This window comes from Pinus tabuliformis, chromosome 2_2 (assembly GCF_031772625.1).
Source record: "Pinus tabuliformis cultivar Carrire ecotype Pingquan chromosome 2_2, CPIR1, whole genome shotgun sequence".
NCBI lineage: Eukaryota > Viridiplantae > Streptophyta > Pinopsida > Pinales > Pinaceae > Pinus > Pinus tabuliformis.
In genome coordinates this window covers 1,042,997,539-1,043,141,717 of record NC_142300.1, presented here as the reverse complement: position 1 = coordinate 1,043,141,717, position 144,179 = coordinate 1,042,997,539, and the positions used below count along the sequence as shown (strand labels likewise).

At 40.6% G+C, this 144,179-nt stretch overlaps 1 protein-coding gene across 1 annotated transcript; it reads right to left on the bottom strand.

Annotated features, from left to right (window-relative positions):
• Positions 1-91,162: 91,162 nt before the first annotated feature.
• Positions 91,163-91,741, bottom strand: LOC149196938 (uncharacterized). Its single transcript, XM_089408500.1, has one exon. It carries the CDS (start codon positions 91,739-91,741, stop codon positions 91,163-91,165), a length of 579 nt encoding a protein of 192 aa, XP_089264626.1.
• Between the last annotated feature and the right edge of the window lie 52,438 nt (positions 91,742-144,179).

Sequence of the window (144,179 nt, the reverse complement as noted above, 5' to 3'; positions counted from 1 at the left end):
AGGTGTTACAAGATGCTTTGATTCTTGTTTTCGAAAATATTACTAATTCCTAGGTGGTAGATTCAGGGGCCTCATTCCATGCCACACCTGATAAGAAATATTTTCATGACTATGTTTAAGGAGATTTTGGACAAGTCTGTTTGGGTGATGATAAACCCTATAAAATTGTTGGAATGGGTAAGGTTCTTGTAAAATAGTAGAATGGAAACCAATGGCTACTAAAGGAGGTAAGGCATGTTCCAGATCTGAAGAAAAATCTGATTTCAACAGGGTAGTTAGGCGGTGAAGGTTGTGTGACAACTTTCACAGATAAAGCTTGGAAGGTCACCAAAGGAGGCCTGGTAATAGCAAAAGGCGAAAAGGTTGGTACATTGTGTTTATGCAATGGTATTTCTAACTTTGTTAATGCTTTAACTTCCAAAGAAGCATATACAGCATTATGGCATCATAGGCTCGAACACATGAGTGAGAAGGGGATGAAGATTCTTCACTCAAGGAATTTGTTGTTGGGTTTTAAGAATGTTGATTTGGACTTCTGTGAGAACTACATTTATGGAAAACAGAAGAGAGTCAGATTTCTCAGAGTTGGGAAAGAAAAGAAGAGCGAAAAACTAGAGCTTGTGCATACATATGTATGGGGACCTGCTCAGGTGTCATCTCTAGGTGGCTCTCGTTATTATGTTACTTTTATTGATGATGCAACTAGGAAAACTTGGATTTATTGTATTAAGAATAAATCTGATGTATTTGATATTTTCAAGAAATGGAAAGCTTTGGTTGAGATTGAGACAGGAAATAAATTGAAGTGTCTCAGATCAGACAATGGAGGTGAATATTGTAGCAGACAGTTTGATAGGTACTGTTCAGAGCATGGAATTCACAGAGAGAAGACAATTCCAAGAACACCACAAGAAAATAGTGTGTCAGAAAGGATGAATATAACAATAATCGAGCATGCAAGGTGCATGAGATTTCATGCAGGATTTCCTTTACAATTTTGGGCAAATGTTGTAGATACTATTGTTTATCTAATAAACAGAGGGCCTTCAAGTTCCTTGGATGGTGGTGTTCCAGAGGAAGCATGGACAAGTAAAAAGGTAAACTACTCTTTTTTAAAGCCTTTTGGTTGCAAGGCCTTTGTCCATATTAATAAAGAAAATAGAACAAAGCTTGAGGCAAAATCAAAGAAATGTACCTTTATTGGATATGGTGTTAATGATTTTGGTTATTGCTTATATGATTATGAAAATCACAAAATCATTAGGAGCAGAGATGTAATATTCAATCAAAAGGTCTTGTATAAGAATCAATTGCAGGAAAAGGAACAGGAAAAAGAAAACAAGGAATACACAGTTCTTGATGAGATCACTGAAAAAGTAAAGGTGCCTAAAAATAATAATAATCAACAACATTAACCACCACAACAGCAACAGGCACCCCAAACACCTAAAAGTGGTGTTAGAAGATCTACCAGGACAAGTATACCCCGTGAACGATACTCTTCTTCATTATATTATTTATTGTTGACTGATTCTAGTGAACCCGAATGTTATGAAGAAGCAATGTAGTTTGAAAGCAGGAAGAAGTGGGAGGTAGCCATGGAAGAAGAGGAGGAATCCTTAATGCATAATCAAACTTGGGACTTATTCAGGTTGCCTACAGGAAAAACTACATTGAAGAATAAATGAGTTTACAAGCTGAAGGAAGAAGATGGAGGAAAACAAAGGCACAAAGCTAGACTTGTGGTGAAGGGGTTTGCATAGAAGAAAGGTATTGATTTTGATGAAATATTTTCTCTTGTTGTTAAAATGACTTCAATCAGAACTATTTTAAGTCTAGTAGCAGTTGAAGATTTGCATCTTGAGCAGTTAGATGTAAAGATAGCCTTTCTCCATGGGGATTTGGAGGAAGAGATATATATGCAGCAGCCACAAGGATATGAGGTAAAAGGGAAGGAGAAACTAGTGTGCAGGTTGAAGAAGAGCTTGTATGGCTTCAAACAGGCTCCAAGTTAGTGGTATCTAAAATTTGACAAGTTTATGTCTGAACAAGGTTATACTAGATGTCACTCTGATCATTGTGTTTATTTGAAAAAGCAAAATGATGGAAACTATATTTTATTGTTATTGTATGTGGATGACATGCTTGTTGCAAGGTCTAACATGTAGGAAATAAATATGCTCAAAAGGAAATTGGCAAATTAATTTGCAATGAAAGATTTGGGAGCTACAAAACAAACCCTTGGTATGAGAATAACTAGAGACAGGAAAAATCGCAAATTAACATTGTCTCAAAATGAGTACATACAAAAGGTGTTGAAAAGATTTAACATGCACAATGCAAAACTAGTTAGTACACCTTTTGCTAGCCATTTCAAACTTAGTAAGGAAATGTGCCCAAAGACCCAAGAAGACATGGATTATATGTCTAAAGTTCCATATGCATCAGCAGTTGGAAGTTTAATGTATGCAATGGTCTGCACAAGGCCTGATATTGCACATTCAGTGGGAGCTTTAAGCACGTACATGAACAGTCCAGGAATGGAACATTGGATGGCAGTGAAATGGATTCTCAGATATTTGAAAGGTACCACAAATCAAGCATTATGCTTTGGTGGTTCAAACATTTCTCTACAGGGATATGTTGATGCAAATATGGCAGGTGACAGAGATAACAGGAGGAGTACTACAGGATATGTATTTACTGTAGGTGGAACAGCTGTCAATTGGGTTTCAAAAATCCAAGGTGTTGTTGCACATTCAACAATAGAAGCAGAGTATGTTGCTGCTACAGAGGCTAGTAAAGAAATGATTTGATTACAAAGGTTTATGGGTGAATTGTGTAAGAAGCATGATATGGGCACGTTATACAGTGATATCCAAAGTGCCATTCATCTTGCAAAGAACTTAGCATTTCATTCTAGGACTAAACACATACATCTCAAGTACCATTTCATATGATCAGTGTTGGAAGATGGAGAGTTGAAGCTAGAAAAGATACACACTAGCCAGAATCCAGCAGATATGCTAACAAAATTTGTAACCAGGGAGAAACTAAGAATATTCTCAGTTTCAATTGGTCTTGAAGGATGACGATGAAGATGAGAAACATCTAGGTCCAAAGAGGATTCATTGTCAAGAAAATGAAGTAGCAGTGGAGTTGCTACAATCATTCTCCGAGTGGAAGATTTTTGGGTGTGGAGCATGATTATTTAGAGGTCTTTGTTTCAGCCGGAAGTATACTCCAAGAAGTTTGTACACCCCTCCACACGAGGGGGTGCGGGGGGGAGTTGTCCCCCCCATGGGGGTTTGGTGGGGCCAGCAGTCCCTCAGCGGGGGTTTCGGGGGTAGTGCCCCCGAAGCTAAAAACAGATGTAAATTTCCTTGTAAAAGTATAGTATTTCTAGTCAATTTGGTCTGTTCATTAGGTGGATGATCTTACTGTAGAACTTATGTTTAGTTTAGGGTTTTTTTCCCTAGAAGGAAACCCCCTCTCTTTGTATGAGGGCATTGTATTGAGGTTGTGTAATAGACGTGTATTCTCCGAGCGAGAAACAGAGAGGCGAGACTGTGAAAGAAAACAGAGGATATTACAGCGGATCTACTATAGGTTGTGTCCCTTCATTTTGTTGGATAATATAAAGGAAGGACTGGCTGTTCTGGGTGGACGTAGCCCAAACTTGGTGAACCACGTATATCTGTGTCTCTCTGGTTTTATGTGTTTTCTGTGTTTATATTTATGCAATATTCTATGTGTTCCATTACTCTATAATATATAATTTTCTAACATTAGTAAATATGCAACCCACACATGTAAATAATAGATCTGAGCATAGGGGTCTCATACTTATCTGAGATTCACCATGAAGCATTTTTTCCTTATCACTTTAACTACCATTCCATCCATTTGGTCATAGATACATGTTCCATTCATTTACAAGTAAAAACATGATGAGAGCCATACATAGTTGTTGTCATAAAACATATACATAACTAGCATAATAGGGAGATAAATATCAATGAAATCACGGCCATATACACCACATATAATCAATCATAATACTCATATAAATACAAGGAGAAACAACTTTTCATTAATGATGCATCATCCAAACTCGGGATGGGACTTCCACGTTCCACCTGAACATAGAATGGCTGAGCCAAATCTCTCTTCATCCATTCACCCCTATGCCATATTCCAAGCATGAATGTGGGATCTCATAGAACACATCAATCAAAACTTATCTAGGACTTCCATAGGCCATCCACCTCAACCCATCAAACAGTGATTCCACCTCATGATCAGACATCACAAAACCATCATCAAATTGGTCTCTATCCTGGCCTTCCAGTTCTCCAGAGTGTTTGTTCCAACCCAGCTCCTAGGACTAGTAACTCAACCCACAAATGTTGTCAAGCTCTAGAGAATTTGTCCAACCAAGGCTCTAGGACTAGTAACTCAACCCACCAAGAGCTCAAAACTATTTGTCCAACCAAGGCTACGAGACTAGTAACTCAACCCAAGTTGTTCCAAGAATCCAGAGCGTTTTTCCAACCAAGGCTATAGGACTAGTAACTCAACCCAAGTCGTTACAAGGCTTCTAGAGTGTTTGTCCAACCAAGGCTCCGGGAACTAATAACTCAACCCAAGCTAAGGAACGTGAGAACCAACCAAAAACAAACAATGAAATTAAACCCAAAATCACCATGGCTATCCAAGAAATGGCAAGGCTAGGAAAATACACTATCAATCAACGCAATCCTCCATGCCAGTGATAGATCATAACCAAGAAACCACATGCATGTGTCATGCATTCCAAAACTAATGAATAAATCATATATGCAACTCGGCACTTGTAAGAAACCCTATGTAGTTGCGAATCCTGATTCCTTCTTGTGCTTTCCTGCTTTTCCTTTGCCTTCTTGCTCCAAGAATCCAAGTATGCCACACCCACCAAGAGTGCTCCAAGAAAAATCTAAGTCTCCATGAGTATGAGAGAGAGAGAATAGAAGAGAGCTCCACTAAAACCTGTCAAAAGCTTACCAACTGACCGTCAAAAGACTTTTTATCAATGAGCCCTATATTTTCTTCATTTTCCATTATTTTCCTTCATTTTCCTCCTCACATGCAACCTATCACCTTTCACCTTACTTTTCTCTTAATTTCCTTTATTTTCATAAATAAAATTCCAATTAATTCCTCATGCTTTTCCCAAATTCGTAGCCATTTCCTTTGCCAATTTCCTTAGCAATAATAAACTCAATTAACACCCACTAGGATGCTTCCCCCACCATTCAGCTTGGAATACATGTCCCATCACCATGGCCTTATATATTTTTACATGGAATTTTCACGAGGGTTGTTACAGAGTTTGGGTATCTGATATGTATAAATATGAAATGCTTCCATATTTTTGATATGGCTAACTTCATGCTTCTTTAGATTTTTTTGTACTTTCTATATAAGTTTTTCATGTACACAATATTCAACTTGGTGAAGATTCTCAATGTAACAAGCAAGTTTTGCAGGTACACAATCTTCAACTTAGTGAAGATGCTTGATGTGAAAAGCAAGTTGTGTTGGTACACAATCTTCAACTTAATGAATATGCTCTATGTGACAAGCATGATGAGGATGATAATAACTCTTATGAAATGGTTAGAAGCCACGTAAGATTCTCCTATGTTGAAAAAGAATAAGTTGATCTCCCGTAGTAAGCATGAATAGAATATATCTCCCTAAGATTAAGAGGGAGTCTGGATAAAGAGGTGCATCCCAGTTGAGAGGGAGTGAATGATATTGTTCTCTGGTTCATGTTTCATGCACTAGACCGGGACTAACAATTGTAAGTCTGAGTGAATGCCATGAGTAGGAAAAGGAAACTGGAGAATGCAAATATCTAGTGTTGTTGAAAGAAGGAAGCAGGATCTGATTGAAGAATATGTAGTTGCATATGAAGTAGGAAGGAAAACACATGATCGAGGAATCGCCTATCAAATATTCGGTTGATATTCCTACTATGGAAAGGAGAGAAGCAACATCTGTTGTCTGTAAGACCCCGAAGGTCTGTATTTAATTATGTACTTGTGAAAGTATATTATTGATTGGGGTTGTGTTTGTAAAGGTGAATCTATCGAAGGATTTGATAGCATGTTGGTTACCAATCAGTTTGATTGGGAGAGATTGGACACTCTTTATATGATGGATCAAGGAGACTTGTTGAGGCTTTGTGAGTGAAGAATTTCCTGGGCAGACATCTGGCTGACATTTTGTGTTGATTTCTGGGTCCCGAAGTTAGAAAGGTGGCATTGGTCATTGAGATCTGACATGCACCTGGATTTTGGGTTGGTGGTTAGAAAGTAAGCATGATGGTACCTAGAGGGGATGAAAGCTTGATTCCACCTTAGTCCCACTTGGATAGATTTCCCTGGTCAGGGAATCTAGTCCATGGCATTGCAGTGCCTAAACTATTGAGTGATTGTTTTGGATAGATTGGCCCGGTCAGGAATCTAGTCCATGGCATTACGGTGCCTAAATTTCTTCATGGTTCATATAGTTTGATATCTCCCATTGTATATGTACAATATGAATACCTCCCTAGTTAAGAAGGAGTTTTGGAAAAAGTAAATATGTTCGGTCTTCAATAATGTACTTGAGTCATTATGTAATGTACTTGTCAAAATAATAAAGAAAAGAATTTTTATTATTATTATTGTGACTTATTAAAGCATGGGTTTCATGCTTGGGTCACCATGTTTTAGGTCAAATTCCCCATTGAGGACTTCTAGGATTTATTTTGAGTCTGGGATAATTGTACATTTAAAGATACCCTTCTTGGGCTTTTGAATCATGTAAAAAGGTTAAGTATTAAATCAAATATGAATTATGTAACCTTCACACCATGCTGGCCCAAGGGAATGTCAAGTTGACCTAAGACCCTATTCGACCCCACAATAAGCCTATAAAAGGAAGGACATCAAATTCATTTGGAGAATCACTTATCATCAAGTTTGAATTCTATCTATTGGGAAAAAGTGCGAAGTGGGTAGCTATGAAAGTCTATTTCTAGGAAGTTGAAGTGAATACAAGTTTGGGGGAGTATAAGGAGTCAAGAAAACTCAAAATTTTGGTGTTGGTCTCTCTCTGTTTCGTGCTCTGTCTTGGGAGATCGAAGTCTTCTAAGTTGGACTGTTGTCAGAAGCTATTAGTTGCTGCAAGTTGTTGCATAGTCGAAGTTGTTGGGAAGAGATCAATCTTTTGGAGGCTATCTTCGTGTAGAGGGAAGGTTTAGTATTGGTCTAGGGTGAAGAGTCTCAAAGAATACTATTTAAAGGAAGAATTTCTTTGACTGGGTTTTCCTCTCTAGGGGGTTTTGCCCTGGCATGTGTCTACATCTTGAGTCTATTATTTTATGTGTTTCTAATTTTGGTAATTGCTTGATTAACAAAAGAAAGAAGATATAAAGAATCATAATAATAAGAAACATCGCAAGTAATTATCAAGATCGAGAAAATATTTACTTCCTTTCTGATTTTCCAACAGGTCCCTATCACCTTCTGAACCCACACTAGTTATGGTCATCTCCATTCCTCTTGCTATGCTTTCATCTTGTCCCCTTCCTCTGGGATTCTCAAAACCTCTCCTGCTTGGTGCAATCCTTATTGTTGCCTTCGTGACTCGTTTGCATTTATCTTTTTAGGGCCTAAATCTACCTCAGGCTAAGAAAGGCAAGATCTAGGGTAACATCAAACCACACTTAACCTGGTAGCTAGCCCTACCAAGTCGGGAGAGGGCTCTCTCCTTGTCAATATCAGAAAATATGGCCAATGAAGCTTGAGATGACTAATGTGATGACTGATTTTAGGCTAGGTATGTGTACAATTGTGTTTGATTGAATTTAATATGGGTTTGCTGGCTCAATTGTGAAAGGCAGATTTGGGTTCGGGGAATGGACACAATCTTGCAGAGATCTCTTTAGGGCGAGGTAGGCAAATGGTTTAGCACTTCAAAATTGAGTGAAATGGAGAGCTTTTATACTGGTGAGAATTTGGATAGGGCATGAGAGTCTCAAGGATCCTCTTCAAATAGCTAAAAACATATATAATTAAACAAGCCCTAGGTAGAGCACTGCAATTTCAGTGTATTCTACCTTTATCCTTGTTTGATTTAGTTAAGATGAAGTAAAGAGAGATAATGGCATACATAAAACACATGTAAACTTGAAATTATAGAAGGAAACACAATACCAAATAAGATTCCACAAGAATCCCATAAAGTGTTGTAAACCCTAGTCAATTCCTTAGCCAAACTACTGAAAAGAGTGTACAACAATGCTCAAAGCATTCACAAGAATCCAACCTTTCTCAATGACTGAAAAACTACTAGATATAGGCATCAAACAACTCATGCTATGCTTTAGGGGTCGTGCTCATGATTTTAGGAGTTGTTTCAACAAGATCTAAACTAAGAACTAAAAAGTAGGCAGTGGAACAGCATGCCTCTAAAACCTAGGAAACCAATTCATTCAATTGCAAACTACTTTTTCATGATGAATCTACCTCTATGAGTGAAAATTTAGCATAATTACATCAAAATCCATCAATTCACATTAAATTACATCATGATTTTGACTATTAGAAAGATAAACGTCAAACTGTGAAGAAACTAGGCGAAAAACAAAGTTTTTTGGCCGAAATGAGCAAATTTACTCCAATGCGCTGCGCTGATTTCCTTATGCGTAGCGCCCTTGTGAAGCTGATTTTGGAGGCCTTCCCTTGCACCACATTTTATCCAAGTGGGCTTGTTGGAAAGGTATTCCTGTTTATTTTCCAAAACAAGTGGAATTTCTAAATTTGGCCTCCATTTACCCATCCAAAATTGAGTTCTCCCAACACTGCTTCATGTGTGTCCAAAAAGGGGCAGAAAAGGTCATTTTTTAGGTGTTTTTGACCTTTTTGGAAGCTCAAAACCTGTCAAAATTTCTTGGCCATGTGAGGGAATCCATATTTTTCCATGCAAAATCCAAAAATGCAAGCCATTTTGCAAAATTCCTAGCCAACTCAATGCGTAGTGCCGGTGGCGCAACGCATTGGACAGAGAAACCTGTTTTTTAGCCCAAAATTTTCAAAATTGAAAAAATTTTCCCAAATTTCTTGAAATTTGGGCTGGGTGTTCCTCATCAGGTGTTGTTTTGGGCTAAGGAATCCTCAACCAAGATCTAGATTCTATTTGTCTATTTTCTCTTCCCCATGGCTTTCTTCAATTTGGCCTTCAAATTCCTGATTCTTGCTTTGCACACCATGTTTCTTGCCGACCTCAGCATGCTTTTCTTGTTGTTGGCCTTCTCTAGCATCCTCTCTAGGTGTATGTTTGTCCTCTCAAGCCAAGATTCACGATCAGCTTGAATTTCTTTCTCAAGTGTGGTCAATTTGATTTTCCTCCTCTTGGCAGCTTGCTGGTTTGCCCTTATGTTTTGGAGCTCCATGATAGTTTGTTGATCTTCTAGCTGCTTGTTCCTCTACTCCAAATAATTAATGATCCATTTGGCTCTATCCAGGTTGAGAAAAAAATGTTGAATGTCATCTTGCTACTCCTAAATGATCTCTTTAAGTCTTGAGCTTTGTGAGCCCAAATTGGTGTCCTCATCCTTAATGAGGATGAACACTGTCTCATGACCTCCTGAAGGTCCCTCATCATGTAAGGGTTGCTTACCCTTATCCGGTACCTACTCTACTGATGGAGGAAATGAGACCCCTTCCACCCCGGGTGGAGATAGTACTCGTTTTGCTGCTGCAAACAACCTTCTAGTGCCCTTTTGATATGTGATAAACACTGGCACACTAGTGGTTTGTATCTCATGAATCTCCTGCTGATGTGAAGGCTCTCCCACCTCATGAAAAACTATTGGGGGTACTTGAGGACCTGTAAAGACCTCATGTGCAATGAAATCCTCCCATGAGATGTTCAGTAAACCAAGCTTATGCAAGACCACAATTTTGATTAGTGCAAGATGATATATGCTATTATACTGCTGCTGAGGAGGCTTCTTTTGTACTAAGGTGGTTATCTTCTCAATGTTCTGGCAAATGAAATAAGGGAGGTTCATCATCCTCACCCTAGTAAAGTGTATCAACAATCTGATATGATAGGAATATAGATGAGAAAATCTGCCCTCACAGCTGAAATATCTAATTATGAGTTTCATTAAGGGAGCATCTGTGTCCTGAAGATACTTGAAAGGAAAAACTCTATTGATATGTCTCTGAAAACTAGCCTTGATGTAAAGCTCATAATGATCTATGTCTATTAGTTGCCTCTTATACCATTGCTCACCTACATTTGGAATGTCGGTTGCTTGAGCAATAGTCTCAGGTGTCAAGGTGAATTTCACACCTGCCAAAGTGACTTGGCCATTATGAAGATGGAGCACAAACAACCTGGTCAACTCAAGGTGATACTTGACTCTCTCCACCATCTCACAGAACTGATAACAAGATTGGTGTTGAAAGCATGTGAAAACATCAAGAAACTAAAGCAAACCTCAAGTAGAGCACTACAATTTCAATGGATTCTAATTACACTCTTTTTTGTTTAGTTAAGAAGAAAAAAGATAGAGAATGGCATACATAACACATAAGAAAATTCACAATTACAAAAGATAGCACTGTACCAAGACAAATTGCCACATGGATCCCAAAGAGTGTTGCAAATCCTGGTCTCAATTCCTTAGCCAAAATGTTGATATGAATGTACAATGAAGCTCAAGGCTTTCTCAAAAGTCAAACCTCTGCCAAAATCCAACCCCTACACTATAAAATTCATAAAATATATACATTTTCTCATCCTTGTACTAAGGGATTGAGCTCAACCATTTTCTTCAAAATAGAATCAGTTACATTAAACTTGGGCCGAATTTCTGAAAATAGGTGTTGAAGATGAACTCTTATCTCCTAAACCATAGCACCTGTTACAAACTGAAAGAAGTTTTTGTAGATAAGGTCATTTTGGAGAAAAACCTCTATCTAATTTTGGAAATTCATTTTCAGTTGCTCGCAATCTGTTCCACAAAATCATCTCTAAAACAAAAAATCATTAAAAATTTAAATCTGTGAAAATGAGTTGTAAAGATCCAGTCACATATCCCAATCCATGACACCTGTGAATAAACTGAAAGAGTTTTTTTTTATATGGCTCATGCTTAACAAAAAAATCCTTGGGTTTTGTAAAATTACTTTCCATCTGTTGGAAAATGGCCCCGCACTAAAATGACTAAAACAGTAAAAAATATGAAAATTTTGCTTTGTTTAAATGTAGGCTCCAAATATCACTGTATATCTCCCACATAGTAGCACCTATGCATAAAATGAAGGATTATTTTGTTATTTGATATGTGATGAACAAAAACCTCTTTCACTTTTGAAAAATTCCTTACCATTCTTTCAGAAACTGATTTTGTACTAAACTTGTCATTGTGCGCAGCAATTGACCTTAAAACATGCATAACCAAGAATCACTCATTCATTTTGATCATATCTTCTAATCTAGAAACCGGTTATGGAAGCATGATATATCGTTGGAAATATTTTTTCGAGCTTCTTCTGATGGACACACTTGTGACATGTTTTGTGCTAAATATCATGTGCAAAACATCTAACAAAACAAGACATAGTAAGAGCTCATGTTGATCTCTGGTGACAGGCTACGAAGACTGGAACTAATAGATCCAAGGTTTTTCGAACTGGAAGGTGACCTGTAATAAGATACAACACAATATGTTATCTTCAAAATATTTTCATGATCTAGCTGAGGCGGGCATTCCCATGCTCAGCTTTATAAATTCATATTCATGTACATAAGACAGACAATCGTCTGTGTGGCAGACTGATGATTCTGGTAGAGTCATCATCCTTTAGTTTGGATGATTATCTGTGCAGTTGTGATGTACATTTGATGTCTTTATTTTCCTGAATATATCACAGCCCGGATGGATGAAACTAGATCTGGGGTCTTCAAACTCGTTCAATCTTCGCCCGAAGTACAAGTCGATCCATGTGAAAAGATGTTTTGATGTCGAACATGGAAAGACATCGCTTGATTACCAGCCAATGATGTAAGATGTTAACAAGCACGAGAGGAATCACCAATAATGATGATGACCCTCAAGGTACTGTAGTACAATTTACGTGGTGTGAATACATGATTCGATGTCAAACACCACGTAAAATCTTTCGGTCGAAGGCCATTGATGTAAACCTGTCGCCGGAAGTGAGAAACTTGCCATTGAGGCATGCAAGTTTCAAAGTACTGAAAGGGTTGTTCCTAAGTCAACTTCTTGGATAATGAGCTGATGTCGACAAGAAGTGACCCGTCGTAGGAGGGCCTTAATAAATCCCACATCTACGACACGAAACGAATCAAATGATTTTGTGGAGGTGAAAACGATCTGATGATACAAGGTTCAGGGTGGCGGCCATGAAAAAATGGAGAGTGAAGGTATTGCAGAGATGACACGTTGGCTAGGTTGGTGAATTCTCTTAGCGACTTCTCTTGAACATACTAGTGACACTCAAATGGATTGGTAGCGTTAACCCCAAGGTGGATGGTACGGTGGACCAATGGTGATATGACCGGTGAACAGAATAACCCAACCTGACTCAATCATGGTGACGGAGTGAAAGTGTCATGTTCAAGAGCAACCTACTACCAATGAAGCTATTCAAGTTTTCTTCCCTTTTTCCCCAATCATTACTGACCAGTACCTCTTTATTTTTGTCAAGCTTGAGGAGGATAACATATGCTTGTTCTATAATTTTCCCTTCGGGAAAACCCGTCACTATATTTTAATGAGCCTAGCGACAATGAAACTCGCTCTTGTCTACATGGACAAATTTGTCGCTATTGTTTTAACGAGTTTAACGACAAAGATAACTCAGTCCTTTTCAATTTTAGAGAGTCTAAAAGCGACAGAAAGGCAACTCCAGTGGTCCTTTTTCGTAATGTAATCCCTTAAGTCCGAAAATGTGTAAAATAATACGAAAGGGATGACTTTTCGATAGTTTTAACGAGCCGAATAAGACAAGCACTTGATCTTTTCATGTAATAATCCCTCAGGTCCAAAAAGATTAAAATCTAGAGGAGGGATGGCACTTTCGGTCGCTTTAACGAGCTGGAGAGGCCAATTTCTTGGCAATATTTTAATATTTTACGAGTCGGATGAAAAGAGCTTAAAGGAGACTCGTTTTTTGAGGAACAAGTGATGTTTTGGATAGCAACTGGTTCCAGGTAAGGTTTGGAACTTTTCAATCACGACATTGTAAAGAAGGTGGCTAATAGAATCACTCATCGCAGCTGTTCCTCAAAAGGGTAAACAATCAAATGGAGGTGTATGATCGGCTAAAAAAGAATGCAGGTGATGGTAAGAACACGACCAAGGTTCAAAAGCTGATAATTATGTGATCGCAAAGATTATTTACTGAAGGTGGGGTTCATTTTTTAATGAGCTTGAACTCTATGGAAACACTTGCTCATTGCTAGGTTTATTTTTTAACGAGCTTGAACTTCACGTAAAACTGCTCATGGCAAGGTTTATTTTTTAACGAGCTTTAACTTTGCATAAAACTACGCGTGCCAGTCGTATAATAAGGATGTCTCATCGATAGGTTCATTTTTTAGGGAGCTTGCCCCATTCGAAACTTTGCTCCTGAGCCTTTCATTATGCAAGCTAGGAACGACCAACCTACGAGTTTAAAGGGTTAAGAGCCTATAAACTAAGAAAATAAATGCTCGATTTTCACTTGCATGCAAAAAATTTTGCATGCCCCCAGGTATAATGAAATAGAGTTTCCAAGTTACCATATGGAAGTTCTTTCATTATCAAGATTGTTTCATCCGCATCGTAGACAAAACACTTCCTTGGATCTGTCCATCGAAATGGATGAAGGTGATTCTGGCTCCAATCACCTAACCCTTGACGGAGGAATCCTTTTCCAGTTTGATCCATTTTCCTAGACAGACAGGATTGTCAAACTAGTCATATTCCTACATGGAAACCTACCTTATATCTAGGGTTTTCCTGCCGCAGCAGACCAGGGCACATGCCTCCTGGGTTTCAATCACAATCACTAAATCACTCACGATCATCAGGTGGACAGACTAGAGATTGATGAGACATTCCTTGTGCAAAAATACCAATTAGGGATGGCATTTGACTAATAGTTGTGTTTGAACCAGGGAATGAAAGCTGGTCTACGAGCTGGACCACTCTGCCTTCATGTGGAAAACACATCACTCGAAAGAGTGAAGAAACGATAGCTCCCATGCTATAAATGTAGTCACGCCCAAGGAGTAGATTGTAATCTAGAGGTCCTTTGACTACCATCACGTCTAGATGAACAATTTTCCTTCTTAAAGTTATAGGCAAATTTGGAAGGATCCCTAACGGTTGACTGGTTCCTTTGTTGAAGCCTGTCAAATTTTGAATCTTAGGCAGAAGCGATGGTGAACCAAGTGCTTTCCAAGCAGTTGAGGAAAGGATACTCACAGAAGCCCCTTAATTTATAATAGTACCAACCATGATCATTTTGTAAGCTTGTACTATGATTCGAAATGGTACATTAGATGGTAGGCGAGATCTGTCTAGTAGATTCCAATCGAAGGAAACAACTAGGTTTCTTGGAGGTGGGACCGAATAAATGGTCGGATACAACTCTGACGAACTTCCTTCCTGCGGTAAAGGAATGGGTAGATTTCCCCCATGTTCATCGGAGTCTGTGTTTACGAATAGAATTTGAACGGTGTCATTCTCATTCTCCTTGGTGACTATATCATCTGAAGGTGGGCCCTCTGAAGACAAGATTGGGTCGACTGTCATCTCAACCTATTGACTTTGGTCCGATGTGGACTCGGAGGGTTTATCTTCAATGATATATGCTTCGACCGAAAACAACGGTGTGTCAATCGGGTTTTCAACTAGCGATGGACTTGGCAAGAGTTTCTTTTATCCAAGAGGAAGTCGCTGTGGTGATGCAAGACGGTTATCCAAGACTCTTTTAGCTTCATCTAGGAAGGGAAAATGGTGGAGGGCATGATCGCCTTCACACAATCTACAAGGAAATTTGGATCTTCCTTTTTTTCCATTGACTTTGTTTTCACTAGTTGACAGTGTGCTCTCAACATGATCGTCAGCGGTTGAAGACGCCGGATTGTGCAAATGGGGAGACCACTCCCTCAGGATCCATGGGATACAGGGACAATCTCGATGATAGTGGTCTCCCTTACAAATGACACATGGATATTTATGTTTAGAAGGTGCAGTGTCTAGATTTTCGCCAGACGATGGACGGTTGCCCCCTTTCCTCGTTGGATTCTTCTTCTTCTTCTCCTTCCCTTTCTTCTTCTTCTCAGTTACTTGATTTTTGGTGTTACTAGCTTCACCAAGCGAAGAGGAAGAAGGAGAGGGAGAAACAAACAAAGTAGATGGTTGGGGAGAAACTTCATCTAGTTGCTGATTGGATTGTTGAGGAATCACGGTGTTTTGAACAATAGAGGTCAAGAAGATCCATACAGGCAGGCCAATTGTGAGTCCTGGAAGGGACAATGTGGCCATGTGTGGAGCACCAATATCCCCCCAAGAGGAGAAGGGACTAGGATTTCCCCCAAGGGGAAATCCTTTAGTGGTAGACTCCATTTCTCAACCTAAAGACCAACGAGGGAATAGTGACGTTATTTCAATTAAAATAAATTTTATGACGCTTTGACACAACTTTCTTTTTCAATTTTTTAAGAGTCAAGAAAAAGCTAAAAATGACTCTATTCGCCTTTGATTTTTAATGAGCCTTAAATGACAAGTGCTCAGATGGACCTTTTCTTTTAAGGATTCTGAAAAGGAATGAAAGTGAATACTCTGGAAATCTAGACATAGGTATTACCAAACCAATCACAAAACTGCAGAATACTTTTTACAGTACGGCAGTCAATCTTCCAGAATGCTATGTTCAGTGCATTGCAATCGATAGGGTGGCAAACACGGCTTCCTAAGGATAAAGGATGTAGCCCATTGTGGTCTCCCAATATATACTCAAAGGTACGTGGGAGCACAAGTCTGTACTAGCACTTGTCGTCTCAAAGAGGAGGAATCACCCAACCTACGATGAAAGTGATAGTTACCAGGTTTTACGACACCGGAATAAGTCTCTAGCCTAGACTTCTAAATGTTGTGCGTTAGGTTCCAAAGCATTTTTATGTTCATTGAAGTTTATTTTACAGTTGATCTTTCTTAAGAAGTTTTCCTTTAAGGTTCACCGTGTGATGTAAATATATAATTCCTAAATATGCAATCTAAGATGATAAATAGTCATTTACTTTCTTTTCGCAATGAAAATCCTAGCTACTAAGGAAAGAGAAATGAAATTCTTTCAACATAGAGCAGAGAGCACACACTAGATGCACTTTTCCTAAATCAACTTCAGCATGCAGTCTTAATGTAAATGCACATGCATGTATTGTTTTTCAGTTTCCTTAACGTGAGAATGACAAAAAGAAAACAAAGTATAGATCTGAACTATCTTCTTTCAAAGCGACAGTACTAACAATTTTCTCTTCAAAAAATGAAAGGGAGGCTAAGACGACACTTTGCGATTTTGAATTTAAACTGCTTTCAACACTTGAAATACTATTAATTCAAATCAAATATAATGGCAAAAGTGTAATCAACTATCTAAAAGAGGAATGCTTTGTGACACTCTTTTTCTTGACTAAAAACGACACTTGCGACACTTTCAAATCAAAAGATGACAGTTCGATTAAGCTACTATTTTCAAAGGAGAACTGTAAATGATGAAAATTACATAAGAGACATTCATAATTCCTTCTGATGGAGGCTGAATAATGCAAAGGAAGATGGTTTCAACAGAGATATACTGATCATAGATAGCAAAACTTCTGAATAAAGCTGAAGAAAATGAAGAAAAACCCAAAATATGGAGGCAGAAACAGTCTTAGTCAATCATCGCACCTGTAACACAGGGAAACAGGGATGCATCTCACCTGCAACACACGGGAGGTGCGCTGCATCTAGGCGGCCAAGAAGAGACAGTGCGATGGACCAGGGACGGGACTGTGCTTGGTTTTCACTCACAGTTTGCAGCTAAGTTCAGGGATTTAGGCTGAGCTAATGATTGTCAATAAACACAAATTATAGGGGCTAATCTAATGAGGTTATTTGAGCTACCACCAGGGCACTTAGGATGTTTTCAAGCTAGATGTTCAGTTCATAAACCAACCTGGAGATTGAATGAAGCAATTTTGATCTACTTTGCAGTTGCATAGCAAAAGTAGTTCGAAGGCTAGCTGGCTTAACTTCAGGCTCCATCTGTGGTTTATAAAGAAAACAACAGTAACAAAACAAACAAACTATTCGCTTCCCAACAGAGTCACCATTTTTTTATCGGGAAAACTAGTGTCCATTCAGAGCTACTAATCCCACTAAGACTGGTAGCTATCTTAGAAACAAACAGATTAAAGTTACTTGTGTTTTCCTTTATGAGAGATAGATGAGAGAGAAGCAAAGAACACCAACCTCAGTCTTTGCCTAGTCTCCTTGCTTGTTTCCTCTCTCCTTTGATGAAGCTTTCGCCACTCCTTTCTCGCTTGTCCCGCTTCAAAGAACACCTATAGAGTCAAGGCAGAAAAATACCATCAAAGCATAGAGAACTATAACCATAAATAATGTAGGATCAAATGTACATTAACCATATAAATGCATAAGGTATGTTCTAATGCTTAGAACAATTTATTTCAATTTTCACAGTTAGCTCAATATCTTTTCCAGATTATAGAAAAGCGCAGATGGCGAAAGTGGTGATTAGGGTTTGCAGCGCGGCCTCTCTGGTTTGCATTGGCTCCGCCACTCAGAGAGCTGGCCGCCTCCTGCTCTTGAACCCGATCGGAGACTGGAATCTACACGATTGCATGCTCCTACATAGGGATATCCATGGAAGAGATGACGTTGCCGCCTGGGCGGCTACACTACCTGGAAAAAAAATAAAATTAAATAAAATTAAAAAATAAAAATAAAAATAAAATAAAAATAAATAAATAAAATAAAATAAATAAATTGCATCAGACGGTATTGGAGCCGCCGCCTTCACAGTTGCTCGCTATGCTACAAAGACTCACCTTGGAGGTTCTACAGATCTCACCTCAGCAGAAAGCCATCAACGCATCTGCCTCTCGAACCTACCAAATCGGCTTGCAGAGACACCAACGCTGGCCATTCTCATCGACTGGGTATCAGACTTGGATCTGCCGGCTGCAAGCCCATGCATGCCCATGCATAAGGCTCCCCTTGGCATAGATGATGTCTCCGTCTACGTGGTTGTTTTCCTGGCTAATTTTCCAGAAGGTCCTAATGCCGCCACTTTTAGCGATGCTCACAATGTAAATAGGAGCAGCCCTGAAGTTCCCTCAGATCTCTTCTCTGCCATTCGTATGCGAAGGATCGGCTTCCCGAACCCGCTTGATAGGCATGTAAGGGCACCAAGGAAGGCAATACACATCAACTGCATATGTGCCCCTCGTCCAGCTCTGGTCAATGCTCAAAGACTGGTGAATCTAGACATGGATCTGCCTGTTGCTTGTTGGAAGCAATTTCCTTTCTTGAACCAGCCAAATCTGCCTGAAGAAACACATGCATTTCAGATCCAAGTCAAACTCTCGGGCAAGACGATGATGCAATGGGTATGCGCAACAGATCTCGTGCAGGATCTTTTGCAAAAACTCGAACGCTGGTTGGGGATCCCCTCCTCTTACCTCAAATTGCTATATAAGGGTAAGCAACTTATGAATCCCCTTCCTCTCTCCTTTTACAGCATACATAAGGACGCTTATATTGTGGCTACCTTTCGTTTAAGAGGTGGTTCCATTGGGCAAACCTCCTCTACCCCTTCTTTCTCTTATAAAGACGCAGTCCGCAAAGACGCTGCCCACCCACAGTCCTCTTCGAAAGCAGCCCAACCAAATGTGGCTCCAAAGCCATTTTTGGTAGACAAATCAGAGGAAATTCCTTCCATCAATTTCTCTCATCCTGAGATTGACGATCACTACCAGATATTTGTAGAATCCGCACTCATATGCAGATTTAATGGGCTCTGGCCTCGCACATCAGATCTATACCAATGGATCCATACCAATTGGAATAAGAAAATCAAGATCTACTTATGTTCAAAAGGATTCTTCATTGTGGTTTTCGACTTAAATGAAGATTACCAGAAGGCCTTAATGGAAGGCCCTTGGTTCTAGGGTTCGGCTGGGCTTTTTCTCACCCCTTGGTTTCTAGACTTTGACCCTTCTACAGCTGTCATCACCAAGCTTCCCATTTGGGTCAGGCTCCTGAATCTTCTGGCACATCTATGGCATATCTCTGTCTTCTTAGCCATATGAGACACTTTAGGATGCTACCTGGCTTTAGATTCTTCAAGAAAGGAAAATGGACTCTACACCTACGGCAAAATTTGTGTAGAAATAGATATCAGCAAAGGACTGTCGGATCAGATCAATCTCAAGATTGGAGATTTCCACTGGACACAAACCTTGGATTATGAGAATATAGCCTTCCGTTGCCACCATTGTCATCAAACGGGGAACCTCCAGAGTACATGTACCCAGTTCCTCAACAAAAAGAAGAACCTGAAACGCAAACCCAAATCCAAGAGCTAGAATCCTTGTGTGCCACCCCCTCCTATGGACGACACATATTCCTCTAGTTCAGATGAGGAGGAAATTGAAGCAAATGGGAAAAATGATGAGATTCCACTGGACGCTCCCTCGGTCAGTCCGACAGTCCCCTCTACCCCTCAGTTCTCTCATAAACGTTCTCATATATCTTCATCCTCAAACTCTGATAAGGATATTCCGCCGCCAGAGCAGAATAGTCTACAACTTGTTATGGCTCAGCCAAACTCCACTAAATGGGTCAAAGTAAGCAAGAAAAAAGGAAAAAAATGTCGTGTGGCAGTAACTGCCCTCTCGGGGTGGATATCTCTGCTTAGTTCTAGCTTTTTGTATTCCCGTGTTTTCTATGGCCCTTTCCTTGATTGTCTCTAAGGAGCGAGGTAGATAGCCTATCACCTATGGCTCCCATGCTTTTTTGATTCGCTTGCATGTGAGCTTGATTGTAATATACATTTCTTATCTTAATAGAATTAGTCTTATTCAAAAAAAAAAAAAAAAAACCATATAAATGCGTACACAAACAAGATTCAGAGATATACAAGCATATGGAGGACAACTCAAATAGCTTTATTGATAGAAGTAGTAGAAGAGAGGATTACAACCAAGCTGTCTGATCTAGCATCATCCTCCCAAAATGAAATCCCTCTTCACCTCATACAAAGAAAGATCACCCAGCAATGCTTCAAAGAGAAACCAATAGCACTTCCTTGCAAATTACAAAATTCCAGCCTTCTGGAGATCTTGGATGAGGGATTCATATATAGATGTTTACAGGAGAGTGAGTCAACTTCTGGGGTTTTTATTAGTGTCATTTCACTGATAGTTCTTGGTTCCACTTGGATATTTTAGATCTCTTACTCATCCCTAGGCGAATTCAGAGAAGCAAGTCTCGTATGAGCAGTTTCTAGAAGATTCTTTGGGTTTCCACCTAGCAAACTGTGGCTGCCATTTGTCTGCTCTTGCTCATCGCACCCTACAGAAGGGCTTTCCAGTATGCATCACACCCCCCATGTGTAATAGGTGAGATGCATCACACCCTATGCATGGAGCAGTCTGTATGGTCCTATTTTGACTAGTTATGAGTATCTTTTCATGGAGAACTTCTGGGAGATGATGTAATCAGCTGACCTTGTTCCTTTAGGGTATGAAACAACACTTTTATGGGTTTAGAAGCCCTTGGTTTATGGAGATATTTGATTGGGGTTGCAGTGCCCAAATATTTCTATAACATTCTACTCGAGCTGGATCAATGTGGATGCCTTCTTTGGATATAATATGACCGAGAAGCTTGCCTTCATCCATGGAAAAAAAGCTTTTATTTGGATTGAGGGATATGCCATACTTTCTACACCGTTGAAATACAATATTCAAATGATAAAGGTACTCTTCATCTGAATTAGAAAAAACTTTCAAATCATCACGATAAACAACTAAAAATACATCTTTCTCATTTGCAAATGCAATATCCATAGCCCGCTGAAAGGTCGCACCAGCATTTTTCAATCCGAAAGGCATCTTGGCATAATGGAAATTTCCCCACAGAGTGGTGAACATTGTTTTGTATCTATCATCCTCATGGACCATAATTTGGTTATAACCAGAATAACCATCGAGTAGCGACATGCGAGATGCTCCAATTACTCGCTGAAGTATGTGATCCATCTTGGGCAATGGATAGTTATCCTTCAAAGATACTTTATTCATATTTCTGAAATCAATACATAATCGAATCTCACCTGTTTTCTTGTGCACGAGCACCAAATTATAAATCCAATTTGAAAATATTATGGGAATGATTATACCAGCTTTGTATAATCGATTCACTTCCTTCTCTATTGAGGGCAGTAGTTTTGGATTTATCCTTCTTAGCTTCTGTCGAAAAGGCTTTTGATTTGGCTTGATCGGGATGATGTGCTGAATTATACTCTTATCATATGCCTTCAAATCTGAATAGTCCCAAGCAAATACATCAATAAATGAAGATAATAAACTAATGTATTTTTCCTTTACCTGTGGAGGCAAAGCCTTTGATAACTTGACCATTTTAGGATTTTCTGTTGATCCAATGTTTACATCTTCAACTCCTTTCTCGGTGGGTGTCAAGCTTTGTTTCCAGGCTACATCATCCTGATCAAACAACTCCTCTAAAGGTATTAGACCTTTAGGAATGACATTGTCCTTGAGCTGCAAAACTTCCATCTGATTTACTTCCATATCTACTTCACCATCATCATTTTCTCCATCTATAGAATTGACTTTGTATTTGCCTTCATTCTGCAGAAATTCCTCAATCTCTTTATCATCTTGAAACACCTGAAAATATCTTTGGTTATCTGGTACAGCAGGGTGATGTTTCACATGAATTTCAAACTTATTGTTTGAATTCATCAGAATCTTCAAATTACTTGGAGCTATTGCAAGCGAATCTGCAATAACATTCTGAACACGAGGGACACATGTCAAAGTGTAATCTGGAAACATTCTCAAAATATCTAGCACCGCATTCTGATAAGCTCGCATGCGAGGATGCTTAGCTTGGTATTCACCTTTCACTTGCTTGATAGCTAACTCGGAGTCGCCATATACTGAAATTCTTTTAGCATTTAACGTCTTAAGGATTTTCAAACCATCAATTAAGGCTTCATATTCAGCCTCATTAATTGAACAATCAAAAGCCAATTTATATGAACATACCCTTACATTACTTGGCACTTTGTTTGGAAGAAATGTAGGGCTGTGTATCCAAATGCCAATTCTAGCACCTTCTCTTCCTACCGCACCATCAAATTCCATGCTCCACAACCCGCCTCATCTTCCAAATGCTTAAATTCATTTTTCTCTTCTTCTTTTGCTTGTTGTCCATCAACTTTTTGCTGTTGTTGGAAGGTTGATTGCTCAGCGGTATTATCAAGCTTTCGTCTTTCTTGATCTAGTACAGCTTTGAAATTTTCAGTGATCTCTGGAATATCTTCTACTTCAACTACTTGACTATTTACATCATTAAAACTATCAAAATATAAAACAAAATATTCCAAATCAGTATGTACATAGTTGATTGGATAATTTAGAGGTTTCTCCTTGCTAGTGATCATGTACTTCATATTTTTCTCCCAGCATAATTTCCTCAAATGACCGAACACGGGAATAGTTACATAGGATAAATCAAGCTACAATGTTCTTTTGAGTTTTTCCCCCCAAGATCTAGAAAGAATCATGCCAAATCTAGGAGGAATATCCGCCACAACTACATCCATCAAAACATTCTTTGTCAAGATCTGATCTAAAGTGACAACCAAATTTTTAATGAGCCCAATGCATCTGACCCTACCAGAATCAAAGGAATATAGATCATGATACTTGCGAGTGATATCTAGACCCAATTTTTCCATCATTGCTTTAGGCATGAGATTATGAGAGGCTCCGAAATCGAACATGGCATTGTGCAATACAAAATCATGGCTGATGTAAAATGGAGCTACATCACTGTCCTCAGACTGACCCTCTAATGCTGGCCAAACATAAGTTCGAGATGATCATCCTCCACATTTACCATATCAGATAATGGATCCAAATTCAAAATCTTAGACACCTGACCTTTATAGCTGTTGTTTTCATTAATTCAGTCAAAGGAATTGACACTTTCAACTTAGAAATTTCATTTTCTAAGCTAAAGGCTGATGTTCTCTCTACCTCTTTAACTTAAGCATCTTTCTTTTCAGTCATCTCCTTTGATACAATTGACTGATTTGATCTTTCGTTTGTTGATTGTGTTTTGCTGGTGTTAGGATCAGCTGTCTCTTTTCCCTTTCTCTGCGCTATGGGAGAATCATTCTTTGGCGGTGACACTTCCTTCCTCTTCTAAATTGGATTGATGGGAACTTCTCTACTCCTGAGTGAATATTGTCACTGCTGGGCTATCAAAGCATTCATGTATCCCCTCTGATATTCATCAGACTCTTCTTCAAGAACTGTTTCATTTGCCAAGATGAAATTTTCATCTTTTTGTACAGTTGGGCTTTCTGAATACTCTTCATCTTTGGTGATATAAATGGGCAGATCATCAAGTGTAAAGAAATAATTCTCCTCACCAATAATGTTCTCATCATCATTTAATTCTGGACCATGTCCAAAATTCTGTTGTAGGGGTGTCTTCACTTGCTGTTGCGCCGCTTGGTCTTGTGCTCTCTGTTCTCGTTGCTTGATTCTGAATTGTGGTTGTTGTTGGCCACGAAAGTTTGGATTTCTAACTTGTGCTTTGGGCTTATCAGCAATTGTGAGCCTATCAAACATCTTCTCAATCTTGCGAAGCAAATGATCAGAGGAAGAAGCTTCCTCTTTTATGGTTACCTTCTTTTTAGCCTTTGCTCTAGCCCTCTTGGACAGCAGATTTGCCTCAACGTTGACTGTAATTTTATACATGTCCTCCAATGTTGCCGGATCTCTCTCCCTCAATTGATAAGCCATGTCAGGATCGAAGCCATCAGGAAATTTAATCAAAGCCAAACCCATAGGTGGCTTTATATCAGCAAGAATTACATTGTAAACAGTATTGAATCTGGCACAATAATCTCGGACACTCTCACCAACATTCCTCTTGATGTTCTCATATTCAGAATGAATTTGAAGAGGGTTTTTATTTACCTCCCAGCGATCCAAGAATTGTCTCTGAATATTTTTCAATGTAGTGATACTTGCAGCCGGAAAAGCTCTGAACCACTTCCTCACTTCACCTCCAAAAGTTTTCACAAATAATCTCATAGTCACATTTTCGGCATCAATCTCGTGAAGATCAAAGAAATTTGTCATCCTATCCACATGTTGCTAAGTTGTAATACTTTGAGGAGTGCCATAAAACAATGGGATCTTGCTTTGGTAGTCAGCGGGCATGTCATCCAAATTTTGAGGCAACACAAGGGGTGCATATCGGGCAACCATTGCTCTAGGTGGATTTACAACTGGCCTTGGAGATGTAGGAGGAGTTGGAACAATGATAGCAGTTGATGATGTATTTGGTGTATGAGGTGTCGATGGAGGGGATGAAACACGAGATTTTTTAGGTTTTGATGGGGTTGATGGGGGAGAAGAGACAGGAGGTCTCTGATCTGATTTAGTGGACTGCACGGGAATGGTGGGAATGAATGGAGTTTCAGTAGGAATTCCTAAACTAGATGCAATTGCGGATGAACCAAGAGTTGCTGATGTGGATTCTAAGAACTCGAGAATATTTGAAGCCACAATGGAAGTCTGAAGATTCAAGATGTAACTGTCAATTGATCTATTTGCCCTTTCAATTTCAAGATCTTTAACAAACTCCGGATTTAAAACAGTGGAGCCAACAGCACTTTCAGATTTAGTCTCAAACAATGACAGATCAAAACATTCATCAAATTCAAGATCTTCAAGATATTCAAAAACAATAGGACATGAATGATATTTTGTTATGAAACCGGCTCAAGAAAAGATAGAAAAGAGAGATCAACGCCTTAGAATTCAGCCTCTTCGAGGGGGCAACCTCCTTTACATTACATAAATGAACAATTCTTGGATGATACAAATGACAAAACCTCCTTTCTATATATAGGAGTCTAAGGAGTCACAATATAATCCAGCCGACCTAACAATAATAATATAAAGCCACAAAAATAACAATAGAGGGATTCTATGGGGCACAGAAATAACAATATGGGGGTAATAGGGGCACAACAATATAAATAAGGGGTATAACTACAATAGTAATGGGGTAATCACTAGTATTATAGGGACCCAACATTCCCCTCTCCTTCAAAAAAGTGTTGTCCTCAACGCTTGAGCAGTTCTGGGTACTTCTGCATAAAATTCTCATCCTCCCATGTGGAATCTTCAGCGGATAAGTTCTTCCACTTGATAAGATACTCTGAAATTGATCGATTTCGTAGCTGTCGAGTTCTTGTTTCTGTGACTGCTTCCGGTTCCAATATAATTTTTCCTTCCTCGTCAAGTTCTGGCAATATTGTTTGAACTGGGAGCTTGTCGCCTATAACCTTCTTTAAACATGAAACATGGAAAACTGGGTGCAATCGAGAAGCTGCAGGAAGCTCCAATTTGTATGCCATAGTACCAATCTTTTCCAACACCTTGTACGGACCATAATACTTTGGTGATAATTTATTATCCTTCTTAGCTTGCTTTAGGGACATTTTCTTATATGGTTGTAGCCGTAGGAATACCCAATCACCTACATCAAAACTTCTTTCACTGCGATGTTGATCTGCCTGTTGTTTCATTCTATTTTGTGCCAACACGAGGTTATCCTTTAAGAGTTGGAGGACTTGTTGATGTTCGATGTGATGTTCCACTGCTTGAACCTTAGAATTTTCTCTTAAATATGATGTGATTGATGGTGGTTGGTACCCATAAAGTGCCATAAATGGGGTCATTTTTTTTGCTGTATGGAAGGAAGTGTTATACCACCATTCAGCCAGAGGCAACCATTTGACCCATTGTGTCTGTTTATCAGATACAAAGCAACGAAGATATCCTTCCAAACATTTGTTTACTATCTCAGTTTTCCCATCAGATTGAGGATGATAAGATGAGCTATGAGCTAACTGAGTACCAAGACAAGAAAATAATTCTGTCCAAAAATTTCCAGTGAAAATGGGATCTCTGTCACTTACAATAATCTTTGGGTTTCCATGTAGCTTTTGAACTGTTTCCATAAATGCAGTAGAAACTGTACTGGCTTTAAATGGATGTGATAATGCACAAAAGTGTGCATACTTGGTAAGTCTGTCAACTACCACCATGATGACACTCTTTCCCTCAGACTTGGGTAAACCTGTGATAAAATCCATTGAAACCTCCTCCCAACGTTGGCTTGGAATGGATAAAGGTTGTAATAGACCTGGTGTCTTAATTGTTTCAACTTTATTTTGTTGGCAAACCAAACATTCTGCCACAAACTTTTGAATATCTGATTTAAGGCCATCCCAAAAAAATTCCTTCTTAACCCTGTGGTAAGTTTTTAAAAATCCTGAGTGCCCTCCTAAGGGAGAAGTGTGCAATTCCATAAGAATCTTTTGTTTTAGCTGGGAATTCTTACAGAGGTATAAGCGATCTTTGTACCATAACGAATCATTTTTCCAGCTAAATGTATCAGAAGTACTGGAATCTTGTTGTAGCTTTCGAATAAGTGCCCACACTTCTTCGTCATTCTTCCATTCCTCCTTTGCTTCGTTTATCCAATCTGGTTGGATAATAGAAATGGCACACAACAATGCTTCCACATCCTCATCCTTTCTTGAGAGTGCATCTGCCACCACATTTTGCTTCCCTTTTTTGTAGATGATTTCAAAGTCATAACCCAACATCTTTGTGACCCACTTTTGTTGCTCTTCAGAGGATAATCTTTGTTCTAAAAAGTATTTAAGGCTATCATGATCCGTTTTTACCTTGAAGTGTCTTCCCATTAGGTAGGGTCGCCATTTCTTAAGTGCATGGAGTATTGCCAACATTTCCTTCTCATAAATAGCTTTTCTTAAAAACTTTCCCTTGATTGGACGACTTTCAAAAGCAATGGGTCTTTCATCTTGCATTAGAACAGCACCAATTCCATTTCCTGAAGCATCACATTCCACAATAAAGGTTTTTGTGAAGTCCGGTGTAGCTAAGACCGGTGCTTGGCACATTGCCTCTTTAAGATGTTTAAAGGCCTTTGTTGCTTCCGGAGTCCATGAAAATGAATCTTTCTTCAATAATGTTGTTAGAGGTGCTGCTATTCTCCCATAATTCTTAACAAACTTGCGATAATACCCTGTCAACCCAAGAAATCCTCGCAGATGCTTTATGGATGTGGGGATTTTCCATTCCTTAATGGCTTTAATTTTGCTAGGGTCTACCTTAACTCCTTCATGAGATACAATATGACCCAAATATTCCACCTCCTGGACTCCAAAGAAACATTTGGATCTTTTTGCATATAATTGTTTCTCCTCCAATAGTTGTAGCACCTTGTCAACATGTTCAACATGATCCTTCCAAGACTTGCTGTAGATTAGTATATCATCAAAAAATACTAACACAAATTTTCTAAGGAATGGTTTGAAAATTGAATTCATCAAACCTTGAAATGTTGAAGGTGCATTGGTAAGGCCAAAAGGCATGACCAAAAATTCATAATGACCCTCATGAGTTCTAAATGTCGTTTTCGGAATGTCTTCAATCTTCATTCTGATTTGATGATATCCCGAACGAAGATCCAACTTGGTGAAGTAAATTGATCCATGCAATTCATCCAGTAATTCATCAATGACAGGAATGGGGAACTTATCTTTAATAGTGAGCTTGTTGAGCTCCCTATAATCTGGACACATGCGCCATGATCCATCCTTCTTGTGCACCAATACTACTGGAGCTGAGAAAGAACTTTGACTCGGTTGAATTATACCAGCCTCTAGCATTTCTGCAACCATACGTTCAATTTCACTTTTTTGGACATATGGATATCTGTACGGCCTGATGTTTGGAGGAACACTTCCTGGAATCAGATGAATAGCATGATCATGATCACGCATAGGTGGGAGACCTTTGGGAGTCTCAAATACCTTGGAATGATTGTCCAGGACTTTTTGGAGATCTGGAGAAATAGATGATTCCAATGTGGAAACATCTAGCGAACATAATTGTGCAATTACACCTCTTTGCTCCTTTTTTAGAAGCTTTGTCATGCCATTAGAGCTGATTATCTTTCCTGGTTTCCCTGCAATACCCCTTAATTCAACTTCCTTTCCTTCCACAGAAAATTTCATGAAAAGTTCTTGAAAATTAAAAGCTATTGTACCCAAGGATTGTAGCCATTGGACTCCTAGTACAACATCAGCACCTCCCATTGGAATGGAAAGCATTGGGCTAGTCAATACATATTCTCCCATGGATAGCTTGATATTATGGCACTTTCCAGAACAATTTATTGTTCCTCCATTTGCAATCATCACTTGACACTCTGGTGCTGGATATAGGAAGCAATTCAATTCTTTTGCTACCCTACAATGAATAAAATTGTGGGTGCTTCCTGAATCAATCAACACTATTACCTTTTTCTTCTTGATTTGTCCTTCTATCTTGATGGTTTGAGGAGTGGTAATTCCTGCCAATGCATTACAAGATATGGTCGGATTTATTTGTTCTTCATCTAGGCTTTGTTCCTGGAATATATCCTCTTCTTTTGACCTTTCTTGCTCCTTTTCTTCTTCCTCTTCACAATCTATGTAGAATAATTTCTTCTCAGCACACTTATGACCCTTTGTGTATTTGCTATCACAATTGTAACAAAGCCCTTTTGCTCTTTTTTCTTCCAATTGTTGTGGTGTCAACCTTGTAGGTTGTGGAAGACTATGGGCAACAACACTTCCGTCTTTATAGTTGTGAATGGTATGCTTCCTAGTTGCCATAATTTTGCTTTCCATTTTTCTTGCTAACCTGAATGCCTTCTCTAATGAATCAGGTTCCCAAAGGCGCACATCATGTTGGATATTATCCTTTAAAGACCCTATGAACACATCAATCCTATGCTCCTCTGGAATATCTTTTACCCTTATGTTCAATTTTTGGAACTCCTCAATGTGCTCCATTATTGAACCCTTTTGTTTGAGACTTATCAATTGGCTAAAAAAAGTGTTGCTTTTTGTATCCTCATAATGTGCTATCAATTCTTCCGTAAAAATTGCCCAAGTGATAAATTGTTTACGAGAACAAAGCCATTGATACCATACAAACTGATTTGGTTCCAAATATAAAGTTGCCATACGTACCTTTTGTGTGTTTTGCACATTATTGAGATCGAAGAATTGCTCCATCTGTAATATCCATGTGGCGGGATCCTTGCCATCAAACTTCCTCATATCGATTTTTGGAACATGGTGAGTCTTCGATCCAACATTAGAGTCTATGGAATCATGATTAACATTTCTTTTGTTCTCATCATGAGTTTCCTTTAGTACTCTTTCACCCTTAGTGACCATTTCTTGTAGCAACTTATTCATATTTATCTTCAATTCTTCCATCTTATCATCCATGCCATCAATTTTAGCGTCCATGCCATTCACCTTAGCTTCCATGCCCTTTATCTTAGATTCCACGCCATTTATCTTAGCATCTGTTAGCTTTTGTGAGCGTGACATTTGTTGCACTTGTTCTTGTAATTTTGATATATCATGTAGCATTTCTTCCTCTTCTTCATGAGTCATGCTAGAGCTTTCAGGTTCCTTACTAGGTGTTTGCATTTTCTTTCCTCGGGGCATCAATTACCGATAATAATGCTTTACTATGCCCTTTGAATTCCTTCAAACCAAGCTTATGCAAAAATTAAAAAAAAACTACACACCTTTTTTTACTTTGTAGAAGCCTGATATTGAATCTGATGTATCTCTGTAATTTCAAATCATCCAGTTCTGAAATTGTGACCTATAGTAGCCTTCTATGTCCTCTTTCCAATGCCACTAGTCTGATCCAAATTGGATTCTCCAAGAAAGAGTTATGCACAATCTCCCGCAGTGACCTGATTATAGACTAGTTCAGTAGAGCAAACTTGTACGAAGTGCCACATGTCACTGTTTCAACCTTTGACTCTGAAAAATATATAAAAGAAAACTACAGTCTGTCCTATTTCTGTACCTTCTTACGAAATTTCAATCCGATGTTCAGAAAGAAAGTTATGACGATTTTCCCCAGGTCACCTGTTTTGAGTGTAATTCAGGAGTCTGCAAAAAGACCAACTTCCTCAGATCATATCTCCGCAAATATCACGCGAAAAGCTCTAAAATTTGGACCCAAGGTTCAACACAATTTCTTCTCAAATGGGTTTTTTTTGTGACTTCTGAAACATCACATAAAAAAAGTTATAGCGAAAATGCCACGATGACCTGTTTGGAGCAGCGAAACCCTAGAATCCAAAGCTTTGATACCAAATGTTATGAAACCAGCTCAAGAAAAGATAGAAAAGAGAGATCAACGCCTTAGAATTCAGCCTCTTCGAGGGGGCAACCTCCTTTACATTACATAAATGAACAATTCTTGGATGATACAAATGACAAAACCTCCTTTCTATATATAGGAGTCTAAGGAGTCACAATATAATCCAGCCGACCTAACAATAATAATATAAAGCCACAAAAATAATAATAGAGGGATTCTATGGGGCACAGAAATAACAATATGGGGGTAATAGGGGCACAACAATATAAATAAGGGGTATAACTACAATAGTAATGGGGTAATTACTAGTATTATAGGGACCCAACATATTTAAACACGGGAATCACAGAACCTTCTTGTCGAAGAATTCTTGGGATGAGATTTGGATTTTCATACACAGGAGGAGGATCAGGATCAGGATTGGCTCTGGTATATCATCTGGAAGCCAGTGTGTTGAATTAATCCCAAAAATCAAATGGACAAAATCAATTTGTTCAGCCTATCTAATTCTAAACTCATCATCCAAAGTCTAGAATTACTTAGTGCTACTGGAGTAATCGTTTAGATCAGTTTTTCAGTTTATAAACTAGACCAGATATTTACTGAAGCAGCATTCATCTACTTTCGCTAATGCAAAGCAAGAGCGTTTCCAAGGCTATCTGGCTAACTTTAGGCTCCGTCTGTAGTCTACAAATCAAAACAATGATAATAAACTTTCAATACCCCAGTGGAGTCGCCACTATGTTAGGGCCTAAATCTACCTCAGGCTGAGAAAGGAAAGATCTAGGGTAACATCAAACCACACTTAACCTGGTAGCTAGCCCTACCAGGTCGGGAGAGGGCTCTCTCCTTATCAATCTCAGAAAATATGGCCAATGAAGCTTGAGATGACTGATTTGATGACTGATTTTAGGCTAGGTATGTGTACAGAGGTGTTTGATTGAATTTAAGATGGGTTTGCTGGCTCAATTGTGAAATGCAGATTTGGGTCCGGGGAATGGACACAGTCTTGTAGAGATCTCTATGGGGCGAGGTAGGAAAATGGTTTAGAACTTCACAATTGAGTGAAATGGAGAGATTTTAGACTGGTGAGAAGTTGGAGAGGGCATGAGAGTCTCAGGGATCCTCTTCAAACAGCTTAAAACATAGATAACTAAACAAGCCCTAGGTAGAGCACTGCAATTTCAATGTATTCTACCTTTATCCTTGTTTGATTTAGTTAATATGAAGTAAAGACAGATAATGGCATACATAAAACACATGTAAACTTGCAATTATAGAAGGAAACACAATACCAAATCAAGATGCCACAATAATCCCATCAAGTGTTGCAAACCCTGGTCAATTCCTTAGCCAAACTGCTGAAAAGAGTGTACAACAATGCTCAAAGCATTCACAAGAGTCCAACCTTTCTCAATGACTGAAAAACTACTAGATATAGGCATCAAACAACTCATTATAGGCTTTAGGGGTCGAGCTCATGAGTTTAGGAGCTATTTCAACAAGATCTAAACTAAGAACTAAAAAGTAGGTAGTGGAATAGCATGCCTCTAAAACCTAGGAAACTGATTCATTCAGTTGCAAACTACTTTTTCATGATGAATCCACCTCTATGAGTGAAAATTTAGCATAATTACATCAAAATCCATCAAGTCACATTAAATTACATCATCAGTTTGACGATTAGAAAGAGAAAAGTCAAACTGTGAAGAAACTAGGCGAAAAACAAAGTTTTTTGGCCAAAATGAGCAAATTTCCTCCAATGTGCCGCATTGATTTCCCTATGCGTAGCGCCCTTTTGCAACTGATTTTGGAGGCCTTCCCATGCACAAAATTTTCTCCAAATTGGCTTGTTAAAAAGGTATTCCTGTCTACTTTCCAAAACAAGTGGAATTTCTGAATTTGGCCTCCATTTTCCCATCCAAAATTGAGTTCTCCCAAGACTGCTTCCTGTGTGTCCACAAAGGGAAAGAAAGGTCATTTTTGAGGTGTTTTTGACCTTTTTGGAAGCTCAAAACCTGTCAAAATTTCTTAGCCATGTGAGGGAATCCATATTTTTCCATGAAAAATCCAAAAATGAAAGCCATTTTGCAATACGTACCTTTTGTGAGGGTTGCACATCATGTAGATCAAAATATTTCTCCATCTCTAGTATCCAAGTTACCAGATCCTTGCCATAAAAATTCCTCATATCTATCTTTGGAATATGGTCGGTCTTCACTCCAACGTTACATTCTATGAAATCATGATTAACATTTATTTTTTTCTCATTATGAGTTTCCTCTACTACCTTTTCGTCATTAGGAAGCTTTTCTTGTAGCAACTTTGTCCAACCTTCCTTCAAACTTTTCATGTCTTTCTTCATATCTTACATGTTTCCTTTCAATTTTTCTTCTATACCATCAATATTAGCTTCCATGCCATATATAAAACCATTTATCTTAGCTTTGATTTCATTCTTCAAATCATCCATCCAATTTTTCTTACTAGGTGTTTCTATTTTCTTGATTCAAGTCATTCTTTTTCTTGCTTTTAGGAGCTTGATATTGAAACAACTGTAACTGTAATTTTGGATCTCCAAGTTCTAGAATTTCATCCTCTGGTAGCGCTCTGATTCCTCTTTCTAACCCCACAAGTCTGATTGAGATCGTATTCTTCAAGAAATATTTATGCCCCATGTCCCACGATGGCCTGATTATAGACTAATTCAGTAGAGCGAACTTGTACGATGTGCCACGTGTCACTGTTTTGACCTTCAACCCTGAAAACAATACCCAACAAGCTACAGTTTGTCCTTTTACTATTACGTTTTATGAAATTTAAATCTGATGCTCAAAGAGAAAATTATGATGATTTTCCCTAGGTCACTTGTTTGAGATGGAGTTCAAGAACCTATAAAAACCCTAACTTCCTCAGCTCATATCTCTGAAAATATAGGGAGACAAGATCTAAAGCTAGGAAACATGGTTAATAAATATTTCGGATCAAATGGGTTTTAATTTAAGCTTCTGAAACTCGTAGAAACAAAATTTATAGCTAAAATTCCATGATGACATGTTTGAAGCAACGAAAACCCAGAATCCAAAGCTTTGATACCAAATGTTATGCAACCAACTCACAAAATAGAAGAAGAGATAGATCAATGACTTAAAAATTAGCCGCTTTGAGGGGGAAACCTCCTTTACATTACACAAATGAACAACTCTTTGATGATACAAATGATAAGACCTCCTTACTATATATAGGAGTCTAATGGGTCACAATATAATCAGATTCTACATAACAATAATATTGTAAGGGCACAACAATAACAATAGTGGGGCTTCTATGGGGCACAATAATAACAATATGGGGACTACATGGGCACAACAATACATTAAGGGGGTTTCACTAATAACGATAAGGGGCTACACTATTAGTATAGGGACCTAACATGTTATGGTTCATTCCACATGTTACTGATGCACACACACCTTTCTACAAGTTGCATACCACCACAATCTCTACTCATTTCCTTATAATCAACCAATCACCTACTTGCAAATTTGGGGCCCCCTCTTGGCTATGTGGTTACTTATGAGGGCTCTATATGGGTACTTTTCCCATACCTCTTGAGCATTATCATACCTCTCCCATTCTCCCTGTTAGAAACCATGACAATACTTGGAGGGTGGTGAATCAGTATTGTGGAAATTGTAAAACTTTATTACTTCTAGTAAAGAATACTAGGACGCCAATAAACACTTCAGTAATAATTCATATGAGCATCACAAGAATAAATATAAGTACAAATAGAACCCATAGATTATTCAATTTACTTAACAAAGGCAAGCTTATACTTGTTGTAACAAATTTCTCTAGCTGCAACCAAAAGGAAGCCACTACTACCTAATTTATCAACTACTAATGAAAGGAGAAACAACCCTTGATTTATCAGTTGTTACTGAAATGAGATCCAACCCATAACTATTTACCATCCACTATTGGAAGGAGCTACAACCCCTGATCTGAAAGTTGCTACTTGCTTGACCTCCTTGATTCATCTCTCATTCCATTTTCAAACTCAAACCATGAAGGAAACTTCCTTACAAACAAATGAATTTCTTACTTCAATCACTGACCCCAATCACCATAAAATCACCTTCAGCGATATCTAATCATTGATAAAATAACCATACACACCAGCAGCAACAATTCTTCAACATGCCTACACTCATACCTTAACCCCCTTGCTCTTGCAAATTTTATTCTACTTATAAACAAATTGAACTTATATTTTTAGTTTTTGAACTTTGATTTAAGTTCATCTCTTTTTCTTGCATGACTTCATATTTTTGTTCATCTACCACTTCTATCAAGTCTTCTGAATGTGGTCTTAAATTCCTCAAACCCTTATCTCTTGTCTCTTTAATAAAATATGAGTTAAACTATCCAAATTTGCAATTATGAAATTTTACAGGTTTTAGCATAACTTTTATAAATTTGGCAATCACCAAATTTGGAAAAATTGCTAAATATAACGCCAATTTTGTTCCTGTTGTCGCTAAAAATATGTCGACTATTGGTTTTTACTAACTACTACTAGAGAACCTACCTATTAGTGCTTTCACCCATACAATCAGAAGTTTTGACCAAGCTCCAATGAGTTCAGGGGTGGAATGAGGTCAGGGCTTTGCCGAATTTTGTTCTCCACCGACCAAAATCCATTATTACTAAAAAACACTACAAAAAATATTGAGCATGAATTTTAATGCATTTTGGGAGGTCAAAGGTCAAAGTTTGGCCTGCTTTCCCTACTATGTGATAGCATTTTCCTCCAATTGGCCTGAAGTCCCTACTGGCCCTAAGTCCCAACTTAGGCCCAAATTTCTTTAGGTTTTCAGTGAAAAACAAATACACAAAAAACTTTGTCAAACACAACCCCTAACCTAAACTCTGAGGGACTACCACATCATCTTGTTGATTTCATCCTTGTGTCATTTGTTCCATGTGGCATATCTTGAGTGGTGACATGTGTCACTTGGATTTGGCCCACTTGGGCACCTAAAAATGTTAAAAATCCATGCCATGTATCCTCTAGTTCATATTGTCACATCACCTATCACGTATTCCACCTATGCATCCACCATGTCTTGAAGCCTTGGCATCCCATAGAAACCTGCATGAGAACCTCTGGTTTCTTCATGGGTCACTTTGAATGGGGTTATGTGTCCCCTGAGGATAACCACTCCTACACATCTGGACCAAGTGGAAAACATCTGGGATGACCTATCTTTCAACTTGTACTACAGCATGTCCACGCTTCGTCAACCCGGAGAAAACTTAATGAGCACACTTAAAATAATTCTAGGTCTCCATTCTAAGGTGACGTGTCTTTTCCAGTTTGTATGCCACATTTACAGGGGTGTCATGTGTCACTCGTTCAGTGGTGCCATGTGTCACTCATTTTCAGCCCACTTAGGTACCTGAAAATGTTGAATTTGTATACCACGTGTCACACCCTCAAAGGTGTCATGTCATGCTAACATTATGCTTACATAATCATCCAACTATGTCTCCATGTCAACTTTGCAAGCTAATCAAAAATATCCCATGTTTCATCCTCTGGTTGGCCCATGTTGTCAAGATCGTATAGCTACAGGGGTTCCCGTGCCTTGGATTTTCTTTGTATATCTTTATGATGATGATGATGGTGGTGGTTAACGTCCACCGAGACCAAATGGTCTATCGGACCTATAATTTTCTTAGTTTCTAATTGTCTGGTTCCTTGTCTTTCTTGGCAAGATTAGTGTTGTAGCTTTCTTTTTTTTCTCCATGATCTTCCAACTTTCTTTATCTTGCATCTCCTTCATCTCTTCTGGTTCTTGGGACATTGGTGTCTTAGCTTCGCAGTCTATTGTATTCATACTTTTGAAGATAGTCGGAGAAGAAGTTTGGTCTAGGAGATCTGCTTTGCTATTAAATGAAGATTTCTTTTGTGTGGTATTCGAATCCTCATAATTGTTGATGCTTGAGGGGTTGTCGATTTCACTCTTTTGTTGTTGGGCAGGGTTTTCCCCCTGCATGTCTTGAGAGTTGTTTCTTTCTTGCCTGAATTCTTTTGATTCAGAGTTTTCTCGAGAGTATTCTTCTTCGATGACAGTGTAGTTTTCTCTTTGTGCTCCTTCCCACCATGTAGATCTGTGGTGATTTTTCCTAGCAGAATTTATGTGGGAGGATTTTGGGCAATTTTTGGCTAGGTGGCATGTCCCAAAGCAAGATCGACATCTGAAGAGGACACTTTCATAATCGAGCTTCTCGTTCCACACATAGTCTTTACTTGTTAGGTGCATTTCAGCTGGGAATCTAGCGCTGAAGTCCATTTCCACACAGATGCGTGCATAGGTGGTTCTAGCATATTCCTATGTTTCTGGGCACCTGTAGTAAAATTTCCCAATTACATTTCCAATGGCTTTTAGCAAAGAGAAATTCCAGAGATGCAAGGGTAGGTTTGGTAATCTCACCCAAACTGGTGCTGAGGTTATGACTATTGTTGAAGGATCGAATGATGGGTTCCATGGCCTCATGAATAGGCCTGATTTTTCCCAAAACCAAGGGCCGGAATCTAGAATACATTGTCTGCTTTCACGGTTTTCAAAATCTACTATAAAGAAACCCCTAGCACAAGGGTAGATATTAATCGCATCAGGAATTAGAGGCTGTTACACTAAAAAATATCACCATGACTACTTACAGTTAGTATGGCTCAAATCAACAGTCATACTACCCTTTTTAGGCAAGTCTTATGCCTCTGCTATCCATCTCAAACTCAAAGAAGAGAGAAAGTCTTGTAAAAAATGTGTTTATCTCTGGGGTCGCAGGTTCTCTCAAGCCTTACCTGCGGGGACGCTCACAATGTTCACAAAGTCTGCATCTTTGGACGCTCTGTATGTCAAAGGACAGGTGCGTCCTTCTGTAAAAGGCAAAATGCGCAAGTTTCATCTTAAAAAAGTTACTTGTGGTTACTTCTAGAACTTTCTAGAGGTCGGTTTGATGAAATGGATGCGCCTCCAGTTGGTTCATGTATCTCTATTAAGGGGGAACTTATCCCATCAATAAGGGAGCTATCCCACCCAAAGAGGGGGATTATCCCATTGATGGTGGACCTGAATAACCTCTTTACAGCACTATAAATAAAGGCATTGAGCCAGAAGGAGGGGAGGTTGAAGCTATACATTTTCTTTGGGTAAATTCTGCAGGAATTAGGACTCCCATTTAGAACCTTGTGAGGAGAGATTGTCTTTGCTTGATTCTACTTGGAAGTGGGTGAGCTTTGTCAAAGTAGAGGAAAACCCTTGATGGACCCTAGGAGGAACTTGTACAACACCAAGGCCAGGTTGTAAGAGTTTCTTTGTTTCGTTATTAATACAAACTGGTTCATTTTTCTCAATAGCTTGTGTTAATGAGTTATTTCATGTGTTCCTTGGTCTGCATGTTGAATATATGTTTTATTATATGAGATGCAAGTGCTTGGTAATTGTTTGATTGTTTGTGGTTGCAGGAATTGATGTGAAGGAGGAGCTCATCTGGATCGGCAAGGACGGACTACAACAACAGCGTTTTGGAATAAGGTAAGCCTAAACACTTGTAGTATTCATATTTTAAAAGATGTATTTAGAGAAAGATTGCTCCATTTTGTCTTGTTTGTCGCTAGAGAGTTTAGACTCCTAGGGAGGTCAGTTGTGCCCGCACAAACGACTTTTTCCGCCACGACAAATTGGCGACTCCGCTGGGGAATCCATTAATGAGAAAGTCTTTTCCTTTGTGTGAACTTTGCTCTGAGAAAATCATTTTTATTTTCTGGTTTTTGACTGTGAGAATTAGTATTTGGGTGGCTTAGCTTTAGATTTAGTTAGATTTGGTTTTTCTTAACTTTTCCAGAGAGACGCACCCTCTGAGTGCTGCACAGTGCGTCTTTGGACGCGCTAACTTTTCCAGAGAGACGCACCCTCTGAGTGCTGCACAGTGCGTCTTTGGACGCGCTGTTGCCGTTTGCACAGAGCGGGCCCGCGCCTGTTCTAACGGGTTGCCTGCGTCTTCCTGTAGAATTTAGGAAAACTCCATTTTTGCTTTAATTGCTTTTAGATTTTGTTTTTTCTCAGTGTTTTCTGCCCAGATCCTTTAGTACCCTGTCAAAAATTTTCACCTGAACTTGTTTTGTGAGCTTTGAGTGTTTTAGTGGATTTCAACGAAGTTTAGGCCTAGGGTTTGATTTTTGAATAGGTCCTGTAGTGACTTTGACGGTAGAAAGTTGTCCAACCTTAGATCTCTCTGGTTTGTCAGCCTTCTTAGAAGTCGGGCCTGTCGTAAAGTCTCCTTGTGTGAGCAGCTTGCCATTTAAGTTGGCTTTTGGGTCAAATTTCGAATTACTTGTTTATAAAGTGTTGATTTCCATTTTACAAAAGAACAAAAAGATTAGAGTTTTGTTTTGACTAGTTTTTGGTTCTGCAATAAGCTAGTCCTTGATTTGATTGTGATCAAGTAAAACACCTTAGAATAATCATTGTTGGCTTTGCCTCATTAGGATTAATTAGGGTAATTTCCTTTTGCTTTGTTTTGTTTTTTGAGTGAATTTTCATAGATTTCATAGTTTGCAATTGATTTTTATTAAAATAGATTTATGTTTTTCGTTAAATAGGAAAAATACAAAAACATCTTCTTTAAAAGTCTTGTTTCAAGTAGCTTTTTGTTTTTGAAAGAGAAAAAGAGTTTTTTCGTGCAAGTAAAGAGTGGTCATGTTTTTATGCTTGGAAAAGACAAACGAATTGTTTCTTTGATTGTCCTTAATTAAGAAGTTGCTTTTATAAAAAGTGCATTCTCTCAACTTTTTAGTTAAGCAATTCATCGAAAAAGTAAAGTAGTGGGTAAATCATCCTAGGTGCATTTTGTAGTGGTTTCGAGTCGAGTCAACACACCACTGGTTTCACTTCCATCACCTTTTGACTTAAGAAACAAACTTAAAAGTAACGCTTAAATTAAAATCAATCTAGTAATTTTTATTTTTCTAGGGCTCTGAAACACCAACATAGCTTAGGCTAGGGTCTTGGAGTAGGTGAGTACTTAACTCTCCAAGACTACAAAACCAAACAGATAGTTTATCTTGAGTAGAATAAATCCAATTGTTTCAATTGCATTCTGGGAAAGCTCCTCTTAAAGGAGAAGCACGAGCTCGTGTCCGAACCAGTGAGGGGATCATTCCCCCCTCGTTGGGAACGACGCCAGACAGTACGTATTACAAACGGTAAACCTCGGATTAACCATTGTCGAGGAGCCAGGGGTCACTTATCGGTAAACCTTGGATTACTGTCAAGGAGCCAGTAAGGGGATTGAGCTTGTTACTCTGCCCTTGCGTGCTGTCGGAGTTTAGACTGTTCCCCCAGGTGTAATTGTTGTGATTGGTAACTTTAGTGACCATAATCTTTAGGGTTCTACCGAGGTGACGGTGGAGGGAAGGTCCCACTGTACCTGGAGCAGACGTCGGTTATACTCACTTGGATTTTCCGGGGGGTTCACTTCACTTCGAGACGGTTAAAGTGGAGGAACTTGTGCCGGTCTATTCATTAAGCAGGTTGCCGGGGTAACTGTTCCACCCGCCATTTCTGTACTGAATCCAGCGAGGTTGGATTTCATCACCAACTAGCGCTTTTGGTCCGGAAGACTACTGTTTGTGTTTGGTTTGACGCTCTAGATTCTTTAGGCGTGTGCTTCAAATTTGTTTGCTTCTTTAGAAGACTTTAGGTGGTTTGATTTGAAATTTTTACTTTGTTTTCGTGTGTTGTAGTTAAAAATCTTTAATTGTGGCGGAATTACCGAGACAGTCCCGTAGACTTCGGGGCCAGTCTCCTGAAGTTGTTTCTGTGGCCGAATTGTTGAGAAGATCCCGTAGACTTAGGGGATCACCTCCTCGAGACGACCCGGGTAATTTAGAAGGTTTAAAGGTCCTTGTAACTCCTCCTAGTGACAGTAGAGTAGGTTCACCTGAAGAAGGAGAATCTTCCTTGGTAGTCCATCCAGATTACCAAAGTTTAGAGACAGGTATAATCCCGAAGCTGTTTCAGTTTCTGAGCTTGTCGGTAATTTTTCGTCTGCTAGTGATACAGGCGAAGAACCTGAAATATCTGAACCTGTTACTCCAACTTCTAGTGTTCCAGATTCACCAAGAATAGAAAGAATTATCACCGAAAATCTTCCTACTGGTTTGATTGCTATAGAAGAACTTGCTCCAGAGGAGGATATAGGTGTCTCTAACCTTGAAGGTCAACTTACTATTGATCTAAGGGAGCGTGAATCCATCTTTTACAGTCCTCCTAGAAGTACTACTTGGTACCTTTCGTTAACCAATTATTTGGACAACTCAGGGGTAGGTTTTTCTCCACCTCGTACTCCTTTTCCACCTAGAGGTATTTACACTCCTGTAAATATGACTGGTCAGTCGTCCGTGTTTACTCAAAGTCCTGAATCTTTTTTACACGGCGGTCCTTCTGTTCCCACTGGGTATCAATCTCTTTCTGGTACCTTTGCGGGGGCATCTCCTCAACCCGTTGATCGTGGGTTATTAATTGGAAACAGTGGTAATGTACCATTGGGTGTAGGAGACATTTACATGATGTCAGGTTCAGTTCCCGTTTCTCAACCTCAAGGTGGCCAATTACCGCCTGGGGGGCAACCGCAGTTAACGCCTGGGGGGCAACCTCAAGGTACACAAATCGTGTCTGGGGGGCAACCTCAAAGTCAGTATGCACCTATGGTGCAATACGCGCCTCAAGGTCAACCCCAGCCTCAATATGTACCCCAGGGTCAACCTCAGTATCAATATCAACCTCAAGGATGGCAACCTCAAGGATGGCAACCTCAAGGGTATCAACCCCAAAGTTATCAACCTCAAGGGTACCAACCTCAAGGTCAAGGTCAACCCCAGTATCAGTATTTACCTCAAGGTTATCAACCTCAAGGTCAATACTCGAGTCAAGGTTATCAACCGCCTCAAGGTCAGTCATATGTTCCAAGTATGGGAACTGCACCTTACAATTATCAATCCTACCCTCAATTCGGTTATGGATCTCAGTATCCTCAACCTGTTACGGGTCAATACCCTGGAATGTTAGTATGGGATCCATCACAGGGTCAACAGGTGTTGCAGCCAAGTGTACAGATGATTCCTCAAGCTGGACAACCCGTAGTTTCTGGTCCAACCCAGCAACCGCAACCTGTCCAGCCAAATGTTCAAACTTCTGTAACTTCGGTAGTTACTCAGCCGCCAATTGCACCTAGTACTCCATCCCAAACGGCTGCTGCAACTACCGCTACATCTACCATACTTACTTCTGGAGTATCGACGGCTCCAGTTTCTACTGTCCCTGTTACCACACCTCAGACATCTTTACCGTTGTCTGGATCTACGATTCAAACCACGGTCCAGATGCCTATAGGTCAGCCTGGTATAAGTACGGTTGTTACTACTCAACCTCAATTTGTTCAACCTCCGTACCAGGGACAGTACCAACATGGGCAAGCTGTCCAACAACCGGTTTACCAGTATCAACCGTATCCTGGGTACACTTATCAACAACCTCAACAACCCCAGTACGGTCCGGTTAATCCTGGTTTTCCAGGAGGATATAATATCCCAAATGCGACTCCTGTTCCTAGTTATCCTGGATATCCTCCTCCTGGGGCTGGTATTGTGACCCAGAGTTTTAGAGATCCTAACCGGCAGTTACCGTTTATCGCAACTTTGGATTTACCAGACTTGACGCGCCTAACGAACGATCCAATTCAATATCTTCCGTTCTGGCCGCCAATGCCAAACAAGTTGCCCAGTGATATACCCAAGTTTGAAGGTAAGTCTGGAGAGGATCCGTCCAATCACGTGATGACTTACCACCTCTGGTGTGCTTCGAATTCTATCTCAGATGATTCCATCCGCTTACGTCTTTTTCAGCGTACACTCATTGGTCTCGCGGCCAAGTGGTACATTGAGTTACCACGGGCCTCTTTTTACAACTTTAGTCAGTTAGCTACGTCGTTCTTAACTCACTTTCAGTTGCCGGTCAGATACGATAACGGCACGGAGTTATTAACTTCACTAAAACAATCGACGTCCACGTATATTTCTGATCACATTCATGAGTGGAGACGTCGTAGGAGGTTAGTGAAAGTTTTTATCCCGAACCAAATCTTAGCTGAATGGTTTGTTAAATCATTATTACCGAAGATTACTGAAGATGTAGCTAAGGCCGGAGTAGTTACTGAGGAGCAAGTCATTGCTCAGGCACAATACCTTGACTTAGTTTACACTCAGTCGGGTACATTACACGAGAAGATTCCGGATCTTCCAAAGTCGAATCAAATCGCTGCTGCTCCTTCGGGATCTCATGCCGCTGATGGTATGATTGGTATCGTGACTACGAAGAGCAAGAAGAAGTCTTCCAAGGCTTTGAATACTCCAATTATCACTTTGCCTGATTCTCCGACAGGAGAGTCTTCTCCTCCTGAACTTACCGCCGATATTCACGCTGTAGAGTCATCTACGGCCAAATCAAAAAACGGTGGAAAGAAGAAAGGAAAGAAGAAGGCTAAAGCAGACAAGGCTCCGAAGGAGAAAACAGAAAAGTCGGAAACCAATGACGAAAAGCGCAAACCTCGATATCCTTGTCTTATTTGTGAAGAGGATCATTTTACGAGAGATTGCCCTCATCGGGCCGAGGTTGTGAAAATAGTCAAAGGTGCTCCCACTCCTGCTGTGTTAAAAAATCCATTTCCGGAGCAGGAGAATAAGATGATAGGTTCTTCTTCGAATGCCAGTGAAGAACCCATTTTGATGATGTCTCATGTGAGGATTGCGACTCGATCGCAAGATTATGGTAGTAAGAATCTTGTTGATGGTAAAGAAGCAGAATCTTCTCACTCTAACCCATCAACCTCAGCTCCTGGTTTCGATCCACTACAGATCGAAAAACCTAACCCAGACTTAGTGATTAAGCCGCCCGCCAAGGGTGTACTTCGAAGGTCTGCTTTCAATCCACATGCGAGAGCAGCCCAGAATTACAACATTGTTGAGGACTTAGCTGTTTCACCCTCAGCAATGTCGGCATTAGAAGTGCTGCAATCATGCCCAGCACAACGAAAATTGCTTTTGTCGGCTATCGGAGCTGTTGATGTTCAGGATCCAAATCTAATGATCTTCGATCTAGAAAATAGTACACCGCGTCTCCCCCATCAAATGGCTTTCCAAATTCCAGTGATAGTCAAAAACAGGCCTATTCATCGGACTGTGATTGATGAGGGAGCTTCTACGTGTATTATGTCGATTCAATGTTGGAGATCCCTTGGTTCTCCTTCGTTGAACCAATCCCCCACCATCCTTAAGGCCTTTGATGGCCGTGGGTTCCGTCCGTTTGGTATTCTACAAGAATTGCCTATAGGGGTAGAAGGTAAAACCGTTAGTCTGGATGTGGAAGTGGTTGATGCCCCTCTAGACTACAACCTTCTTTTGGGTCGAAGTTGGTCATATGCTATGACAGCGGTTGTTTCATCGGTCTTCAGAATAATCAAGTTTCCACATAACGGTAAGATCGTGACTATTGATCAGCTGACATACTTTTCATCCGACCCAGCCTCTTCAGAGAGTATCCAGCATGTCGGTAAAACGACAATCCCTTATAGGGACGTTGGTGTAGGTTTAGTTAAGGATTCCGGTTTACTGGGAACTTTTCCTCTCCCTCCACTCAACGTAGACCCTTCATTTGTGACAATTCATATGATTACATCAGAAAACATTATTTATGACGATCCTTGGATTGTCCCATCTGACTCTGAGATAGACTCATTCGGTGATGCTATGCCTTTGAGTCCATATGAAATTGCTTATGAAGCTGTCATGTCTTTTACCGACTTGCATTCAACCGAAATCGACCAAATGAATGTGGTCAGTGAAGAATCACTTTTCACCTCAACCTTAGAACGGATAGCGTTTCCCGAAGTCGTGTCATCTGACGAACAACTTCGCGAAATCCTAAGTGTAGATGATCTACCATGGGAGGATCTCCATCACAGATCTTCGTTTTTACCTAAGGATGATGCATTTGAAAATGATTTTTCATCTATCTTTACCGCTGAATATGTCAAAGACGCTCAGGATCCAACGAAACATTCTGATTCAGAGCTGAATTTAGGGAATATTTCTCGTACTATTCCCATTGATATTTCAGTGAAGCCCGGAATTGAGGAGAACATTCATATAGGTGCCGCATGTACTGAAGAAGAAATCCAAATTTACAAGGCCCTATTCCAAGAATTCCGCGATGTGTTTGCCTGGTCTTACGAGGAAATGCCGGGAATCGATCCTGCCATTGTTGTTCATGAAATAAAGACCTACCCGGATGCTAAACCCGTCCGGCAACGGTTGCGTCAGATTCACCCTCGAAAAGCGGCTGCGATTAAAGCAGAAGTCGAAAAGCTGTTGAAAGCAGGTTTCATTTATCCGATCCCGTTAACGGATTGGGTATCGAATATTGTTCCGGTTAACAAGAAACAAGGAACAATAAGAATCTGTATCGACTATAGGGATATAAATCGAGCTTGTCCAAAAGACAACTATCCTACGCCTTATATCGATCAAATTATTGATGATTGTGCCGGAAGTGAAATGTTTTCCTTTATGGATGGTTTTTCGGGCTATAATCAAATCAATATTCTACCTGCCGACCAACCAAAAACGGCATTCATTTGTCCATGGGGGACATTTGCTTATTGCAAATTACCTTTTGGGCTTAAGAATGCCGGGGCTACTTTTCAACGGGCGATGTCTTATGCATTTCATGACATCAAGCACATTGTGCAACCCTATCTCGATGATTTGCCTGCTCATTCTTTACATCGAGCTGATCACCTTGTCCATCTACGAGCAATCTTTATGAGGTGTAGGCATTATCGAATTCGGTTGAATCCCCACAAGTGTGTTTTCTGTATAGAAACAGGTCGATTGCTGGGATTTGTTGTTTCAAAAGCCGGCATTCGCGTCGATCCCTCGAAAGTCGAGGCTATCATCAAATTGCCTCCTCCTTCGAGTTTGCGCCAACTCCAAAGTTTGCAAGGGAAAGCGAACTTTTTACGCCGATTCATCCCAAACTACGCCGAGGTCACTAAAGGTTTTACACGGTTGTTGAAACAGAACGCACAATTCTTTTGGGACGAGATTGCCCAACAATCTTTTGATGCACTTAAACACGCGTTGACCCATGCACCGTTGTTGCATCCTCCCAACTACAACCAAGACTACTTCTTATACCTCGCAGCTTCGCATTCCACCATTGGAATGGTGTTAGTTCAAGAAGATGAATTCGGAGCGGAGCATGTGATATATTATCTTAGTAGGACCTTGAATCCCACTGAGCTAAAATATTCGCATGTGGAGAAATTGGCCCTGGCAGCCGTTCAAGCTGTCCAGCGTTTTCGTCACTACATTCTTCTCCGTAAAACTACAGTTATTTCGGATTGCAACCCTATGATTTATATCTTGACAAAACAATTGCTAGGGGGCAAGTACTCTAAATGGATTGTTATCCTGCAAGAGTTCGACTTGGAGTTCGAGAAGTCCAAGTCTAAGAAATCCTTAGTTTTCGCGGAATTGATGTGTGATTTCCCTAGTGCTGACACAGAGACTGTGGCAGAAGAGTCCATTGCGGACGAATCTTTGTTTCTTATCAGTACTATAGATCCGTGGTACGGGGATATAATCATCTATCTCCAAACCCAAACCTTTCGGCCTGAAGCTTCCAAAGCGGAACGTCGAAAAATTCGGTTTCAATCCCAGCCATACAGAATTATTGGAGATACACTTTATCGCCGGGGGCAGACTTAGTTTTTCGACGTTGTTTAACTCACGAAGAGGCTGAGAGAGTTTTGAATGATTGTCACTCTGGAGCATGTGGCGGTCATATGTCTGGGTATGCCACAGCTCAGAAGGTGTTGCGCGCTGGCTATTTCTGGCCGTCTATGTTTAAGGATTGTATCATTGCCGTCAGGAAATGCCACAACTGTCAAGTGTTTGATCGCAAGATGCGCGCTCCACCTGCTCCTCTCCACCCTATAATTGCCGCTGGTCCATTCGCCAAATGGGGTATCGACTTTATTACTTGTAACCCTCACTCGGCCGGGGGGCATGCGTATATCATCCTTGCGGTTGATTATTTTACTAAGTGGGCCGAGGCGATGCCTACATTCGACGCAAGCGGCAAAACAGCTGCAGTTTTCGTATTCAATCATATCATAACTAGGTTTGGTGTCCCACAAGCAATCATTACTGACCATGGGAGCCATTTTCGAAACATCATGATGACTGAGCTTACAAGCCAGCTTGGTTTGCGCCACGATAGCTCTACTCCTTATTATCCGCAAGCCAACGGTTTGGTTGAGTCTATCAACAAAGTTCTGGTTATCATGATCCGACGAACCATTGGTGTTCATCGGTCGAATTGGCACAACATGTTATTTTCCGCGCTATGGGCATACCGAACCTCAGTGAAAAATTCAACAGGGTTCACTCCTTTCCAGCTAGTTTATGGCTTGGAAGCTGTGTTACCCATTGAATGCGAAATCCCATCACTTCAAATGGCTGTCGAATTACTTCCAGCTACTTCCGAAGAGGAGAAACGTTTATTGTACTTGGCTAAATTAGATGAGACTCGACGTGACGCTACATTGGCAATCGAGACTCACGCGAAACGAATGAAAGCTCAGTATGATAGAAATGTAACACCTCGAAGTTTTTCGGAAGGAGACCTAGTGCTATTATATGATCAAGCTAACGATAAGCTAGGTGCTGGAAAATTCGTTCCCATGTGGCATGGACCCTACATTGTAAAGCGAAAGCTAGCAAAAGGGGCTTATGAGCTGGTTGATTTTGATGGGGACTCTTTGGGTAAACCCAGAAATGGACTTTACCTAAAGAGGTATTATGCTTAAATGGTGGATGGAGAAATCTTTAGATAGGTTAGATTTTCTTTCTAGCTAGCGTATTTGTTAGTTTAGTCAGTGTGCTTAGCTTAGAGAGTGTGTTTTTTCGTCATTATTCTGGCTTATCTTGGTTTTACTCTTGATATTGCAGATGTCGACGCCTCTCCAAACATACATTGGATTTGCTGATGGTGCTTGTCGTAGTACACGGAATATCTCTTCCGCAGCTTGGGTTATCTATTCGCCCTCTGACGAGTTAGTTTCTATGCATGGGGTAAGCCTCGGTCAAACAACGAATAACATTGCAGAATACAGTGCAGTGGTTGAATTATTATCCGAATCTATTTCATTTGGAATTCGACGTTTGATAGTGAGGTTAGATTCTGAACTTGTTGTATTACAGCTTAATAGAGTTTATGCCATTAGAAATCCTGTGTTATTAAGGTTGTTTTTGAGAGTGCGTCTCTTGGAACGTGAATTTGATTACATTGAATATCAGCATATTCCAAGGTCTTTAAATACATTAGCAGATGCAATTGCTTCTCGAATGTTGGACAGACATTTACGATAATCATGCAAGTAAATTTAAAAACATTTCATCACATATGTTAAACAAGATAAGCCGGTAATAGTGATATATATAGATAGGAGTGTGTCAAAAATATATACATCGTCTTCGATCATAGGTTGAAAAACACCTTATGATCGGCAAAAATGATAAGTACAAAAAGTCAAAATGTCACATGTGACTACAAAAGTGACTAGTCAATCACTGGTGGTGCTCTCTGTATGACACCACTGCACGGGCTACCTTACGCAAAAATCTCCTAAACGGTCCAGGGACCGCGACTACGAAGCGCTGAAGTCTGGTAGGAATGTCGTCCATAGTAGTCTCAGGTATATCTGCCGTGAGACGCTCTAGATCATGCTCCAACTCGGCTAGTACTTCTGTAGCCGCGTCCTGTGGGGCCGGTACCGGTGCAGCTGGATGTAGTCTATCAAAAGGCCGGAGGTTGGCTGGACGCTGTGGACCAACATCTGCATTTTGAAAATTTTACTGTTAGTTTTGAGACGATATATATGAAAAATAAAAAAATACATAATTAGAAAACTTGTGAAAAATAAAGTACCTCTGTCATCCCATTGTTCTCCCGGTGGAAGAACCATGTCCGGATCACCTCTAAAATCCACTCCGGCATACGGAAAGTCCTGTATCGAAAAAACCTGGTCCTCTAACCAGTGAAAGTAACTATCTGAGAATCGAACCACCGCCGCGCCCTCGTCAGGATGCCGGGCCATCACCGCAACCCATCGTATCAGCTTTGGCTCCCGAGGACCCAAGATATCAACAGTGAGTTGCTGAGGGATCAGCATTGGAACTCTCTCCAAGGCAAAGCTCACGACTAGAGGCCCATATCCAAAAGTCTTTAGTCGTCCGTTCTTTGCCTTGGTCAGTTGGCTCTTCATATGAGCCGACACAGCTTCACACCAGTTGAAAATGGTGCCTTGGTAACAGTCAATTGCCATCCGCATTTGGGATCCGGAAGCAATGTGTAAAGCGGCCGCGCCGCAAATTCTGGTAACCGTGAACGCTATGACTTTGAGTTCACGCAGAGTGATGTGTTTTATCTCTATGCCTTTCGAATGGTGAGACCCAGGTGTGCACCACTCGTCGCGGAGACTATCAAGGGATTGGCCACCCGGCCTAGTCCCCGCAAGACTAAGTTGCTCGCCTCTGTTTGGCAAGCCAGTGAGAAAGTATACATCCGAGGGCTCTATCTCGAGCTGGTGCCCTCCTATGTAAAAGCATTGTTCTTGAACGTTCCATCGCTCAACCAGCCATTCCAAGAATCTTACCTGGCCCCTCATGCCCGGTATGGTCCAGTATTTGTATAACCCGCATGCTCTTAGGGCATCCAGGGAAGGTTGATGATTTATTGCAACTTCATCATCCTCTACATGCTCTCGTTCTCTCCAATCTAACATGGTTAATACCCTGCACATCAAAAATAGCAATTAGAAATTGATTTGGGAATTTTTGGTAATTTTTTGAGGGAGTTGGGGTTTTGAAATGCGCACTTCTCGGAAGACGCACCCCGGCTTTGTAGCACAGGGCGCCTGGACGCGGCTGGCCTGAAGGTGGGCCGCGTCTTCCGACCATTTTCCCGTATGAGAAAAAGTCGGGGGACGCGGGTCACCCGAAGGGCACCCGCTTCCGCCGAGAGGCGCATTCCAAAACCAAAACCCCCCCAAAAAATGAAACTAAGACCTAAAACTTAATTCTAAACGGATAGAAATGCAGAGTAGGATGTGTAAAATACCTGGATAAGACGGCGTTCGATTCCAATGGTCGGATTTTCCGCAGCGACCACGGGAAATTTTCTTGTCAAAAGCTCCTTTTTCAACCTCAACAGTGAAACGGTAAAAATGATATGGTAAAAGGTCTTTTTATAGGTTTTTTGGATGAATTAGTTCATTTTTTACCATGAAAAGATATTTCTCGATGTATTTTTGCCTATTTTAAACAGGTATGAGTAATGTGTTGCTTTTGTGCAGGACAAAGGAATATCGAGGGAAATTGTAATTTTTCACAAACAAAAATATCAGAGTCATCTTTTAAGCCCTTTTCTGACTCCTAAAACATGAAAAGATCGCCGAGCGTTTCTTTTACACTCGTTAAAACGGAATTAAAAGACGGTCCCCTTTTAGCTCTTTTCTGACCGCAAAATCAGGAAAAGATTGTCGGGTTTTTGTCGTTTCAAACTCGATAAGGAAATAAAACGACGTGTCCTTGATCGCTTTTTACTTTTCAGGTCAATGACACTATTATGAAAGTACTCCTTGGTCGCAAGATCAAGCGGTTCCCCCAGGTATTATTTTATACTTTTTCGGGCTTGAGGGACACAAATGTACGAAAAAGTTCAACGTGGAGTCTCCTTTAGTTTTTTCAGACTCTCTAAAATTGAAAAACACTGAGTTTCTCCTATACTGGGCTCGTTAAACTTTTACAGTAGAGGACCTGTTCAATTACAAACAGGAACGAACCACTCCTTCCTAGGGTTCGAATTTAAACTAGGTTGGACTCGTCCGAAGGATGAGCTTATAATCAAGCATATGTTATCCTCCTCAAGCTTGTTAAAAATAAAGAGGTACTTGCCAGAAATGGTGGGGGAAAAGAGAGAAGAATGAACCTGTTTGTTACCTTTTGTCTCGAAAGAAACTTTATCACCGCTCTTGAACACGACACTGTCTCATTCACCTGGGTTGGGAAATCTTTTACCTCACAGTTGATCAAACCACTTTGAAAGACTTTAACCGGGTTCCGGGGATTAACTTTGAGATATTCGTCACCAAGCCATCTGTCGTGTCGTTATGTGTTCAAGAGGTCTGCAAGCAAAACTTTCATCTGCAAAATACTTGTCATCCATTTGATCATCCTTGAGTCAGTCCTTACAGCAACATTTCTTCAACTTGAACAATGATTTCGTGTTGCGGGCTTGCCTGCAACGGGTCGCTTTCTATCGACATCGACACATTATCTAGAAAGATGACTTAGGAATCGAAAGTACCTTGAAGTCTGCATGCATCAATGGCAGGTTTCTCGCCTTTGACGTCAGTTTACATCATTGACTTTCGATCAAAGGATTCCGTGAAGTGTTCGACATCAAAGCATCTATTCACATTTCACGGGTTGTGCTTGGTACTTTGAGAACCATTGACATTACTGGTGGTCTCTCTCACGCTTGTTAACAGTTTACATCATCGACTGGTAATCAAGTGGTTTCTAACATGTTCGACATCAAATCATTTAATCACATGGCTAGAATCGTACCAATTCGGGAAGTAGAAGTGAAGACCCTGGATCTAGTTTCTACCATCCAGGCTGCGAGGAGTTTTGTATTCATTATCTATGTAGACTAATCATAAACAGATGGCTGCGTCCATACTGTGTCTACAAAAGTCTATAAAAATGATGTACTGCAAGATCATTCCTGTATCAGAGTAGTTAGTCCATTAGTTAAAGTTTTGAATCTGAGTATGGGAATGCCTACCTCAGTGATGATATAATCTTATACATGTATTTTGTGTTGAAAATTGCAGGTTCCAACCAGGCCATCCACAAGACAATCCTTGAAATGATAAAGCGCTTCACCCTTCCTAGAATTACAAAACCCTAATCTATTCCAGGCTTCGCACTTTAGGGGGCAATCTGTTACACTAAAAAATGTCACCATGACTACTTACAGTTAGTATGGCTCAAATCAACAGTCATACTACCCTTTTTAGGCAAGTCTTATGCCTCTGCTATCCATCTCAAACTCAAAGAAGAGAGAAAGTCTTGTAAAAAATGTGTTTATCTCTGGGGTCGCAGGTTCTCTCAAGCCTTACCTGCGGGGACGCTCACAATGTTCACAAAGTCTGCGTCTTTGGACGCTCTGTATGTCAAAGGACAGGTGCGTCCTTCTGTAAAAGGCAAAATGCGCAAGTTTCATCTTAAAAAAGTTACTTGTGGTTACTTCTAGAACTTTCTAGAGGTCGGTTTGATGAAATGGATGCGCCTCCAGTTGGTTCATGTATCTCTATTAAGGGGGAACTTATCCCATCAATAAGGGAGCTATCCCACCCAAAGAGGGGGATTATCCCATTGATGGTGGACCTGAATAACCTCTTTACAGCACTATAAATAAAGGCATTGAGCCAGAAGGAGGGGAGGTTGAAGCTATACATTTTCTTTGGGTAAATGCTGTAGGAATTAGGACTCCCATTTAGAACCTTGTGAGGAGAGATTGTCTTTGCTTGATTCTACTTGGAAGTGGGTGAGCTTTGTCAAAGTAGAGGAAAACCCTTGATGGACCCTGGGAGGAACTTGCACAACACCAAGGCCAGGTTGTAAGAGTTTCTTTGTTTCGTTATTAATACAAACTGGTTCATTTTTCTCAATAGCTTGTGTTAATGAGTTATTTCATGTGTTCCTTGGTCTGCATGTTGAATATATGTTTTATTATATGAGATGCAAGTGCTTGGTAATTGTTTGATTGTTTGTGGTTGCAGGAATTGATGTGAAGGAGGAGCTCATCCGGATCGGCAAGGACGGACTACAACAACAGAGTTTTGGAATAAGGTAAGCCTAAACACTTGTAGTTTTCATATTTTAAAAGATGTATTTAGAGAAAGATTGCTCCATTTTGTCTTGTTTGTCGCTAGAGAGTTTAGACTCCTAGGGAGGTCAGTTGTGCCCGCACAAACGACTTTTTCCGCCACGACAGAGGCTTCCATACCTCCGAGATCCAACTGTGGAGAGCTGTCAGCCGCAGCCAAAAACCATTGAATCGGCAGATTACGGCACTTTCAAAGAACTTCAAAGCCTCATCGAATGAGGCCTGGACCACCTGGACAATGGGAGTTGGGGCTTCACTGACGATATGGATAGGAGCTTGCTCCCTAGAGATGGACCAAACTGAGCCAGCAGTTATTTTCACGAAGCTGGGAGCCATCTGGAGAATGATATCCTGCTGAGTATAAAAGATTGCCGAAGAAAATGCCACAGAAGGAAACTATCAAATGGAAACTGTAAACTCAAAACAAAGAACTCTAGCCGAAAAACCCCCCAAAAAGATGAAAAAACAACCCAAAAACAAAAAATTTTGATGATGTAATAATGGCTTTATATATATATATATATGATAAGGTAAATTTTCAACATTTTTTTAAAATGGTAGTAAAAGCCGATAAAAATCGATTTGTTTTGTGCAAAAAACACCTTGAAAACGAAAAGTGTTGATGTTGGAATAATGTCTTTTTTTCGGGGTAAATTTTCAACGTTTTTTATCAATGGAATTAAGGATAAAATATCATGACTCTAAAAAACCTTAAAATTCCAACGATTTTCATGCATGGCATTAAAGATAAATTTTCACATCTTTGAAAAGTCTTAAAATTCCACCAATTTTCAACCATGGTGTTAAACGTAAAATACTTATAAATGTTTTCAACCATAACATTAAAGATAAAATATCATGACTCGGAAAAACCTTAAAATTTTGACAATTTTTCAACTATGGAATTAAAATTGAAGATCATGACTACATAAAATCTTAAGTTTTCAACATATTTCAACTATGACATTATGAAAAAATTATATGACTAAAAAAACTTTAAAATGAACACCTGAATGAAAGTCATTATACAAAGAGTAATTTCTTTTTTAAGTGTTAAAAGAATAGCTATTTTAAAATCTTAGTCTAAGACAATTTTACACATTGCAACAAAAATTTAAAAATAAACCATCAATTTGATATGTAATGTAGGCGAAATCGACCCATTACAATGAAAACTTAAAAATAAACCATAAAATTGACACATTGTGGGGGGCAGACTTGATCCATTATAACGAAAACTTTAAAATCAACTATCAAATTGACACATAATGGGGTCGGGTTACTAGTCAAGAATCGACTTGGACCTTGCTCGAAAAAGGATATATATATATATATATATATATATATATAGATAGATAGATAGATAGATAGATAGATAGATAGATAGATATATATATATATATATATATATATATATATATATATATATATATATATATATATATATGAAAAATACAAAACAAAAAAAAAATTAAAGGTAAAAAAAAAATACAAAAAACAAATAAATAAATAAAAATAACAAGTGTCTCCTTGGAGTAGCTCAATTGGCAGTGGTCGTGTAAATGAAGTCTCACCAAACCAGAAGTCTTGGGTTCAAATCTTATGCTATCCCCCCGATCGGGGTGAAAAGTTGGACATAATGAACATGTAGTCCTACCAAGTTTATTAAAAAAAAAAAATCAAGTATAAAAATATATGTGAAAAAAAAAAAAATATATATATATATATATGAAAAAACAAGAAAATATTTCAAAAAATACATAATTTAAGAAAAAACAATTAAAAATAACACACAAAAAAACAAAACATAAAAAAATAAAAATAAAAAACATTAATCTTTTAAACGTTAAAATAAATAAAATATTAAAATAAATTAGTTTTCAAATAATCAATGTGTTGAAGTGCAAACTCAAACATCGCTTGAACTCTCTCTTATCCTTTTTCTCTCCCAATGATTCCAACTTTTTGAGAAACTTGAATACTTTACAATTAAATAAATTCATCAAGACAAGTCTTGGATTAAATTGGATGTAGTTATAGATTAGTGATTATCTCAATTGTTGAATGTATCCTCATTATATTTACGGAATCTGACGAACAACAAAAAGGTCAATTGTTTGACCTCTTTGGTGTCCATCGGATTTCAAGATATTCCCAAAATATGTAATCAAGATAAGGATGGCCTATATCAATCAAAATCATATCTAATGTTTTAATTATAGATAATTCATCAAACTTACATTGACTTTGAAACAATTTGAAATACTCAAATTTCAAATTTATACTCAATGTTACAGGATTGTTGAAATCTTTGTTCTTAATATAAGACTTAACAATATATATTCAAGGTTCATCTAGTAGGACTTGTAGCTCTAGCCATTGACTCTATTTCTTATTGGAAATTATGAACCATAATGAAAATTGAGAGTTGACATGAGCTATGTTTCAAAGTTAATAAATTGGAAACTTTATACATTTCATATGCAAACAAGAGTTCCAACTTATATCTTTTCTTCACTAATTGGTTAGTTTATGAATGCCCTTTCTCATCTATCTCTATACATACATATTCTATAATTCAATTCAAGGATCCTTCATCAATATTAAACTCTTATATTATTTCTCCACACGATCATTTTTGGGATGCTTCTAATTGTAGGAAAACTTAATATTAATTCCCATAAACCTATTAATTATAAACCCCATAAATGTATTCAATAAGGTAGGGCTCTGAGTGAGAATGGTACAGCGAGTTCAAAGAACCCAATGCTAATTCTAGAGGGTAACAATAAGTTATGAAAATTCTCAAATATATTTCAATCACGTGTTACTTTTAATTAGACAGTTGATGTTATAATGATTAGGGTCTGAGATAAAGACACTTTAAAATATGCAAAATTTATGACAGTGATAACGGAAAATAACTTATAAGTGGTTATATACAATAAAATATCAAAGACTATTAAATAGGAAAGCAAGAAAAAGGTTAAAGAAATTTTATCAATGGATGAACATGCACAAAACAAGTAGGAAGCACTAGATGTTAACCCTATAATTATGGTTGAAATTTACATAAAAATGGTATTTTCCCTTAATTAAATAGATGCAAACCTAACCCTAGGTCTATGAAATTTAAAGCATTTTATAATATTCAATGCATATTTTCCAAACCCTAACCCTAGTTTACCATAAAAATAAGAAAATGATAAAATCTAAAGAAAATTGGCACATAATGACTAGTGCCTTTAATCAGTTGGGTATATGGAGTCAAAAAGGGAAAGGTCAAAGGTGGAATACCTTGATTGGAGAGGGAAAGAGAGAGGAATAACTCTTGAACTAACTCTAGCAACTTTTAGAAAGAGGATATTTAAGGACGAGGAATGTTATTTAAGTTTATTTAATGGAAACTTAGTGACAAATTTTACATGTGGAGGTTTTAGAGTCTTAAAAGATACAACATATCATGAAGCCTCCATAAAACCATAATTATAAAACACTAGCAAATTGGAAGAAAATTCTCACAATAATCTAGCATCGTTCACCATAGTGTCACTTCATCATTCAAAGAAATTTCATCCACACAATTTTATCTTCCTCGAGACAATTCACTAGCCTAGTGATACATTGCATCTAAGAGAGAAAATAAGCTAGTGTGCACTTTCACAAATAGAATGAGTGTGTGACATTGATCCTCTCCAAATCGAATCCCATATATTTATATGAGGGTAACTAAGTCAATTTAGGATAAATCTAGGTTTAAATCCCTAAAATAATATTTTAAGTGTTTACAAGTTAAGTCACAAGTTGACCAAAAACATAGCTCTCTTAATGATAAGAAAATAAGAATCAACCTCTTTTTATCCCACATGTGCAATTAAAAAGGCTTCCAATGGTGACACCATCATCTAAAAGAAAATATCTCCATCAACAAGATGCAACAAATGAATCACATGAGTGATCCTCACTCAAATTCATCTTCATCAACAAGATCCAATGGTCAAGTAAAATCCTCCTCATCAAGGTATCTCCATCATTCAATTCCATTCCATCACTCTAGACCTCATTATGGTGATTTCATAAGGCTATGGCATGACATAATCATGAAGAAAGATGCACCATCTCTTCTAAATGGATCTCAAGTCATCATCATCCATAAATTCATCCAAGAATGGGGAAACATCTATCAAGAAGGTGTATTGCAAGCCTAGGGGAATCTTATAGTCATCGAGGCACATCATCTTCCTAGAAACATCCTAGATTCTTTGAAAATGTTAATTTTTTATTAATCCCAAGGACAATGTTCTTCTCTGTGTATTCAACATCCTAGTTATAGTTCCATAAAGTGTCATCAAACAGGGCTAAATGTCCTCTCTGAAGTGCTAGAAAAATATTTATCAATCCCTAAATGCATAGTTGTTATATTGGGGAGACAACATTTATAGAAAACCCTCAAAATCAATTGATATCATCATAATAGGTAAAATGTACCATATTTATCCAAAAAGTACAAGAATAATTCACACATGCCTCATATTCGAATGGCTTTCTAGCTTAGGGTTTGTAAACAAGTCATCATTCTTATATATGGGAGGGTTATCTAGAGGCCCTATTAGGTTCTTATAACCTCAAGGGGAGGAACAACTCCTATGTTGACCCATCAATTATAAGGTGCAAGTGAATAGGGTATGTTGGGGGTTTACTTCATGGAGGATGTCATTTTCGGTGTACAAGTTGTGAAATACCATCATTCTTGAGCATTATAATGTGCAGAGGGAGAAATCATGAGATCTAAATTGCCCCTTTCCTCGCCCTATTTTTACAATTCCTCTTGTAAAATTTTTAATTTAATGATTTTATTTTTCCTGCATGGCTTTCTAAAAGCTTGATTTACACATTTGTTACACTTTAAGATGAACCAGTTTATCGTTCATTAGGGTTGGGATATCAAAGTTCCTTTTCCTTTGAAAAGCTCATGCATTAGCCAAGAACTATATGATGCTAATGAGGAGGGTAGAACTCAGGCTAGTATTTTTTCCACGCATTTGCTTTTATCCCAACCAATATTTTTCATTTAATATTTATGGCTCATAATATTTCTTTGCATCAACCTCTAAGGTTGAAGTTTCCAATACCCTACTCAAGGATGAGGAAATTAGGGAACCAATACTAGTGATAAATAACAATCAACTTGAAGACTAGGAAATTAAATCAGGGAAGATGGAAAGTGGTAAGTATAGATTACCATGGGCACACAACATCAATCAATGCCTCATGTTTGTGCCCCTCCTGGGAAATGGAAAGGAAGGCCTCAAAGATTGCATTCGACCAGGAGCAAAGGATAACCCAAGAATCCAACTGAAAGTGGTCAATCATCCAATGTGACCTATGATTCATACCAATGTTCTCTTTAAACATTAAATGAAAGAACTTGATTACAAACATGGTTAGAGCACTGTATAAATTATTTTGTAGATTTGAAATTTCTCATGAAATTTACTAAATCACAAGACTTGAAGCTATTCTACTGCTTTGCATACATTAATTCACGGTCTAGAACAAAAATCATAAACATGCAAGAAGAAACATTACACACGCATAGATATTTATCTAGGGGGGGTAAACTACTCAAAGCTCCTTCCTATTTGTATTGCATTAATCAAAGAATAGATATGAATACATATGTTTTCTCAAGCCTGAGCACAACCTACAAGTGTATAGTCTATCTCTCTACCTGAATGATTGAATCTAGCCAATACTTAGCCAATTTCCAAGCTCTCCAAGCTCCTATTTCCTTGATGAAATTATCCCTTATTATTTAGTAAATACTCTCAATTGGATTGCGCAGTTCATCTATGTCCTTTCTCTAAATGCATGCACCACATGTACACAATATGGGAATAGTCTACACTATTGATAATACATTGCCTTGGAATCTCCATCTCAATTGGGTAACACGAATTATCTGCATGCAACAATTATTTTGGGTTGATTGGTCAATTAATTGGTTGATCACTGAGAGTGGTTGAAGTTCCACTTCCACAAATTGAGCTCCACTAGTTCTTTTAACAATTAGAACTAGTTTAACTGACCATAAATCAATTTAACTAAAATAGATTGCTACAAATTTGCAATCAACCATATTGAATTGAACTCAGGCTTCCCAACTCGAATTAACTAAGTTAACTGAGTGACAAGTTCCTTGTCACCTCAGTTAACTACCTCCAAGATTTCCGTTGAAATAGAAATTCCAATTTTCTCTAGTTTGACCAAGGCAAAGTCAAACTGAGATTTTGTTGCATTTTCAGCATGCACCTTATGAGAGATGACCCACCTTCACCTAAAAACTAAGCTAGATGTCACAAAGCACTTATCATAGCATAGATGGAGGAAATTTTAGGCTATATATCTATAGATCACATAGAACTATTGTTTAAAAAACTAAACGGAATGGGAGAAAAGGTTTTCTCCTTAGGGTCACCCACTTAGGTGGGTAACAATCCCAACATTAATAAGTACAAACTACCTGTTATAGACATTTTTGGGCACTACAACCCCAATCAAACATGTCCATAAACCAAAGGCTCCTAATTCCCTAAAAGTTTTGTTCCATACCCTAAAAGAACAAGGTCAGTTGATTACAACATCTCCCAGAAGTTCTCCATGAAAAACTGCTCAGAACTGGTCAAAATTGGACCATCTCACCTGCTCCATGGTCAAAGTGCGATGCATCCCACCTAATGCACATGGGAGGTGTGATGCATACTGAAAATCCCTTCTATGGGGTGTGATGGGCGAGAGTGGACAAATGGCAGAGACAGTTTGCGAGGTGGATGATCATGGAATCTTCCAGAAACTTCTCCTATGACACTTGCCTCTCTGAATTCGCCCAGGGATGAGTAAGAGATCATCAATCTCCAAGTGGAATCAAGAACTATCAGAGAGAGGACACTAATCAGAATCCCAGAAGCTGACTCACCCCCCTGCAATCATCTATATATGGATCCCTCATCCCAGAGATCCAAGGGCCGGAATTTTGTATCTTGTAAGGAAGTGTTGTTGGTTTCTTGTTGGAATATCATAGTGTTAGGTGATCTAAGCTTTTCATGAGGTGAAAGAAGGGCTTTCATGCTAGAGGATGACACTGGGTCAGAACAATTGGTTTTAATCCTCTTTGCTTATTCTTGATATTAATAAAGCTATTCAATTTTTCCTCCACATTCTTGTATGTTTGATGATATATGCATTTGTGTGGTCAATATACATCTGGTCCTATATTGTTTATGATTGTAGATCTCTGTTCTTTGATAGTATTATGCTGCTTTGATTCCACAGGTGCTCTTTGAAGCTGAGTAGACAAAGGAGAAGTGGCAAGGATCTATCAGAAGGGAGAGGAACCGAGCAAGGAACCAAGCGCAAGACTGAGGTTGGTGTCCTTCATTCCACTCTCATCTACTTCTCATAAAGGAAAACAAAAGTAGTTTTAGTTTGTTTGTTTCTAAGATAGCTACCAGTCGTAGTGGGACTAGCGACTCCACTGGGGAGCGAATAGATTGTTTGCTTGTCCATATTTGTTTGTTTTATAAACTTACAGATGGAGCCTGAAGTCAAGCCAACTAGCCTTCGAACTGCATTTGCTATGCAAATACAAAGTATATCAATGCTGCTTCAGTCTATCTCCGAGTTTTGTTTATAAACTGAACAATCAATTTGCAAACTTTCTAATTGCCCTAGTGGTGGCTCTAGTAACCTCATTAGATCAGCCCCTGTGATTTCTATTTATTGTACATCATTTGCTCGGCCTAAATCCCTGAACTGAGCTGCAAACTGTGACCAAGAGCCAAGTAAAAGTCTCGTCTGGGTACCATCGCACCCTCTCTTCAAGGAAACTAGTATGCATTGCACCTCCCATGTGCAGTAGGTGGGATGCATCCCTATTTCCCCGTGTTACAGGTGCCAAGATCAGAAAAGGCTAATTTTGCCTCCAGGTCTTGGTTTTTCTTCACTCTTTTTAGCTTTATTCTGGAGTTTTTTTTTCTGTGATCAGTATACCACTGTGGAAACCCCCTTCCTTTCCATCATTCCTCCTCCATTGTGCAAAGAATTGTGAATGTTTTTATGTATTTTCCGCCATTTTCAGTTCTCTTTTACAAAGTAGTAGCATAGTCGAACTTTCGTCTTTTGATTTGAAAGTGTCGCAAGTGTCGTTTTCAGTCAAAGAAAAGAATTCTATTGTTCTTGATGGTAGATTATACAGTTACTCTTGTATTTGATTTGAATTAGTAGTTTTTCAAGTGTCTAAAGAATTTTTCAATTCGAAATAGTAAAGTGTCGTCATTATCTTCCTTTCGTTTTTGAAGAGAAATTTGTTAGTACTGTCGCTTTAAAAATATAATTCAGATTTGTACTTAGCATTCTTCTTGTCATTCACACATTAAGAAAGCTGAAAACAAATACATGCATGTCCGTTTGCATTTAGACTGCTTATTGGTTTGATTTAGGACAGTGCATCTAGTGTGTGCTCTTTGCTCTATGTTGAAAGAATATCGTCTCTCTTTCTTTAGTAGCTAGGATTTTCATTGCAAAAAGAAGATTAAACGATCGTTTATCATCTTAGATTGCGTTTTAGGAATTGTACATCTACATCACGCGGTGAACCTGAAAGGAAAATTTCTTAAGAAATATCAACTACAAAATAAATTTAATGAACCTAAAAACGCTTTGGAACCTAACACACAACATCTAGAAGTCTAGGCTAGAGACGTATTTCGGCGTCGTAAAGCCTGGTAACTGTCGCTTTCACTGTTGGTTGGGTGATTCCTCCTCTTTGAGACGACAAGTGCCAGTAGGGACTTGTGCTCCCACGTATCGTCGAGTAGATATTGGGAGACCACAATAGGCTATATCCTTTATCCATAGGAAGTCATGTCTGTCGCCCTATCGATCGCAATGCACTGAACACAGCATTCGGGAAGATTGACTGCCGTACCGTAAAAAGTATTCTACATTTTTTAGATTGGTTTGGTAATCCCTTTGTCTAGATTTCCAGAGTAGTCTCTTTCTTTCCTTTTCAGACTCCTTAAAAGAAAAGGTCCATCTGAGCACTTGTCACTTCAGGCTCATTAAAAATCGAAGGCGACTAGAGTCATCTTTTGTTTTTTCTCGACTCTTAAAAATTGAAAAAACAAGTTGTATCAAAGCGTCTAAATTTTATTTTAATTGGAGTAATATCACCATTCCCGCGTTGGTCTTAGGTTGAATAAAATGGAGTCCACCAAACAAGGAATTCCCCTTGGAGGAAATCCTAGTCCTTTCTCCTCTTGGGGAGATGTTGGTGCACCTCATAAGGCCACATTGTCACTTCCAGGATTGATGATTGGCTTGCCAACATGGCTCTTCTCGACCTCCATCATTCAGAACACCATGATTCCTGAACAATCGAGTCAGCAACTAGATGATACTAAAGTTACCCCCCAACCTTCTACTTCATCCGATTCTCCCTCTCCTCCTTCCTCTTCACTTGATAAAGTCGGTAAGGCCCAAAACCAAGTAACTAAGAAGAAGAAAGAGAAGAAGAAGAAGAAGCCAAAGGTGAAAGGGGGCAACCATGCATCGTCCAGTGAAAATCCACACACTGCACCATCCATGCCTAAATCGCCATGTGTCATTTTCAAAGGAGACCACTACCACCAAGATTGTCCCTGCATCCCTCAGATCTTAAGGGACTGGTCTCCCCGTTTGCACAATCCGGTGTCATCGACCTCTGATGATCATGTTGAGAGCACACCATCAACTAGTGGAAATGAAGTCCCTGGAGAAAAAGGAAAATTTAAATTTCCTTGTAGACTGTGTGAAGGCAATCATGCCCTCCACCGTTGTCCCTTCCTGGACGAAGCTAAAAGAGTTTTGGATGACCGTCCGGCTTCACCGTTACGGCTTCCTCCTGGATATAAGAAACTCTTGCCAAGTCCATCACTGGTTGAAAATCCGACTGACACGCCATTTTGTTCAGTCGAAGCATCTGTCATTGAAGATAAACCCACTGAACCCATACCAGACGAAAGTAAAAAGGTTGAGGCGGCAGTCAACCCGGTCTTGTCTTCGGAAGGTCCATCTTCAGATGACACAATCACCGAAGAGAATGAGAACGACATCATTCAAATTCTTTTCGGAAACACAGACTCCGATGAACATGGGGGCAGTCTACCTGTTCCTTTACCGCAAGAAGGAAGTTTGTCAGATTCATATCCGGCCGTCTATTCAGTCCCACCTCCAAGCAACCTAGTTGTTTCTTTCGATTGGAATCTACTAGGCAGACCCTGGGTACCGACCAATGTACCATTCTGAATCATTGTACAAGCTTACAAAATGATCATGATTGGTACCATCGTATATGAAGGGGCTTCCGTGAGTATCCTTTCCTCAATTGCTTTGGAAGCACTTGGTTCACCATCACTTCTGCCTGAGATGAGAAATCTAACAGGCTTCGACAAAGGAACCAGTCGACCGTTAGGGATCCTTCCCAATGTACCCATAACGTTGAGAAGGAAAACCGTTTACATGAACGTAATGGTAGTCCAAGGACCTCTAGATTATAATCTACTCCTTGGACGCAACTATATTTATAGCATGGGAGCCATTGTCTTCTCACTCTTTAGAGTAATGTGTTTTCTGCATGAAGGCAGAGTGGTCAAGCTCTTAGACCAGCTGTCGTTTCCCGGCTCACACATATCTAATAGTCAAATACCATCCCTAAATGGTCTTTTCACACAAGGAATGTCTCATCAATCTCCAGTCCGTCCACCTGATGAGCGCGAGTGATTCGGGAGGACATGATTGAATCCCAAGGGGCATGCACTCTGGTCTGTTTCGGCAGGAAAACCTTGGGTATAGGGTAGGTTTTGATATATGACTAGTCTGACACACCCGTCCATTTAGGAAAATGCAATTATACTAGAATAAGATTCCTTCGTCAAGGTTAGGAGGTTGGGATTTAGAACCACCCAGGTCCAAATGGACTAATCCAGGAAGTGTTTCTATCTGCAGTGTGGATGGAAATTTTCTTGCGAAAGCAGGAACTTCTATATGGTAACCTGGAAATTTTTCACTATACCTGGGGCATGCAAGCCTTTTTGCATTCAAGTGAAGAGCGACCATTTATTTTCTTAGTTTGTAGATTCTCAAACCCTTTAAACTCTTAGGATTGGTCATTCCTAACTTGCATAAAGAAAGGATCTAGGGAAAAGCTTTGAAAGGTGCAAGCTCCATAAAAAATGGCATCTTAGATGAGATATCCTTATTATAAGACCGGCACAAGCAGTTTTTATGTGGAGTTCAAGCTCGTTAAAAATTAAACATAAGCAATGAGCAAACATTCCCCCGGAGTTTAAGCTCATTAAAAAATGAACCAATTTTCGGTAAATAACCATTGTGAATGCATTATCATCAGCTTTTGAGCCTTGGTCATGTTCTCATCATCACCTCCACTCTGTTTTAGCCAATCATTCACCTCCATTTTATTTTTTACCCCTTTTGAGGAACAGCTGCGAAGAGTGATCCTGTTAGCCATCCTTGTGACACTGCTGTGACAGGAAAATTCCAAACCGCACCTGGAATCAGCTGCTACCCGAAATTATCACTCGTTCCTCAAAAACGAGTCTCCTTTAAGCTCTTTTCACCTGACTCGTAAAACATGAAAATATTGTTGAGCGATTGGCCTTTCTAGCTCGTTAAAGTGACTGGAAGTGCTATCCCTCCTCTAGATTTTAATATTTTTGGACTTGAGGGATTATTACACAAAAAGATCGAGCGCTTGTCTTGTTCAGCTCATTAAAATTACCGAAAATTCATCCCTTTCGTATTGTTTTATACTTTTTCGGACTTAGGGGATTATATGACGAAAAAGGATTATTGGAGTTTCCTTTACGTCCCTTTCAGACTCTCTAAAATTGAAAAGGACCGAGTTATCTTTGTCGTTAAACTCGTTAAAACTGAATAGCGACAAACTTGTCCATACAGACGAGAACGAGTTTCACTATCGCTAGGCTCGTTAAAATATAGCGACGGGTTTGCCCGAAGGGAAAATTATAGAAAAAACATATGTTATCCTCCTCAAGCTTGACAAAAATAAAGAGGTACTGGTCAGCAATGACTAGGGAAAAATTGGGAAGAAAACTTGAAGAAACTTTATTGGTAGCAAGTTGCTCTTGAACATGACACTTTCACTTTGCATCCGAGTCGGGTTGGGTTGCTCCATTCACTGGTCATATCACCATTGGTCCATCACACCATCCACATTTAGGGTTAACGCTACCAATCCATCATGTCAGTGTCGCTGGTATGTTCAAGAGAAGTCACTCAGAGAATTCACCTGTGTCTCATCCGCTACATTACATTCACGCTCCATTTTTTCATGATCGCCACCCTAAACCCTGTATCATCAGATCATTTTCACCTCCAAAATCATTTACTCCGTTCCGTGTTGTAGATGTGGGATTCATTAAGGCCCTCCTATGGCGGGTCGCTTCTTGTCGACATCAGCTCATTATCCAAGAAGTCGACTTAGGAACAACCCTTTCAGTACTTTGAAGCTTGCAGGCCTCAATGGCAAGTTTCTCACTTCCGGCGACAGGTTTACATCAAAGGCCTTCGACCGAAAGATTTTGCGCAGTGTTCGACGCCAAGTCCCTTATTCACACCACGCGAATTGTACTGTAGTACCTTGAGGGTCATCATCATTATCAGTGATTCCTCTCGCGCCTGTTAACAGCTTACATCATTGGTTGGTAATCAGGTGATGTCTTTCCATGTTCGACTCCAGAACATCTTTCACATGGATCGACTTGTACTCCGAGTGAAGATTGAACGAGTTTTAAAGACCCCGAATCTAGTTTCATCCATCCGAGCTATGATATATTCAGGAAAATAAAGACATCAAATGTACATTGTTGCTACACAGATGATCATTTGAATCAAAGGATGATGACTCTCTGAGAATCATCAGTCTCCCGCACAGACGGTTGTCTATCTTATGTACATGAAAATGAATTTATAAAGTTGAGCATGGGAATGCCCGCCTCAGCTAGATCATGAAAAATATTATGAAGATAATGTATTGTATTGTATCTTATTACAGGTCACCTTCCAGCTCGAAAAAACTTCGGATCCTCATGATAAAGCATTTCACCCAACATCGAAAGATTAACGGCCTCATGCTTTAGGGGGCAACTGTTATAGACATTTTTGGGCACTACAACCCCAATCAAACATGTCCATAAACCAAGGGCTCCTAAGTCCCTAAAAGTGTTGTTCCATACCCTAAAAGAACAAGGTCAGCTGATTACATCATCTCCCAGAAGTTCTCCATGAAAAACTGCACAGAACTGGTCAAAACTGGACCATCTCACCTACTCCATGGTCAAAGTGCGATGCATCCCACCTAATGCACACGGGAGGTGCGATGCATACTGAAAAGCCCTTCTATTGGGTGCGATGGGCGAGAGTGGACAAATGGCAGAGACAGTTTGCGAGGTGGATGATCATGGAATCTTCCAGAAACTTCTCCTGTGACACTTGCTCTCTAAATTCGCCCAGGGATGAGTAAGAGATCATAAATCTCCAAGTGGAATCAAGAACTATCAGAGAGAGGACACTAATCAAAATCCCAGAAGCTGACTCACCCCCCTGCAATCATCTATATATGGATCCCTCATCCTAGAGATCCAAGGGCTGGAATTTTGTATCTTGTAAGGGAGTGTTGTTGGTTTCTTGTTGGAATACCATAGTGTTGGGTGATCTAAGCTTTTCATGAGGTGAAAGAAGGGCTTTCATGTTGGAGGATGACGTTGGGTCAGAACAATTGGTTTTAATCCTCTTTGCTTATTCTTGATATTAATAAAGCTATTCAAGTTTTCCTCCACATTCTTGTATGTTTGATGATATATGCATTTGTGTGGTCAATATACATCTGGTCCTATATTGTTTATGATTGTAGAGCTTTGTTCTTCGATAGTATTATGTTGCTTTGATTTCACAGGTTCTCTTTGAAGCTGGGTAGATGAAGGAGAAGCGGTAAGGATCTGTCAAAAGGGAGAGGAACCGAGCAAGGAACCAAGCGCAAGACCTAGGTTGGTGTCCTTCATTCCACTCTCATCTACTTCTCATAAAGGAAAACGAAAGTAGTTTTAGTTTGTTTGTTTCTAAGATAGCTACCAGTCTTAGTGGGACTAGCAGCTCCGAGTGGACACTAGATTTCCCGATAACACTACCTAGTGGACCTTGTTCCATAAGGATTGTCCTTTCACATTAATTAAACACCCACCATCCACCTCATGGGCCTCATTCAAAAAGGATGTCCCCACAATTAATAAACTAACTCATACGTACCCTTAACTAGGGAGTTTAGGGAGGACCATAACAATTGAGCTTTTGTTGGTTGTCTAATCAATCTCCATTTTCCTTATTCATGATTTTACTATTCGTCACTTAGTGTATTGCTTGAACCACTCCAAAATCTCATATGTTATGGAGGCACTGTCTTTTATCTCAATTTTCCCTACCCTATTGTTAGATTTAGAGTTTAAATTACCTTATTTTTTTAATTGCTCCCTTTCAATAAACCATTCCCACAATTGAAGATAATCAACACCAACAAACATTCCACATTTCCTAATTCATTTTTATAATAGCCAACTAGCTTAGATCTATCTTAACCCCATTTATCAAGTGTTGAGAGGGGTCAAATATCTTAAGGAGTAAACCTCAATCTATCTATAACCATTGATGATGCAAAAACTTGAAGTTTGCAACTTGAGGGATTTGATCCCTTTTAGTGCTTTATATATCTGAAGTTAAGATAGATCAAAGGAAGTTGTGATTGTAGGTATACATTGAAAATTATGCCTCAAATCAGAAAGTGAAATAAAATGTGTTATATATGTTAATCTAATAGATTGCATTAAAACAATAAAACATAGATAAAACCAAAAACTTAATTAAATTTATTGAATATTATCGGCCATTGTAGATCTAGCTTAACCCCAAATCTATTAAGAGCTGAGAAGAGCCAAAGAAAATTTAGTATATAGTTAAAAGATCAAGAAAAAGATGGATATAAGCTAATTTATTGTGTTGTGGTCTTTTTCTTATCATCAGCGTTTTTTTCACTTTGAAAGTAGAGATGTTAACTTTATTTTGTTTATGTTTACTATAATTACTTAATATTACACAATTACACAATTCATCCTTATTATATTGTAAAGCATGCTTCAACTTGTAATTAAAATATTAAGCCAACTAAAGTGTTAAACTTTTTTATAATTATATTTTGTTAGTATTTAATTTTATTTTTCATTGAACCCACCTCTTTTATTACATTACACATCTTGATTCCTCAATGAAAGTAGTAAAACATAGTATGATCACTTTTGATAATACTGGTAGTAAAAACTTACATGCAACACAAGTCTATGTCATTTTGAAAGATTGTGCTTCATGCAAATGATAACCTTCTGCTACTCTAGAATGACATTCGTAAAAAATGAGAGGCATTTTGCTTGGATCTACACAGTTTAGATGGAATCTTCAACCCATCCCATGCCAATATCATTAATTGTGCTAACCTAGGTATGGAAGTTATGCACAAAAATAATGCCTACAACTTTCCTCTAGATCTAGCTATTGTTGGATCTATTTCAATAGGAAGATAATACTATAATGGATTGTTATCATGTATTGCCTATCTGAAATGTACGAAGCCTTTCAATAAAATAAAAATTGTAAAATGCACTTCACTTCTCTCAATGTAATTATTAAAAAAATGTACAAGTAAAATAAATTAATAACAAGAAAATTATATGTTCAAGAAATCATTAATCGTGCTAACCTAGGTATGGAAGTTATGCACAAACATAATTCCTACAACTTTCCTCTAGATCTAGCTATTGTTGGATCTATTTCAATAGGAAGATAATGCTATAATGGATTGTTATCATGTATTGCCTATCTGAAATGTACCAAGCCTTTCAATAAAATAAAAATTGTAAAATGCACTTCACTTCTCTCAATGCAATTATTAAAAAAGTGTACAAGTAAAATAAATTAATAACAAGAAAATTATATGTTCAAGAAGGTCAGTAGTAATAAAGTTGTCATATTAAATGAAGAAGAAATTAAATAGTAAGAAAGTGATATGATGAAGATGTTGAATAAAATATATTATATAGTAATCAATCTCCATCTATCTTCTTCGACTTTTATTTTAGTCACCTTTACACCAATACAAATTTTAAATTCATTGATGTGTGCATCTTTATGGATTTGATCCCTCAACATTTGATGGATCCAAAGTTAAGGTGGATGTAATATAATCACAACAACATGCAAGTGTACAATTTAGCATGTTTCTATTGAGATATTCATGCATATTATTCTCTTGAATGGATAACACATAAGCTTAAATTAAAACATGCAATGCATCAATGAAAGTCAGGATCATTCTTCAAAGTCAAAAATATAAGAGAGACACTAGCACACATTTCTCAAATCATGCTAGAATGAATACACCATGAGAACAAACAAAATGATAAATCAATGTACCATTCGAACAAACTAAGGAACCCATGATAACGTTAATGCACTGTAAAAGCAAGTATAAGAATCTATGTTAAAATAAATGCACGTTACTAAAAGGAACGGAGATGGCTCTGCAAATCGAGGGTTTCATCAAACCTGCGGCAAGGAGCTTCAATGGCGACGGCATGCTCACCTCACGATTTCGTCAGGGATTACGCCGCCCATCTAAAGGTTTCGGGGAAGATTGAGCTTCCCTACTGGACTGATCTTGCTCAAAATGATTCTGCATGGCATCAGGACAGCGTTGCTTCCATGGCAAGTAAGACTTACCTGAGAAAAGGAATCGTTTTTTGTCCCTCCCGCAAGATCTATGGTGGCAGTCAGAGAAATGGGTCTCGTCCACCACATTTCTATAAGAGCAGTGGTTCTGCATGCCATACAATGCAGCAACGGGAGAAAACAAACATTACTGGAAGGGATCCCAATGGAGCGCAGGTCAGATCTCGCAGGAGGCTATACGGCTCTATGAGCGGCGCCACTGGGATTCCCGGGCACAACGGGATCCATGCAAAGGACGGAGTGCGCAGATACTCTTTTGTGCAGAGGACTTCTGGCAGGACGAGATCGAAACCCATTGGCGGCCAAAGGGGGCCCCATTTTCTCAGATCCGAGGGTTCTGTGCGCAGATCCGGCCTGGATCTTCACGATCAGGTCAACACTCGAGAACAGTCCGAACCTAGGAAGCAGATCAGCGGCAATAAGCAAAGATTGGGCAGAGGGTTGGTGGATCCAGGCATGCACAAGGAAAAATGACTCGACACGAGGCCAGATTCAAAAGATGGTTTACAGATGGAACAGGTAATAACAACTCCTTTTCAGATTTTTATTAAAACCCCTGTGGGGAAAACCTGCTTAGTGTGGGTACATGCAGAAAGCACAATCTTGCAGCTGAAAAAACAAATATGGGCAGTAACGGGATACCCGGTACAGATCCAACATTTGGTCAGCGGTAGGTGGTCCCTCCAGGACAGTAGATCACTGAAAAGCTATGAGATAAGTCCAGGATCAATCATAGCTTTAAACCTCAGGCTGAAAGGAGGGGCTACGACGCAGGGACAGCCAAGCTCCTTAGGAGGAGACAAGGGGAAAAAGACAGCACCTCAGTATCAACCTAAGGAAGGTTCCTCATATAAAAACATTTTACAGGGCAATAAAGAATCAGCGGCCTCTCCAGATCAAGGTGGATATACACCTCAGCCATACATAGTAGATCAGCTAGGGCAAACTCCAGCTCTAAACTTTGATTCTACCGGGCTTGATGATTTCGTTAAATCCTATGAAACGCAGGCCCTAATCTGCCGTTTTAACAGTTTCTGGCCAAAACCAATGGATCTATTCCACTGGATCTTCACCAAATGGACCATGGAATGTGATATACACCTATGCTCCAAGGGGTTTTTTGTAGTAAGATTTGCATCCAAGGAAGTCAGAGATACAATCATCGGTGCTAGGCCTTGGTTTTGGGGAACATTGGGGTTGTTTATGACCCCATGGTTCCCAGATTTTGATCCAAACAAAATGACGGTATCCAAAGTGCCGGTCTGGGTTCGCCTATACAACCTTCCCCTTCACTTTTGGAGTGAACGAGTATTGGAAGGAATCGGGAACAGTATAGGGAAATATCTCAAAACAGATCTGGAAAGGATTGATGAAAGGGTCTATACTTTCGCACGTATTTGTGTGGAAGTAGATCTAAGTAAAGGGCTACCAGACAACATCAGGCTTATCTACAAACAACAAAATTGGCTGCAAACACTAGACTACGAAAACATTGCATTCAGATGTAGGCTCTGCAGGCAGACAGGACATTTGCAAAGCACATGTCCAGAAGCAAAGAAAGTAAACAACAAAAAGAAGCAGAAAGGGAAGCAGAGGAAGGGATGGCAATTTCCACCCCCCGTCTCAGAGGATGAAGAATCAGAAGCAGAAGAGGAAGATACCCCCACAGAGAATGCAGAGGTCTCTCAAGGAATGGAGACCCAGAAGGGAACCACATCAGACAACAAGGCTCCATAGTTCCCCACAAATCAGGGAGAGAAGGCAAACGAGGATCTGAATATGGGAGGGACCAAAATGCATCATCACTCAGACACTTCATATTCAGACAAGGAAACAGTTACACAGAAAGCAGAAACACAGTTAGTTATAGCTTCGATCGAGCCAACTCAAGGCGAGTGGCGCAAGGTCGAAAAGAAAAAGGGGAGAAAAACTTGAAGGGTGAGTCCATTACTCACTACCGGTATTCAGTTTTTCTGCCCTTCCCCCTTATTCTCTCTTTCTCTATTCTTTTTCTAGTGCACGTTAATTTTTTAACGTTGCATGGGGTGCGAAAGCACTTGAGCCCTATGGGCATAATATAGAAATGCTTATTGCATCTGCAAGTGTAACTTTTCATTTTTTAAATAAAAGGTTACCGTTTTTTTCCTTGGAAAAAAAAAAATGCACGTTACTAAAACAAATATAAGGACCCCAAGTTGAAATGAATGTTGTTGAAATGAATGCATTGTGAAGACATATAGAAAAATGCCCCATGTTGAAGTCAATGTTTCATAAAAATAAAGGAAGTTAATAAGTGGATAGACTCAATATTTTTATGATGAAAACTTAAATTATTTCTTATATCACTTACGAATTTTGGAAATTAATAAGAACTTTGATCATGGACCTTTATTCTTTAAAGTTTTAACCCATTTTAAGAAAACATATATCATCATAATTTCAAAAACAAAAAATAAGAGTAAATCAAGACAAAACTTTGCCTCATCAAAAAATTTGGTCTTGCCAAGAAAATTGAATTTTTCAACTTATTAACTCACTTCAAAATAAACATAATGGTTCATTCTCAAATCACTGGAAACTAAAAACATACATGGAATTCAATGCACTGTAAAAACAAACATAATGACCTCAAGTTGAAATCAGTCTATTGTGAAAATAAATTTAAAGACCCATGTTATAATCATTGTATTATAAAAATACGCATAATGACATGCGTTGAAATCAATCTATTGTGAAAATAAATTTAAAGACCCATGTTATAATCATTGTATTATAAAAATACGCATAATGACATGTGTTTGAAATCAATCTATTGTGAAAATAAATATAAGGATTAAATATAAGGATTCATGTTGTAATCATTGTACTGTAAAAATAAGCATAATGACCACATGTGCCCAATCAACACACCATGACAAAAAAAAATGTAAATACTGTGCTAAAATCAATGCACTGTTAAATGAATATAAAATTAATATTAAAATTAAATGCGTTATAAATATGAACATGGACATTGTGCATTAATATTATCACAACAAAATATAAATACTTGAGTTTCATTTTTAAGTTCTATTATAATCTCCAATGTTTTCGACCCTGTGACACCAAGTAAAAATAAAAACAAAACACATCAAGTTAACATGTAAATAAAAGGTAAAACAAAATAAAGGTAGTGGAAAACTAATCTACAGTCAAGCGACTTCGATTGCGAGATAATTGCTATAGTACCTAGTAGATGCAGGGACTAATAAGAGAATGGAATGTTGGATTTAGGATTTTTTTAAATTAAATTAGAATATTAAATAAACTAAAACAATGATTTCATAATTGGAAATGTTTTTAATAAATGTGAAAATATGGAATAAATAAGTAAAGCTCACAATTGTGATATTTACTAATGAGAAGCTTCATTTCCAACTGGAATCAAGGTTTGCAACACCATTGTTCTATGTTGAGCCACATTGTGGAAATAGACAAAATTTTCCAACTATAATCAATAATTGCTTAATTTTATCTCACTAATTTCCAAAAAATTTACTCCAACATTTGTGTTTGTTGGTTATTATTGTTTTTCATACCGAATATAATTCGTTTATACACCATGTCAACAGTCTAAGAAGTAAATGTTAATTAAAGAAAACAATAGCATATTATATGTTATTATAACATTGGGTCACAAGCTCGATACACTCATTCAAATGGGTGAGTATTTTGAGTTTTATGCAACAAGTCTATGTTATGAAACTAGATCACAAAAAAGATAGATCAATGACTTCAAAATTAGTAAGGGAAACCTCCTTCACATCACATAAATGAACAATTCTTGGATGATACAAATGATAAGACCTCCTTGGTGTATATAGGAGTCTAAGGGGTCACAATATAATTAGAGCCTACATAACAATAATAATGTAAGGACACAACAATAACAATAAGGGTTACACTGACAATAAGAATAAAGGGTTACAATAGTATTATAAGGACCTAACATGACCATTTCCTTCAAAAAAGTGTTGTCCTGAATACTTGAGTAGTTTTGGATGCTTCTGTATAAATTTATCATCCTCCCATGTGGAATCTTCAGTAGGTAAGTTCTTCCACTTGATGAGATACTCTGAAATTAATTGATTCTGAAGTTATCGGGTTCTTGTTTCCATGACTGCTTTAGGCTCAAATATGATTTTTCCTTCTTCGTGAAGTTCTGGCAATATTGTTTGAACTAGGGGCTTGTCATCGATAACCTTATTTAAGAATGAAACATGAAAAACTAGGTGTACTCAGGAAGTCGCAAGAAGCTCCAATTTGTATGCGATAATACCAATATTTTGCAACATCTTGTATGGACCATAGTACTTGGGTGATAATTTATTATCCTTATTAGCTTGCTTGAGGGACATTTGTTTGTATGGTTGTAGCCAAATACACATTCGCCTACATCAAAACTTATTTTTGCGATGTTGATCTACCTGTTGTTTCATTCGATTTTGTGCCAAAGTGATGTTATCCTTTAAGAGTTCGAGAACTTATTGTTGATGCTCGATGTGATATTCCATTTCTTGAACCTTAGGTTTTCTCTTAAAGATGATGTGATGGACGGTGGATGATATCCATAAAGTGCCATAAATGGGGTCATTTTTGCTGCAGTATGGAAGGAATTGTTATACCACCATTTAGCCAGAGGTAACCATTTGACCCATTGTGTTTATTTATCAGATACAAAGAAACGAAGATATCCTTCCAAACATTTGTTCACTATCTCATTTTTCCCATCAGATTGAGGCTGATAAAATGAGCTATGAGTTTTTTCGCGGGGAGAAAATATCGTAATTTCCATTAATTTGTGAAAATTACATGTTGTAAATGCCATAGGCATATGCAAGTACCATGACCATGGTCAACCATGAAATGTTTGTAAAAAACCGTAAATTACTACAAAATGACCCTGCGATGGGTATACTAATAGTAGTTGATCATATACATATTAATTACATGTTTCAAAATTACACCCTTAGTGATTGTTGTTCTATTTGATAAAAAGATATAAACAAAAATTGATAAAATTAGGGCTTGTCTGCCCTCTATGGTTCCTGTTCCATATATGGTCTATGGAAAAAGTGATAGGTCCACTCAGGTGAGTGCTCTGTAATCATCCATTCTCCTCGAGGACGATGTGTTGCTTTTTTCGATAGCTTGTTCACATATTCATTACTCTCCCTGTAGATATGAGTGCATGAGACATTATCAAAATGAGTTTTGAGAAAAATAATATCATCCAAAATAGTTCTGAGTGTATATGCATGGCATGTTGTTAAGTTGTTGAACCAGTTTATAACTATATTGGAGTCTCCATATATTTGTAACTATCTGCAATGTTTCTGTAATGCAAAGTATAAGAGGTGTCGAAGTGTGAGCAGCTCCACAAAATTATTTGTGCCCTCTCCCAACCCCATGCAAATGTGAAATAAATGTGATTCAGTTGGATGTAGGATTATGCCTCCACCAAAACCCTTCTCTTGTGTTGCACCGTCAAAATAGGCCCAGGGGTGTTCTTTGTTTATGACTTCCGGAGTGATGTTCTGGGTCCTGATTACTTGTTCCTCAGCCGGGATTTCCAAGTAACTCATACAGATTTTAGGTATGATCAGTGGCCAAACTATATTTTTCCCCCTAAAAATAATGTTGTTCCGGCACATCCACACGTACCAGCAGACCAATAGCGGAAGGTTTCGAGCTCTCAGAACTGTTGTTGATTCCCACCACCTATTCCAGGCAGTAGGAATGTCATCACCACTCCAGGTATATGGGATTCTTAATGTATGTAGGACTTATGCCCAGGTCTGTTGTGTTATGGTACATGAGAGGAATAAGTTTTGGTTTGATTCCTCCTTTGCATGGCATAAGACACACCAAGTCGGTCCTTGATATGCCCATTTCCTAAGATTTGATCCAGATGTTTTTTTGTCCATTTCCACATAAGTAGTTGAGTGCGCGGAGGGGATTTTAACTTCCATACATTACTCCACCAACTCTTCAGGCTATCCGGATTGTGGTCAACATGCATGATATCATACCCATCCTTAGGAGAGTAGTTCTCTTTCTTTGCAAAACCCCAGATCAGGTCATCCTCATCGTCCCTTAGTCGCACATGGGATTCGATTAGTGCCTGCAAGTATTTCATCCACTGCCTTTGCCATTGGTCCAGAATGTCCCATGCCTCCCCTGTTTGCCATGCTTGCTAATAATGGTTGTGTTGTGAGGGTCCCCGAGATGTGCAATGTAGTGCACTCCATTGTGGTTGAGTAGAGTAATCAGATCCGGTGGAAGCTGGTAGGAGTTCCCACTACCTATCCATGGATGGATCCCAATCCGGACAGACCCACCATTTCCAATCCTCCATCTGAGGCCCCTCCTTATGATGGGAAGGGTGTTTATTACATATCTTTCTTGTTCCATGTGGGTAGTCTTAGCCAATCCAGGGCAGAGCTTAGCCATATGTATTTGTAGGTGACCACCTCCAACCAAAGGCTCTTGTGCTTCAGGAGTATCCAACCAAGTTTTGTTGCTAGTGCCTGAGCAAAGGCAGAGAGATGTTTTAAGCCCCAACCTCCGAATTTTTTAGGAGTTGAAAGCTTGCTCCATTTAACCCATGCATAGGGTTTTCCTTCATTGTGACCGTTCCATAGAAATTGACAGTAGACTCGTTGAATCCTATGTAGTATCTCTTGGGGGATACAAGCCAGAGACATCCAATAAACTGGGGCTGCTTCCAGCACTGCTTTAATGAGCACCATTCTACCTACTCTGGAGAGTAGTCATTGGCTCCAAATGTTTAATATTTTTTCCAACTTTGCAATCAACCAAGTCCAGTCTGCAATTTTATATCCATATGCTTTAATCCTGAAGCCCAAGTACTTCAATCCGTCCTTTAGTGCCAAAATTTGATAGGGGAAATTTTGCAGTGCTAACTGGGTTTCTTGTTGAGTGCAGTTAGAGAATGATATTGTAGATTTGTCCCCATTAAGTTCCACACATATAGCAGCATTGAATAGCTTCAGTACCTTAGCGAGTGTAATGATGTCATGTATTCCCCCATCTAGGAATATGAGGATTTCATCAACGAAGAGCAGATGTGTTATTAGACATTGTTCCGTGATCTTGAGGCCCCTTAACCTCAACCAAGAGGAAAAGCAAAGGGGATAAAGGGCATCCCTGTCTGATTCCCCTCTCTGCCCAAAAGGTTTGGGAAGTAGAATTGTTGATTAAGATTGCAAAGGAAACTGAAGTAATGCACCCCATAATCCATATGATAAATACCATTGGGAACCCCAGATGGTTGAGTATCATCCTTAAATATAACCAGCTGACCTTATCAAATGCCTTTGAGAGATCAATTTTAAGCAACACCCCTTTTAGATTCTTTAGCTTGATGGAGTGGAGGGCCTCTTTTGCCGAGCCTATGGCCTCATGGATTTGTCTATTTTATAGAAAGGCAAACTGCTCCTGTGAGATGTGTTCAGATAGGATTGGCTTGATGCGATTTGCAATAATCTTCGCAATAATTTTATAGAGGTAGTTGTAGAGGGATATAGGCTAGAAGTCATTGAAGGAGAGTGGGGAGTCTGTCTTGGGTATGAGGGCAATATAGGTGGAGTTTATAAGAGCATTAATGCGGCCAAGGATCCGAATTTCTTCAACCACCCCGAGTAGGTCATGTCCAATGATGTCGAAAAAATCAAGGAATAATTCCACAGACCAGCCATCCGGTCCCGTACTTTTGTCCTTCTTGAACCACTTGAGAGTGCTCTCTAATTCCCCTATGGAGATTGGTTTGATGAGGTCCTCCATCCGATAAGGTTCCACAAATCTAGGGAAATGACCAACAATGCGGATGATTTCAGCAAGTGTCGTGCCAGAAGGGGCTTTGAATAGCTACATGAAATGTGTGATACCCAATCGAGCAAGATGTGGGTGTGTGTTAGCAATCTGATCTTGATACGAGGGCATCTGCCAGACGTATTGTTGGCTTTCCTTCCATTTGCATATTTATGAAAGAAATTTGTATTACTATCTCCCGCTTGTAGCCAGATATCCCTACTTCTGAGTCTCCATGTTTCTTCTCGATCAAGAAGTATCTTTGTTCTCTGTGCTTCCAGTTCTACAAGATGTAGCTTAGCTTCTATGGATATGAAATCTCTTCCACATTCATCCGTTGAGGCCAACTGAGATTCAATGTCAGCCAGAGTGTGCTCATCCCTAGCTTTTTTCCTTTTTGCCCACCCAATGGATAATCTCTTAAGCTAATTCAAGTTACTACAAAATCTTTCAGCCTTCCTCTTATTAATAAGTGCGGGTTGAGCTTACCAGAACTCCGAGACCATCCTGATATAGTCAGGGTCCTTTATCCAGGTAGAGTTAAATTTGTAAGGTGCCTTTGGTTTTCTGAATGAGCCCGCCACTTCCAGGTATATGGGGGAGTGATTCGATATTCCCCCAGAGCCCACCCATTGTCTATAGATGGTGAGGGATTGAAGGAGGTCTTCATGTATGAGGTATCTATCTAGCCTTTGCCCTAGAGCAACTTCTCCAGTCTGTTTTTTATGCCATGTTGGCATCTTCTTGTTCATAGGGACATCAATGAGGCCATATTGTTCCAAGAGGGTTCTCAGTTTGTGTGAGAGGGGGTCCAGCTACGAATGGTGTCCCCAGGATTCCTCATGTCCGATGGAGAAATTTAGGTCACCCCCTAGAATAGTAGTATGACTGATCATAGGATTTTCTAGAAATTGTTTCGAGAAGGCCAATCCGTTTTGATTAAGGGCATTGATATTTATGATACAAAGTTGTTTGCCCAATTTTGTCGAGAATATGTCCATACCCAGGAACCCCTAACCTCCCCATGATGAAATCACCTTGATGGATAGAGGGTTAATCCCAATGGCAAGTCCCCCAAATCTCCCTGCCGCGTCTAGAGCTTGGAGGTGCTAGTCGGGCAGGATGGCTTGAAGGGTCCTAACAATCTGCTCAAATGGACCTAGAGTTTCCTGAAGTAGTATCATGTCACAGGGTACACTGTTCAAAAGTCGCTTGAGGGCCAATTTTTTTGATGGGTTGGCCAGACCCCTACAGTTGAATGATAGCCACTTCATTAGGGAACAGAGTCGAGGGTGTCAAGCTCTCTAAGTGCCCTTTCAATGGTGTTCTAGCACCCCTGGGCCACATATGCCCCCGTAGTTTTGATGGCTTTGGACATCTTTGAAGGTCTGCCCCGGGAGGGTTTGTGCTCAATGGAGGGGGGAGGGATGCCCAAACCCAATAGGTTAGGGTTCGTCAGTTGATGGGAATGGAGGTTGTAGTAGTGCGAGCCCGAGGCTGAAGGGGAGTGAGGGGGATGTTGATGATGGTCCTGTCCATGGTCAATCAGCGGGGTGGTGGAGAAAATAGGGGAGAGGGGTTCAATAGCACAATTGATGGGAGTAACCATGCTAGTGATAGATGCAGACTGAGCCAGAGAGACATTAAAATTATTAAAAAACAGAGCAGAGGGTAAGGGTTTAGAAGCAGTACCCTATGTAGGAGCAGCCTTCACAGCAGACTGGGATCAAATCAGTGGAGGGGATATAGGTGGAATTTGGGGAGAACTGGATGGTAGAGAAGTGACTCCATCCACAACCTTTGAATGATCTAGACCTGTGGGATGCTCGTCCACAATCGGGCCTTCCAACTGACGATGCTTCGTTCCCCTTGTAGTTGTCAGAGCAGTGGGAGTGAGCAGTGGACAATCCTTGTAGAGTGGCTGACCTTATGGCATCTTCTGCATCTAAATGGAACACCTTCGTAGTCAAGGTTTTGGCGACGTGAGAAGTGTCGCCAATGGAGGGTTATCGTTTCCTCCAGCCCCTCCCTCGTGTCCAAATGTACCAAGATATGAGCCATTGTCATGATTATAGTCTTCTTGAAGGATTGATCATGTTCCAGGTATGTTCCTAGTGCGTATCTAATGCGCTTGAATACCACAGGGGTCTAGAATTGCATCGGAAGGCCCGGCAAGTGAACCCAGATCGGCCCAGCTCCCAGTTGTTCCCTCTCAGGGTCGAAGAGTGGATCCCATCTCTTTATCAGGACCAGTACAAATTCTATGTGCCAGAAACTGGATAATATCCAGTCTGTATACTACTCCCTGTGGAAGCACAGGGAAAACCACCCTCGATCCAACACCAAAATGATGGGCAGTTCTTTAAGAAAGGAACCCCAAATCTCGGTGGACCATAGACAAAGTTGCTCAACTGAGTAATTCCTGCCATGAACACGGCCAACCAGTACCTTCTTTGGTGTCTCCACAACTTCACCCATCAATATGTTTTTGCCCAGAGCTAGGTTAATTTCCTTATCCACTGATTTGAGGCACCTGCCTTTCTTGAGCTTATCTGTGCGTCGAGCAGTCGGATAATCCCTGACGAGTCCACGCTAGCCCTGATTTGCGATCTGGGGGGTGGAAGGGGTGGATTTAGGGTTGGGAATCAGGGAGCTGAAGCAGACAAAGCGAATGTGTTAGGGTCCCACCCTAACCCCCTTATTTATGTAATGGGATCATGTCATAGTCAAGAGTCAATAAAGCCCATATTAATAATTGTAAGTGGTTAATCCGCAATTAATGACGGAACCACAGTTAGTTGCAAATGGGTCGTAGTATTAGATAGATGGTATTAATAAAACCCACGGTATTGGCCCGTGGTATTGCATGTATGAGTCATATATAAAGGATAGAGACTCCCTGCGAGGAGCATCGTGTCTTATTTTGTAGTCGAGCTCTGCTCTATTGGAGGTTGCCCCCTCGAAGAGGCAAGTGAACATTACTCTCCGAATAATAAAATCATTGCTATTCTGTGTTCTGGGTATCTTTTCTTCGCATATTTTGTATTTGGGTATCATTTTGTAGGTTAAAAGCATAACAAGTGGTATCAGAGCACTTTCCAGGGCCGGTGGAATCTCCATTTCTTAGCAAAAAAAAATTTGGCTAGAGACGTGTTCCGGCCTCTTTAAACCACGGGATCTATCGTTGAGCGCATAAACCTGTGGATTTGGGGAGGCATGCACACAGGAAATACAAGAGGTGGTCACGTCTGTTGGACTCCCTTGTAACCCCTGTGGGTACCCCTTCGAGTAGTAGCGCATTAGACAGAACCGCGCACGGATTGTCTTCCATGTACCCTCTGGGTATATTGGAAGCCCCCTAGGCTCCCTTGAAACCTCGCCATAGATAAACCTTCGGTCGTCTTGCGGCTACAGTACACCGAGAACAGCACTCGGGGAGATTACTTGCCCGTACGATAGGGTAGTCGGGTTGTACGGCTAAGGGTACGGTCGATCCTCCTTAGTTAGAGCCCTGAAACATTGGGCCGAGTACTACTGCCAGACCCTTATGTATATTGCGATCTGAAGCACCTGACACTCCTCAAGACCATAGTTCCCTTTTTCTATCAGGGGATCACACAGCATCTCTTCCAGACCCGCTTATGCAAAGGGGTGCAGTAGCAGCAGACATCAGTCCCGCAGTCTCGAGTTCGCAGATCAGCCATTCCGATCTATTAGATCCATCAGATTCGCAGAAGCAGTCTGTTCCGCCATCAGATCCGCCATTCAGATCTCTCAGATCCACCAGATCGAAGTCGTTGTGAAGGGTTCCTATACCGGGGTATAATTTTCGCAGGACTTTTGGCCGCATTGACATTTTTGAGGATTTTGAGGATTTGGTGATCTAGCCCATCAGAATCAGGACGACGAGCTAAGCACGGTGGTACCATTCAATTATTAGTGAAAATTTTTAGGCGGTCCCAAATTTTCCTCAGGTTGGTGTATGGTAGAAACTAGAGCTCAAGCGATGGCCAATGAAAGGATGGACAAACTTGAAGAATCCATGCACACCCTCAGCCTTCAGCTTAACGGACTAAGTAGCCAGGTCACGCAACTCATCCCGAAGGACAAGGAGCAAGCCCACGAGGAGGCGTATAATGGAAATGGATACAATGAGGGTGAGTCTAGCCACTCTCCTCACCTCTGGCACACCCACCAACAACCCAGTCAGCGACCTCCCAAGTTGGATATGCATAAATTTGATGGTTCTCACCCGTCGGCATGGATAGCACAAATGGACCAGTATTTCAAATTTAATCGTATCTTAGATGATGCGACTCAGCTTATGTTGGGGAGCATGTACTTGGACAATGAAAGGTGGCAATGGTGGGAATGGCATCAACGTTGCAATGGACCTTTTAGGACTTGGACCCAATTTACAAAAGCTCTTCAAGGCCGCTTTGAACAGGAGGACTCTTTTTTGGGTCATCTTACTAAGCTCCGACAGACTGGTACAATGGATGAATATATTACAGCTTTTGAAGCCTTAGCCTTCCGCACTTGGGGTCTCTCAGATGCGTTCTACACGGAATGTTTTATCAGCGGTCTTAAAGAAGCCATCAAAGCTCAAGTCCTACTGCACCACCCTCCCACATGGACGGAGGCTTGCAAGGTAGCTCGTAACGTGGAACGTGCATTAGCAGCCCAATACAGTCGCCCAAATTTCTCCGCTAAAGGTCGCCCCCCACAGGCTCACAACACGACTCAAACACTTAAAGTCCAAAACGTGTCACCTGCGGAAATGGCTGAAAGAAGAAAGCAAGGACTATGTTACTACTGTGATGAAAAATACTCCCCAGGTCATAAATGCAAGGAGCCCAAATTTTTTCAAATAGATGCCACTGACTACAGCTCAACAGAGGAAGATCCACCACTTGAGGACCATGAGGTGCTAGAAGAAGACAACCAACAGGACAATGTCCCTGACGAACCAGTTATTTCGCTGCATGTGTTGGCAGGGATTTCTTCCCCTCAAACTCTCAAAATCAGAGGTTTTATTAAACATCGCCCAGTAGTAGTTTTGATTGATAGTGGAAGTACACATAATTTCATCCATCAAAAAGTCGCAGAAGCAGTGCATTGTTTTGTACGCGCAGTTTCTAACTTCCAAGTTCAAATTGCAGATGGAGGCACAATGAAATGTGAAGGCCGCTGTGAAAATGTCAAACTTCAAATGGGGGATTATCAGTTGAAAACCCACATGTTTGCCATACACATGGGGGGTTGCGACATTGTCCTCGGCGCTGAATGGCTCCGCACTCTTGGGCCAATCACAATGGATTTCCAGGAATTATAAATGAGTTTTAAGCAGAACAACTACACACATACCCTCCGTGGACTCCAAGCAGGAGCCCCCTCTATCATCAGGTCGCATAGGATGGAAAAATTGTTAAAAAAGGGCAATCATGGAGTTGTAGCTCAATTTAATGCCATCCAGGCAGTCGAAACAAAGCCTCTGCCAAGTCATCCTGAGATGCAACAGATTTTAAATAACCATCTACCGGTCTTTGACAAGCCTCATGAGCTTCCACCCTCGCGAGAGGAACATGATCATAGCATCACCTTGGTTCCAGGGGCCCAACCCCCAAATGTGCGCCAATACAGATATCCGTTCACCCAAAAGAATGAAATAGAAAAAATCATCAAGGAACTTTTGGAAGCAGGTGTCATTCGTCCCAGCATTAGTCCTTATTCATCCCCAGTGGTCATGGTGCTCAAGAAAGATGGGGAGTGGCGGATGTGTCCCGACTTCAGGGCCCACAATAAGTTGACAGTCAAAGATAAATTTCCCATCCCGGTGGTTGATGATTTGCTGGATGAACTCAGTGGGGCTCAATTCTTCACTAAGCTGGATCTTCGCTCAGGCTACCACCAAATTCGCATGAAGGAAGTCGACATCCCCAAGACTGCTTTCAAAACTCATGAAGGCCATTATGAATTCCTTGTCATGCCATTTGGTCTTTGTAATTCCCCCTCTCCTTTTCAGAGCCTTATGAACCACATTCTCAAACCATATCTCAGGAAATTTTTCCTTGTCTTCTTCAATGACATCCTCATCTATAGTTGCACTTGGGCCGCACATCTTCAGCATGTAGATCTACTCTTGCAACTGCTTCGCAAGCATAAATTATTTGTCAAGATGTCCAAGTGTTCGTTTGGCATGGCAGAAGTAGAGTATTTGGGCCACATTGTGGGGCGTGAAGGTGTCAAGGTGGACCCCAAAAAGATCTAGGCAATGCAGGAATGGCCTCAACCTAAGACCTTGAAGAGCTTGAGAGGATTTTTGGGTCTCACAGGCTATTAACGTAAATTTTTCTGCAACTATGGTTGCATAGCAAAGCCCCTCACCCAACTCCTAAAGAAAAATTCATTCTTCTGGAATGAGGAAGCACAACAGGCCTTTACAGCTCTAAAAAATGCCATGTGTTCCACTCCAGTCTTAGCACTCCCTGACTTCACCAAATCTTTTGTCATTGAATGTGATGCTTCGGGTACAGGTATTGGGGCGGTCTTAATGTAGGAAGGGCGACCATTTGCCTTCACAATCCAACAACTCAGTGGGAGGAATCTGGGCCAATCTACCTACGAGAAGGAAATGATGGCCATCTTACATGCAGTCGAGACCTGGCAACCTTACTTATTGGGGCGACGTTTCCAAATCGGCACAGATCATCACAGTCTTAAATATTTTTTGGAGCAACGCCTATCCTCCCCACAACAAAATAAATGGCTAGCCAAAATGCTGGGATATGATTATGAGATCATTTACAAGAAAGGGAAAGACAATATTGTAGCAGATGCATTATCTCGCCAACTTGAGGAGGAAAGTACTCTGCTAGCAATTTCCCTCCCCATTCCAGAATGGATTGAAGAGGCTCGCAGGGAATGGTTTTCACACCCCGGGCTCTCCCAACTCATTTCTCAATTGCAGGTAGATCCAAATTCCAGCAAGGGCTACTCGTGGTAGGATGATATTCTTCGCTACAAGGACAGAGTCGTAATATCACCAACATCCACCCTCCAAAGTCGCATTTTGGCAGAATTGCACTCATCTCCCATTGAAGGACATTCGGGCTTTCAGAAGACGTATGCTCGCACCAGAAGATCATTTTTTTGGACAGGCATGAAAAAGGACATCCTTACTTTCGTAGCAAAATGTGATGTCTGTCAATGCCACAAAGGGGAAACCGTCAACACACCAGGCACATTACAACCATTGCCCATTCCGGCATTAATTTGGACGGAGGTTTCTATGGATTTCATTACAGGTCTTCCAAAGTCAGGGAACAAGTCAGTCATCATGGTGGTTGTGGACCGACTGTCGAAGTATGCTCATTTTTGTGCCCTACCCCACTCGGTTACACCAACTTTGATTGCTCAATCTTTCATGGATCAGATCTTCAAATTGCATGGCATGCCCACTTCTATTGTGTCCGACCGCGACCCGATATTCACCAGTAATTTTTGGAAAGAACTCTTCAGAATACAAGGCACTCAACTCAAACTCAGTACTTCCTATCATCCGCAAACAGATGGTCAAACCGAAGCCGTCAACAAATGTCTAGAAACCTACCTTAGGTGTTTCACTTCAGAAAAGCAACACCTTTGGGTACAATGGTTACCTCTGGCTGAATGGTGGTATAACACCAACTATCATGCCACCACCAAAATGACTCCCTATGAAGCAGTATATGGTCAACTCCCACCTTCACCTACTTCGTATCTCAAGGGATGCTCAAAAGTACAAGCAGTGGATCAACTCCTACAACACCGCGCAACCATGCTCGCCCATCTTCGAGAGAATCTTCATCAAGCTCAGAACCGCATGAAGCAACAGGTAGTCCAACATCGCTCAGAGCGCCAATTTCAAGAAGGGGATCAGGTCTTTTTACGGCTACAACCATATAAGAAAACATCACTCAAGGACAAGGGGTGTCAGAAACTCTCTCCCAAATTCTACGGACCATATCAAGTACTTCAGTGCATTGGAGAAGTGGCCTACAAGTTGGCCTTGCCACCTACTGTAAAAATCCATCCAGTTTTCCATGTCTCATGCCTCAAGAAAGTGATTGGGAACAATTGTAGAATTCAGACCAGTTTACCTGAATTGGACGAAGAAGGGTCCATCTGGCTTCAACCCGAACAAGTCCTAGACACACGAGACAAGCAACTGCGCGGCCGCATGATTAAGGAAGTCCTCGTCAAATGGAAAGACACCTCTCCAGAAGATGCAACTTGGGAACCAGCCACTATTCTTCAGCAGTTTCTGCAGCTTCAGCCTTGAGGACAAGGCTCATCTTAAGGGGGAGGGCATGTTAGGGTCCCACCCTAACCCCCTTATTTATGTAATGGGATCACGTCATAGTCAAGAGTCAATAAAGCCCATATTAATAATTGTAAGTGGTTAATCCGCAATTAATGACAGAACCACAGTTAGTTGCAAATGGGTCGTAGTATTAGATAGATGGTATTAATAAAACCCACGGTATTGGCCCGTGGTATTGCATGTATGAGTCATATATAAAGGATAGAGACTCCCTGCGAGGAGCATCGTGTCTTATTTTGTAGTCAAGCTCTGCTCTATTGGAGGTTGCCCCCTCGAAGAGGCAAGTGAACATTACTCTCTGAATAATAAAATCATTGCTATTCTGTGTTCTGGGTATCTTTTCTTCGCATATTCTGTATTTGGGTATCATTTTGCAGGTTAAGAGCATAACGGAATGGGGGTGTCAGGGTTTGGGCCACCAGGGTTTAGGGTTGCACTGGAGAGAGCAGGGTTATTGAGGGAGGAAGGCCCAGACGGGTGGATGCGACAGGTGGACAGGGTGAATTGCGGAGTCGATATGTGGGGAAGCTGGCGTAACGGCGCGTCAAAAGTGGGCAAGGGCTGGAGGCAGGTTCCAAGTAGTTTTATGGTAGCCGAGGACAGAGGGGGATAGTTCAAACCTACGGCATCGTCGATGTTAACCGAGGGCAGGGAAGGTGACACCGATGAACCTGGGCGAGCTTGGACAGAGTGTGTAGCTCAAAAAGGTTGCAGGGTTGTAGAAAAAGGACTAGAAACCGACACGGAGCGATGGTGTGACCAAATGACCTCCTAGGGATGAGGGTCCTCCTCGTAGTCTACCTCGTCCAGCTCCATAGGAACTGATAGTAAACGGTCTGTGGAAGTTACTGTTGTCAAGAGGAAACAGGGAGGTCGTGAGGACAGAGGGAACCAGGTAATCGTGAGGTGAGAGGTTGAAGACCGCAGGAGGTTGAGGTGGGTAAGTAGGTTAGGGGTCAGGTGAGCTGTGAGGGTTTACCCAGGCCGTCAGGCCCTAGGCTGTTGAGCCTCTGAACGGCCATGGATGCTGCCATTAAAGCTCCAGCATTGTTTGAGATGAGCTATGAGTTAATTGAGTACCAAGACAAGAAAATAATTTCATCCAAAAATTCCCAGTGAAAATGGGATCTCTGTCACTTACAATAATATTTGGGTTTCCATGTAGCTTTTGAATTGTTTCCATAAATGTAGTCGCAACTGTATTTGCTTTAAAAGGATGAAATTGTTGGGTGTGGAACCCGATTATCTTATGTATTCAAAGGTATCTCCGCATTGGACCCCAGTTGCTACCCATAAAATACTCGTTGCAGGGGGGGTCCAAGCAAGGGCGGCTACGACCTTTGAAAGCCCCCCCCCCCGGCCAGGGGATTATAGATGTAAAATTTCCTTGTAAAATGTTGTAATTTCGTAGTCAATCTGGATCGTTCATTAGGTGAAGATATGATGGTAGAAGTTATGTTTAATTTAGGGTGTTTTGCCCTAGAAGGCAACCCCTCGCTATATATGAGGGAATTGTATTGCGTCTATGTAGATCTGTATTCTGAATGAGGAAGAGAGAGGAGATTGAGAGCGAAGAGGGAATTAGAGCAGATATACTATAGGTTGTATCTCTTCAGTTTGTTGGATAATATAAAAGGAAGGACTGGTTGTTTCTCTATGGACGTAGCCCAAACTGGGTGAACCACGTATATCTGTGTCTCTCTTGTTTTATGTGTTTTCTGTGTTTATATTTCTGCAATATTTTATGTGTTCCATTGCTTGTAATATATAATTTTCTAACATAAATAATGCACAAAAGTGTGCATACTTGGTATGTTTATCAACTACCACCATGATGACATTCTTTCCTTCATATTTGGGTAAATCTATGATAAAATCCATTGAGACCTCCTCCCAATGTTCTCTTGGAATGGATAAAGGTTGTAACAAACTCAAGGTCTTAATTGTCTCAATTTTATTTTGTTGGAAAACCAAACATTCTTCCACAGACTTCTTATATCAGATTTAAGGCCATCTCAAAAAAAATCATTCTTGATCCTATGGTAAGTTTTTAAAAATCCTGAGTGCCCTCCTAAGGGTGAGGTGTGCAATTCCAAAAGAATCTTTTGTTTGAGTTGGGAATTCTTACAAAGATATAAGTGATCCTTGTACCATAATGAATCATTTTTGAGATAAATATATCAAATGCACTGGGATATTTTTGTAACTTTAGAATGAGTGTCCACACCTCTTCATCATTATTCCATCCATCTCTTTTCTTCAGTTATCCGATCTTGTTAGATAACAGAAATGGCACAAAGCAATGTTTCCACGTCCTCATCCTCTCTTGAGAGTGCATATGCAACAACATTTTGGTTCCCTTTTTTGTAGATGATTTCAAAGTTATGACCCAACATCTTTGTGACCCATTTTTGATACTCTTCTAAAGATAATATTTGTTTCAAAAAGTATTTAACACTATCATGATCTATTTCTACCTTGAAGTGTCTTCCCATTAGGTAAGGTCTTCATTTATTTAGTGCATGTAGTATTGCCAGCATCTTCTTCTCATAAATAGGTTTGTGTAAATACTTTCCCTTGATTGGATGACTTTCGAAAGAAATGGATCTTCCTTCTTGCATTAAAACAACACCAATTCCATTTCCTGAGGCATCACATTCCACAATAAAAAAAATTGTGAAGTCTGGTGTATCTAAGATTAGTGCTTGTCACATTGCCTCTTTAATATGTTCAAAGGCCTTAGTTTCTTCTAGAGTCCAAAAAAATGCATCTTTCTTCAACAAAGGTGTTTGAGGTTCTACTGTTCTCCCATAATTCTTAACAAACTTGCGATAATACCATGTCAACACGAGAAATCCTCGGAGATGATTTAGGATTGTGGGGATTTTCCATTCCCTAATGGATTTAATTTTGTTAGGGTCTACCTTAACACTCTCATGAGATACAATATTCCACCTCATGTACTCCAAAGGAACATTTGGAGTTTTTTTTCATATAATTGTTTCTCCTCCAATAGTTTGAATACCCTGTCAACATGTTGAACATGATCCTACCAAGACTTGTTGTAGATTAGTATATCATCGAAAAATACTAACACAAATTTTCTAAGGGTTTGAAAATAGAATTCATCAAACCTTGCAATGTGGAAGGTGCATCAGTAAGGCCAAAAAGCATGACCAAAATTCATAATGACCTTCATGAGTTCTGAAAGTTGTTTTTGGAATGTCTTTAGTCTACATTCTAATTTGATGATATCCTAAACGAATATCCAACTTGGTGAAGTAAATTGCTCCATGTAATTCATCCAACAATTCATTAATGACAAGAATGGGAAATTTATCTTTAATAGTAATCTTGTTGAGTTCCCTATAATCCAGACACATACACCATGATCCATCCTTCTTGTGCACCAATACTACTGGAGCATAGAAAGAAATTTAAATAGGTCGAATTATACAGGCCTAGTTTAGCATTTATGTAACTAGACATTCAATTTCACTCTTTTGGGCATAGGGATATTTGTAAGGCATGATGTTTTGAGGAACACTTCCTGGAATCAAATGAATAACATGATCATGATCACGAATAGGTGGGACGCCTTTGGGCATCTCAAATACTTTGCAATGATTATCCAAAACTTTTTGTAGATATAGAAAAATAGATGATGTTGATGTTTGAACCTCTAGTGAGCATAATTGTGCAATTACACCTCTTTGTTATTTCTTCAGAAGCTTCATCATTCCATTAGAGTTGATTATCTTCCCTGGTTTCCCTGCGATACCCCTTAATTCAACTTCCTTCCCAAAAAAAAAATCAAGAAAAGTTCTTGAAAATTAAAAGCTATTTTTTTTTTAACATGATCGAGCACTTATATATTATAAAACTGCTTGGAGCCAAATCCAGTTACATAAGTGGATGGAAGTAGATTAATAGAAGTCCAAAATGGGTTCGCAGACCCTGACTTCTTATAGACAAACTTGAGTAGTGTAGATTGGAAAAGAAAACGGCTATATAGCCTTACAAACAAACCTGCGAGAAGACAAAATTTGCTAGTCATTAGTTAGATTACTAGAGCTGATTGACAGAGTCATCAATCTGGGGTTATTTCTTGACGCTTGCTCTGGTTGAAGTCTCAGCTTGCATACTCTGAGTGATGGATTTGATGTGAGTGATTGCCTCCTCCATGTTTTTGCATTTTTCCTTTAGGCTTTCTATCTCTGCCTTGTGTTTTTCCAGTTTCTTTCTCTTTGATATGCTATATGCCTGAAAGTCCTCTTTGAGCTCGTTGAAATGTTTGACAAACCTTGCAATCATAAGGCAATGGGCTTTACATAGCGTGCAGTTGTTGTTTCCAAGCACTCTGTCCAGAGGATTCTCGGGCATCTCTCGATTTTCTGGAGCCTCAGTATGCTCTCTGTTTTCCGGGATCTCTGCCATTTCCAGGGAACTGATATGGATGCAGAGCGGGAACAGGGAAAAGGAGCTGGGGTGAAGAGGAAGGAGACCTGCACGAAAGAGGGAAAATTCTACGAAGAAGGAACAGAGCAGGGGAGAAATCACACTTAAAATGGAGAACCAGGCACAGAGATTTACCAAACTGTCGAGGGGGAGAGGAGCAGCCGAGCTGAAGGCGATATTCTGATCTTGGAGATTGCTAACTTCCCTGGGAGCTTTTGAGAACGATCTCACAACCGATTTGAACGGATAGCGGCCTCTCTTGATGCAGAACTTCTTGAGCTGAATGCCAGAAATAGAACCTTTACTCTCCTGCGAAGAAAGGGACGTGTTTCTGATGTGCTCGTAGAGAGAAGGATTGGTGAATATATAGAGCGGAGTGGGAGGGTGAGCGGGCCGAGGATGCGACATAAGCTCAGTGATCTGGCTAGGATTAGCCACCAGCTTAAAATCTTTGCAGCAGTCTAAGGAGATCTTGAAAAGACTTCTACCTAAATTCTGCATGGGAGAGTCACGAGAAAGCTGGGATATCGAGATCCTGTGATCGGACCAAAAATGATGAGAGGTGGGCATGGAGAAGGGGGGATCGAAATTCAAAGCCTGGCATGCAGCGTGCGACTTGACTGATTTTGGCCAGAGATCACAAGAAGGAGGGTGGGGAATGATAAGACAAAAGGTCGAATGGATGCTGGAATGACTGGTCGGAGAGTTTGACAGGCAACTAAGCCGACTACGGGACTGGTTTTTCATATATGAGATCATTTTCTTTAACTTGGTCAATCTGTCCGTTGGATGCCTTAGTGGCGTAATGATCTGCTTCAGTGTTGTTGTCTCTTAGAACATGTTTGAAAGTCGTGTCTCCCATTTCTTTGACATTATCCTCAATCCTGAGCTTTACATTATTAAGGGCCTCTTTTTTAAATTCTGTTCCCGCCACCATAGCTGCAATGACGATGGCCGAGTCTCCCACTATTATTGGATTCCTGATTCTCAGCCGGTTCAGAATGAGGGTGCCTAAGTAGAGGTTGTAAGCTTCAGCCAGGTTGTTGGACATTTGGCCCAAACCCCATTCGTAGCTTACCAGAGTTTTGCCTTGGCTGTCCTTTATGATACCCCCTGCTCCAGCTTCCCCCGGGTTATTTTTGGAGGCCCCGTCGAAATGCAAAGTAGGGCGATTCTGATCTAGGATCCATTGACTTACTTCTTCCCTTGTGCCTCTGAGCTTCCAGTGTATTCTTCTCGTGCTAGCTTTGGGGTGTGCTAGTTGATTGTTGTTGTGATTGATGCTGAATTTGTTATACCATTCCATCTCTTCTTTGTGCCAGCTTGATTGGTCTGGAGGAGCGACCAAGTTTGCACTTATTGTTTCAGATATGAGCGTTGTTGTTTTTGCCAGTATGCGGACAAGGTTGGGCTTCTTGTCATTAAAAATACAGTTATTCCTAGCTAACCAGATTTGCCAACTAAGGGTAGCTGGGATGCATTTCCACATACGGGTGATATTGTTTTTACCTTTCTTAGGATAAGGATAACATTTTACCCAGTTTTTTTGAAGGGAGGATAGCTGATCAAAAGTCTCTTCAATTTTCATTGGTCTGACTATCTGAGTCCAACAACTTTGAGCGAGGGGGCAGTGGAAGAATAGATGATGGCTGCTCTCCTCCTCAGCGCGACAGAAGCAGCATATTGATGGCCCCAAGATCCCTCTTTTCCTTAGATTTTCAGCGGTAAGCACCTTTCCTTTGAGGAGAGTCCAATTGAAATGTTTGACCTTTGGAATGCATTCTGATTTCCAAACAGTTGTGAAGAGGTTCCATTTGGTTGTCGAAGTGGATTCCTGGAGGAATTTGTAACCGTCTCTGACAGTGAATTTCCCACCGCTTGGGTCCCATATATACCTATCTTCAGCCCCTCTTTTGGTGGGTGTTGCGCCTGTGAGGGAGACCTTAAGATTAAGCCATAATTCTCTGAGTTCATTGGGGATTTGAAGGTCCTTCCAGCCCTGCCAGGCGTTTTGGTCCCAAGTTGAAATATCATATAAGGAGGTTAAGTTTTTAGCTTCCATCTAGATGTGCAGAGGCCTGAGATTTTGGTTGTGGTTTCTTGGCCTGGCACCCATGATTCTATCAGTCCAGATATTGACCTCCTTACCACTTCCAGGCACTTTGGAAATGTTCTCTCTGAACTGAGGAAGGACTTTTTTAATTAGCTTCCAAACAGGGGTGCAAGATCTTTCAGCTATTGTTTCAGAAAGAAGATTAAAATTTGGTCCATTCAGGTATTTTCTCTTCAATACTTCCACCCACCAAGAGCCTTTGCCGGTGAGGATTCTCCAAATTAGTTTAAAGCCCATAGCCCGGTTGGAGAAGCTTGGATTTTTAATGGCAAGCCCGCCTTTGTCATAGGGAAGGATGACTTGTTCCCATTTGACAAGGCTAAATTTCTTGGATTCTTGCTTTCCCCCCTGCCAGAGAAAACTTCTCATTAATAATTCCATGTGCTTATGTGTGTTGGTGGGAGCCAAAGTGACCGCATATTGGTAGATGGGGAGAGCGGAGAGAACAACCTTTATAAGGGTCGATCTACCAGCCAGATTTAGCCAAGAAACTCCCCAACGTTGAAGGAGACCTCTCATCTTTTCTATGTGTTTGGCCCATATCTCAGCCTTAACTGTTTCTTTGGCTAAAGGCAGACCAAGATAAGAGAAATAACTCCAGTTCCTCTGCATTGGAATGTCCAGAATCAGAGAGATTCTTTACCTTATTTGATCAGGGACATTCCAGGTATAGATCTTACATTTTATGTTATTCAGCATCCCTCTAGAGGCAGCTAGGAAGGCGTCCAAGACTTTCTTGAATCTTTTTGCCATTAGGCTTGAGGCTCCCCCAATGAGAAGGGTATCATCCGCGAAGAGCGAATGATTAATCTCTTTAGTCCCTCTTTCTATACCAATTCCAGTGATCTCTTTTTGCTTGCGGAGTTTTTCTAAGTGAATACTCAGAGTTTCTGCCATTATGATGTATCAGAAATGGGAGAGAGGGCAGCCTTGCCTCAATCCCCTGGTGCTTCTAAAATACCTGCTTGGGTGACCATTAATCAGAGGGGCAGTCCAAGGGTTGGAGATACAACCAGAGATGGTGCTTATGAAGTTGTTTGAAATCCCGAACTTTTTGAGAACTGCAGTTAGGAAGTGGTGGTCGACTCTATCGAAAGTGTTTGCCATATCAAGTTTGATTATCATTCCTCGTTCCTTCCTGCTGATGCTGCTGTGAATTGCCTCTTGAATAAGTATGACATTATCTGTGATTTTCCTGTGGGGAACAAATCCCCCTTGGTTCTCTGAGATTAAATAAGGAAGGAGCTTTTTGAGCCTATTGGCAAGAATTTTGGTTACTATCTTGTAGGAAACATTACAAAGGGAAGTTGGCCGGAAGCAGTCAAAAGAACGAGGGTTAACGTCCTTAGGGATGAGAGCAAGATGTGAGGATTTTGTGTTGTCTCCCATCTTGTGATTTTTAAAAACGTTTTTGACCATCTGCACAAAGTCTTTTTTGATTGTGTCCCAATGGTTTCGGTAAAAGGCCACCGTAAAACCATCAGGGCCCGGAGCCTTGTCCTGTTGCATACTAAATGCTGCCTCCCTAATTTCCTCTTCTGTGACCTCCTAATCCAGATCTCTGTTTTGAGGGTCTAAGATTTTGTTCTCAACTGCGCTGAGGAAGTCAGAGCTGTCCGACTACTGAGGGGCTGCTGCTAGAAGAGATTTAAAGTGGTTGAAAGCCGCCTCCTTAATTTCATCTTGGTCGCTGTACTCATGCCCTTCTGCCTCAATTTTATCTATCTGATTCCCAGTGCGCCTGAGCTTTATGTTGTTGTGGAAGAAGGAGGTATTTTTGTCGCCCGCCCTCAGCCATAGGCACCTCGATTTCTGCCTTTGTTCCTCTTCCTCAGCTTGATTTTGTCTATATAGCTCCCTGTACATTTCATTTTCATGGATTATATCTTCGTTTGTGGGTTGGTTGTTCTCCTTTTCTTTGTTCCACTGCTCCATTTGCGTATGCAGATCCATTTTTTTCCTCTTCTCCATTGTTGCGTATTCCTTGGCCCATTGTTTAATGACTACTCTTAGGGATTTTAATTTGGTTTCCCAGACGTAGTAGGGCGATCCCCACACTTCCTTTGCCCACTGATTTTGAATGAGGGAGCGAAAGTCTTCTTTATAATCCCATATTTTATTGTATTTGAAGGGGAGGGGCCCCAGATTTCTCCCTTTTTCCATGTTCATCACCACAGGTTTGTGATCAGAGGCCGAAGCTTGAATGATTTTGCTCTTGATGGAAGAGAAGCTTGCTGCGATTCTTTCCTGCACGAGAAATCTGTCTAACCTCTCTTTGATATTGTGGCAGCCTGTTCTTTTGTTACTCCATGTGTATTTCCCGTTGAAGGGAGGTATGTCAATGAGATTATGAGACTAGATTATAGCCTCCAGCGCCTCTCTTTAGGGGTCCGAATGAAAGTTTCCTCCTAACTTTTCATCCACATTTCTTATGAGATTCAGATCTCCTCCCAGCATTATGCTACTGTGGTGGGAGGACTGTAATTCTAAGGATAATAAGTCCCAACATGTTGATTTGTCCCTGTAATGGTTTGGAGCATAGATGTTGTATATGTTATAGACTTCTTGAGAGGCTTTGTTTCTAAGTTCTATTCTTATCCACCAATTGCAAGATTGGAGGTTGATTTGAGTCCATTTATTCTTGTTCCAGAGTGTTCCTATACCTCCCGATGCTCCTTCTGATCCTATTGAGTAACCTTCAAAATTTTTGAATCATTTAACTTGTTTTTGAAAATCTTGGTCTGAGATTTTGGTCTCCTCGATGAGGACTGTTACACAGTAATTTTTCACCATCCCTGTTACTCCTCTTTTCGTACCTTGGAGGACTCATCCCGGGAGTTATAAGAAGTGACAAAGTCTAAAAACACTTACATTATGTTCCCCTGAGTATGTACTCCATGTTCCCTGAAGACACCTTCTGCAGATTATCCCTGAAAAGTGCTCTTTTTCCATTGGCGCAAGTCCACAGTATCTTACCCACGCCAATCATGGAGATCCTCAAAAGAGGGCGCGACCATTGGCGCTCTGTCTTAGAGCAACAGTCGCGCCAACCAAGTTTAGTCATGCTTTTTGCCTTAACGCACGTCCGACTGTTGTTTCCTTCATTACATGGAGCTTTTCTGAGGATAAAAAATCAGCTTTATGTCGAGCTCTATCCTATCTCCATCTTTAATGGCTTTTGGGGATAATGTTAATCCACAAAAGGTGTCCCGGTTCATCGTATCCTCCTCCTTTCTTCATCTATATAAGCTTGTCATTATGCATTGGACAAGCTAGTGATAGTAGTGATAATCGCTAGTGATAGTAGTGATAATCGTTAGTCATGGAGTGTTAGATGTTGAGTTCTTGAGTTCTTGGAGGAATGCTAGTGAGTGCTAGAGAGGTTATGCTGCCGGAGAGGAGATGCATTGCAAGACACATATAGTTACTCGCCCAGCCAGGAGAAGGGTCAACGTCAGAACAATGGTTGTAACTTTTCCTGTTTATTATTAATTGATGAGCGACTGCTATTATAGTTCCAATCTCATTGTCTATTACGGTGATGTGTTGATTTATTTCCTTTCTGACTGAAATATAGTTGTGCCTTGGTAGCTTTTATGTTGGTATCTGTCTCTTCCTTTGCATGTGCAGGTGTTCGTTTATGATCTGTTGGAGCGAGGGAGTGGGGATATCAACTCTGCTTCAATCATAGCGTTGGACTCTAGGTTGGTCTTCCTGATTCACCTTTGATGCATAACTAGGAACTTGCGTAGCAGCGTGGTTTGATTGTGGCTAGTTCTGTTATAGGCTAGTGGGATCGCCTCTGTCCGCAGAGGGGATTTACCTGACCAACAATTTGGCGACTCCACTGGGGAGAAGCTAGTTGATTTTTGTCTTGCATGTTAATTTTCTTCTGCTTGCTTGAGTGAATGAGCTTCCTGAGTCAGTTTTGAGTTTATTCTTTACTGTTTGACCCATCTGAGCACTGTCAACCCGACCTGAGGTCGTATCATTTATTTTTTTAGCCGGCAAGCTTAATTGGCGCGGTTATTTCTCTGACAGTCGCGCCATTTGGCGCATGTTGCTCAAAAGCAACTCGCGCCAATCCTGTGGTAGCGCAAGTTGCAGGCTGACAGTCGCGCCAGCTCTGTAAATTTTTCCTGGGTGTGGGTGGAAAGCTCTTTCAGTCTCTTTTTATATCTCTTACAGCCTCTGGAAATGTGTTGAACCTCTGCTTGATTGGTCTTAGCCTTTATCCCTCAGCTGTTTGCTCATTTCTATTGATTTTCGACTCAGCCCTAGGACATCTAGTGACTTTGCATGTCTAGCCTTCTGTGGGAAGTTTTGATCTTTTGATTATCCAGTCAGCTTGTTGGTTGTGTTCTGCACCTATCCAGTGACTTGTTAAAGCTTGATCTTCTATACTCTGAGTGATTCACTTCTAGCCTCTTTGGATTTCACTCGATTTCATTCGAACTTAGATTACATGGTTCAGTGAAATTCTTTTGTGTTTTTCCTTGCTTGCATGGTTCATTTTGGTGTTTCAGAATTGGTTCTATTCCATTGAGTGAACTTGGATTGTGCATATCTCTTAAAATTTGTTTACATGCATCATGCCATCTTAAAGGAAAGAAAAACAAAAAAAAATCGTTTGCATCATATTAGTTAGCATTTATTGTTATTTGTTGCTATTAAAAAGAAAAAGAAAAAATTTCGTTTCTTGTTATTAGCTGCATTAGGATCTTTGTTGTTTGTTGAGTGATCACTTCGTTTGTGTAAAAATCTCAACCCTCCTGTAGATAGAATTCATCGAATCAAATGAAATAATTTTGGCATATAGTTTGCATTTAAGAAGTTTTTGAGATATCACATACGGTAGGACCAAAAACTGAAACATAATCGAAGATAAACTTTAAAATGAACTCAATGAACATAACAACGCATTGGAACATAACGCAAATACTCTAGAGGTCTAGGTTAGAGACGTGTTCCGGCGTCTTTAAACCTGGTAGTTTATCGTCGAGTGGTTGGGTGATTCCTCCACGGTGAAACGATAGGTGCCAATACGGACTGTGCTCCCACGTACCGTCGAGTATATATTGGGAGACCCCTATAGGAATAAAGCCTTTATCCATAGGAAACCGTGTCAGCCGCCCTACGATTTGCAATGCATTGAACACAGCATTCACGAAGATTGACTACCCGTACCCTAAAAAGTATTCTGTGGTTTTGCGAAAAGTTTGACACACCTTCTACCTAGAATTCCAGAACAGTCACTTTTGATCCTTTTCGGACTCCCTAAACGAAAAGGTACCTGTGAGCGTCTTGTCACTTCGTGCTCATTAAATATTCGAAGGAGACTAGAGTCATCTTTTATCCTTTTCTCGACTCTTAAAAAATGAAAAGGTTAAGTTCAGTGTCTTAAAATTTATTGGCCACGATAACATTTACCCAATTAGCTTTTGTTTGTGTCAGTCCGAAGTAGGGATTGTCTCGGTAGATTTCGTAAGTTTCATCCTGGCGGAATCACCAGTTTTGTCTTCTACCAAAACATTGGTTGTGAGTCTCCCTGTGGTTCTAAGTATACAACCACTTAGTTCTCGTGCCCCAGGTGACGAGACTTACCAGTTTCATTGGAACCCTACGTGGGAATCTTTTGAGGACGGTGCCCCTTTTTGGGACCATACTTCTCCTCGTGTGTCAGTCCCACCTTTTTCATCTGACATGGATGATTTGTCCCCGACAACGACCGATGAGTCCGTTGCAACGAGCGGTGAAATTCCCACCTCAACGGACCCTATACATGTTAGTAGTACACCTACTACTACAAATTTACCACTGGGCTATAAAGCTTTGAGAGATGCTACGCCTTCTGGAACTCCGTTCACAGGTCCCATTTGGTCATCACACACTTTTCCTACTACGGAGCCTTTTACTCCACCAAGTCGCAGTCTATCTGTTACCTCCGTCACAACCGCTCCAACGGTGTGTGCAGCCTCCTCGACTCCTATTTCTAGTCGTCCCTCAGCTTCTTTGTTTGGAGTCTTTGACCCCATGACAAATGTCCCAATACAGGAGCCATATGATCCATATTTGTCATCTCAACCGGTTGTTGAGGTATCGGTCCCATTGTCAATTGATTGGACCTCCACCTCTTTCCATGGTGGTCAAGTTTTATCTGCGCAATCTCCAATACAACCCCCTCAAGACCAACCAGGGCAATCCTTTCATGGAAACCCTTTCGTTACTGCTGCTCCTTTTTCCTCTTCTTATATGCAACCTTCTGGTAACTCAGGTCAGTCGTCTTTTCAACAAGTCCAACCTGGTATCCAGCAGGGCTATCCCGTTGGACAAAGTGGTCAACAAACTATTAACCCAAACCAATCCAATGTCCAGTATAGTCCAATGTCTGGACAAGTTACTCAACCACTTGGTCAACCTACTGTCCAGTATTCACAACCCTCTGGGCAGGCTGGTCAGCCTCAAACATAGTTGGGCCAACTAACTGCCCAGTCTCCTCAACCATCTAGTCTGCTAGGACAACCTTCAACTGCGCAACAACAGTTCCAATAGGTAGGCCAACCTCAGTATCAGCAGGTACAACCTTCTGGACAGATCGGCCAACCTCACTATCAACAAGGTTTTCCTTCTGGCCAGATAGCCCAACCTATAGGACAGTCTATTGGCATTGCTCAATCCGGTCCGTGGCCCCAAATGGGACCCCAATACCCATCTGGTCTTCAAATGCAGGCTGGGTCTCAATCACAAACTTTTTATCCAACCCAGCCTGGTCCTCCAACTCAATTTGGAGCCCCACCACCGTATGGCTACCAACAACCTCAAGGGCAATTTTCATTTGCCCCGTACCAGAACTACCAGCAACCGCAAGCGAATCCCTCGCAAACTTATCAACAGCGATATGGCACACCTGCAGCATCATTTGGTAATCCTTATGCTGGGGGGCACTATACAAATCCCTATGGCCAATCCACTATGGGGCCAAATCCTTCCGGACAAACTCTATGGGGGCAACCACCACCTGGTTGGAACCCTGGTGCTCCACCCTACCAACAGCCCCAGATGCCTTTCAATCCTCAATTACCATTCTTAGCGACTTTAGAATTACCGGATGTATCCAAATTAACCAATGATCCTATTCTTCATAATCCTTATTGGCCTCCAGTTCCAACTAAAATACCTGGTGACTGTCCAAAATTCGATGGTAAAGCCAATGAAGACCCACAAGCCCATGTTATGACCTATCATTTGTGGTGTTCATCTAATTCATGGCTCGACGATTCAATTCGGCTTCGCCTTTTTCAAAGGACTCTCACTGGCTCTGCTGCTAAATGGTATATCGAACTTCATCGCAGGTCCTTTCAAGATTTCAATTCTTTGGCTATGGCATTTCTCACTCACTTCCAGTTACCCATTCGATACGAAACGGGCACACACCTCCTCACTTCCTTGAGACAAACGACGGCTACGCATATCTCTGATCATATCCATGAATGGAGACGGCGTAGACGTATGATCAAATTTTGGATTTCCGACCAGCTTCTTACCGATTGGTTTACAACTTCGTTCGTGCCTCCGATAGCTCAGGATATCGCCATGGGGGCGTGTGTCACTGAAGAGCAAGCTATTTCTCGAGCTCAGTACCTTGACTTGGTTTATTCTCAGTCAGGTACATTATATGATTATCTGCCTGATGTCCCAAGACAAGGAACGTCTAAAGCCCCGCCAACACCCACTGTTGACGGTATCATTGGTTCTGTTAATTCATCCTCAAAGAAAAATCCGGCGAACCCTGCAAAGCAAAAAACATCTGCTTCGAATGGACAACCTTCCCAGGCATCGCCTGGTTCGAATGTTACTTCTGAGGTTAATGCCGTCCAATCTAATACGGCAAACAAGGCTTCGAAAGAGAAGAAAAAAGGGAAAGCGAAAAATAAGCCCGAACAACCTAAGCAGGAAACCCCAAAACCTCAACCTGAGGACGGAACTAAACGCAAACCCAAATATCCTTGTCTTATTTGCGATGAGGATCACTTCACCAAGGATTGCCCGAGGCGGTCCGAAGTTAGTCGTTTGTTAAAAGGCACCTCTGGGACTCCTGCGGTGCTCAAAGAGCCCTTTCCCACCCAACACACTCAAAAAACTCAAATGGTGGCTGACCCTACTCAGCCTCCCTCTTCCTTTGGTTCTCAAGTGTTTATGGCTGGTACAATACCCATTAATATCAGTACTTGAACGAAAGATTATCCGTCATCTGCCGGGAAGGAGCCTGAGGTTCCCCCAAGTGCTCCCCTGTTCAGTTCAGGTCCACTCCACATCGAGAGACCTACCACTGAAACGCCTCTTCGACCCCCTCCAAAAGGAGTACTCCGGAAATCCTCATATAATCCGAATGCTCATGCTGCACAGCACTACAACATCATTGAGGACTTAGCACAGACTCCGTCGGCTATGTCCGCTTTAGAGGTTCTCCAGAGCTGCCCTTCTCAGAGGAAGTCCATGCTATCTGCCATTGGTGGCATAGACCCGGCCAATTCGGATTTAATAACTTTTGACTTGGAACGCCACACTCAGAGGCTGCCTCCCCAAATCGCCTTCCTCATACAGGTAATTATTGATTCCAAAATGATTCATCGTACAGTTATTGATGAAGGTGCCTCGACTTGCATCATGTCTGTTGCCTGTTGGAAAGCTATTGGATCTCCAATGTTAAGCCAATCTCCCACTACCTTGGAAGCTTTTGATGGAAGAGCGTCTCGTCCTTATGGTATACTCCAACGTTTACCAATCTCTTTGGAAGGGAAGATGGTTGAGATGGAAGTTGAAGTCGTTGATGCTACTCTAACCTACAACCTCCTTCTCGGACGTAGCTGGATATACGCGATGCAAGCTGTTACTTCATCTTTCTTCCGAATTATCCGTTTCCCTCATCAAGGGAAGATCGTTACCGTTGACCAGCTCTCCTTTTTTGCTTCTTCTTCCGAAGGCACCATCCCGTTTGTGGAGCATACCTCCAAATTACCTAAGAGTCTGGGAGCTGGACTTTTCAAAGATCCTGATCTTATGGGTGTTTTTCCACTCCCTTCTCTAAATATCGCCTCTGTCAATATGATCGCTACTGGCTCTGATCCGTGGCTCGTACCCCCCACAGACCAAGTAGATTCTTGGGGCGACCGGATGCCGTTGAGTCCTGCCGAGTTTAATTATGTTGAAATCATTGCTGCCTTGGCTCCCTCTTCTGCGCTTACTCCATCCTCAGGACTTCTAGATAAGGCTTCTTCGGATTCTCTAGGAGAAATATTCCTCTCCGACGAAGCTATTATTGAGACTATGTCTCTGGAGGAACCTCCCTGGTATAGTTCTCACCATCGTTCCTCATTTCTCCCTGCCTCGCAGCATTTTCTGACATGCCTCGAGCGGTTTGCTCCTTGTCTCCCATCACAAATCCTTCAAACGCCTATTCAAATTGATCAGGTTTTTTCTGAAGGAAATATGGCAAACATTACACGAACCCAACCCCTCGACATCTCTGTTAAACCCGGGATAGTCGAGCATCTTCACATCGGAGTCACTTGTACTCCAGAGGAGATTCAACTTTATTCCGAACTTTTTCGCGAATTTCGTGATGTTTTCGCATGGTCCTATGAAGAAATGCGTGGCATTGATTCTAGTATCGTGATGCATGAAATAATCACGTACCCAGATGCTAAGCCTGTTCGTCAACGTTTACGCCCTGTACACCCCCGGAAGGCTGCGGCGATTAAGGCCGAGGTAGAAAAGCTTCTTAACGCCGGTTTTATTTACCCTATTCCTCTTACAGATTGGGTTTCTAACATTGTCCCTGTAACTAAAAAACAAGGTACAATCCGGGTTTGTGTCGATTACCGTGATATAAACAAAGCCTGTCCTAAAGATAATTTTCCCACACCATTCATTGATCAAATCATTGACGAGTGTGCCGGCAGTGAAATGTATTCTTTTATGGACGGTTTCTCCGGTTATAACCAGATCAATATTGCTCCCGCAGATCAACACAAAACTGCTTTTATTTGCCCATGGGGAACTTTTGCCTATAAGAAGCTCCCTTTCGGTCTTAAAAATGTCGGTGCTACCTTCCAGCGTGCAATGTCTTATGCATTTCATGACATTCGGCATATTGTGCAACCTTATCTGGATGATCTTCCTGCTCATTCAACTAAACGTCAAGACCACCCTAAACACCTTCGCGAAATCTTTCTTCGCTATCGATACTACCGAATCCGGCTAAATCCTCACAAATGTGTCTTCTGTGTTGAATCTGGCAGACTTCTCGGTTTTATCGTTTCTACAGAAGGCATCCGTTTGGATCCCCTTAAAGATGAAGCTATCGTCAATCTCCCTCCCCCAACTTCTTTGCATCAACTGCAGAGTTTGCAGGGGAAAGCCAATTTTTTACGCCGTTTTGATTCATCTTCTTCCTCGACCTCGCCTGCAAATGATCAAATTCCAGATGAAACCCTGTTCCTCATTAGCACCCTTGATCCATGGTACGGAGATATAATCACATATCTGCAAACGTCCTCCTTCCGCCCGGGTGTGTCTAAAGACGCTCGGCGGAGGATTCGTCATCAATCTCAACCCTACCGTATCATTGGAGATACGTTATATCGTCTTGGTGCAGACTCCGTTCTCCGCCGTTGTCTTACTCTAGAGGAAGCTGAACGGGTTCTAAATGACTGCCACTCTGGTGCTTGTGGCGGACATATGTCCGGATATGCTACAGCCCAAAAAATCCTTCGTGCTGGCTATTTTTGGCCCTCTATTTTCAAGGATTGCATTCTTGCCGTCCGCTCTTGTCATGAGTGCCAGATATACCAGCAGAAAATGCGAGCGCCTTCTGCTCCGTTGCACCCTGTCGTTTCCGTCGGCCCTTTTGCAAAATGGGGCATTGATTATATGACCTGTAACCCTCGCTCGGCCGGGGGGCATGGGTTTGTCATCGTTGCCGTCAATTACTTTACGAAATGGGCCGAGGCGATGCCTACATTAACTGAAGACGGTCACACTGCGGCGCAATTTTTATTCAATCATGTTATTTCGCGATTCGGCGTCCCTCAAGCCATTGTCACTGATCACGGAAAGCATTTCCGTAATCATATGATGTCGGAATTAACAACCCAGCTAGGCTTGCAACACGATAGTTCAACTCCATACTACCCTCAGTCCAATGGTCAAGTTGAAGCTGTCAATAAAATCTTGGTTACAATGCTTCAACGTATCGTTGGTGTGCATAAATCTAACTGGCATTTGATGTTATTCCCTGCCTTATGGGCTTACCGAACCTCCGTGAAGGATGCCACTGGTTTCACTCCATTTCAACTAGTTTATGGACTAGAGGCTACCCTTCCAATTGAATGTGAGATCCCTTCATTGAAATTAGCCGTCGAGCTGCTTCCCAACACTACCCCGTTAGAAGAACGCCTTCTTTACCTAGAACGGTTAGATGAGACTCGTCGCCTGGCCTCTTTGGCCATCGAAACGCAAAAGAAGCGAGTCAAGACTCACTTCGATCAGACCGTCCATCCACGTTCTTTCGTTGAGGGAGACTTGGTCCTACTCTATGATCAAGCGAAAGATAAGCTAGGCGCAGGAAAGCTCGAGTCTATGTGGCTAGGCCCTTATATTGTCAAGAAAGTCCTGCAGAAAGGGGCCTACGAGCTGATTGATTATGAAGGAAACCCTCTTGGGAAGCCCCGAAATGGGCTTTACTTGAAAAAGTACTATGCGTGATGCTGGTACATTTTATTGTGTACATACATGTACTTTAGTGTATTGTGTGTCGGTTTTCGAGACATAGCTACCACTTATTGTGTTTTTCGCTTCTTGTGCAGATGCCGGATGCACCTTATGTTGGTTTCGCTGATGGTGCCTGCCGCAGTACCCGCGATTTGTCTTCTGCGGCGTGGGTAATCTACGATCCTCATAGTGAGCTAATAGATTGCCAGGGTGTGTGTTTAGGCCGTACTACTAACAATGTCGCCGAATACTGTGCTGTAATCGAGCTACTTGCTAGAGCAATTAATTTCGGTATTCGCGCATTGATAGTGAACCTGGACTCTCAACTTGTTGTCCACCAGCTCAACGGGCAATATTCCATCAGAAACCATCATATACTAAGGTTGTATTTACGTGTAAGGTTGTTAGAAAGACATTTTGATTTTATTACATATCAACATGTTCCGAGACAATTAAACACATTATCTGATGCATTGGCCAATCATGTATTAGATAGACATCTGCATAATTTGTAATTAAAACATTATGTAAGCAAGCACATGAAAACACAATAATGAACCATGAACATATGTATATATATACGTGTGTGTCAAAATGTTTGCGCCCCGCGCATTACATAATCCAAAAAATAATACATGTCCAAAACTCATACAGCCGTCGACAACATGTCTCTCAAAAACGTGCAAAAATGAAACCTAGGCGTCTAATCGCGGTGATGCTCATGATAGCATGTCACCGCCCGCACCAAACGTCTCAACAGACGATGGACGCGAGTAGATACTCCCACCGTATGCCTCTGGTACGCTCTAGGCACGTCTGCCAGTCTGCCATAATCTGGGATCCCTCGAGTAAGTGCCTCGAGGTTCTGTACTAGGTCATCATCATCACCCTCTGCCTGAGGGTCCGCTGCAGGTTGTACTCTCCGTACGTTGTGAGGCAAGTCGGCTGGTCGCTCTGCACCAACGTCTGCATACATATATATAGGTGCTGTAAGAAACAGACATGAATTATAAAAACTTGAATATGTAAAAATATTAAAAACATAAAGGGTCCTTACCTAGCTCCTCGTCCCAGTCCTCTCCCTCAGGCAACGGGAGGTCTGGATCTCCAGTAAAATCAGTGCCCGCATAGGGCCAGTCCTCCACGACGATCAACTAGTGTTGGAGCCAAATGAAGAACTCGGGCCTCCAGGCCATCTGCTGGCCCCCACCTCCTCTGGGCATAAGTGGTGCCCATCGAGCCAACCTCGGCTCCCGTGGCACTGGATCTGCCACTATACCTCCTGGGATCCGGAATATCGGTAGTCGCTCCAGGAAAAACGATACTATGATGGATCCATATCCGAACTGTTTATTGCCATCACGCTTACATTTGGTAAGCTGCCTCTTGATATTTTTTGTTACTTCCGTGGCCCAATCAAATAATGTAGGGTGTAGGCACTCAGTTGCCAGCAGCAAGTGATTCTTGCTGGCCTCGTGGGGTGCCTGTACCCCAGCCGTCCGAGTGATAGTGAATAGTATCACTCGTAGCACCAAATCTGGGATAGTGACAATGTCCACCTTGGCACTGTTAGATCCAAAATGGGCCCCAGGACAAACTCTGGCCATTACCTCCCCCATCTTTTCCCCAGAAGGTCTACTACCGGTCAAGATGGGCCGTGCACCCCGCCGAGATAGTCCAGTAATAAAATAGACATCAGAGACATCCAACTCCAATGTCTGGTCTTTCAGGCGGAATACCTGATCCTCAATATCCCAGGCGTCCACAATAAACCTTAGTAACTCGGGCTGTGCACGTAGATATGAGGTAAGGAAGAATTTTTTCAAGCCACAATCTCGCAAAGCATCCATGCATGCGTCATCTTCCAATGCCAAAGCATCTATGGCCTCATGTTCCCTTTCTCTCCATTCTATAGCCATTCTGACCAATTCCTGCAACCAAAACACCAAAATGTCATCATAAGATCAATGGTGAAACCAAAAATCAAAGAAAATTGCAGTTTCAACGGTCAAAATTATGTGAAAATTGGTTCGCGCAATTGGCGCGACTGTTTTCCAAACAGTCGCGAAAATGGCGCGACTCCTTTTAGGAAAATAGCCCATTGGCGCGAACCCGCGTGGGAAACTCGCGCCAATGGGCGCAACCCTATTTTTTGCAATACCCCTTGCAGAGGATCATTCTGTGGATGGAAAACTGAAAGAATGGAGTAAAAATGAAGCTAAGGATGAGGCCTCTTACCTGTTTCAAACGGCGGCTCGAATGGTCTCCTGGATTGGTCGCAATCAGCAGTTGAAGTTTGCACCCAAAACCCTCCAACGGTAAACTTACAAGGTAAAAAGTGAAAAGTAATTTTATTTTTTACCATTTCACTATTTATAACTTCTTTTGGCTTAAAAAACACATTAAAATCATGTTTTTGTGAATGTTTTTATGTCAAAGTAGGGTTTTACGCTGTTTTTGTATGTTGACAGGGATTAGTGCCACTCAAGCAACATAACGAGCTCCTTTTTTCGGTTTTTCGAGCTCGGTAAAACACGAGAAAAGGTTACTTCAAGGTCTGCTTTCAGCTCTTTTCTGACCATTTAAAGAGGAAAAGATTGCCGAGTCACTCCTCTTGACTCGTTAAATGGTAATAAGGGGCGGTCATTTTAAGTTCTTTTTGACGACCGTTAAAACATAAAAAGATTACCGGGTTTTTGTCGTTTCAAACTCGTTAATGGTTACGAAACGACGTGGTTTTGACCGCTTTTTTACTTTTTCGGGTCGAAATCACTAATTATGAAAAGTACTCCTCGATCGTAATGATCGGGCGGTTCTTTCGGGTATTATTTTATACTTTTTCGGGCCCAGGAGACACAACTTTACGAAAAAGGACATCCCTGGAGTTTCCTTTTCTGCTGTCTTTTCAAACTCTCTAAACATGAAAGGACGCCGAGTTCTTCCTTTGTCAGACTCGTTAAAACTTAATGACATCGGATTTTGTCACAACACAAGCATATGCTATCCCCATCAAGCTTGTTAAAAATAACTGGGGTACTCGCCAGAAATGGCGGGGGGGAAAAGAAAATTTTTGAACCATAATTATTACCGTAACGGCAGTATGTCGCTCTTGAACATGGCACTTTTTGCTTTCGTGTCCGGGGTGGGGATATTTCATCTCATATCTTTCACTTGCTTCCATGGACTTGGGTACCCTATTTGACCTCTCATCCACTCATTGCCTCGTCATCATGACCTTTGATACATTGATGTCAAATACTGCCAATTCCGTTAATGTGCCGCCGATCTGTTCAAGAGAAGTTGACCTCTGCAAAGAAACCTCCCTCTGATAGTTCGCACAATCTCGATTCACAACATTATCTCTCTGTCTCGTGTCGATGATGTGGGAAACATTATGGCCCACCTTCGATCAAGGTCACTCCCTGTCGACTTCAACTCATTATCCAGGAAGTTGATCTAGAGACTCCTTTCCGGTGCCTTGGAGCCTGCATGCCTCAATGGCAGGTTCTTCGTGTTCGACGTGAGGTTTTCATCATTGGCCTCCGATCGAATGATTCTACGGGTGTTCGACTTCAGATCATTGATTCACACGCCGTAGATTGTACCTATAGTACCTTGAGGGCCATTGTCATTATTGGTGGTACCTCTCGCGTCTGTTAACAGTTTCCACTATTGACTGGTAATCAGACGATGTTCATGCATGTTCGACTTCAGCTCATATATTCACATGCTTGAACTTGTACTCTTGTTTGGGGCGGGATGGAGCGCAAGACCCTGGATTGTGTCTGTTGTAATCCAGGCGTGATTCTTGATACTTGACTCATTCACTAGATGGCTGCGACCATACCTGAGTCAATTCATTGATCCTAACCAGATGGCTGCGTCCATACTATGGATCTAGATTATTTATGTACTCTCTTATGGATGGCTGCGACCATACCACGTACATCATGTAATTGAACTATCAGTCATGTCTCTTAATACAGATCCTCGGCGGCAGTAACTATATGTGCTCTTATGTGTTCTTGTGTGTTCTTGTAAAGCATTTCACCCCTCTCCACCTCTTGGACTTCATGCTTTAGGGGGCATCTGTTACACAGTAATTTGTCACCATCCCTGTTACTCCTCTTGTCATACCTTGGAGGACTCATCCCGGGAGTTATAAGAAGTGACAAAGTCTAAAAACACTTACATTATGTTCCCTGAGTATGTACTCCATGTTCCCTGAAGACACCTTCTGCAAATTATCCCTGAAAAGTGCTCTTTTTCCATTGGCGCAAGTCCACAGTATCTTACCCGCGCCAATCATGGAGATCCTCAAAAGAGGGCGCGACCATTGGCGCTCTGTCTTAGAGCAACAGTCGCGCCAACCAAGTTTAGTCATGCTTTTTTCCTTAATGCACGTCCGACTGTTGTTTCCTTCATTACATGGAGCTTTTCTGAGGATAAAAAATCAGCTTTATGTCGAGCTCTATCCTATCTCCATCTTTAATGGCTTTTGGGGATAATGTTAATCCACAAAAGGTGTCCCGGTTCATCGTATCCTCCTCCTTTCTTCATCTATATAAGCTTGTCATTATGCATTGGACAAGCTAGTGATAGTAGTGATAATCGAGTGAGTAGTGATAATCGTTAGTCATGGAGTGTTAGATGTTGAGTTCTTGAGTTCTTGGAGGAATGCTAGTGAGTGTTAGAGAGGTTATGCTGCCGGAGAGGAGATGCATTTCAAGACACATATAGTTACTCGCCCAGCCAGGAGAAGGGTCAACGTCAGAACAATGGTTGTAACTTTTCCTGTTTATTATTAATTGATGAGCGACTGCTATTATAGTTCCAATCTCATTGTCTATTACGGTGATGTGTTGATTTATTTCCTTTCTGACTGAAATATAGTTGTGCCTTGGTAGCTTTTATGTTGGTATCTGTCTCTTCCTTTGCATGTGCAGGTGTTCGTTTATGATCTGTTGGAGCGAGGGAGCGGGGATATCAACTCTGCTTCAATCATAGCGTTGGACTCCAGGTTGGTCTTCCTGATTCACCTTTGATGCATAACTAGGAACTTGCGTAGCAGCGTGGTTTGATTGTGGCTAGTTCTGTTATAGGCTAGTGGGATCGCCTCTGTCCGCAGAGGGGATTTACCTGACCAACAAGGACAATGTCTGGCTGCTCCTGATTTATTAAGTCACGAACTGCATTTATTTTTAAGGAGGATCCCATCCCCCTACAGTTCTAAGAGACCAGATTCATCATTTACCATTTTTTAGGTGAGTCTCGCTTCTCTCCTTGGTTTTTTCCCCACTTCCTTTTTGCCTGTCTAGATAGGAGTCCATTGGTTGTTGTGCTCCAGTAGCCATTTCTTTTGCTGCTGCCTCGTCTCTAAGTTTTTTGTTTGACTTTCTACCTGCCTTTCTTGGGGGATCTAAGGGAAGACTGGTTTCTTTCAGTTTATTTCTGGTGAGTATTCTCTCTATTGTGGGAGAAGGGGAGGGTAGAGGGATCGAAGGTGAGGAGATGACAGCTAATGAGATGTTGCGAGGGGAAGGGGGAGGAGAAGAAGGATCTTCAACTTCCAAGGATTCAAAAGGATTGGAGGTGGAGGGAAAAGAGGGAGTTGAGCTGGGTGGGGGAGGGGAGGGAAGGCGGGGGGGTTTCCAGGGAGGGCTTAGAGCTGGGCCCTTGAGAGGAAGAATATTTTTTCTTTTTTACTTGTTCCCATTGGCCTTCCGGAGATTCTTCATTTTCAATGGATTCATTTGATTTTGATTTGCTACATCTATTTGCAAAGTGTCCGTATTTGTGACATACCTTGCATTTGAAGGGCAGTTGCTCGTAGTTTAGCTGTTGGACGTGCATCCATTGGTCGAACTTGATCTTGATGGCTTCCGGCAGGCCTTTCCCAAGATCTACTTCTACACAAATCCTGGCGCACGGATGCATGTTCTCCCTTGGCTCGGATCTGTCAATATATTTGCCGACTGCATTCCCTATTGCCTTTACTGATTCGTCCCCCCAACAGTGGAGCGGCAGGTGTGGGAGGCGGACCCAAACCGGAACTGCGTTTGGGATGTCCATTTCCGGATCGAAGTCTGGTGTCCATCTATTCAGATAGAGGCCTCTTGAGTCCATGAAGTAGGGGCCGTTTCTAAATTCGTGTCCTCTTTTGTTTCGAAGATGAATGTATAATAACCCCTTCCACAAAATCTGATGGCTATTTTCCCTTGTGTCATTGCGATCCAGTTGCGCTCCACCCATTTTTTGACTCATCTTGGAGAAGGCCAGAGGCCAGTGAACTGACCTACGAGACCTCTTTCAACGAGGGTGATTGCTGATTTCCTTGGCAGAGATGGAGGGAGAGATACCTCGGGGATTTCATCTAGTTTCTTGATAAACTTAGAGACAGAGGGACGAGTTTTAGCAGAGGCAATATCAGGGATCAGGGAAGCGAAGAGCTCTGCATGGTTCTCTAGATCAGGGGGGGGTGCGTTCCCAGCCATTCAAGACTGAGAAGCCAGCTCAAAAGGGCGAGATCAGGGAATGGGCCCCAGCGTAGGTCCGGGCAGGAGGCCCAAGGATGGAAGCGCAGCGCGTAGGAGAGAGGAAGGCAGCGACTGGCGGCAGCCTGCCAGGCAGAGCCTGGGGAGCAGAACCAGTCAAGCGTGGGAGAGAAGTTTGAATCGCCTCTAGCGGCCTCCGTTCATGAAAATTAAAATCTATTGTTCCCAAAGATTATAACCATTGGACTCCTACTACAACATCAGCACCATGCATTCATTAGGAGAGTTTTGAGGTCTAAAATGGTCCTCCTAAGGAAATTATAAAAATAATAGTGGAAATAATAAGATTAGATTACATCATCAAATTTCAAGGAGAAAAAATAAAAAATTATTTTTCAACTCATATTTTCAACTTATCTCTCTATGGGTTTACTCAAATTTCAAGCGGCAACACTCATTGGATGTAGTATTTGATTCCTCATCCAAGGAGTACCCATGTTGCATACTTTTGATGGACCATGCTAAACGAAAAATGAGAAATACATTAAAAATGTGATTGAAATCACATTTTTTCATGTATTTCTCATTTTTCATGTAGCAGAGTCCATCGAAAGTATGCAACATGGGTACTCCTTGGATGAAGAATTAAATTTTGCATCCAACGAGTACTCTTGCTCGAAATTTGAGTAAAACCTTAGGGAGATAAGTTGAAAAAATAGTTTTACTATTTATTATTTTTTAATCTTCTTACTTTTTTACTCCAAAAATGGTGAATCATCCCCCATGGTTGACATCATCATCTTGAATCCTATTGGTTCTTATAAAGTTTATTTTGGTTATACATTTTTCTTAGGAGGCTCATTTTAGACCTCAAAATTCCCCTAATGGGAAAGGAAAGCATTGGATTATTCAATACATATTCCCCCATGATTAGCTATATATTATGGCACTTTCCAGATAAATTTATAGCTCCTCCATTTGCAACCATCACTTGACACTTTGGTGCTGGATATAGAAATAAATTCAATTCATTGGCTATCTTACAATGAATAAAACTATGAGTACTACCCGAATCAGTCAGCGCTATTACCTTTTTCTTCTTTATATATCCTTCTATCTTGAGATTTTAAGGAGTGGTAATTCTCGTCAATGCATTACAAGATGATTCATTTCTTCTTTCTCTAGGGGGTTGGTTTCATGTGTATATCCTCATATTTTGATGTTTCTTGTTCATTTTCTTCCTCCTTTTCACAATCTATGTAAAATAATTTCTTCCCAACACACTTATGACATTTAGTGTATTTTCTATCACAACTGTAACAAAGCCCTTTTGCTTTTTTTTTCCTCCAATTGTTGTGGTGTCAAACTTGTAGGTTGTGAAAGGCTAATAGTAGCAACACTTCCATATTTATAGTTGTGAGTGGTAGACTTCCTTGTTGCCATAATTTTTCTTTCAACTTTTCATGCTACCTTAAATGCCTTTTCCAATGAATCAGGTCCCCAAAGATGAACCTCAAGTTGGATGTTATCCTTTAAAGTGCCTATAAATACATCAATCCTATGCTCCTCTGGAATATCATTTACCTTTATATTCAATCTTTGGAAGTCCTCAATGTGCTACGCCATTGAACCCTTTTGTTTGAGATTTATCAATTGGCTAAAAAATGTATTTCTCTTTGTATCCTCATAATGTGCTACCAATTCTTCTGCAAAAAATTTCCAAGTGACAATTGATTTACGAGAACAAAGTCATCAATACCACACAAACTAATTTTGTTCTAAATATAAAGATGCAATGCGTACCTTTTGTGTGTTTGACACATCATGTAAATCAAAGAATTGCTCCATTTGTAGTATCAATTTTACTAGGTATTTGCCATCAAACTTTCTCATATCGATCTTTGGAATGTGGTTAGTCTTCAACCCACTATTGGAGTCTGTAGAAAAATTATGATCTGCACCCTTAACCCAGTTTACAAGTTTGCATGTGTTTGTTTAGACCCAACCCACATGTTTTGTCATGATAATATAAATTTCAGTATGCATTCATTGCAAACATAATAAAATTACTTCTACTATTTTTCACTTTTATATTAGCTTAAAATTAACACATAATTTCTGGCAAGCATTCACACATCTGAGACACTTATTTTTTGTCAAGTTGACCCTGCAAAAACCCCACAGTCCCTTGGGGAAAACCAGTCTTCAAATGAGGATTTTATTGCTTAAAAAATTACAAAATAAGTACAAAAAATCACTGTACTTATCTCCATTTTTCTGCTACAGCATTAAATGCAAATTCTGGAAATTTGTGCCTAGTGTAATTTTTAGATTTACACAAAATCACATGCCCAGATTTTCTGCAATTTCTCAACTTAGCTCCTAATAAATCATGCCCATAAATGTACCTCAAAAATTGTGTTGAAGGTTCCTTGAAATTCACATTGAAGGTGAGACATTATACCTCGAAATTTGTGCTTTTCTACTGCTTGGAAATCCATGTTGAAAGTGGTTTTTGTCCCGAAATTTGTGCCTCGAATTTTGGCCCTAATAGCAGCAAAAACATCTTCCTCGATTTTCATGCAAAAAAACTCCTTGAAATGTGTACTATAGCCCTCAAAAAGCATGCCTTGTTGCCTCAAAATTTGTGCTTTTTGTAGATGCCCTCTTCCTCAAAATTAGTGTTATTATGTGCCCTCCTCTTAGAAATTCATGCCTCCTTCCTTCTTGTAATTTTTCCTCAGCAATCTCTCATTCTCTCCTTGAATTTTTTTTCTCTCCTCTCTTCTCCTCATGTTCTCTCAAGTGTGAAGTGAAGAATGAAATCCATTTTCCCTCTTTCTTCTCTTTTGAAAATATTGAATCCCTAAACCTAAGATCCAATGGTTGAGATTTTATCTCCAAATCTCAAGATGTGTGGTTGAGATCAATTCTCCCAAATGACCCCCCTCGCATATTGGCCCCATTACGTAAAAGTATCCTAGTACCTTTTTCAAGTTGTGTACCTTTTTCTATTTTTCTCATAAAGTGATTTTTTAACTCACTTTAATATTAGAAAAGTACATTATGTACTTTACAAATAAAGTCACTTTATAAAGTACAATTGACTTTAATATTAGAAATAGAAAAAGTATATGATACAACACTTCTCACTACATTTTTCACCCATGAAATTAATACAACTCCTACATATCACCAAGACAAATTTAAGTAATTAATGTGTTCACTAGGCTAAAAGAGATAAATGTCTAGTAACACCTCTCATTGGTACTATTTCCAACACTCCCTCTTACTAAGGAAGGTGTTGTTCACCACTCCCATCTTATCTCTGAAGAAAACATGTTTTCCTCTTGGCAAAGACTTAGTGAGAATGTTTTTTACCTATGCATCAGTGGATATATACCTAGCTTCATTGCTCCTCATTGAATCCAATCTCTGATGAAGTGGTATCTAATCTCTATATGTTTTGACCGCTCGTAAAATACTGGATTTTCAGAGAGTTCAATACAACTCTAATTATCACAGTAAATCATAGTTGGTCTCATCATCTGACCAAATAAACCATGAAGCATCTTGCGAAGCCATAATGTCTCACACCCAGCCTGACTAGTTGTCATATAATTTGCCTCTACGCTGCTCAATGCCAGTGACTTTTTTTTCCTAGTGAACCATCACACAACTGTTGAGCCCAATGAGAAACAACATCTGGAAGTACTCTTCCGGTCACTATCATTGTCATCCCAATATGAGTATGTGCAACCAATCAATCTAACTCCATCTCATCTGACATAGTCCAAACTATGATCCATTGTTCCCTATAAGTACCTCAACACATGTTTTGCAGCCACCCGTTGTACTCTCCTGGGCTCCATCATAAACTAACTCAATGTGTTGACTGCAAAACAAATATCTGGTCTAGTGTTGACCAAATACATCAACGAACCAATCAGTTGACAATACAAAGAGGGATCCACCAACTCGGAATTAGCATCATGAAGCTTCTTCTAGTTGGTGATCATAGGAGTAGCCATAGGCCTGCAACCATCCATACGGAATATCTTCAAGATATCTCTTACATATCTACCCTGGCCCATAAAGATGTGTCCATCCTCTTGCTAAACCTCCAACCCCAAAAAGTAATGCATGAGCCCCATATCAGTCATATCAAACTATGAAGCAAGATCTCTCTTGCAGTGTTGGATGAGACTGTCCTCCCCTATAATAAACAAGTCATCCAAATATAGTACCAGAATGAGTGGATCATCACCTACCAAGATAAATTATAGGTTTGGATCTGCAACACTCTTCTGGAACCCCATCTGTTGCAAGTAGGCATCTATCCTCTTGTACCATGCCCTTGGTGTCTTCTTCAGTCCATACAAGTCTTTCTTCAGCCTACAAACATGAGACTCCCTCCCATGCAACTCAAAGCCCTCGGGCTACTCAATGTACACCTCCTCTTGTTTAACATCATTGAGAAAGGTAGTCTTCACATCCATCTGGTGAATCCTCCATACCATCTCAATTGTTATAGATATCATTTCTCTAATGGAAGTATAGCAAGAAACCAATGCAAAGGTCTCATCATAGTCAACTCCCTCTATCGGTGAGAACCCCCACGCCACAAACCGAGCTTTGAACTTCTCCACGATTTCATCCACAACATGTTTGATATTATAGAGCCACTTGGAAGTCACAACTAACTTCCCATCAGGGCGTGACACTACCTCCAAGACATCATTCTTCATGATAAAGGCATACTCCTCCACCATGGCATCCCTCTAGATCTGTTGTCTAGCGACCTCCTCAAAACTAGTTGGCTATGTCTCTGCAACATCTGCTACAAAGCCACCCAACCTCTCTAGTGGTCTTCTCTCCCTCACTGAACACTTGGTTCTCCCTACTACCTCCTGAGCCTCCTTCAGAGTCTCTCGAAGCCATCTTGGCTTCATCTTCCCTGTAGTATTCTCCAGTGGTGACATGGGAAAATTCTCAACTAGTGTCTCTCCTCCTGGCGAGGAAGGCTCTGAATGACCAAAGGATATCTTGAGCTCTAAGATATTATGTTTAATGACCCTACACTAGGTGATCTTGTACCAAGCGAAACTGTGCTCTGTGAATTAGTCACCCCTAAAGAAGGTGAACCTCATGATCCTGATGTGCCACCTAATTCCTCTGAAACCTGTGTTGCATCCCCCTGTTGAGGAGCCTGAAACTATACATGATCGGCCTCTCGAGACCTTCTCAAAGGCCTCTCCTCCTGAAAGGTCACATCCCTCCTCAAGACTGTCTTCCTTTGTGCAGGAAGATATATACGGTAGGGTCTACTAATCTCATTATAACCCGCTAGGATACCCCTCTTTGCAGTGGGTTCCAACTTCGTCTTCTTCTCCTCAGGGACGTGTGAATATGTAAGGCACCCAAACATCCTGATGTGCCCGACTTTTGGCTTCTTGCCAATATACACCTCCTCAAGATTCTTTCCCCCCAAGACTATGTGGGCTCTTGTTCTGCAAATAAGCAACAGTGTTAAATGCCTCAGGCCACAATGGTCTTGTTCTTCCTCTCTACCACACCATTCTGCTAAGGGTTATAAGGCACAATGAGCTCCCTCTTGATGCCAACACTCCCACAAAAATCCCTCATCTTCGCGGAAGTGTACTCGCCCCATTGTTTGATCTCAACACCCTAATTTGCCTCCCTGTTTGGTTCTCCATAAGAGCCTTAAACTCTTGGAATCTTCGGAAGACTTCATCCTTGGTCTTCAGGAAGTAAATAGAGGTCCTCCTAGAGTGGTCATCACTAAATGTGACATAGTAATCATATCCACTCAATGAAACATGGGACATAGGACCAAATACATCAGAATGAATCAAGTCCAAGTATACTTGCAGTTTTGTTGTCATTGTTCTAGAAAGGTGCCTTGGTGTACTTTCCCAAAGCACACCCCCTGCACAAATCATGATGCTCTAGTACCACCTAGAAAATTTATGGTATGCACCCTTAACCCAGTTTACAAGTTTGCATGCGTTTGTTTAGGCCCAGCCCAAAGAACGTAAACTTTGAAACGGGAACTGATACTGTTAGCCGTTTTGTAGAGATAGCAAAAAATTGACCCAATTTTGAAAAGGGGTGATGCAGAACACACATACTTTTTATAAAGCATAGTTTTGGCACTTTAAATAACCGATACAATTACCCGTTTCGTAGGGCTAGTAAAAACGTGATCCGATTTTGAAAATTGGTAATGCAGAATACAATTCTTTTTTTGGGAGCATATTTTTGACACTTTAAATTTTCTTATGCATCAAATATAAATATTTGTTTTTAAATGTTAGTGATTTTCATGTTGATTTTGAAACGTGCTAATACAACGTGTTGATGCAACATACTTTTTTTTAGAGGACTTATTTTTCACACTTTAAAATTTATTATGTCCAAATTTTTTTTATATTATGATTACTTAACAAATTTTCAAGTTGTTTTATTTTTCTTTTTTTAAATGTTGATTACTTAAAAAAAAATATATAAAAATATATATAAAAAAAAAAAAGACAAAAAAAACAAAAAAACAAAATTTAAAAAATATATATATAATTAAGTAAGTAAAAATAGAAAAATTTAAAAAAAAAAAAACATTAAAAAGAATAAATAAATAAATAAAGAAACTAGATTAAAAAAAAAAAAAAAAAATTAACCAAAAAAATTAGTAAAATTAATATTAAAAACATTTAAACAAACTTTAAAAACCAAAGAAAACTAAAAAACATATATATATGAAAAAATTAAAAATATATATTTCTTTAATAAAAAAATATATATATATATATATTAAAAATTAAAAAACATTTGCAGTTCTAAAAAAACTGTATTTTTAATTTAAAAATAAATAAATAAATCTTTTTTATTAAGCTTACATTTTGTATTTAAAGACAAAAAAAATTAAAGATTAAAAAATTTTAAATTTTTATTTTATTTAAAAATAATAATAATAATAATTTAGAAACAATTTTTATTTAAAAAAAAAATGGTTAAAAAATTTTAAAACAACATTTTAAACAATTTAAAAAATAAATAAATAAATAAACAATTATATATATATATATATATATATATATATATATAACAATTTTTTTTTTTATTCAAAAAAAAAAATTCAGTGGCCCCTCCACTCGCCCATGGTGGCACACCACCATGGGCCACGCAGGCCCTCCGCCTAGGGCCGCACCACCACTGTTACACAGTAATTTGTCACTGTCTCCCTGTCAGTCTCCCTACTGTGTCATGAAATCAAATGCACCATGCTCATGCTCTCTAAACTGGCCAAATGACCCACTTTGCCAAAGTTTATTTCATCAGCGCGACTGTTATTAAAATAACCGTGCTGACTGGCGGTTGATAATGTAACTGATGCGCTGCCAGCGCGGAAGCACACGGGTTTTCCGCGCTGGTCGAATTTCATGAGCCAGCGGATCCTATGAAAGTATCGAGCCACGCTGACACAGCCTGCTCCGTTATTATGATGCGATGTCAGCGCCCCAGTCCTGTTATGCACCCTCGCTAATCCAGTTTGGGCGAATTTGTTCCAACAGCCAGCCTTCCAGATAACTCCAGACCTGGTTGTTAGCCTTGTGAGTATCGCCCTCCCTTCTATGGCATGTCTGTTCGTCATTTGAAGCCACCTTCCTTGAAGATAAGCTCATCCTCCCCCATTCATGGAGACCTCTTCTCCCATTTAAACCTCTACCATTGCCATGAGCAGGGAGTTTTTTTGATAGTTTGGATAGTGTGGAATTCATAATGCTTAGACTACTGCTGCTAGTAGGTAGTTGGTGTGACAAGTGTGGATTTGCTAGAGGAAGCTTAAGGAAGGTTGTGAGTATTGCTTGTGTGAGAGAGAGCTTTGTTTTGGGAGAATCTACCTCCAAGGGTGAATGCTTAAGAGACTTGTTGGCTGGACCCTCTAGAGAAGGACTCAGCGTCAGAACTTTGGTTGTACCTTTCTCTGTTATTGATTAATAATAGATGACTACTGTTATGGTTCCATTCTCATTTGTCTTTGTAATGGTTAATGTAAATTACATCCTTTCTGACTGATGTATAATTGCTTTTATTAGATTTTACGCTTGTGTTTGTCTTTCTCTTCGTGTGTGCAGGTATCTATTCACGGAGATCGTGGAGGATCGTGACCGGCCAGAGCGAAGGAGCGAGAGCGGCATCTCTTCATCAAACAATAGCGTTGGAATCCAAGTAGGTGTTCATTACCTCTCTTTTATTTGCAATTAAGAACTTGCACAGTAACATTGATTGATTGTTGCTAGACCCGTTCTGGGCTAGTAGGGATCGCCTCTACCCGTAGAGGGGATTTACCTCTCCAACAATTTGGCGACTCCACTGGGGAGCTGGCCTTTGTCTCTTTTTGTTCATTTTTGTGTTTGAGTTTGATTGTTCTCTCTTTTGAAAATTGGGGATTAGTTCTCTGCTTTTAGACTTCCTGGTTCAGTCTGGGAGGTGTATAAATTGTTTAAAGAGTTTTGGCCTTGGTTTGGGAGTTTTTGGCTTGATTCTGCCTCTTTTTTAGCCTCAGCGCGGTTTATATCAAAACAGTCGCGCTGACAGCGCATAGCTGTCTCTTTGACCCCGTTGTCATCGCGCTTGTACGTAAAACAGTCGCGACGGTTCTGAAATCGAACCAGCGCGCTTAAGTCGTGTTCTTCCGCGCTGACAGCGCTTTGTTGCTACGCGTGACCTCTTGTCAGCGCATTGTTGCTGAGCGCTACCCGCGCTGATCCTGTAAAATTGAATTTGTTTCAATTTTGCCTCCTGAGCCTGTTGGTTTGACTATCTCCAGCTCTTTCTACTTGGTTTATGACTTGATATTTATTGTTTGAATTGTGAAACACTTGCTTGCGAAGTCTTGTCGGACGAATTTCGTTTTTGTGTCCCGTGACCTAGTGCCATCATCCCGTTGTCATTGGATTGACCTTGTTTCATCACTCGTTCACAAAGATTCGTTGCTGCTCGTCTTTGCTATTGCGGAAACCTTCCTCTTTTTGCTTTCTTTGCTTGTTTGTTTGAGGTGATTGTCGTTGAACCGATCCTCAGATTGTTTCACTACCCAGACACAGATCACAGTTGATAGGGTTCAATCAGCTCTTTTCACGCTTGTTGTGTCTGTCATTGAGTTACTTCTTTTTACTCGGTGTTGTTGTCTCTCAAAATTCATTTTAAAGTGCACAGTGCCATTGGAAAAGAAATCAAACTAATGTCTTTTGCATTCGATAGTTAATGAAAAGAAGAGCATTTCATTGATTTGTGTTCTTAAAAGGAAAATTTCATTTCTTTGTCATTAGCTGCATTAGATTGTTTGATTGTTTGAGTTCATTTTGTTTGATTGAAAACTCTTAACCCTCTCATAGTTAGAATTCATCGAACGAAATGGTATTCTTTGGCATGTAGTTTGCATCTAGGTAATTGTGAGAGATCACACGATAAGGCCTGAAACCGAAACTTAATTCAAGATCAACCATAAAATAAACTGAATAAACCTAAAAACGCATTGGAACTTAACGCAAACATCTAGAGGTCTAGGTTAGAGACGTGTTCCGGCGTCTTTAAACATAGTCACTGTTGTTTCACATTACGGTTGGGTGATTCCTCCTTCTGTGACTCGATAGTGGTCTAACACGGACTGTGCTCCCACGTACCGTCGCGTATATAGGGAGACCCCACTAGGCTTTTATCCTTGATCCATAGGAAGTCGAGTCTGCCGCCCTGCGAACCGTAACGCACCGAACACAGCATTCGGGAAGATTGACTGCAGTACGGAAAGTCCTTGGTTCTCATACGATTGCCAAGGTGTATAAGCAGTTTTACGGATTGCTTGGTAAACCATTTGCCTAGAATCTCCAGAGCAGTCACTTTTGATCCTTTTCGGACTCCCTAAAAGAAAAGGTGCCAGTGAGCGTCTTGTCACTTCGTGCTCATTAAACATTCAAAGGAGACTAGAGTCATCTTTTCGTCCTTTTCTCGACTCTTGAAACATGAAAAGGCCAAGTTTGGTTCCTGTGTCTTAAAAATTTATTCGGCCACGATAACATTACCTGGTTAGTTCTTGTGTGCGTTAGCTTGAGTAGGGTATTTATCGTTAGTTTCCTTTAGGTTTTTGTGTGGGGTTTGTCATCCTGGCTGACCCGTCAACTCCCGGTCCAAGTGATCAAGGTTCTCCATCTTCTGTTGCTCCTGAGGTACCAGTTGTAAGCGATACTCTTCCGGTTATCCCGAGTATCCAGCCTATCAACGTACGTGCCCCGGGCGACGCGGATTACGAAGAAGATTGGAACCCTATCTGGGAGCCTGACGAGGACGATACTCCTGTTACCCCTCCCGGTATGTCGTCTCCGATGTCCACTTCCCACATGGACGAGACATCTCCCAGCGCAGGTGAGACACCCGTGGTGTCAAATATTGAATCTCCCATTCCGGCTACTTCTCCTCTCCCCCCACGATATCAGTCGATGAGGGATAGAATAGCTGCTAGAATGCCTTCTACGACTATATGGGATCCTAGTGTCATTGCCACCACGGAGCCTTTTCTTTCGCAACCCCCTAATACACCTGTTACCTCAGTTCCCACGATTCCAACTGTTTGTGTAGCATACTCAACTCCAGTCGTCAGTGCTGTGACAGCATCTTCATCTACGAACCCTGGGGCTGGTCCCTCTCACGGTCAAGTGAGTAATGGCCAGCCAGGACTTTCGTCTGGAGTCATCGACCCTGCACAAAGTGCTCAACCCTCTTCTGGTCCTGTTCCAGGAGGGGGGCCGTATGATGCCCATGGGCAACCCATTGTGGACCCGAATTACCAAGGTCCACTCTTTTATTATGATTCTACCGGTCAGTACCTCCAGTTCGCTCAATCCGCGCCTCTTCAACATTTTGTTGAAGTCTCGGTACCATTATCTATTACTTATGACGCCGGTACTCATTCTTTTCATGGGGGCCAGGCGATTCCTGGACAGCCTCAAGGACCACCTAATCCAGGCCAGCCACCTTATGTGCAAGCCCCTCAAGGGCAACCACTTTATGGCCAGTCTTACCCAGGACAATCTGGGGGCCCACAAGGACAACCCTACCCGGGACAACCTTCGGCCATTGGTGGTCCATCTTTTTCCTATCAGAGTCAACCTTCTGGTTACCCGGGGCAACCCGGTACCCAGCAAGGTTACCCGTATGGACAACCAGGACAGCCTTACATCCAACAAGGCCAACCTGGTCTCCAGCAGGGTTATCCCGCCGGACAAGCTGGGCAAAATTATATCCCTCAAGGTCAACCAGCAGTCCAGCAGGGGTATCCTTCTGGGCAAGGGGGACAACCCTACGTGTAGCAGGGCCAACCCACTGCTCAGTCTAGTCATCTTTCTGGGCAAGGGGGGCAACCCTACGTACAGCAGGGCCAACCCACTGCTCAGTCCATGCAACCTTCTGGGCAAGGGGGGCAACCCTACGTACAGCAGGGCCAACCCACTGCTCAGCCAGTACAACCCTCCGGACAAACGGGCCAGCCCTCTGTGCAACAAGGCCAACCCACTGTCCGCCCTACTCATCCATCTGGACAGGCTAGCCAACCGCAAGGTCAACCAGCCATCCAGCCTGCTCGGCCATCTGTTCCGCAAGGACAACCCTTGGTTGCTCAAGGACAACCTGGCACCCAGCAAGTACGTCCTTCTGGGCAAACAGGTCCATCCCAAATTCAACCAGGCCAACCTTCCGGCCAGATGATCCAAGCCCAGCCAGTTCAAGGACATTATTCTGGGCCTCAAACTCAAATGGGTTATCAAATGCAAGGCGAGCCACAGCCCCAACCTTCCTACCAAGCGCAGCCTCCTTATCAAGCTCAGTATGGAACCCAGCAAATGTATGGCTACCAGCAACCCCAGGGGCAAACTCAGTTTACCCCTTATCAAAATTATCAACAGATGCAGGTCACGCCTTACCAAAATTATCAGTATGCTGCACCTGCGGGTCAAGTTGCTAATACATGGGGTGCTGGGGGGCAGATACAGGGACAAATGTCTGCATATGGACAGAATCCGTATGGACAGAACCCCTACGGGCAAGGTCCCTATGCGCCAGGCCCTTTCGGGCCGGGTCCATCTGGACAGAGTCCATGGGGGCAACCACCACCTGGTTGGAACCCTAATACTGCCTCGAATCCACAGCCACAAATGTCCTTTAACCCTCAGTTGCCATTCTTAGCGACGTTGGAACTTCCGGATGTGTCCAAGCTGACGAATGATCCCATTCTGCATAATCCGTATTGGCCACCAGTTCCAACTAAAATACCCGATGATTGTCCAAAATTTGATGGCAAAGCTGGTGAAGATCCTCAAGCCCATGTTATGACCTATCACCTCTGGTGTTCATCGAACTCATGGCTTGATGACTCTATCCGGCTCCGCCTCTTTCAAAGAACCCTCACCGGCTCAGCCGCTAAGTGGTATATTGAGCTGAATCGCGGCACGTTTCAAGATTTCAACTCGCTGGCTATGGCGTTCTTAACTCATTTTCAGTTACCCATTCGGTACGAGACGGGGACACATCTCCTCACGTCTCTCAAACAGGACACGGCGACCCATATATCTGATCATATACATGAATGGAGAAGGCGTCGTCGCTTGATCAAATTCTGGATTCCTGATCAACTCCTGACCGATTGGTTCACAACTTCCTTTGTCCCTGCGATTGCGCGAGACATAGCCATGGGAGCTTGTGTAACTGAAGAGCAAGCGATCGCGCGAGCTCAGTACCTAGACTTAGTATACTCTCAGTCGGGTACTCTATATGATTATTTGCCAGACGCCCCGAGGCCTGGACAGCCCAAGGCTCCGCCCAAACCATCTGTTGATGGAGTCATTGGCTCTGTAAATTCGTCATCGAAGAAATCGGCTGCGAACCCTGGGAAGCAAAAACAGAACGCTTCTAATGGAAATGCTCCTCAGGGCCAATCTAATCCTGGAAGTACCTCCGAGGTAAACGCAGTTCAGTCCACCGTGGCAGATAAATCCTCAAAAGGGAAAAAGAAAGGGAAAGCTAAAGATAAATCTGGACAACCCAAACAGGATGCCCCTAAGCCTCCACCCGAGGAAGGAGCTAAACGAAAACCTAAGTATCCTTGTCTCATCTGTGATGAGGATCACTACACTAAGGACTGCCCAAGGCGGTCCGAAGTTAGTCGGTTATTGAAAGGTGCTCCTGGGATGCCTGCCGTGCTTAAAGAGCCTTTCCCTTCCCAGCAGACTCAAATGGTGGCAGACCCGTCTCAACCCTCTTCCTCATTCGGTTCTCAAGTGTTCATGGCTGGAACGATTCCCATCCATGTTTCAACTCGAGCGAAAGATTACCCATCTCGTGCTAGGAAAGAGCCGGAGGTTCCCTCCAGCGCTCCTCCGTCTAGTTCTGGTCCTCTCCACATCGAAAGTCCCAGCACTGAGACGATTCCCCGACCCCCTCCAAAAGGTGTACTCAGGAAGTCATCTTACAACCCTAATGCTCGTGCTGCCCAGCACTATAGCATTGTTGAGGACTTAGCTCAGGCTCCGTCTGCTATGTCTGCTCTAGAAGTCCTCCAGAGCTGCCCCTCCCAGAGGAAGTCCCTGCTATCAGCGATTGGTGGCATCGACCCGGCAGATTCAGATTTGATTTCTTTCGATCTCGAGGGTTTTACACAGAGACTGCCTCACCAAGTCGCTTTCCTTATACAGGTCATCATCAATAGCAGAACGATTCATCGTACGGTTATTGATGAAGGTGCCTCAACCTGCATCATGTCTGTTGCTTGCTGGAAGGCGATTGGTTCCCCTGCTTTGAGTCAGTCCCCTACGACATTAGAAGCGTTCGATGGAAGAGAGTCCCGTCCTTACGGTATCCTCCAACGCTTACCCATCTCTTTGGAAGGAAAGACCGTAGAAGTGGAGGTCGAAGTTGTTGACGCCAATCTTACCTACAACCTCCTCCTCGGACGGAGCTGGACATACGCCATGCAAGCCGTGGCTTCCTCCCTGTTCTATGTCATTCGTTTCCCTCACGAGGGGAAGATTGTCACGGTGGACCAGCTCTCCTTCTTCGCCTCTTCTTCTGAAGGTAATGTGCCATTCGTGGAGCATACCTCTAAGTCACTCGAGAGCGTGGGTGCCGGACTTTTCAAAGATCCCACTTTAATGGGAGTCTTTCCCCTCCCACCTCCGAATCTCGCCCCTATTAACATGATCTCTGTACGCTCTGATCCGTGGGTTCTTCCTCCTGCTAATCAGGAAGACTCTTGGGGTGATATGATGCCGTTGAGTCCTGCCGAACTCAACTACATCGAGATTGTTGCTGCATCGGCTCCCCCTGATGAACCTGCTCTCCCGAGCAGTGTTCCCGATTCGTATGATCATTTCCCTTGGCTAGGAGATGAGGCTACTTCGGATCCATTGAAGGAAATATTTCCTTCCGACGAAGCCATCATAGAGACAATGTCTCTCGAAGAGCCCCCTTGGTCAGATCACCACCACCGTTTCTCCCTCCCCATCCAGAAATGACCGTATGTCTCGAGCGGTTTGCTTCGTGTGTCCCATCCCCACCCCTCCAAACACCCATTCAGCTTTATCAAGTGTCTTCAGAGGGAAATATGGGAAATATCACGCAAACCCAACCGATCGACATCTCTGTCAAACCAGGGATTGTCGAGCACATTCATATCGGAGTCACTTGCACTCCTGAGGAAGTTCAACTCTATACTGCTTTATTTCGTGAATTTCGTGACGTCTTTGCATGGTCCTATGAGGAAATGCCCGGCATCGATCCTAGTATAGTGGTGCACGAAATACCTACATACCCAGGTGCTAAGCCCGTTCGTCAGCGCTTACGCCCTGTGCACCCCCGAAAGGCTGCAGCCATCAAGGCCGAAGTCGAAAAGCTTCTTAAAGCTGGTTTCATCTACCCCATTCCCCTTACGGATTGGGTGTCTAATATAGTCCCTGTGAATAAAAAGCAGGGCACTATCCGAGTCTGTGTTGACTATCGTGATATCAATCGTGCCTGTCCAAAAGATAACTTCCCTACGCCCTTCATCGATCAGCTTATTGATGAGTGCGCAGGAAGTGAAATTTACTCGTTTATGGACGGCTTCTCTGGCTATAACCAGATCAACATTGCACCCACGGACCAGCATAAGACGGCTTTTATTTGTCCTTGGGGCACCTTCGCCTATAAGAAGCTTCCTTTCGGTCTAAAGAATGTCGGCGCTACATTTCAACGTGCAATGTCTTATGCCTTTCACGACATTCGTCACATTGTACAACCTTATCTGGATGACCTCCAGCTAAGCGCGAGGACCACCCCTCTCATCTTCGCGAATTTTTTCTCTGCTGTCGACACTACCGCATTAGGCTTAATCCTCATCAGTGTGTCTTCTGCGTAGAATCAGGCCGACTGCTCGGGTTTATCGTCTCCCGAGAAGGCATCCGTCTGGATCCCCTCAAAGTTGAGGCCATTTTGAATCTTCCTCCCCCTACCTCCTTGCAGCAATTGCAGAGCTTGCAGGGCAAAGCAAATTTCCTCAGACGATTCATTCCGAATTATGCCGAGGTGGCTAAGGCTTTCACACGATTATTAAAGCGAGACACACCCTTTTGTTGGGATGCCATCGCTCAGGAGTCTTTCGAGCGACTCAAGGACCTCCTTGTCTCGGCTCCACTCTTAAGACCTCTGAACTATCACCGTGATTATACTCTCTATCTAGCTGCCGCTGACACCACCATCGGCATGGTTCTGGTGCAGGATGATGATGATGACAACGAGCACGTTATCTACTACCTTAGTCGCAATCTCTTGGATACGGAAACCCGCTACGCTTATGTCGAAAAGTTGGCATTGGCAGCTGTCTGCGCCGTCCAACGATTCCGGCACTATATCCTGTTGCGTACTACGACCGTGATTTCCGACTGCAACCCAATGACCTACATCTTGTCGCGTCAGCTGCTGGGGGGCAAGTACTCGAAATGGATTGTCATCCTACAAGAGTTTGACTTGGAATTTACTGCTGCCAAGTCTAAGAAATCTCTGGTCTTTGCAGAATTGCTTTGTTCTTTGCCATCCCCTTCTGTACCATCTCGTTCGGAAGAGCATATCCCGGATGAAACGTTGTTTCTAATCAGCACCCTCGACCCTTGGTATGGGGACATCATAGTATATTTGCAGACGTCTTCCTTCCGTCCTAATGTATCGAAAGACGCTCGACGGAGGATTCGTCACCAATCTCAACCCTATCGCATTATTGGTGATACCCTGTACCGCCTCGGCGTTGATTCTGTTCTCCGCCGATGTTTGACTCTCGAGGAGGCTGAGCGGGTATTGAATGACTGCCACTCCGGTGCTTGTGGCGGCCACATGTCCGGATATGCCACCGCCCAGAAAATCCTCCGTGCTGGTTATTTCTGGCCTTCTATCTTCAAGGATTGCATCCTTGTCGTCCGTGCATGTCATGAATGTCAGGTCTACCACCGGAAAATGCGTGCACCTCCTGCACCACTGCACCCTGTTGTTACCGTAGGTCCATTTGCCAAATGGGGCATCGATTATACGTCCTGTAACCCTCGTTCGGCCGGGGGGCATGGGTATATCATCGTTGCCGTGGATTATTTCACCAAATGGGCCGAAGCGATGCCTACATTGAACGAAGACGGTTACACAGCGGCGCAGTTTTTGTTTAATCATGTCATTACTCGGTTCGGAGTCCCCCAGGCTATCATCACGGATCACGGAAAACATTTCCGTAATCACATGATGACGGAACTAACGACCCAGCTAGGCTTGCGTCAAGATAGCTCGACGCCGTATTACCCTCAATCCAACGGCCAAGTTGAAGCTGTGAACAAAGTTTTGATCACAATGCTCCAACGTACCGTGAATATGCACAAGTCTAACTGGCATCTGATGCTGTTCCCCGCCTTGTGGGCTTACCGGACCTCTGTGAAGGACGCCACCGGTTTCACTCCTTTTCAGCTTGTTTATGGACTGGAGGCCACCCTTCCTGTTGAGTGTGAGATTCCTTCGTTAAAGTTAGCTGTCGAGTTGCTTCCCAACACCACTCCGGTGGAGGAACGGCTTCTTTATTTAGAACGGCTAGACGAGACTCGTCGCTTAGCCTCTCTAGCTATTGAAGCGCAGAAGAAGAGGGTTAAGGCTCACTTCGACAATACCATTCAACCTCGTTCCTTTGTTGAGGGAGATCTAGTACTGCTCTATGATCAAGCTAAGGATAAGCTGGGGGCAGGTAAACTCGAATCCATGTGGCTAGGCCCCTATATCGTGAAGAGATTTTTGCAAAAGGGGGCATATGAGCTGATCGATTACGAAGGAAATCCTCTCGACAAGCCCCGCAACGGGCTCTATTTGAAAAAATATTATGCATGATTTCGTGCACCTAGTTTGTACATACGTGTGTTCTTAGCAAGTGTGTTATGTGTGTGTGATTTCTTGTGTTGCTTTGGTGTGAAGGCGTGTTTGCCTCTTATTTTGTTTTCTGCTTCTTGTGCAGATGTCTAGTACACCTTATGTTGGCTTCGCCGATGGCGCCTGCCGTAGTACTTGCAATTTGTCTTCTGCGGCGTGGGCGATCTACGATCCTCACGGCGAGTTGCTAGATCTTCAAGGCGTGTGCTTGGGCCGTACCACCAACAATGTTGCCGAATACAGTGCTGTAATTGAATTACTAGCCGAAGCAGTTGATCTCGGCATTCGTGCATTGGTGGTAAACCTGGACTCTCAACTTGTCGTCCATCAACTCAACGGGCGATATTCCGTCAGAGACCAACGCATTCTAAGGTTGTATTTACGTGTGAGATTGTTAGAAAGGAATTTTGATTACATCACATATCAACACATTCCGAGACGATTAAATACGTTAACTGATGCATTGGCAAACCATGTGTTGGACAGACATTTGCGTAATAGATAAACATCATACAAGAAGACATAGAAAACATAATAAGACCATAGAATAAGCATGTGTAAATAATTTCTTTTCCAAGCATAGTTTGCATGTGTGCCTGCATATGTGCTTTTAAGCTTGCATAAAAAATTAAAATACATGGGTCGTGTGTTGTGCAAACTGATACATTAGATCACATTTGTATTAGACATTTGCATAGCATATAAAAACATCATCACATGTGAAACGATCCATCCAAAAACAGCATATATATATATATATATATATATATATATATATATATATATATATATATATATATATATATATATATATATATATCGTGCGGCGCACTAAGGTGCTCAAAAATAAGTGTATATGTCCAAAAGTAAAGCCGGTGTCCTCAGTACATTTGAGACATATGTCTCTCGAAACATCAGTGGAAATAAAACCTAGATGACTACTGAGCTGGGTTATGCTCTCTGTAGCATACAGCTGCCCGTGCCACCCGCCTCAAAAGGCGGTGCATCCTGGGTTCCACCCTCACTGTGTGGATCTGAGAAGCTATGGGGACCTCCTCGACCCCCTGGTAATCTGGCACCCCCACCAGTAAACCCTCGAGGTTGCGAGCTATAGTCTCCGTCGTATCAACTCCTGGAGGAGCCAGGGCCAGAACTCCAGCACCTTGCCCCTCTCTCCGTGCCTCTGGGGCTAGACCAATGGGTCTCACGGGTCCCACATCTGCACACCATGACATTTATCAAGACATGTACATGAAAAATCAAAAACATTAAAAAATATTAAAAAGAGATCGAGTGTCATACCTCCATCATCCCAATGCTCTCCCGCGGGCAGTGGCATGTCGGGATCGCCGTGGAAGTCCATACCGGCATATGGCCAATCCTCTACGAAAATGACCTGCCTATCCAGCCACTCTCGAAAATACACTCCCCAAGCCACTGGGCGGCCGCCACCTCCGCGCGGCATGACACGGCCCCATCGACTGGCCCTCGTCTCCCGGGGACCTCTGGGTGGATCCATGGCCATGTTCTGTAGCTGTAGGGCCGGCACCCGCTCCAGCATGAGCGGAAGTAAGAGCGACCCATAAGCAAACTGCTTCGACTCTCCGCGTCGACAGTTGCTCAGTTGCCTCTTCATGCTGGTCGTCACTGCTGTTGCCCAGTTAAAAATGGTGGGCTGTAAACACTCAAGAGCCAGTAGTAGATGGGTCTTTGAGGCCTCATGATTGGCCAAAGAGCCCGCTACCCATGTCACCATGAAGAGTATGGTGCAAAGAACAATGTCGTCCACCGTCGGAATACCAACCTTCCCACTCCGTGTTTTAACGGCCCGTGGGCACACTCGAGCCATGAGCTGGTCAAGAGTCTCACCGCTGGGACGTTGCCCCTCCAGGATGGGCATCTGGCCCCGGCGTGACAATCCAGTCAAAAAATAGATGTCCGAGGAGTCAAACTCAATGTCTCGGCCACGAATGGTGAATTTTCCGTCGACTGGGTTCCAAGCTCTGATTAAGAGCTCAGGAAGATCAGGTTGCGCCCTCAGGCGCGGAGTGAGGAAGAATTTTAAGAACCCGCATGCCCGCATCGCATTTCGGCATTCCGCAATGGCATAAGCAGCTATATCCTCGTCATCGTGAGCTCTCTCTTGCCAAACAAAGGCCATTATGTCCTGCAAGACCATGAAAAAATATTAGAGCGCTAACCGTTGGAGTTTGTACGTTCATTTTCTTAAAAACAAATTTTTACGGCGTCAGCGCGGCTGTTTTTAAAACAGTCGCGCTGATCATGGCGCCCCGTTGTTTTTTCCTTGGGTCAGCGCGGAAGCACACGTGTTTTCCGCGCTGACCCGAGAGGTGGTGTGTGTAAATTTAATCGATCAGCGCGGACCCGAGCGGGAAATCCGCGCTGACCGAGAGCGCATCAACGCTCAAAGAATTTGCCCAAAGGGCCACTTCCCACCATGGAATTGCTCTCAAAAAGACTCAAATTAAAGCGCAGGGGGAGGAGAACCTACCTGGAACAAGCTGCCGGATGAATGGTGTCCGCACGGGCTGGAAATCGCTCCGTCAACCTTGCAGCTCCACAACGTTCTTCACAACTCAAAATGGTAACAATGGTAAAAAATGACTTTTACCCCCCTATTTATGGTAAAAATTCATAATTAACTATGGTTTTTTATAAATGTGGGTTTTTTGTCATGTTTTTACCATGGATTTAGCACTAATGTCGCTATATTATGCTTTTATGCATGTTTTACTATGTTTTTTAACATGTCGAACAGGTTTACGCGGGTGGTGTTCTTGTGCAGGTTCTAATAACCGGCGTGGTCACAGCAATCCTATGAACACTTGGTCCCAAAAAACGTCGTCTTCACGCTCTTTTCCGACGTAAAGTAAGAAAAGATGGCCGGGTTCCCTCTCGACTCGTTAAACGGAACGAGAGGCGGTCACTTTTAAAGCTCTTTTTTTTACCGTTTAACTTAAAAAGATCATCGGGTGTTTGTCGTTTCGCACTCGTTATTGGCCCCAAAACGACGTACTTCCGACCGCTTTTTTACTTTTTCGGGTCGAAGTCACTATTCACGAAAAGTACTCCTCGATCATACTAGTCGGGCAGTTCTTTCGAGCATTGTTTTATACTTTTTCGGGCTCGAGAGACACAACTTTACGAAAAAGGACCCCCCTGGAGTTTTCTTTGCCGCTGTCTTTTCAGACTCTCTAAACAAGAAAAGACGCCGAGTTCTTCCTTTGTCAGGCTCGTTAAAACTTAATGACATCGGACATCGTCGAACTGACGCCTTCCCAAGCATATGTTATCCCCGTCAAGCTTGTCCTCCAAAAATAATCGGGGTACCTGCCAGAAATGGTGGGGAAAATAAAACTGTAATAATGGTCGTGTCGGCAGTATGTCGCTCTTGAACATGGCACTCGTCTGCATTCGTGTCTGGGTGGGGATTTCTCATCTTGTCTTGCACTCGCCTCCGTGGGTTTGGGTTATCCTATTTTGACCTCTCATCTGCTCATTGCCTTGTCACCATGACCTCTGCTCATTTGATGTCAGATACTGCCAAATCCGCTGTTGTGCCGCCGATATGTTCAAGAGAAGTTGGCCTCTGCAAGCTTACCACCTCCCTCTGATGTCTCGCACAAAATATTTTATCCTTCTCTGTCTCGTGTCGATGATGTGGGAAACATCATGGCCCACCTTCGATCAAGGTTACTTCCTGTCGACTTCAGCTCATTATCCAGGAAAGTGACCTAGAGCCTCCCTTCAGGTGCCTTAGAGCTTGCATGCCCTAATGGCAGGTTCTTCGTGTTCGACATGAGGTTTTCATCATTGGCCTCCGCTCGGATGATTCTACGGGTGTTCGACACCAGCTCATTGATTCACATGCCGCGGATTGTACCTATAAGTACCTTGAGGACCATTGTCATTATTGGTGGTACCTCTCGCGTCTGTTAACAGTTTTCATTATTGGATGGTAATCAGACGATGTTCATGCATGTTCGACTTCAGCTCATGTATTCACATGCTTGGACTTGTACTTTGTTCGGGTTGGGATGGGGCGCAAGACCCTGGTTTTTGTCTATTGCGAACCAGGCTGCGATTTTGTGGATTGTTATTACATGACTCATTGATGGATGGTTGCGCCCATACCTGAGTCTTTGGGATGGCTGCGTCCATACCTTTTTTATCATCATGGTCTTTTCAGCTGGGTGGCTGCGTCCATACCACAGACATTCTTCGTATGTCTTTTGGATGGCTGCGCCCATGCCTAGACTACATGTAATCGAGATATCAGTTGTACATGCGTGCAGGTCCTTCCTGGTGGTGTTCCAGTTCAGCAGTTTTGTAAAGCATTTCACCCCTCCCACTCTCTCGGGCTTCATGCTTTAGGGGGCATCTGTTACGCAGTAATTTGTCACTGTCTCCCTGTCAGTCTCCCTACTGTGTCATGAAATCAAATGCACCATGCTCATGCTCTCTAAACTGGCCAAATGACCCACTTTGCCAAAGTTTATTTCATCAGCGCGACTGTTATTAAAATAATCGCGCTAACTGGCGGTTGATAATGTAACTGATGCGCTGCCAGCGCGGAAGCACACGGGTTTTCCGCGCTGGTCGAATTTCATGAGCCAGCGCATCCTATGAAAGTATTGAGCCGCGCTGACACAGCTTGCTCCGTTATTATGATGCGCTGTCAGCGCCCCAGTCCTGTTATGCACCCGCGCTGATCCAGTTTGGGCGAATTTGTTCCAACAGCCAGCCTTCCAGATAACTCCAGACCTGGTTGTTAGCCTTGTGAGTATCGCCCTCCCTTCTATGGCATGTCTGTTCGTCATTTGAAGCCACCTTCCTTGAAGATAAGCTCATCCTCCCCCATTCATGGAGACCTCTTCTCCCATTTAAACCTCTACCATTGCCATGAGCAGGGAGTTTTTTTTATAGTTTGGATAGTGTGGAATTCATAGTGCTTAGACTGTTGCTGCTAGTAGGTAGTTGGTGTGACAAGTGTGGATTTGCTAGAGGAAGCTTAAGGAAGGTTGTGAGTATTGCTTGTGTGAGAGAGAGCTTTGTTTTGGGAGAATCTACCTCCAAGGGTGAATGCTTAAGAGACTTGCTGGCTGGACCCTCTAGAGAAGGACTCAGCGTCAGAACTTTGGTTGTACCTTTCTCTGTTATTGATTAATAATAGATGACTACTGTTATGGTTCCATTCTCATTTGTCTTTGTAATGGTTAATGTGAATTACATCCTTTCTGACTGATGTATAATTGCTTTTATTAGATTTTACGCTTGTGTTTGTCTTTCTCTTCGTGTGTGCAGGTATTTATTCACGAAGATCGTGGAGGATCGTGACCGACCAGAGCGAAGGAGCGAGAGCGGCATCTCTTCATCAAACAATAGCGTTGGAATCCAAGTAGGTGTTCATTACCTCTCTTTTATTTGCAATTAAGAACTTGCACAGTAGCATTGATTGATTGTTGCTAGACCCGTTCTGGGCTAGTAGGGATCGCCTCTACCCGTAGAGGGGATTTACCTCTCCAACAACCACTGGGGGCGGAGGAGCCACGAAAAAAATAAATAAACAAATAAAATAAAAATAAAAATAAAATCATTCAAAAAAAATCAAAGTTTTCTAATAATTCTTTCAAATTTTTTTAAGTAATTTTTTTAATTTTAAATAAAAAATTTAAATGTGTTCAAAAAAAAATTTAATGATTTTTTTCCTTTTATTAAAAAAAAAAAATCGTTCAAAAATAAAAAATAAAAAAATAAAATAAAATTTCTAATAATTTTTTTGTTTATAATATATATATATATTCTTAAACACGTACTCTATATATTCTTCGGTGAAAGTGTTCTGAGGCTCGGTGAAAGAGTTAAAAACATACTCTATATATTCTTGGCATATATTCTTACTCTATATATTCTTACCTTGATATAAGGATTTAGAACAAAGTAATATATTCGCATATATTCTTCGGTGAAAGTGTTCTGAGGCTTGGTGAAAAAGTTAAACACGTACTCTATATATACTTCGGTGAAAGAGTTCTGAGGCTCGGTGAAAGAGTTAAAAACATACTCTATATATTCTTGGCATATATTCTTACTCTATATATTCTTCGCATATATTCTTCGGTGAAAGTGTTCTGAGGCTCGGTGAAAAAGTTAAACACGTACTCTATATATACTTCGGTGAAAGAGTTTTGAGGCTCGGTGAAAGAGTTAAAAACATACTCTATATATTCTTGGCATATATTCTTACTCTATATATTCTTCGCATATATTCTTCGGTGAAAGTGTTCTGAGGCTCGGTGAAAGAGTTAAAAACATACTCTATATATTCTTGGCATATATTCTTACTCTATATATTCTTCGCATATATTCTTCGGTGAAAGAGTTCTGAGGCTCGGTGAAAGAGTTAAAAACATACTCTATATATTCTTCGGTGAAAGTGTTCTGAGGCTCGGTGAAATATTATATGGATTTAGAACAAAGTAATATATTTGCATATATTCTTCGGTGAAAGTGTTCTGATGCTCGGTGAAAAAGTTAAACACGTACTCTATATATACTTCGGTGAAAGAGTTCTGAGGCTCGATGAAAGAGTTAAAAACATACTCTATATATTCTTGGCATATATTCTTACTCTATATATTCTTCGCATATATTCTTCGGTGAAAGTGTTCTGAGACTCGGTGAAAAAGTTAAACACGTACTCTATATATACTTCGGTGAAAGAGTTCTGAGGCTCGGTGAAAGAGTTAAAAACATACTCTATATATTCTTGGCATATATTCTTTGCATATATTCTTCGGTGAAAGTGTTCTGAGGCTCAGTGAAAAAGTTAAACACGTACTCTATATATTCTTCGGTGAATGTGTTCTAAGGCTCAGTGAAAGAGTTAAAAACATACTCTATATATTCTTGGCATATATTCTTACTCTATATATTCTTCGCATATATTCTTCGATGAAAGTGTTCTGAGGCTCGGTGAAAGAGTTAAAAACATACTCTATATATTCTTCGCATACATTCTTCGGTGAAAGAGTTCTGAGGCTCGGTGAAAGAGTTAAAAACATACTCTATATATTCTTCGGTGAAAGTGTTCTGAGGCTCGGTGAAAGAGTCTGCAAGTTGCGGTGAGCATGGGCGATCTGCAATCAGTTACCAAAGATTACCAAGGGCAGACGGGTGATCTACAGTCAGGTTTTCTGATATCAGGTGCACACATTCCTTATCTTTTTCTTTTTCTAATACATATTTGCTCATATAATTTCAAGTATGAATATTTCACCACAGTTACCAAAGATTACCAAGGGAAGACCTAGCACAATTACTCTACAAGGCCTTTATGAGTATATAGAGTCTTTAGAGAAACATAGAGAAGAAAGAGAAGCCAAGCTACAAAAATAGTTAGAAACCATGCTGGAAAATAAATTTGCATCTCTTGAAGACACGATCAGAAAACAAATAGAAAATAAAATAGAACTACTAGAGAATAAAATGGAGGCAAAGGAGACTAGACTACAGGTTGTAGAAAAACATAACCAAGATACTAACCAACCATCCCAGCAAGGAGATGTTGATACTTTAGAGAGTCTTAAAATGAAAGACATGATTAAAGAACTAGAAGAAAAAGTTAATAGCCGCCTCACCCTAAATAATGTGGTAGATAAGTTAGATATGAAATGAAAAAATTAATAGAATTAGACCACAAACGTAACAGAAGGGCCTTAAACCTTATAATATTCGGTTTAAAAGAGCAAGTAGATGAGGATACTTTAGCCTTAGCCTAGACAGAACTACATAATAGATTACAAATTGAAACATTGTGTCTCACAGAAGCAAGAAGGTTGGGGAAATTAACCGAGAATAAAGGAAGACTAATCCGCATAAAGGTGAGCTCCACTGATCATAAGCACGACATACTTAGTAAAACCTGAAGTCTAAAAGGAACGGAAATATTCATAAATGAAGATCTCATTCCAGAAGACCAAGCAGAATTAAGAAAGGAGGTTCAAAAGGTAAAAGAAGCTAGAAAGGAAGGAAAATGGGCAATAATCAGAAATATAAAAGCCTTTATTCGAGATATAAACCAAAAAGATAGTAATCAATAGCAATTAAACATGCTCTGAATCCTTTCTTGGAATTGTCGGGGCTTCCCATGGAACAAAGGCCCCAAGCTAAGTTGGATTTTAAATGATGTTGATATTATTTTGCTTGTTGAAACTTGGGAGCACGAAGAATCTAAGGTCCCTAACATAGATGGCTTTACGCTATGGGCTACCTGGAACAAGCGATCCTCCCGTAGAGGCATTGGGGGAATAGCTTGTTACATTAAGAAGAACATCTCCCCCCATGTTAGGATTTATAAAAACGACCCTCACAACCAATATTGTTGGATAGAGATAAAATACATTAATAATAATAAGTCCTATATAGCAATATGTTATTTTCCCCCCATTAATTCTAACTTCTATAAGAAGAAGAATCTAGATAAAACTAACCCTTACAATGGTTTAGAGAATGATATTTCTAGCCTAAGGAATGACGGTAATATCCTTTTAATAGGTGACTTTAATGCTCGAACTTCAAAAAACCAAGCTATTATTCTAAGCAATCATTCCAACCCTAATCCTCTTTGGTTAGACGAAGACCCTACTCTGGCTAGCAGGTACAAAAGGAACTCTGAAGATCTCGGGGAAAATTTGTTTGGGTCGGAGCTAGTCAAGCTCTATAGTGCTCAGGATCTCATAATTTGCAACGGTCTAAAGAAGTGGCCCAATTCTAGAAAGATGACCTGCATCCATGGACTTGGTAGCAGCATGGTAGACTACGTTATTTCTGATCTCCCATTATACAACGAAATAATAAATTTTTACATCTTAAACGACCACGAACCTGACTCTGATCATAGGCCTTTACTTATAACTCTCAATTTTGTCATGCATAGAGTTCCCATAGAAAATAATACTTATAGCCAAAAGAACTTAATATTTGATAGAAATAAAAATGATCTCTTTCTAAATGAATTAAAGACTAATTTGCTTCCTTTATCTAATATAGACAACATAGAAGACCTCTATCATAATTTTACTACAACCCTCTCATATTCTATTAACAAGTTCTCAATTGAAGTTTCAAATAATAAAAGAAATAGCAAAACCAATCCATGGTATGACAAAGATTGTAAAAGTGCAAGGAGAGCAATTAAGGAAGCTGTTGATGAATCTCTTAAAATGGACAAGATAAAAATACTCAAAGCCCTAACTAAAAGGAAAAAGAGGCAGTACATTCGTCAAAGACAGGAGAATCTCTTACACCTCTCTAAGGTAGCTCCTAAGAAATTTTGGAGGCAGATTCTGACTAGGAAGACTAAGGATAATAATAAAATTGCTCTTCACGATTGGAATTCCTATCTTAAAAAGCTTTATGAATCTCCAAATGTCATGGATAATTTGAAAACCCTTCTCACAACGAAAGAAGTTTTCTCTTTAGAAGACATTAAGTTTGGGGTTAATCGCCTCGCTAATGGGAAAGCTAAGGACATTGAAGGTTACCAAGCGGAAATCTTAAAATTGGAGGTCCTGTCCTCATCCCCCACATCCACAAGCTTTTCAATCAAGCAGTCAAGCAAGGGTTCCCTAAACCTTGGACTGAGAGCCTCATTATCCCTATTTTTAAAACTGGGGATACAAATAACCCCTCTAATTATCGAACAATTATGATCAGCCCTCTCTTAGCCAAGTTATATGGTAGTATTTTGGAAAAGAATTTAAGCATATGGCTTGAAAGTGAAGGTAAGCGGGCTAAAGGCCAAGCAGGTTTCAGAAGGCATCACTCAACAACAGACCACCTTGTTACGCTTAGGATCATTGTGGAGGAATGTCATAATGATAAATCCAATTTATTTTGTTGCTGTGTGGACTTTAGAAAGGCTTTCGATACGGTTCCTAGATACAACCTTTGGAATAGATTAGAAGAGCTAAAGGCTCCTCTCGAGTTGAGAGCTGCCGCTATAAGGTTATACGAGAATGTAATTGCCAAGCTAAAGAGCAATGAAGGATGGTCGAAATATATTAAGTGTAACATCGGAGTTAAACAAGGTTGCCCCCTCTCCCCTACCCTATTTGGCATTTACATCGATAAGCTCGAAGGCTATTTAGAGGAAGCAGGATGTGATGGCACGATCTTAGCTGGGATAGTCGTCATCCTTCTTCTTTATGCTGACGATATTGTTCTTTTGGCAAGGTGTCCATCTGATCTTAATAAGCAACTCAAGCTTCTTAAGGATTTCTGCTCTACCATGGGTATGACTGTTAACACTAACAAAACAAAAGTTATGATTATCAAATCCAAGAAGGACACTTACGCTAATTTTATGTATGACAATAATAACTTGGAGGAAGTGTATTCTTACAAGTACCTAGGAATTGATATTCATCACAAGCTCAACTGGAACCATAGCATTGAGAAAAGGATTAATAGGGGGTGGAAAGCTTACTTTGGTCTTGAAAATAATTGTAAAATAGCAAATCTTGTAATGTGGGATAAAAAGAAGTTCCTCTTTGAAACTTTAGTCACTCCTGTTATCTTATATGGCTGTGAGGTTTGGGGTTGCAGCATCTCCAGAGAATCATGGAGAAAGATTGAGCAAATCCAGAAGCGTTTTATAACTTATAACCTGAAAATTAAAAGTAATACACCCTATCCTATTCTCCTTATAGAAGCAGGTCTTTCCCCTATTGAGAGCCTAGCTATGCTTAGGTTTCTATTGTACAAGCACAAAATCAGTAACATAGAAGATCATAGACTTCCTAAGCTAGCTTTAAATTCTAGCCAAAACCACCTAAGGCTCAATCGAAGGTGGCATAAAGACACAAGGGCCTGGTTAAACTATTGGGAGATCAACGAAAATGATGCATTGAAAAACATAAATAACATTAAAGATATTGTTACTTTTAAGTTCAAAGAAAAAATGTGGTGTGAGAAAGACTTAGCGGCTAAAAGAAAATTAAGTTATTATAAGAAGGTCATCAACCCCCCCTATAAGATCAAAAGTATCTCTCTATTTTAACTAGCTCAAAGAAGAAAATTAATATAGCAAAGATTAGAACGAATTCTCATGAGCTCCATAGTGAAACAGGTCGTTGGGCAGTTCCTAAAACGCCATGGACGGAAAGGATCTGCCATATATGTGAGAATAGGAACATCGAGGATGAAAACCACTTCCTCTTAGAGTGCCCCGCGTATAACCACATTAGATCTCAGTTTCACAATCTTTGCTACAACACTGACCTTCCTAGCCTTTTACAATGTCAAAATTATAGTGAGCTCGGGAGGCTTCTCTCCAAGCTTTTTGAGCATAGGAATAAAATCTTAAATCAAAATAGATAATTTGTTTCTTTAGGTCCGTTAGACCATTATTTGGTCTCAACGGACGTTAACCATCATCATCATCATCATATATATATATATATATATATATATATATATGGTTTAAAAAAAATTAAATTAATTTTTTTTTAAATAAAAAATGAAAGTTTAATAAAAAATAATTATTTTTTTTTAAATCAAAAATACATATTTCTAGAAATGTTTTTTATTTTATTTTTGTTTAATTTGAAAAGACATATTTTACTCCATTTTCATATTTTTTTGGTTTTCTTTTTATAATTTGAGTTTATTTTTGTTTTTCTAGTTTTTTTAAATGTTTTTAATATTAAATTTACTAGTTTTTTTTTTTGGTTAATTTTCTATTTTTTTAATCTAATTTGTTTTTTATTTTTTCCTAGTTTTTGTTAGTATTTTTTAAAATTTTTATATTTTTACTTACTTAATTTTATATATATATATATTGTTTTTTTTTTTTTTCCAAATTCTTTTATGGGTTATGAGATAAATTTTTTTAAACATTTTATATTTTTATTTTTTGTCTTTTTTATATATTTTTTATATTTGTTTTTTAAGTAATCAACATTTTAATCCTAATTTTAGTATTTTTTTATTTTTTTTTTGTTAATTTTCTTCTGTTTTTTTTAAATCTAGTTTGTTTTTAATTTTCTTTTTTTTTTCTCTGTTTTTTGTTAATGTTTTTTAAATTTTTCTATTTTTACCTTCTTAATTTTATAGTTTAGTTTAGGTTTTTTTTTTTTCTTCTTCTTCTTTTTTTCTTTTTTTTATTTTTTCCATATTTTTGTTTTTTTTCCTTTTGCCAATATTTTTTTATGTTTACAAGATTTTTTTTTCCATTTTTTTAAATATGTTTTTTTACTATTTATTTGTTTATAATTTTTATTTTTTTTGTTTTTTAATTCTTATCGTTAATTTTGTTTTTTTTAGATTTTTATGATTGATTTTTTTTATGTTTGATTTTTTTTTGTCTTTTTTTTATATATTTGATTATTATTTTTTTTATGTTTTGTTTTTAGTATATATTTTAATTTATGTTTTGTTATTTTTTTAACTTTTTTTTGTTTCGTGTTTTTTCATTGTTTTAATTTTTTAATCTTTTAATTTATTTTATGTTTTCATTATTTCTTTTAAATTTTAATGTTTTTTTTGTCATGATAAAATATTTTACGCCACTATTTCACAATGTTGAAATTTTACCCTTGAAAAAAAGAGTGTTATTCCAGCGTCAACACTTTTCGTTTTGAGGGTTTTTTTGGACAATTTTTGCACAAAAAATTAGTACTCACCGCCATTTTTAAAACATGTTGAAAATTTACCCTTAAAAAAAAAGGTGTTATTCCAGCATCAACACTTTTCGTTTTTAGCACTGTTTTTTATGTTTTTACGGAGATTTTTTGCCAGAGTTCTCATTTTGAGTTTATAGTTCCTATTTCAAAGTTTACATTGTTCCCACATGTTTTGTCATGCTAATATAAATTTCAGTGTGAGGAAAATTAACACATAATTTTTTGCAAACATTCACACATCTCAGACACTTATTTTTTGTCAAGTTGATAGGGAAACCCCACAGCCTCTTGGGGTAAACTGGTCTTCAAAAGAGAATTTTATTGCTTAAGAAATTACAAAATAAGTACAAAAATTCACTGTACTTATCTCCCTTTTTTTGCTTAGCATTAAATGCAAATTCTAGAAATAATTTTCAGATTTACACAAAATCACATGCCCAGATTTTCTGCAATTTCTCAGCTCAACTGCTAGGCAATTGTGCCAAAAAATCTGCCTCGAAATTCATGCATGTTTGTTGCCTCAAAATCCATGCTAACAATGGTTGTTGTCTAGAAATTTGTGCCTCAAATTTCAGGCCTCACAACAGCAAAAACCTCCTCGATTTTCATGTAAAACAACTCCTCAAAATTTGTGCTACATCCCTCGAAAATTGTGCCTCCTTGCCTCAAAATTCATGTATGTTGTCGCTGCCCTCTTCCTCGAAATTTGTGTTGTTATGTGCCCTCCTCCGTGAAATTTTTGCATCCTTCCTTGCTACAAATTCTCCTTAGCAATCTTTCATTCTCTCCTTGAAGTTTCTCCTCTCTTATCTTCTCCTAGGCTATCATTCTTCCCTTCACCAAGGCAAAAGTAATTAATGTGTTCACTAGGCTAAAAGGAATAAATGTCTAGTAACACCTCTCCTTGGTACTATCTCCAACAGAGTCTCTAAAGTCAAAATCCTATTCCTTTTGTTCTCATTGTGATTTTCATGGAGTATCTTATCACCACTAGGAAGCATTTTTTGTAGCTAATTTGTCAAACCTTCCTTCAAACCTTCTAGGTCCCTTTTCATTTATGTTTTTAAACCATCTATCTTGACATTCATCATTGCTTCCATGTCGGATTTTAAACCATTCTTCAAACCAAACATCTTAGCTTCTAGTTCATTATTAGTTACTCTTTGTGAGCATGAAATTTGTTGCACTTGATCTCGTAATTTTGATATATTATGTTGCATTTCTTCCTCTTCTTCATGTGTCACATTAGAGCTTTTTGGTTGCTTACTAGGTGTGTCTATGTTTTTGCTTCGAGACATTTTGTAATCAAACAATGATATATATGCTTCACTAAGCCCTTTGAATCATTTCAAAAGGATTTTTTAAACATAAATTATGCAAAATTTAAAAAATTACGCACCTTTTTTTAGCTCAATATTGAAACTATTGTATCTATGTAATTTCAGCACTCCAAGGTCTAAAATTACATCTTGTGATAGCCTCTGAATATTCTTTCCAATGCCACAAGTCAGACCAAAAATGGATTCCTCAAAATAAAGTTATGATCAATCTTCCACGATGGCTTGTTTATGGACTGGTTTAGTAGGTCGAACTTGTAATGAATGTCACATGTCATTGTTTCAGCTTTCTCCCCTGAAATTGCTACACTAGAAACTTTCTATCACGTTTTACGAAAGTCAAATTTGATGCTTAAAGAGACATTTATGATGATTTTCCTTAGGTCACCTGTTTTAGACTAAATTCTGGAGCATGTAAAAACCCTACATTCTTCGGAACATATCTCAAAAAATATAGCGAACCAAGATCTGAAATTCCTACATGAAGTTCACCAAGATTTCGGCTCCACGTGGTTGCAATTTCAGTTTCTGAAGCTTCGTAAAAAAAAAAAAAAATAAATAAATAAATAAAATAAAAATTATAGTGAAAATGTCCAGATGGCCTATTTGAAACAGTAAACCCCTAGAATCCAAAGCTCTTATACCAAATGTTATGCAACCAAATCACAAAAAAGATAGATCAACAACTTCAAAATTAACCTCTTCGAGGGGGCAACCTTTTTTACATCACATAGATTTAAAAATTATTAGATGATACAAATGATAAGACCTCCTTGGTATATATAGGAGTCTAAAGAGTCACAATATAATTAAAGCCTACATAATAATAATAAAGACACAACAATAACAATAATGGGCTTCTATGGGGCAAAACAATAATAATGTGGGAGTTACATTGGCACAACAATAACAATAAAAATAAGTGGGCTACACTAGTACTATAGGGACCTTACAGTCTAAAAGAGTTAATCTCCCAAGTTTATTGTTTTGATGACATTTCTTAATTAATGTCCTTAACAAGTTAGATGCCATAATCAAGGTCAATTGGTTTACTTTGTGTACAATCCACAAAATGGGAGGAAGTGCTCAAATGATTTTCCCACGAGTTTACATTGAAAAAATAAAAGAAAATTGGACCACAAGAAGTCTTTAATCAAGGAACTTGTTCTTTTTAAAAAAACAACAACAATTAATGATCTCAGCCAAATCATTCATAAAGAAAAGATATTATCAAAAGAAAGAGTAATGGAGCCTATCTTGAATATCATAAAGCATGTAAGACCTCCAGTTGGTAAGTCATTAATAAATAATTCATGTGCCAAGGAAGGTGGAAAGAGTAATGAAGAAGGTTGTACATATGTTCTTTCTTTATTCACAACATAAAACCTCTTATCATCAACATATGACACCTTTACTCAACAATATTCCTAGCAATCTTCAAGATGCCTTGGAGCGAGCTACATATGTATTTAGTTCCTTTTATTTTTTAAACTAAATATTGCATATGGAACACCATCAAACTTAACTAACAACTTATTTTCCAAGGCTCTTTGCCCATTAGGGTTTGAACCTTAATCATAACTTGTTGATGCCTCCTCTCAACCGCTAGACCATAGCACAACAAACATGAGTATTCAATTGCAATTGTTTATTTGATTATGTATATATTGTCATTAGTACTATCACAATACTATGAAATCCAATAGCCTTTGCAACATATTTATATTGTTACGAGTGTCAATCTTAAGGCATGCAATCCCTACAAGACAAGGAGCCATCATCCATCCCCTAAATATTTGAAAAAGGATAAGTATCATGTACCAAA

Coding starts and splice junctions, on each gene's coding strand:
- LOC149196938 (XM_089408500.1), bottom strand. CDS start 91,741: ATGGAATGGTATAACAAATTCAGCATCAATCACAACAACAATCAACTA.